The sequence below is a fragment of the Idiotropiscis lumnitzeri genome, chromosome 5, assembly GCF_059441095.1.
Source record: "Idiotropiscis lumnitzeri isolate Australia: NSW breed Sydney's pygmy pipehorse chromosome 5, RoL_Ilum_1.0, whole genome shotgun sequence".
NCBI classification, from domain to species: Eukaryota; Metazoa; Chordata; class Actinopteri; order Syngnathiformes; family Syngnathidae; genus Idiotropiscis; species Idiotropiscis lumnitzeri.
Window position 1 is genome coordinate 11,940,878 of NC_142395.1, and position 123,005 is coordinate 12,063,882.

The 123,005-nt window shown below is 41.2% G+C and overlaps 7 protein-coding genes and 1 long non-coding RNA gene across 18 annotated transcripts in view; 7 read left to right on the forward strand and 1 right to left on the reverse strand.

The window, feature by feature from the left end:
* The window catches only part of LOC148336953 (uncharacterized), a 5,344-nt gene extending 2,379 nt beyond the window's left edge, over positions 1 to 2,965 (forward strand). For 2 of the 3 annotated variants that reach the window (XR_015843155.1, XR_015843156.1), the window contains exons 2-3: positions 1 to 1,799; positions 2,001 to 2,965. The exon at positions 1 to 1,799 is cut by the window's left edge. Coding sequence is in view for 1 of the 3 variants with exons in the window: in XM_088295869.1 (XP_088151995.1) it covers positions 1 to 387 (387 nt within the window). In the remaining 2 variants the exon portion in view is untranslated. Of the gene's footprint in view, positions 1,854 to 2,000 lie in introns of those variants that run through there. The other variant, XM_088295869.1, reaches the window with a different exon arrangement.
* Positions 2,966 to 9,653: 6,688 nt separating this feature from the next.
* LOC148336954 (RNA polymerase II elongation factor ELL2-like) lies at positions 9,654 to 33,408 on the forward strand. 3 transcript variants are annotated; one of them, XM_088296744.1, is made up of 12 exons: positions 9,654 to 9,897; positions 10,051 to 10,098; positions 21,389 to 21,516; positions 23,663 to 23,826; positions 26,871 to 27,115; positions 27,944 to 28,068; positions 28,769 to 28,886; positions 28,960 to 29,404; positions 30,609 to 30,660; positions 31,474 to 31,645; positions 31,734 to 31,778; positions 32,377 to 33,408. In XM_088296744.1, exons 1-12 carry the CDS (start codon positions 9,751 to 9,753, stop codon positions 32,482 to 32,484), a joined length of 1,797 nt encoding a protein of 598 aa, XP_088152870.1. In that variant the 5' UTR covers positions 9,654 to 9,750; the 3' UTR covers positions 32,485 to 33,408. The 3 variants fall into 3 exon arrangements, with proteins under 3 accessions (XP_088152870.1, XP_088152871.1, XP_088152869.1); XM_088296745.1 differs by having other exon boundaries at positions 27,944 to 28,056; positions 32,374 to 33,408; XM_088296743.1 differs by having other exon boundaries at positions 9,655 to 9,897; positions 32,374 to 33,408.
* A 277-nt stretch (positions 33,409 to 33,685) lies between these two features.
* Positions 33,686 to 44,107, forward strand: wdr93 (WD repeat domain 93). Of its 2 annotated transcripts, XM_088296746.1 has the most exons (16): positions 33,686 to 34,610; positions 34,750 to 34,862; positions 37,004 to 37,205; positions 37,305 to 37,369; positions 37,453 to 37,531; positions 37,635 to 37,699; positions 38,256 to 38,325; positions 38,422 to 38,491; positions 38,561 to 38,625; positions 39,703 to 39,789; positions 39,877 to 40,008; positions 41,645 to 41,849; positions 42,657 to 42,717; positions 42,796 to 42,952; positions 43,253 to 43,439; positions 43,583 to 44,107. In XM_088296746.1, the coding sequence occupies exons 2-16, from the start codon at positions 34,758 to 34,760 to the stop codon at positions 43,656 to 43,658; spliced, it is 1,626 nt and encodes a 541-aa protein (XP_088152872.1). In that variant the 5' UTR covers positions 33,686 to 34,610; positions 34,750 to 34,757; the 3' UTR covers positions 43,659 to 44,107. The 2 variants fall into 2 exon arrangements, with proteins under 2 accessions (XP_088152872.1, XP_088152873.1); XM_088296747.1 differs by lacking the exon at positions 43,583 to 44,107 and having other exon boundaries at positions 43,234 to 43,397.
* A 398-nt stretch (positions 44,108 to 44,505) lies between these two features.
* On the reverse strand, positions 44,506 to 49,591 carry LOC148336956 (putative gonadotropin-releasing hormone II receptor). Of its 2 annotated transcripts, XM_088296195.1 has the most exons (4): positions 49,474 to 49,591; positions 47,454 to 47,977; positions 45,974 to 46,178; positions 44,507 to 45,637 (listed from the first exon to the last, which is right to left on the reverse strand). In XM_088296195.1, exons 2-4 carry the CDS (start codon positions 47,955 to 47,957, stop codon positions 45,099 to 45,101), a joined length of 1,248 nt encoding a protein of 415 aa, XP_088152321.1. In that variant the 5' UTR covers positions 47,958 to 47,977; positions 49,474 to 49,591; the 3' UTR covers positions 44,507 to 45,098. The 2 variants fall into 2 exon arrangements, with proteins under 2 accessions (XP_088152322.1, XP_088152321.1); XM_088296196.1 differs by lacking the exon at positions 49,474 to 49,591 and having other exon boundaries at positions 44,506 to 45,637.
* A 6,759-nt stretch (positions 49,592 to 56,350) lies between these two features.
* On the forward strand, positions 56,351 to 60,507 carry ddias (DNA damage-induced apoptosis suppressor). Of its 2 annotated transcripts, none has more exons than XM_088296190.1 (5): positions 56,351 to 56,767; positions 57,205 to 57,360; positions 57,525 to 57,633; positions 57,726 to 58,027; positions 59,090 to 60,507. In XM_088296190.1, exons 1-5 carry the CDS (start codon positions 56,646 to 56,648, stop codon positions 60,189 to 60,191), a joined length of 1,791 nt encoding a protein of 596 aa, XP_088152316.1. In that variant the 5' UTR covers positions 56,351 to 56,645; the 3' UTR covers positions 60,192 to 60,507. The 2 variants fall into 2 exon arrangements, with proteins under 2 accessions (XP_088152316.1, XP_088152315.1); XM_088296189.1 differs by having other exon boundaries at positions 57,199 to 57,360; positions 59,090 to 60,505.
* A 985-nt stretch (positions 60,508 to 61,492) lies between these two features.
* sppl2a (signal peptide peptidase like 2A) lies at positions 61,493 to 75,670 on the forward strand. 3 transcript variants are annotated; one of them, XM_088296191.1, is made up of 17 exons: positions 61,498 to 61,749; positions 63,415 to 63,525; positions 64,009 to 64,191; positions 65,712 to 65,801; positions 65,917 to 66,050; positions 66,246 to 66,397; positions 66,473 to 66,569; positions 66,655 to 66,756; positions 67,139 to 67,220; positions 67,494 to 67,568; positions 67,648 to 67,704; positions 71,848 to 71,901; positions 73,840 to 73,939; positions 74,050 to 74,130; positions 74,283 to 74,443; positions 74,644 to 74,677; positions 75,067 to 75,670. In XM_088296191.1, exons 1-17 carry the CDS (start codon positions 61,696 to 61,698, stop codon positions 75,105 to 75,107), a joined length of 1,608 nt encoding a protein of 535 aa, XP_088152317.1. In that variant the 5' UTR covers positions 61,498 to 61,695; the 3' UTR covers positions 75,108 to 75,670. The 3 variants fall into 3 exon arrangements, with proteins under 3 accessions (XP_088152319.1, XP_088152318.1, XP_088152317.1); XM_088296193.1 differs by lacking the exon at positions 71,848 to 71,901 and having other exon boundaries at positions 61,493 to 61,749; XM_088296192.1 differs by lacking the exon at positions 74,644 to 74,677 and having other exon boundaries at positions 61,495 to 61,749.
* A 10,187-nt stretch (positions 75,671 to 85,857) lies between these two features.
* Positions 85,858 to 120,693, forward strand: trpm7 (transient receptor potential cation channel, subfamily M, member 7). Of its 2 annotated transcripts, XM_088295833.1 has the most exons (41): positions 85,858 to 86,029; positions 87,639 to 87,718; positions 90,211 to 90,249; positions 91,299 to 91,506; positions 92,499 to 92,712; positions 93,556 to 93,680; positions 93,771 to 93,942; positions 94,122 to 94,296; positions 94,940 to 95,063; positions 95,556 to 95,628; positions 97,627 to 97,727; positions 98,054 to 98,188; positions 98,269 to 98,322; positions 98,405 to 98,545; positions 98,647 to 98,781; positions 101,160 to 101,437; positions 101,588 to 101,816; positions 102,175 to 102,330; positions 102,412 to 102,555; positions 105,005 to 105,133; positions 105,208 to 105,459; positions 105,671 to 105,845; positions 107,048 to 107,180; positions 108,529 to 108,707; positions 109,316 to 109,448; positions 109,629 to 110,415; positions 110,488 to 110,800; positions 111,234 to 111,307; positions 111,395 to 111,491; positions 111,605 to 111,681; positions 112,274 to 112,311; positions 112,461 to 112,489; positions 113,048 to 113,101; positions 113,278 to 113,322; positions 113,472 to 113,537; positions 114,037 to 114,320; positions 114,420 to 114,502; positions 117,589 to 117,794; positions 117,876 to 117,927; positions 119,063 to 119,169; positions 119,977 to 120,693. In XM_088295833.1, the coding sequence occupies exons 1-41, from the start codon at positions 85,976 to 85,978 to the stop codon at positions 120,051 to 120,053; spliced, it is 6,027 nt and encodes a 2,008-aa protein (XP_088151959.1). In that variant the 5' UTR covers positions 85,858 to 85,975; the 3' UTR covers positions 120,054 to 120,693. The 2 variants fall into 2 exon arrangements, with proteins under 2 accessions (XP_088151959.1, XP_088151958.1); XM_088295832.1 differs by lacking the exon at positions 110,488 to 110,800 and having other exon boundaries at positions 85,859 to 86,029; positions 102,175 to 102,555; positions 109,629 to 110,392.
* A 1,749-nt stretch (positions 120,694 to 122,442) lies between these two features.
* LOC148336960 (uncharacterized) overlaps positions 122,443 to 123,005 on the forward strand; it is a 2,296-nt gene continuing 1,733 nt past the window's right edge. Inside the window, exons 1-3 of the long non-coding RNA XR_015843140.1 lie at positions 122,443 to 122,609; positions 122,707 to 122,804; positions 122,993 to 123,005. The exon at positions 122,993 to 123,005 is cut by the window's right edge and continues 64 nt beyond it. This is a non-coding gene — a long non-coding RNA (uncharacterized LOC148336960). The remainder of the gene's footprint in view (positions 122,610 to 122,706; positions 122,805 to 122,992) is intronic.

Consider the following 123,005-nt stretch of genomic DNA (forward strand, 5'->3'; position numbering starts at 1 on the left):
ACAAATTTAACAATGCACATAAGAACCCACACTGGGGAAAAACCTTTTGCCTGCTTTGTTTGTGGCAAAAGATTTGCTAAAAACACAAATTTAACAATTCACACAAGAACACACACTGGGGAAAAACCTTTTGCCTGCTCATTTTGTGGTAAAAGATTCACTCAGAAGGGAGATTTGACAATGCATACAAGAACGCACACAGGAGAAAAACCTTTTGTCTGCTCAGTATGTGGTAAACGATTTACCGAGAAGAAAAATTTAACTACACACATACGAACACACACTGGTGAGAAACCATTCAACTGCATTGTGTGTGAAAAAAGATTTTATGTCAAGCGGGAGGTGAAGCGTCACAGGTGTGCTGGTGAGAAGAGCAGCAGTCAGTGAAGCTGTGGAAGAAACTGAACAATCACTGATCTTCTCCTGACGCGTTTATCAAACTGGAATCTCTGTTTCTAAACGACACGGCTTTAGAACAGTTCGGTTCACACGCTTTTTTTTCGGTTTGCAAATGGCCGTAGCACAGACGTGTGCAAGGATCACTCGTGCATTTTTTTGCACGGCTCTCTCTGTGTGTGTGTGTGTGAGTGTTTGTGCGCGCGTGCGTGCACTACAGTACTGGAACTATAGCTTTGTTTTATTCATGTAAGTACCTCCTCAGAATCCCGCCAAAGAAAGTGAACTACTGGCGGTAGAGTCATTAAAAGGCCTCCTTGTATTCTGGTCGGAATAAAAAAGGACCATGTGGCTAAACACAGGAATGATGTTCTTTGTCTGCATTTTGGTTTATCAAAATCTTCCATCTGTAGTCGTAGTTGTGGTCATAATAATACCAATATTAATTGTGCCGTATGAATGATTTGTATAGTGCTTTTTTACAGTTTCAGGCAAAAGCGTTAGGTTGACTTATTTTTTTGTGCTCTGAATTTTTCAAAGATTGTCCACCCATCCATCTCTGCACTGCATATCCTCACTACGGTGTGCTGGATGTTTTCCAAGTCCAACATTTCACCAAGGCACGACAACCGGGGGTGTCGTGAAGTTTACTTTCCAACATTACCGCCCACGAAGCAGCCCCAGCTCAAAGCACATGTCACTCCAGCTCAAAGCACATGTCACTCAGGGATGCGGAATGTAAAAAAAAAAGATCACCTCCAGGCTTGGTTGATGAGGTGTTTATCTGAAATCAACGCCAAATCGCGCTGCGACACTGACAGCTTCATGAATTGGCTGCAAGCGGTGGCGAATGCGAACGTACTCGAGTGCGTGAGTGACAACAGGGATCCGTGACACCAAGTCTCCGATAAGAAGCTAATTTTGTTGTGATACAATCTTTTTAGCGACCAAAAGCTAATTGCTGCCCTGAGCGGTGCTTTTAATTTACCAATGACCCATGTGGGGGCCGGGGGGGGGGCGGTGTAAGCATCCATAAAATTGTATTTTTCCACGACTGTTTTGCGTCATCGGTGTGAAAGTTGCTTGCTTGCAATTCACCACAATTTCCACGAGGTAGCGCAGCTCGTTCAGTCATGGAGTCACAGCACAAGCACAAGCTGCGACCCGCTACTCAAGTGACCAAATACAGACCCCCTTGTCAGAAGTAGTGCTCAACTCCTAGCAGCGCTGGCAATAAACGCTGACAACAGGCGCCATATACAATGCAATGTCTGTGTCATAAAGTTATATTTATGAGCCATTGAACATTATTTCAGGACTAAGTTGTGTTGTGTCTTGTCTGGGTGTACCTCGTTTTCTCATTAATTTTTCCATATTTAGTTCCCTGCTTTCTTTCACTCCAGGTCGGTTTGTTGTCTGTTGTTTCGAATTTTGGTATTTTTGTTTATCCTAGTAAATTTTTTGCACGTTAGTAAATTTGAACTGTGAAGCACGTTTTTCGGGAGTGGCAGGAGTCGCGGCAGCGCCTACGTCACTAGTCCATCCTTCCATTATCTGTACCGCTTCTCCTCACATGGGTCGCGGGGTGCTGGAGGGTATCCCAGCTATCTTCGGGCAGTAGGCGGGGGACACCCTGAACTGGTTGCCAGCCAATCGCAGGGCACACAGAGACAACCACCATCCGCGCACAGACTCACACCTGGGGGCAATTTAGAGTGTCAAATCCACCTGCCATGCATGTTTTTGGAATGTGGGAGGAAACCGGAGTACCCGGAGCAAACCCACGCAGGCACAGGGAGAACATGCAAAGTCCACACAGGAAGGCCGGAGCCGGAATTGAAGCCACTTGGCACCTTACCCGGACACGGGCGGTGCCAAGTGGCCCTTAAGTTCAACCGCACGGAAGCTCCGGAGGAGACAGGCCGACGTGCGTGACATGAGACCATCGCGCTAACCAGTCGGGCCACCGTGCCGCCACGGCTAAATTATGTGATGACCTAATTGAATGTGACGCATATACCCGGTGGAGTGCGGAATGAAGTGGGAACGAAAACTTTGCAAGTCTGGTCTGCTCAGTCGGGTTAATAAGAGTTAAAATCACTATTGCAAGATACTCGAATTACTCGAGGACCCGTTTCAGACAGAAAGTGTGACTTGAGTTTCTAGGGCAGGTTCTCCAGGAAGAAAAAGTGAATTGGGGCACGGGTTCAACCCTTTTTTTTAATGATATTTTTGTTTGATGGTGTGCTCAACAATGGCTGGGAAACACCCGTGGAAACGGTGCCATCTTTCTTGATTGAGGGATTATTTTGATGAAAGCATGTCACAGACCAAGACAGCTTTAAATGGTGAGGAAGAAAATACCTCAAATATCTCTTCAATCCCAAATCTGTGCATTTTTAGATTTATATTGAGTTTTACTTCCTCTCAAGTGTTTTTCTATGTCCATTAGGGACAATCTCATCACCTGTATTACGCAACACAGAGATTCGCATCACAGTGCCTTTGTTCTCCTACTTGTGAACAGAACATCCTGTATGTTGTTTTCATTGTGTGAAAGAGCATTAAAAGTGGGTTAATGTGTGAGCAGGAAATAGGTTGTGTTAGCGAGTCCTAAAGTTTTTTGTGTGTGTCTGATGCAGCACAGCATGTAATGTGATCATCTGTTCTACTTTCCCACCAACATAGCGGACTCATTTATTTTCCTGTTGATAGGTGTGCCGTTATTAGGTTGAATGTTACGCTTGGAAGAAGAGTGAGGAGATGATTGATTCAGACAAAAACAACTTTCCCCAAATTACAGGGCTATTATTGGTCCACCTTTATAGCTGCGGACTCACTGCCCAAAGGTGCTCATTCTCCTCGATTAAAAAGTTATTTTGGGACAAAAGAAGACACGCGAGCATATGCTCTCCTGTTGTGCAGATGTTGCATTGGCCGACCCTTTGTCTTGGGAGCAGATCAATCCTGCAGGAAGCTGGATTCAAATTCACATATGCAACTGTTCGGGCTTACCATTGAGCCATAAAAAAAAAAAAAAAAGAATAAGACAAGAGTCACATAAAAAAATGCACAAAACAGTGTAAATTCTATGACGTAGTGGATTAGGAAACTAAATTTTGCGACACTGGAAAAAAAATCTATTATAAAACCTCGTTCAACTTGAACATTAACTGTCCTTCAAGTGTAAAAATAAGTACTACATAATCACCTATATAAGTATCCCTCCCATGACTTGTTCTGCTTTTGGTATCCCTTTGTTCCAAGGGTTAGTGACCACTGCTAAAAGAAGCTTATAATTACGTCGTATTTTTATGCCAAACGTAGCCAATTGTACAGCTTCTCCTTCTCCAATGTACAGTTCATAAGTAAATAAACCATCAGACACTCCCAGCAGGGTGACACTGTAAGTAGTATCCCAGACATGGGAGTCTCCTCCATGGCAACCGGTCTCAGTGAGCTGCGTGGCAAGACACATGGGAAGCACTCACCCATCTGCAGATAAGGACAAGCCCAGGATCAGCACGCTCAATTACCACTCCGCTTGATTGGAGGAGTGAAAACTATCTACGGTGACTTTTCCCCCCCGAGAGGACACGATGCAGACAAATATTATGAAGGACAGAATTAGAAGCAGCTCGTCTGCTCGCAACTCCTAAAGCCATAGAAGCCAACGTGATGAGGATACAAACTCTAGTTAATGCTTAGTTGTGCTCTTGAAAAAAAATCTTCCTTCACAAAGAAAATACAATCCCAACACAGGTGCAATAGCCTGTAACAAATGACTTGATCAGATGAGTTGTGACTGTGCATATGTTAAATAGCATGTTAACGGTGCTGAACGTGGTGTTGTGCTTGTCTCAGTACCGCGTTTGAAAGGTACCGGGTTGGAATGTCATAATAAGTTTTCTGCAGGTACCCCATCTTCCATCCTACATTCCAAACACCGACCAAAACACAAAACAAATCAAAATTCTTGTCATGATTGCTGCAAATTACATTCTTCTTATGTGGTACCGCCCATTTTGTTTTGTTGCAATCGCAACTGGCTCGGAGGTGAAAAATGGCCATTTTAAAAACGGCTCAAAAACCGAACTAAAACATAACCGATTGTGACCAAAATGTATTTCTAAAATGATTATCCTTGCCTTTTGGAGCTCACTGGATTGTGTATGTAATATTGTGGCCACTGAGTGTATTTCAAAGCATTCAATGGAGCCACTCCAATGATGTCGTGCAGACTCCAAAGTCACCTGCCGTGAACAGGATGACGTCTATAAGGCCAAATGAGTCATCAGAGCCGCTGGAAGCCCACTCCATCGTGGATAAGAGGACTGCAGTCATGCGTCTGTATCCAGTGAGCGATAATAAATCCAGAGATAAGACGTAGTGTATTTCTTTTGTATGGTTCTCTTCCTTTATGTGGCTTTCACATGTGGTGACCTGGTTGTGGCAGACGGTGCAAATCGGGCTTCAAAAGGAAATACATCGTGCGGTGGCTTTATTGAAGCAGTGCGACTTCAGCAGTAAGGTTCAGTGTACTATCACTATTACTGTGGCAATTTTGGAATGGGAGGAAGCCGGAGGACTTGGAGCACAGAGAAAACAAGCAAACACCTCACATGAAGACTGGAGCAAGGATTCGAACCCTGACCTTTAGAACTGTGCGGCAGATGCGCTAACCGCTAGACCTCCATGTTGGCCCACACATGTACTGTAAAACAAAAATGAGTGGAGCAAGCAAGAGAATGCGATGTCATGTGAATTTTTTTTTTCGAACATGGGAGGATTTTTGGAGGAGTGAAAATCATGCACTCAATGCCACTGCACTTCCTGGTCCCTCGCTACGAATGCTTCGGTAGTCTAGTGTCTAACTTTTATTGGATCACTCTGTCACACGGGGGCCCTGTGGTTTAAAAAGGACATGGACTTCTGCTGCCAATTAGCAGAGTCTCTCTCTCTCTCTTCGCCACACTCCATTAATTGTTGTCTTCTGCGTGATGTAGCCCGACGGAACGTGCTGCAACCAAAATGATAACAAGAGGAGGGAAAATAATATTTTCTGGAGTTGTGCGGCAACAGAGGAGCTCTTGTTTGACCGTCTGCGTGCTTGTGCGTGGGTCACAGCAGTCTAGTTGCAGCTGTAACGTCCTCGCAGTAAAACACTGCACACCTGGAGCCCTTGTACACGGCTGTTTACACACGTGCGTTTGTGTGTGCCAGCAAGTCAAACAGACTAAAAGTTTGCTCAAAACATGTTGTTTTTTTTATGCTGAATATGACTGCTTCTTGCACAAGTGTAGTCTTCATAGTACAAGGACTCCAACACATTGTTTTAATCTCAGATATGGAATTATAAGAGCAACTAAAACTACACATCCCAAGAATTTTGCTGAACAGCGCCAGTTTGTCAAAAGTAATTCGAATTTGGCTGTGCAATTAATCGAAATTCAATTGCAATTACATTTATTATTTATTTATTACACTCAACGATTACAAAATTGGCATAATCGTAAACGATTGTTATAGACAGTTTATAGTTTTATATATAAAAAAATGGATTTGTTTTAATATTCTTTTCATTTATGTATATATTTTTTTGTTTTGTACGCCCCAAAAATAATCGTTTGAATAATTGTGATTTCAATTATTACTAAAATAATCGTGATTAATATTTTTTTCATAATTGAGCAGCCCTAATGTTAGTATAAGATTGCGAGCATGAAAGATGCTCCGTATTGTGTACAGCAGGCTTCGTACATGGTCCGTGTTTTTACTCATTTTGCAAGCTTGTGGGTTTAATATTAGCAATTACCATCTCGACATGCGTCAAGAGTCCATTGTAAGGTGGTCACTTTTCAAAATAAAATGTTTTTCAGCCTCGAATAACAACTAAAACTGAAGTTTTTTTTCCTTTCATCTATGTAGCCTGCTGCTGTCTGGTCCAAAATGCTCTGCAGATCGGTACCGGGCTACGGCCCGGTGGTTGGGGGACCACTGATTTGCATAATCAGGGTACATTTTCTCACCATTTCATGCGGAAATTAAAAAGAAGAAATCCAAAAGGGTTCACGTAAATTGTCTTCACATTGTATTACATGTCTGCGAATATTGTTATATTGTCTGTCTACATGTACTGCATCATTTGTGTTAAAATATCCAGACCTTAAATTCTAACTCCACTACATGTTGTGAAATGCGCTATATAAATAAAATTGTATTATAATTGGAGTGTATGTATGTTATACATTAGCACTTCAATGGTGTTTCACTGTTTCAAATATCCAGCATATAATTTAATTTGGTTTATGTTTTAATTTAAGAGTAAACTATAACTTTAAACATATTTTTAAGATTTGTTCACGATGCCAAGGTACATCTTGTTGTGAAGAGAGTTGAGCTGAGTTCAGTGCCACCATGTGGACGAATGCAGCCGAATTAACTAGAAAAACTCAGTCAAAAGTCAGTTCACTCGGCCTCGGTGTTTATTTGTTCATTTGTAAACTTTTTTCAGCATAGCTTCATCTGCTAGATCAGTTCCACTTACCCCAAGTGCAAAATGGCCACTCTCAAAACATCAAGCTGACTATCGTTGTGTTTTTCCCAAGAACAACAGATCACAGAGCGAGACATGCTGGCTTCACAGTGAATAATCTACTGTCAACATGCCTTGCAAGTAACACGCAACCTTGAAATTCTTGCACTTTGCACAGTCAAGCCTTGGCTGTGTAGCTGCAGCAACATTAAGCTTCAATCTTGATTGTTTTTTTCTTTTAACGCCATGTCCATCCGGTGCTCACTCATGAAAAAGCTTTTTAAATGAGTTAAAGGCGACATCACAGATGGGCACGTTACCTTATTTTGCAGGTCCGTCCTCCATCCGCAACCTGAAGACCCTTTCGTCCTTATTCATTAAAATAATCGCCCTCTGTCGCCATGCATTTTCGTCCTCATAAAGAGCTTCTGTCTTTACATTGAACCCCCCCCCCCCCAAAAAAAAAAAAAACAACAAAAAAAACCCATCTATGCATGACGAGAAGCTAACGGCAGAGGTTTCATAATACATAAACATTACTTAAAGCTCATGAGCTGGCTAATTTCCTATTCACATCCACTTACTGTAATTTCAGGTCTATAAAAAAACAGATTAAAAGGCACAATAGCTAAATTTAGCCGCAAAAATGGATTTGTACTTACTGGTACCTTCAACGCTTCGGATGAATCGCCGCGAGTCTTCGCATTTTCAAATGGGGCATTGGAAAGTGATGGAAGGTCAAGAGGCAGTTTGTTGTTGAAACTCTGAAATATTTCTTTGTACTTTTCAATTAACACCTCAACACTTTATCGCTTTTATTTCTCCGAGAATTTTTAGCATTCCTTCCCAAAATGTTATGCCTGCCAACAAATGTTGGTTTCTCAAACCGTCCTGCAACAGATGACCATGGAAAAACGGGCATGATTGCCAAAGAAAAAGCATAAAGGGAGAAGAGTGATATGGGTCATGGCTGTCCCACAAATTCTGCTTAGCAACACATGACCAGGCAAACGTGACGTCTCCATGGGAAAAAAAATTAAAGTTCTGCAAATGTTAGCCAATTACAACTAATTGTCACTTTGAAGACCTAACAGAAGTACACAACAAGACCAAATTTTTCCCAAACTGGATCTAGGTTTCATTTTTGGAAGGACTTTTAATATGCAAATATGTAGCTCGGGCGGAACGGTGGCTGACTGGTTAACACAATGGCCTCCCAACGCAGAGGTTTTGGGAGAGATTCCGGCTCCGGCCTTCCTGTATGGAATTTGCATGTTCTCCCCGTACCTGCGTTGGTTTCCTCCGGGTACTCCGTTTTCTTCCCACATTCTAAAAACATGCATGGTAGGTTGATTGGACATTCTAAATTGCCCCAAGGTATGAGTGTGAGCGCAGATGGCTGTTCATCTACGTCTGCCCTACGATTGCCTGGCAACCAGTTCAGGGTGTACCTCGCCTACTGCCCGAACGAAGATCGTTGGAATAGGCTCCAGCACCCCTTGTGAGGAAAAGCGGTACAGATAAAGGATGGATGGAAATGTGTAGCTCAAATTTTAAGCACATTGAAATCTCTCATTGACTTTCAATTTATTTATGTCTTAGTACATTGTTGATGTTATAGTGCAATCCCTGAAAGTCGGAACTGCTTTTCCATGAACAAAGCTTTGTTGAAGGCTCTTGCTCCTTTGACCCACAGTAACCTCCTCCTCTTCCTCCTCCTCCTTGTGTTACGTGCTTTCTTTCAAGCAGTAGCTTAAGAATTTAACTAAATAGGCTTACACTTGTCAGACTCACCTGCTTTTGCTGCCGCCGCTGTCACTTGTGTGATATCTCTTTGCTATTCAAAGACTCGATTTGCTGCCATTCAGCTAGCTCACCTATGCAAGGGCAATGAAACGCTGACATGCAACGTGTGGAGATAAAAAGATTGATGGATTTAGTTTATTCATCCACAAGGGAAATTCACAGTAGTCTCCAAATACAACAACACAAGGCAAAGGCATTAAAGGGGATGTCAACCCCTAAAAATTCTTAACAAGAATATGTTCTATGCAGCCCCGCTAGTCAAAACAAAGCATTCTGATTAATGTTGCATTTGTGGAATATGAGTTAAGCAGTAAAATCCACCCAATTTTGTACATCTCCATTTTGCCACTTGCTGTCGACTGAAAATGACAACACAGTTTCTCATGGCTCAGATCAGGACCAATCACGGCTCACCTGTTTTCTAAAGCTGAGCCATGCACGAACGGTGAAACGGGGTCAGGGACAGAAAATTTTTATGAATAAGGCCATAGGGTTGAGCCCGGAAGGGTACCGAGATTGAGGCCGTCAGGCGGGGGACTGACCGGCAAAAAAGGGTCAAGTGCCGAGCTCTGGCAATAGACTGGAGTCACATTTGATCTGAAACCAATCCTGGTCCTGGCGGGCCCCTATCCAGCATGTTTAGATGTCTCCCTTCAACAACACACCTGATTGAAATGATCAGGATCGTGATCAGGCTTCTAAGACCTGCCGATGAGCTGCTCATTAGATGGCTATTTTTACAGTATGGGTTCTTTCTCAACACTCAAACTACTTGACATGACTTACCTTAAACATTTGAAACTGACTCTTGGCAATGACTAAGAATGAAATGATTACTGGCCCTTGTGAGAAAAGCAAATAAAAGGAGCCAAGCGGCCGGGCGCGTGCAAAAATCAATGTCGTCATCATAGCCCCGCCCACTTTGTGACGTTGCCTGACGTCGCCGGTTTGAGCGGTGCAAGACAACAAGCAGCATTAATTTGGCGAGCGGACTCCGAAAGGGAGAGCCAGCGATGGCTTCGCTCGGGCAGGAGCGCCGTTACGGGCTGGCGTGCGGGAAAAACAACAGCAGCAGTAAACACGGACCCAACAGGACACTTTATCACGTCAAGCTCACCGACACCGCCATTCGAGCTCTGGAGGCTTACCAGAACCTCAAGGTAGCGATCGAACACGCACACGCACACACACACACACATGTCAAAAGTTGTTCTCTCCGCTTATCTTCTTGCTCCCAGATATGTTTGCGTCACAGTGAGAGTCAATCACCACACATCCGCACTCATTTAAATGACTTTTCTCTTTCACCTCAGGCTAATTTACCAAGTGAGCCGTCTATCTGTTTCGAAGGGAGTCAAGGGGTAAGGACATGTTTAATTTCTACTTGAATTTATTTCTCATTTCCACAGTAAGTGATATTTACGTCCTACTTCATTTGTGGCATGTAAAAAAAAAACCAATGCAATTTGATGTTAAACAGGCAGCTCCCCACTTCAGCTGCATAACTTTAAAGTTGAATCCATTAGTTTATTAGCCATTCATATACATGTGACAAACACTCATCTGTCTGTTTTCCAAAGCGCAGGTGTCAAACTCAAGGCCCGCCACATTATTTTGTGTGGCCTGCGAAAGAAAATACAGCATGTCAACATCCATGATTCTTGCTTAACTCTGAACGAAAATGTCAATTTCTCTTATAAGAACGTTGCCTTTGCACGCATTTTCTTGGTACGTTATGACAGTTTCTGGAACAATAGTTAAATTCTATTTCTTCTCCTCTTTGAAAACTATCCACCCATCAATTAGTCATTTGGTTATAACAGCTTTACAAGGGAAACTGTAACTACAATGTGGCCTGCGACTAAAATGAGTTTGACACCCATGTTCCGAAGTGGTTGTCCTCATTAGTATGGAAGACCCAGAGAGAGTTAAATGAGCCATGAAGTATGTATTTAGCCATCCATCCATTATCCGAACAGCATATCCTCCCCAGGGTCGTGGGCTCTGTATGGATTTCAATATTTATTTTTTCAGTACTTATATGCTTCATTATTTATTGAATTATTTCAACATTTTACCTATTGTCTGTAGTATTTATCCTAACTAGATTATTCAATTAAGCTGCTATGCACGTTTTGCAAAAGTGCAAAAAAGGGAGAATATGCAAACCCCACACAGGAAGGCCCCAGTCTGAATTTGAACCCACAGCAAGTCCATTTTATTTATTATGTTTCTTATTCTTATTGTTCGTATTCTTACTATTTCCCTTTGGTCAACTTGTAATTATTTATTTAAACATATTTCTTATTTCAATAGTTCTCATTTAGATACTCAATTATTTAACTATTTTTTTTTCATGTTAGTACTCTTATTCTCTGTGCTTCTTGAAGTAATTTTAGCCGGCCTCCATACAATAGGATGTGTCACAGCCAATTTGACGTCCATCCTTTCATTTTTTTTTATTTAAATTTTTTTAAGAACACTTGTCCTCACTGCAGTCTCGGGCGAGCTGAGCCCACCCCAGATGACCTTAAGGCTCAATCACAAATAAATTTAACATTCACATAAATTCAGGGAAGGAGAATAAAGACACAATTGTCGCTAACGCAACTCACGGGATACTAACGCAACAGTCAGCTGCTCACATGTCATAAATCTATATATATCAAAAAAAAAAAGCGGTCAAGTTGTAATCAATTTTCCACAATTTGACACTGACAGTGTAGTGTAAGTTTAATGTGATTGTTGTTTCCTTAATGTATATGCACACATCAACAAAACGTGTTATGAACGAATATAGATGCATGTAGATGAAGGGCTAGATTAGTTGTCTGGTGCCGTCCTTTTTCCAATTAGAAAAAAAAGGTATCAACTGCATTTATCTCACAACCAAACGTTCACATAAAGATCATTAACCCAAAAAGACAAGGCTATTATTTGTAAGAACTGGGAGGGCCGCGATTTCAGTCCTGCTGCGGACAAATGTAAAAATGGCAACTAGTTGTTGGAGCGATGCCCCTTCCCCCAATCCCGCGCCCACTATGTGTGTGAGCTGCTTTTCTGTGTGGTGCACAAAACAAATATGCATCAGAGTGTGAGCAGAATTTCCCCTTGTGGAATTTACATCAATTACAACAACAACAAAAAAGTAGCAGCATTGTTATGCTTTCACTCTGCCTCAGTTCTTGCCACGTCTTGAGAGTACTTTTTAATTAGTTTTAATCAGCACTTTAGCTTGTGTTGTGTTTCGTTTTGCCAATATACCAAAATGTGAATGATGGATGCTGCCCCACCCATTAGCAGAAAATAAATGCCCCCGGCTACTATTTGAAATATGATCTATGTCATTTTTCTCCTCCATTCTGCAACTGCAAAGTAGACTTTGGCACATGTGTGCTGTAATGATCCATAATGAGGGCTTGTGCTTAAAGCACACTGGAGGCTTGCAGGTCACTGGGTCAGGTCGGCACTGTGGCGGGACAGTGAGTACGCACACGCACATGCACACTTTCATATTCAGAGTCAACAGTGTAGTGAGGAGCATTCATGTGTCAAATGAAGAGCCCTCAGTGACGCACATTGATCCCGTTGCCTCGTGGGAAGTTAATGTTGTGCATGGCGTGTTTACGCTTGGTTAGAAACTTTTTTTGTGGAGGTGGTGGGGAGGTCTTTCGAACTAATCCGGAATCTGCAGCAAGCGCCATCAGATCATATCTGTGTGCGTGGGTGCGTGTAGGGGTGCGTGTGAATGTGTGTACATTCAGGAACACCGACAGCTTTGACCGCAGGGAATGTTTTACTTTTCAGTCGATGCAAATTGCACGGGCTGGTGGGAAATCGCTGCAGCTTGCAAGTTGCAAACCTTCGTGTCTGGACAAGATTAGTAACGAGTACTTCTCTCTGCCGATTGTAATACGGTGAAAAATAGTGGAGCAGGTGTCAGTAGCAGGTCATTGATTTTATTAATGCAGCGCACTTTGGGTTTTTATTAGTGCTGTCAAGTGATTCCAATTTTTAACTAATTAATCACAAAAAGTCCACGATTATTTGTGAATAATCGCATTTTTCAACTACTTTTTTTGTGAAGCTTGTAACAGATATTTACTTGAATAATAATAAGAACCCGTTTATATATGCGTGAGCGGACAGAGTTACTCCTGCATTCGAATAACCCGATTGTAACGATAACAAACGGGCGTCGTGATGCAAATGGACGCCATTTCCGCTTGTTACTTTCTGACGTCAATAAAACACATTAAATGGTCACTCACCACAGCAATAAAACTGTCGCTTTCCTCCTCGCTCCAAAAGTGTGCTTTTGAGCAACGTGTCCGAGTCTTGTGGGTTTTTTTTTTTTTAGTTTTGTTTACATCTGCTTGTGTATTTCAGGTGAATTACGCGCCAGATGAACAGACTTATACAAACATATCTAAGTGTTTATATACACAACATGTCATTTTTGCTGTAGCGACAGAAAATCATGTAGCCAAGCTTGGCTTGGTTAGCGAGTGGCAAAGTAAGATGGTTGCTGGTGTCTTCACTTCTCGCTACGCCTACAATTACTTCCTGTATTATGAAGGCCAACGTTCCTTGCAAAATAGAGCATGCACAGAACACAAACCAATGCCCCGTTCATTCGGATTTCGGAGGTAACCCAATCATGTTTATATGACCCAATATTCAGGTTAGAACAGGACCCATGATTTTTTTAAAACCTCAATAAGAGCACATCTGGTTTTTCCTTGTTCAAAGTTGGATATGCTGCACTTTGATTTGATTAATTTGATATATAATGGTTTGGTTGATTTTCGATAACTTGAAAGGTTGATCATTTGTCTAACTTTTTTTGAAGGACATAGCTCGGCTGTGTATTTGTTTTATGTGTTTCCCCATATATCCACGCAATAGGTCAGGTATGGCAGTAATGAACAGTATGTCTATAATGAGTCCCTTTTTTAGGAAATAATTGGTTTTATAAACGATTCCTATATCTTTAGGAATGTCACTTTTAACATTTTCTATTTGAGATCTCCAGCTTTAATTTTTCATCAATAACAACTCCAAGAAATGTTATTTCATTTACTCTCTCTAATTCAATTGATTTTGACTTTGTGTTTAATTTTACTAGTGCCTAAGATTATAGAAATTGTGTTATTTAAAGTCAAAGATAATTTATTTGTATCAAACCAGTCTTTGAACAATTCTAATTCATTTTCCACAGTAGCCAGAGGCTGCTCAAGATTTTCACCAAAACAATAAAATGTTGTGTCATCAGCAAATATATTTTTAAATACTTTAGAAAAATAGCAGATATCACTGGTATAAATAATTTGGGACCAAGTACAGACCCATGGGGAACCCCATGTGATATCTTCAACTGGTTCGATTTTACGTTGTTTAATTGCACATATTGATCTCGATCATCTAGGTATTTTTTATCCATTTATATGCCAAACCTTCTCTCATGTCTCCATTATTGTTTGATGATCTATGGTGTGAAAGCTTTTTTTAACTCTATGAAAATCCCAATTGTATATTTTACATCTATATTGGGAGCAATTTCTTCTACAAGTTCCATTACTGCCATGGAGGTGGATCTTTTGTCTATGAAACTGTATTGGTTGTCACTGAAAAGATTCCACTTTTCAAAGAAATTGTTGAGTGTGCGAAAAAAAAACGTTTTTCTAGAATTTTTGCAGCGCTGTCCCGGGCATTTGTTTCTTTCTCTTCCCATGTGTGGGTGACATATGCGTGTTGCAACACATGCCTCCAGCCCATAATTGGAAAATATAAAACCTTTGATACTCAGTTTGAGGCCCAAAATACTAATTTTGTCTCCCAAACTGGGATGCAAGACCGCTTATTTTGAGCCTTGTGGGCTAGTATTTCTTTATTTTTTTCTGTTGAAGTCGGTCCAGTATTTAATGTTGCCAACTCCTGCACTGGACTGACCTGGATGCACAACAACAGGAGACCTGTTTGATGTGGATGCTTGTGGTGCTGTTTATCGGAAGTTTCCATCCTCTGGTGTTATTGTGATGGCTCCTGGATGGCAGGAATTTTTACACACAGTCATTAACCAAATGAATGTTTAGAGGTAATTACAGGAGCCGTAATACTCTGGATGACAGTGTCAGCTTTCTCTGTCTCGTCTGACTTAAACATGCTCTTGTGTTGTTAGGTTACAGAGGAGCCTGTTAGCAGAGTAGATGACGAGACTCAGCTGTGTTTCTTTAACAATATGCCAGTTTTGTCAGACTAACGCAGTGCTTCTCAATTATTTTCTGTCACGCCCCCCCCAGCTTGAAGAAAACAATTTGCTCCCCCACCCCGTCACCCACTCTCCGCCACAACTATAAATAATAGCATTTTTGTTGCAAAACAAACCTACTCTGTAGTGTTCAACCTCGCTGCGCACAATGGGCAATGAGAGTGCCACTGCCAACTACTGGAGTGGATGTGCAATTACACTTTATTGTAGTACGGCGGAAAAAAAGCATGTTCCCCCAGGGTCACACGCGCCCCTCTCAGCATCGCATTGCCCCCCCCCCCCCCCCCCCACAGGAGGGCCCGCCCCACTATTTGAGAGGCACTGGATTAACGCAACCTGTTGTGGGGCATTTTACTGTAAAGCCCTCAAAGCGCCCTACAATGTTCCATTTTGCCTTTGCATGTTATGAAGTGTTTCCATCTTTTTTTTTTTTATATGTGCTCAATGCTTTATAGGCTTGATTTATTCATGTCCTGCACGCCCGACCAATTGTGCAGGGCTTTTAGCCTGGCAAAACTAGCTAAAATCCCCTGAGGGACCATCCGTGTGTGTGTGTGCGAGTGTGTGTGTGCGTGCGTGCGGGGTGTGTGTGTTTGTTTAGCTTGTGTGTATGTGCATATGAGTAAGACAGGATGAGGTAGCCCTCACCAATTGCTTTTTTTTTTTTATGAGTGCTTGTGGGTTTGCGCTAGCGGCTTTATGTGTATGTGTGTGCACGTCCTGGCCTCTCATTTGAATAACAAGGAGTGGGGAATGTGGCCTGTGTTTTGTCACCTACAATGAATTGACTTTCTCATACTAATGCATTACAGTCAATCCAGACGTGATGTACTCTGCCTTAGAGTTTTTTTTTTTTTTTTTTTTTGTAGGCCAGAGCAACACGGTTTATAAAATAAGTGCCTGCTGTGTATCTAATGGAGCAGAGGCTAACAGGAGGACAAGACATTTTTCGCACTGTTGTGCAAGTTAGATACATTTTAAGTTCATGACTCAATTTTTAACTAAACATCGCTGATGGTAACAGGAAGTTTTGAATAATCAAAGTAGCTGCAAGCAGAAGGGAAAACAACAACACACTTTATTGTGCCCCCTGGGGGGAACTTCAGTGTTACACTCAGTTTCTTTGTACAGTATTTGATCATGTCACATGCGTGACAAGAGAACTAGTACAAGAGCCCAAGCCCAACTGTGTGGAGGGGTGCCCGACTATTTCTAGTCGGAACTTCTCTGCCTTGCACACAAGCTCGGGCTCCTTCCCTGCCAGAGAAGTGGCATTCCATGTCCCAAGAGCTAGTTTCTGTCGCTGGGACCCGCGTCCGGGCAAAGGAAAACCAGGTCCAAATATATTCGTCGTCATTAGGGTTCTTGTGAGCTGTGCTTTGTCTGGGCCCTCACCTAGGACCTATTTGCCATGGGTGACCCAACCAGGGGCAAAAAGCCCCAGACAACTTAGCTCCTTGGATCAGTGCAAACCCCTCCACCACGGTAAAACCATGTCCTAAAGGGCAAATTAATAAATTAAGTGAGCTCCTAAGCAGCATGAAGCATGTGTTTAAAAAAAGGAGTTTTAAAAAAAAAATGTATCTGGGAAGTCCCCCACCCGATCCCGCAGATGACATTGTGGTTGAAAAGTGTGTATTCATTATAAAAAAAGACTACTGTAATCACTTTAAAAGTCTAGTTTAGAAGTCAACTCCAAAATGTTCTTTGCAATAGTATGTCCCATGTGGCCCCATTAGTCTAAACACGGTATTACGATTATTTTTATTGCCTTTGTGGAATATGAGTTAAGCCGCAAAATCCTTTTTTCATCTAACTCAGGGAGGACATTTTGCCACTTTCTGTCGATTGAAAATGACATCACAATTACGCACGGCTCAGGAAACAACTGATCATGGATGAGCAAATTATTTTTATTTCTGGTTGGGGGGAAAAATGTTGTCCAAATAAATGGCTTGTTTACAGCATCCCAAAATGATTCCACTATTGTTTTGTATTCTGGTTCCAGGTATACACTACATTTTTCAAACAAGTAGAGATTGTAAATCTTTACATCTTCAGCCAAACGTGAGTTTTTTTAGACTAGTGGCCACTGTGATGGTGGAAAAATGACTTCTGTGTCTGATCAAGCACTTCATCCTTGTTTACAAGAACCGAGTACCATCTAATTCCCTCACGTGAAAGTCCAGCGTTCAGGCTTATGAGGCATAAAGGGCCACTTGTTTCCCTGCCACACATACACACACACACACACGTTTCAAAGTATGGTATATAGAGCCGGCCTTGGTTGGGGGCCGCACAGGGAGGGGTCGCGCTGAGCCACAATTTGTTGAAGTTGACAGTCTGGCCTCGAGCACCTGCCAGAGACAAATTGTTCTTGGCATCAGCTTTGGGAAATTCTCAAGGTCGCACCCCGACTTTCTTTCTCCTCCAGTGTTGAAACACGTGGCTTTGTCGCTGTAAAATTGCGAATGGAAGGCGATGCTGATTACATTGTCTCCCACTGGAGGCAGTCAGCTTAATGACCCAGCATGTGAATGGCAGCGAATGACAAAACATGATGAAAAAAGTTGATCATAAAATGGAGTTAAAAATTATGGATGCAAAACTGGGTTAAATTAGTTCAAGGTACTTAATTGTGGTAACTGGTAATTGTCAATATAAAAAATAACTCAATGACGATGCTGTTTTGAAAGGCGTGTTTACTCGCATTCTTGTTACAATATTGCACACTCTTTCCGAGGCACAAAAACAATAATCACATTTTCCAGCATGAAACTTTGCAGACTGTTTTCATCCATTTTTCCAAATTGTAACTGTAATACAAGTGTAAAAAGAAGTCGACTGCTGTATGATTAAACTTAAAAACTCAAAGCAACGCAACAGAATTAGAGCTATTGTAATCGGAGGAGGATTGTTACTTTTTGTCTCCACTATTTAATGTTAACTCATATGCAAGTGTAAAAATAAATGTTATTCACTCTGTCAGTTTACGCTCATTTGGATTTGACCCATGTAAAGGGGTAGAAGGAGCATTGCTGTAGGTGAACATCAAGACTCAATGCACCTCAGTCTGTGATGGAGCTTGTATTCTTTTTTTTTGAATAGTTTTTGTGATGTCAGTCACAACAGCTAGGCTATATGAGTGTATACCACGTTTCTATATTGCGCTAATTTTTATTCCTGTTTGTCATTTATGCTGTAACATCACCAAGCTCAATGCCAAAAGCCAAAGAAACCGAATGATGCACTTTGTACAGACATTTGTTGAGGCCTCTTTTTTTCAAAAATGTTTGGTCACGTTCCAAATGTTGTAACTCCATGGCTCCACTGTTAAATTGCTGGCACGCTTTCACACTCACTCAAACATGCACACATGGTGTGCCACCTTTTTGTATAGTTCAGTATGAGCTGGCAAAATGCGTGGTGACACTACTAGCGGGCTTGTTGTTTGCAAGGGGGGGGGGTTCCGCTCTGCCCAAATGGCAAGTCGCGGTCCTGGGAACGACTCTCCTCTTTTGTTTGCGATGAGATGAGATGAGGAGTTTATGTGACGGCGGTGAGGATGAGGACGCAGCCAGGCTGTCTGGTGTGTGTGCGTCTCTGTGTTCTGCTTTTGGGCGTGTGTGTGTCACAGCTATCTCATCCTTGGCCTTGGTCCTGCTCGGCCTTCCGGCTGGCAGAAATGTTGATTACAGCTGAGGGAGAGGAGCTCGAGCTCAGCCTCCATGCAGTTGCTCACGCTGCACTAACACACGGGGGGTGTGTGTTGTGAATGCGGCCGAGGGTGGCTTATTGCCTCCTGCTGGTAACAGACAGCAGCCTTGGCGACAGGTTTCTCTCCACCAACACCACATGCCGCCCCCCTTTCTCCTCCTCCCATGGAACCAGGGAGGCGAGGCAGTGCCATGGCTCTGGAGCCCAGGAGGCCGGAACAAAAGACGGCCTGTTTTCAGAAGGCCATTACTCAGGCTGCAGAGGATATGGAAACAATAGGCTGCATGAGTTCTACACCCCGACACCACATTCAGCCAAAAGTTCGCAGGAAACTTAAGCCCTGTGCACCGACGGCAGTCTCTCACAGTTTTTGTTCCATCAACTTTATAGTTTGATAACATCAGGAAAAGGAGCCTTTTCCTGTCCGGTGGGCCGAGATATTTATGACGACTGAGAGTGAAACTGCTGCTCATTTAGCAGTCTTGGTTTTTCCTGACCACCAATGCTCTTTAAGAAATAAGAAGGAAATATGTCTTCACAGTTCCTCCCTTGGTAGATTGATGTCCATATATAAAGGAATACTAATTTTTCATTTTCTCTGCTTTATAAAGCCTTCTTTTGGGCTTTGCCACTCAATGACTTGTGAATGAATGTGAGTGCTTCTCTGTGATTGACAGGCGCACATTCCAGGGCGCAGTCCGCCTTTACATTACAATATTGCAATTACAGCTCTAAAATGTGTTATTTTTCCCTTGAACACAAACACTTTTACTATTAACCTGAATATTTGGTGCATTAATAAATGCTGACCATGTTCAAATAAGTAAATACATAAATCAATAAATATTGACAATTTAGATGCGTTTGCAAAGCTGGCACAAACAATTATTTTGCTAGTCAACTCATCATCAACAGTAGTCACAATTAGTTGCGTAATTGTGGCGGCATGTTGCACCAGCAAGCAGCTGCTCTTATATAACCAGCATAAGTTTACAGCTTGAATTCTTTAAGGTATGCAGAAATTGATAAGATGATACAGGATTCAACTTTGCAGCTTGTATCAGCATTTCTGAAATGTTTCTAAATGATGGTGCAGTTTAAGTTGAAGGCAACATTGTGGCCTTGAAAAATGTTGTAATTGTCATTTTTTAGTGCATTTAAAATAAAAGCAAAACTATACACTATGCAGAGTTGTACCAATACTACAAAACTATCTATGAATACAAAAATAAATACTTGAAAACAAATTTCACTCTTTTTGGACACCAAGCCTTTTTTTGGTATTCCCCAGTCCTCCCGAACGCGCAGCGTGTCACTGCAATGACTTTTTAGTCTTATGTAGTCATTCTAGACCACAGGGACCCATTAAATAGATCATTACCTACCAGTGACTCTTGAAGAAATTGGGAACTGAAAATGGAATCGAATCAGGGCTTGAGTGAATCGTTACATCTCAAGTAGGAAGTAAAAACGAGATAACCATTGTAGAAACAACATAACAAACAACGTTTGATAAAAGGTGATGCAAATTTGACTTTAAAGGTTAAAGTGCAATCAAAACGCATTTGAGACTGAGAGATTGTTTTTGACCTTTAAGTAATATTTAGTTTGTGCGTACTGCTGCAACACACTTGATTCGAATAATCAGATCATCAGCAGGGTCTGCAGAAGCTAGGTAACGATCCTGATCTTTTGAATTGCAGCAGGGAAGTACAGGACAGCTGCCCTCTAAGAATAGGATTGACAACCGCTGCTCTAAAGTGTTGAAAATGGTTTGCTCTCTTTAATAATGTAATGCTAAAGGGACGTTGATCCAGCTAAATATTGGCACTTATGTAATGGGTATGTCACAGGCAGGAACAGGATTGATGATCCCTGTATTAAACTGTTATGTCACAGGCTGAGATGAGCCTCCTGTGTACTCCTTAAGCAAGCTGATGTGCAACTTTGATAAGAATCCAGATGAAACCAATGTAGTAGCTGTACACTCTCTTTAAGGACGTGCAAAGGCCTGCAAGTGAAGACTTGTGCAGGTGACTGATAAGAGGGGAGCTTGAAGCTTTTATTGCGCTCTCAGAAACGCTGAGTTGCCTGACGTCTACATTATAACGCAGAGGGTGGACAAATTTTTTGATTGGTGGGCCACAATGGGTTCTAAAATTTGACAGAGGGTCCGGACCAGGAGCAGATGGATGGAGTGTTTTGGTAACTTCACCTCATTGGAGAGAAAAATACATTTCATTTTAAATGAAAATGAACAAAAGCATTACAACAAAATATGTCTTTGAGAAACTAGAGTATTTAGAAAATAAAACATCAACAGGGTTTATTCATTTAATTTTTTTTCAAGTTTGGCGGGCCGGATTAAAACTTTTTATGGGCCACATGTGGCTCCCGGACCATAGTTTGCCCACACCTGTTATAACGTCCTGTCAAATATTGTCCTGAACATCTGCACGTCAGTATCCAGTGAAAAAGGCAATGTCCAATTTAGTCATTTATAAAAAATGTCCCCGCAATGGGATTGTCTGTAATGTGGAAAAAAAAAAGTGAAACATGCTTTTCGCAGGACAAAGACGTATAGCTTAATATGAACAGACATTGTATGTTTGTGTAATTTTCCCCCTAGTCAACTACTTGCTCCTCTCCTTTTTCCTTCGTAGTACATTAAGCTGCCAGCTCCCACGGCGGAGTCGCCCAATGCGCTTCGCGTCTTCTCCTTCTATTTATCCAGCGACTGCAAAGACCAGCCACAGGCCAGCTTCGACTGCATCCATCAATATGTTTCAAGGTAGGAAGCTATTACACAAACGCACAGCCTCTGATTTGCTCTGAATTGAAAATGACATTTACGTTGGCCCAGTCCGTTCTTCGTTAGCGACAGCCAATCGTCGTCGAGAACAACATTTCCATGTTACACTGGGGCTGCCGCAAATGATTATTTTGGTGGTAGAACTACTCGCCAACAGTAGTTGCGAAGAAGGTAGTGAAATCAGAATACGGTAGTAAATTAGGAAAATACATTGTGCTAAAGAAAAGAAAAATAAACACTCGCATTGGTTCATTTTGTTTTCATTTAAGTTTTATTCCAAATGATTTGTTATTCTTCACTAATGTAGATAATTTGGTCTACACAATCAATGTAACAAGGAAAAAAATATAAGGTGGAACATATTTTTGTATTATTTTGTTTGTTACTACTATATTCCAACAATCATAATTATGTGTTTTATTGTTATGCAATGCTAATGAGGCCTTGTGGCAAATATGTCACAAATATGTTTTGTTACTTTGCGTACTGGAATTTCCCAGTTCGCAAGTGAGCGTGAGATCTTTCTGCCTCAATGTCAAACACGGCATACACTCACTGTTTTGGTTGTTAAAAAGCATGAGTTCACTCACTAATGCTTCCTTAATCAATAGTAGACGCTACAATATGTTAGCGTAGCAAAAAGGACATCGTGTCCGTGTACAACAAAGACACACCTGTGTGTGTGCTAACTATAGCCAGCTTGCAGACACAGAATTTAAATAAAAAAGGCATCAGCCACAACGTGCTTGCTTTCTCTATGATTACATATCGTTGTCGTTCTGCCATGTCAGGGATTTTTGCATCGTAAGTATTTGTGGGTGAAATGTACCGTAACTTTAGGACTCCGTTGCTAACACCAGGTAGCCATGACACCCCTCCTCATTACCCACAATGCTTCTGTGTAGATGACAATGGAAACTAAGTAATGGCTGAAAATCCAAACTTCATGCATTTAAGACACACAATCATTTTCCCTTCACAATTCTTCAATTCTTCATTTCAATCCTCCAGTTGCTTTTTCTAGTCTTGTGCTTATGCATGGAGGAAGTTAACAGGTAGCTTTATTTGTTTATGGGAGGGGCAAATTCCATTTCCATTCTCCTACACAATATTTTAACAATGATTTTTCATGACATTTGCTCACTTTGGCCTGACAAGTGAGTGGATATTTCCAAGAGAAAGGCTAGAAAGTGTGCAGTCATGCGTGCAAAATAAGCCGACTAATGATTTTGTGTGTGACGCATGACTTTAGTCCGAGAAGAGTTTTGCAAAGCAGCTGTGTGGAGCCAAGATTGACCGAGCCAAGCTGGAGGTTTTCCATCAGCTGTATGCTGCCATCAAGCTTTTTGTCTTTTTAGCATGTCGCACGCCGGGCTAGATCCAGTCTGTGACGTTACATCGGCCAAACTCGGCCTTCTTGGCCAGCTCCCGCTGCAAACTGCACTTCGTTGCCCTGAGTCTATGTTGGTATGCTGCTGTGCTCGCTGGACTTTGTTCACAGTGTTGACAGCTTCAAGCTCCTGTGGCTCAGCGGCTCTCTTTTGTTTTGTTCAGACATGTCCAAAGTCCGGCTCAGGGGCTAAATGCGGCCCGTGTTCAAATTTCTACTGGCCCGCAGATACCGATATATAATGACTAATGTATGGCTTGCAAGTACTGTTGAAATACATACACAAGAAAGCTATTCCATATTCCACCAGAAGGTGGCAGCAGGCCTGTGGTCGCGGTATGAGGTGCTTTCGGAAATGCTCTCCGAGCGCACCCTGCCTTTTCAAACTTTCAAAGTTGTGTCAGGTGTCAAAGTGAACCCCTGCTTGCATGACCTTTATGGGATCTTTCCAGCACATTTCTAAAATAGAAACTGTAGTGAAGACAAAGAAAGTTGACAGAGAGGATGAGTTGCATTCAGGACAAGTGAAAATTGGCAGATTTTCTTTCATTGAAATGCAAAACAAGTGCATCTGAGACTGTGGCTGTTATCAAAAACCACATATTTATATATATATGTATATATATATATTTTTTTAATGAAAGCAACTGAAATCTGAATGTTCGGCTCTTGCATATTTTCACCTCGCCAAATCTGGCAAAAGTATGGACAGCCCTGGTTTTGCTGGTTTTGCAGTGACGGCCGTGAGCAGCTGGAAGGTCAAGGGGTCATCCAGGACAAGATCACCGTATGCGCCACCGAGGACTCCTACCAGATGACGCGCGAGAGGATGTCTCAAGTAGAGAAGGACAGCTGGAGCCGTTCTGCCATCGAGATAAAACCCGGAGCCACACATCTCAGTAAGTATTCACCTCGATCGAGGGTCTCACAACCGGAAATTGTGAGTTTTATTGACTTCCAGTATATTCATCCATCCATCCATTATCCTCATAAGGGTCATGGGCGTGCTGGAGCCTATCTCAGCCGTCTTTAGGCAGTAGGCGGGGTACACCCTGAACTGGTTGCCATCCAATCGCAAGGCACACAAAGACAAACACCCATTCACACTCACTTGCACTCCTCGGGACAATTTAGTGTGTTCAACCAACCTACCATGCATATTACCCATACGGGGAAACCAAGAATGATCCAAAAACCCGGCGTCCGAACCGAAACTCTGTTTCGCTCCCGGACCCACACCTCTATGAATAGAGGTGTAGCCATATGAAACTTACTTTACCATGCATATTTTTGGAATGTGGGCAGAAACCGGCGTACTGGGACAAAATCCACACAGGCACCGGGAGACAGGGGCGATGCCAGGGATTTTGCGACCCATGAAAATAAATTTCTTATCCCCGCCTTTTCGGTGCCCCTGCCAGGAGAAGATGCAAATTCCACAGAGGAAAGCCTGAGCCTGGATTTGAACCCTCGGCTTCTACACTGTGAGCCAGATGTACTAACTTGTCATCCACTGTGCTGCCCATTTCCATTATATCTTATTGAAAAATGGTTTTGAAATGCGACTACCATCCTGGAATGGATTCCATTATATTGTATTTCCTTCGGCAGCAGGACGTCTTCATGGCTAGTGCGTCTGGCTCACAGTTCAAGGTTTAGATCTCGCTCAGGCCCTCCCGTGTGTAGTTTGCAAACTCCCCACGCTTGTGTGTGTTTTTTGCATGCACGCCGACCACATATCTTGTTAGGTTAATAAAAACTGAACAGTTTTTCAATGATGTGGCCGCAACCAGCCCAGGGTCTCCCGCCTCTTGCCGATAGTCAGCTGCGAGAGGCTGCAGATCAACCAAAATCCTAATGTGGACGTGCATGGAGAATTTATGAAAATGTAGTTTCCAACTTGGCCTTTTTTAATGGTTAACTATCATCCTGTTGCCTATTGGAATTCATTTGAAAATCCCAAAGTGCCCCCAAGAAGTTTGGGGGTTTAATCCTTTCCTCTATGCCGATTTGTATTTGACATATTTTGGATAGAATTTTATTAGTGCACAGTTAGTCATCATTTTAGCTGTTTTTCTTTTTCTCACTCATCAGTGATGACATGACTGTGGTCTGATATAGGTTTCCCAACTTTTTCTAGCAATTCCGTGCCGGTGAAATTTCATTTGAAAAGAAAAAAAAATGCCTCAGTGACTTTTGGACAGTGTCTGACTTTAAACTATTGTTGCAGATATAAAAAATCCAAATGTTATTGCAAGACTGTTCTTTCCTGTCTTTTTATTATTATTATTATTATTATTATTATTATATGGACCGATGAGTTCCACGTCTCATATAATTATAATAAAAAATAGGACCATAACTCCCGCTAATGTTATTTATATATGTAAAAAGATAATAATAATAACTAAGAAACGTGATTGCTCACTTCTTAAAAAAACTTAACTTATATTTTCAGGTGTCACGAATCATGAGCGTCATGCAGCATTTAGCTCAAACGTGCAGAGTTCTGAACTTTCTCCCCTTCAGCGCTTAATGCAGTTACGCAATTCTGTTTCCTGGCAGGACTGTTAGACCCCCGTGTCGGGTCTCGCTCCAAACTCTTGCTCAAACTCTGGATGCACTTGACCAAACTTAGCCCTTGTGGATTGTGTAACAACTGTTTTCAAGATGAAGATTCGCATGTTGAAGCCTTCAGTAGCTGTGCTCTGTATTGTCCTTTTAGCTTGAGGACGCGCTTTTAAACACTTGAGGACGCGCTTTTAAACACGCATTACGGAGCAGGTCGTTACCTCTGGACAGGCACATGGTCGACGTGCATATGTGGCCTTCTGTCATCCTTGCATCATCTTTTGCAAAGGTGATTTATGGCTGATGATCCAGAAAACATCACAGCGCATATTTTGTGGTTGAAATGAAGGCACATCCTGTGACCTTCAAAGTGCAGATTAATTTGAAATAGGATTAGCAAGGGGAGATCGCTCTCATCCATGCCCGAACATGCCCTACAAGCTGGGATCATTTCCACCCGCAAGACAAACGACTCGCGTGCACTTTGGAGACTAATTGGTAATATTTTAGGTGAAGTCGTCATGGAGACAGTGCGGCCAAATATCTTAATCAGGTCGTTTTGCAACTTTTGTCTGCTCCTCCGAGATGCACTGTTAAATGTGGACTAGATAGCATTGGTGCCACAATTGTTTTTCAATACGATGTCCTGGTCATGTCTGATTCATATTTGAGATCATTGAGATTATTAGCAGCTACTATGAGATTACAAAATGGACCCTGTATAATCCGTTTTGGATGATAGGTGAATTATACTTTATTTGAATCTCAATACAAATCACAAGAATACAATTTCTGAGTGAAACAATTGCCATAATAAAACTTTTATTAACTGGCTCTGCAATATTTTGAGGAACATTTCAACATTTTGAACCGTCACACAATTATAGAAAAGAACGAACCCCTGTTAAAAGACCATAAAAAGCTTGACTGAATTAAAGCTAATAACCTTTTCATCCATAATGGAAGCTTAGCTGGGGTAGGCCTCTAAAGGCCAGTTAACGGGATCTTTTTTTTTTTCCGCTGAAGTCCTATTCTAGTGAACAACCTCAACAGAGTTGTTACCATGTCATTGTGAGTTCCATTTCCATTTCGATTGTCATCATCGCACATTCCCCCTTTTGCCCTCACTATTGCCTTTTCTGTGGGCAAATCACGCATTACATAAAAACAAAATAAAAGTCAGAGTAAATATTCAGATGGAAAATGCCCAATTATATACAACACCATGAGTGTTCAAATGCTGATTTTTCTGTTCTGTTTAAAATGCCTGTGCATTAAAATTGCTGCTGTAGAGTTATTCATGAAGCTCATTCTCGCACATTATACTGTGTCCCTTGGTGACTAAGCAGGTTGTTCTGTATTGTGTGATCAGATAAAAGTGTCAAGATCCATAAGAGGCCGCCCCTTGCGTCTGCGTCAGACAGCGGCTTCTGCAAAACTCCTGCATCCAGCCGATGGAGCGGCAGCATGGCCTCGGTCCACCAGAAGCCTCTCAGGGAACGCGTCATTCATCTGCTGGCTCTCAAGTCCTACAGGAAGCCGGAGCTCCTGCTGTGGTCGGAGAGAGAACGGGTCGGTACCAAGGACAAGGCAGAGCTCGGAGCTATATTGGAAGAGGTATGAGGAAGTGCATGTAGTCATTGGACACTTCATTAGGCACACCCACACAGGTCCATGAGATCAGAAACTGGATTGTATCAAGATTGTCTACATTTTTCATGATTTTTAGAGCTGCACCAATCACAGCTTTCTGACTGATCATATTCGTCGCCTCACAGCAGAAGAGGACAATAGCTGACTTTTTCAGCTCTCCGCGGAGGGCGATCAGATCACTGGACAAGATCTGTTTAATTTTAAGGGATCGGCAGGTCACCGGTCCCACAAAATGAAGGAAATTGGCGCCGATCCCGGCCTTGTTATTGGTGAACAAATTTTAACAATACTATTGAGAAATTGACAAATTTATGTCATGTTAAGCCGCAATTTCAACCACGACACAAAGAGCAAAGATAGACAAATGCAAAAAAAAACACGAAGAATTGCGGCATACTTGGTGCAGCAAAAGAGAACTGATGGATTTGTGCATGTTTTGACACACACTTGTTTGCTTGTCATTGGGCCAATGCTGTACTTATCTCCTCAGACATGTTTGTTTTGGAGACGGGATGTCTGCAGCCTGTAAAAGATCATTTACGGGAAACCTCAGACACAGCGCGTCTCACCCCATTAGGGACATGTTTCAAGTCTGTTTGAGGAAGACATAAAGAAATGACTCCTTAGAATGAGTACAACAAAGAGTATCGCTTACAACTACAGTAGACCATTGTGGGATACAAAAATAGAATAATAAATGAGATGAAAATGGAGGCTGGTTGTGTTTCAGGGTGCAAAACCAGACGAGTGCAAATATCAGCAGCATAGCTTGAGCTGTAGTTTGTATTTCAGGTGGCCAAAGTGAACCCCAAAGATAGCAGCTACCTCCTGAAAGACGACTTCTACAAATACGTGCAGAGAGACTGGCCTGGCTACAGCGAGGAGGAGCGACTGCTCGTTAGCAGGTTGTTGTTGAGGTGTGTTTAATTGGCAGCCATGCAATCTCTCTTTGTGTCATACACAACAAGAGAGAAATTGTTTGTGTGGACAAAAGACTTGGGCATTTTACGGGATCCACAGTTTACGACAAAGTTCCATTCCTACAGCAGTGTCGGAATGTGTTGCAGTCTATCACTAATCTACTCGAACATCAATAAATTTGGATTTGCAATCAATACATTAATGAAAAACACTTGGAGCTGGGTATAAATCGAAAACGGTACCCATGAACAAGCTTTCACCAAGGATCCAGAACGATAGTAATTACAGTACACTTAACACAACCTGTTTTTGTCTTGCTGAAATTAAATGGCCTCTTCCTAACCTGCAGCACATACTGGGCTGGGCCATGATGACTAGGCGAGGGCACTCGGGTCGATTCTCCTAAGACACTAGTCAATGACGGTGTCCATGACGGCCAGCTGACACATCACCAAACGCAAAGAGACCCCCTCGCCCTCTGCTTCATTACTTTCGTTGGCCAGTCAAGTATCTTACCTCCCTAACCTATTAGACACACATGCTGTGAGCTAACATGCAAAGTAAATCATGACTCCTCCCCCACCATGTTGCGTTATAAGAATACCGTACGTACACTGTTGATGTCTTCTGGAATTGTTGCGGTAATAAGATTCTCCAGTGTTGCTCACTCATGTTTTTCTTTCTGGCTCTTCTCAGGAAGTTGCAGCCTTACGTGCACGGCCATTCGAGGAACACTCAAGCCAATGAATCAATCGTGAAACCATCTGAGGATAGAATGCTGCTGCATCGCAGCCTGACAAAGAACGGAGTAGTGGTGAGTACTTGAACATTGCTAGATGTCATCACTGCTAGATTGTCTGAGGAATGTGTCTCTGTTCATCTTCCAGAAACGCCCTGTGCCTACTGAGAGTCTACAAGCTCTGGCTGCAAAGCGACAAAGGCAAAGTGATCAAAGGACACAACAGCAGCCAGTTATCAACGGACTCTTAAACAATAAAGTAGCCGCTGTCACTGATCCTCTCAGTTTCAACACTAAACGTGATTTCCAAGGGACTAATAACACCACAGGGAGCTACGTTGCCGACCACCAGCACGGTTCTCCTCGAGCCCATGACGTGTCGAGCACCCCTGACGTTTCGGAGAGCGACCAGCACGGAAACAAAGCGATGAGCGGCGAGCCACCTCGGGCCGAGTCGGAATGGGCTCAGCAGCAGAGGAAGAAGAAATCTAAAAAGCACAAAGACAAGGAGCGGCAAAGGTTGAAAGACCACCGGGACAAAAGGTGGTCAGAGGACAGTCCGGATCTCAAGCACGAACAGGACAAACTTGGGAGTAAGGCTCTTTTTTTTAAGATGTTACTTTTCATAAATTTCAAACTCACTGGCCACGACATTAGGTACACCTGCATTATCGATTAATTAGATCCAAAACAAGAGCTTGAGACAAAATCCAGATAATAAGGCTCACTCTTTACTTCTGTAAAGGTATTTGTATAACCAATGTGCCGCTGTTCCTTATATGCAAACTACGCACACATAAGGCACCATCATCCGTGTGGGGGCCCAGTTAGCGTGAGGGGACGCGTCACATCACTGGTCGGCAGACGTCGTTGCGTCAGGGCTCCTACGTGCTCTTGACATGTCGTTCAAATGTCCAGTGCAGGGAGTAGTCAGGTGGGATAACTTCCGTCGAGTTGATTTTAGATTTTCAGGACACAAACAGTAACAACAACAACAACAACTACAACAAAAGTCCCAGGGACCCTTCCCAGTAATTGAGCAGGAAGTCGTCGATTTTGATTTCAAGTAGCTCATTTGGGCAAAACTTCGCCTCAGGGGAAACGCCTCCTCGAGAAGTCAACCAAATGGGCCCTAATCGCACGCCAGTATCCAAAGCAAGACGGGTGACGTTTTTTATGCTAATGTGGGTGCAACGTGGCCCCAAAATTTGAGGGTCCCTTTTGGGATTCACCGCGTGAAAGGGTGCGAGGGCCCGTTCAATTGCTACTTGCTGCTTTAATTGTATTGATTTATTTTGATGGTGTAGAAATGCACTGCATCATACTCTGATGTTTGTCTTGTTAACGCGGCTATAGTAAATTACAAACACAATGATAAAATAAAATAAAAGAAAAAAACAGGCAGTTTCAAATAATGCCATCCATAATCTGAGAGTCAATCAAAAGATAATTAAGACATGTTTTCACCTGTTGTTAGTTAAGGATTATGCAAGACATGCGCTCGCGTCATATCATGTTTGCAATCTCTTCTCATTATGAGAGCAACTCAAAATAAGCCACAAATGAAGAAAATTGCAACCATGCAGTTTTGTATTCTGAAGCGATTGCACGCACAAGTGTGAGTGCACGATGAGCAAATGGATCTTACAATATCGGCCATTTTGTTGGGTTCTTTAGCTCCCTAAAGTGACGCCTCCCCTGACGTCTCCCACCTCGGAGCTCGTCTGCAGCTCGGTGGCTTACGTTCCTGACTCATGTTGTTTTTGTGTCTTCATCCATTGTGTGTCTTTTTTTTAGATTGTGACATCACTAATGACCAGGATTTGGTGGAGAAACCAGATTATGTGAGGTAAGTGTGAACATGTTTTTTTTTTTTTAAATTTTACTGTAACCTTCCATATCAACGATGAATGTCACATTTTGACAAATACTCAACTTCAGATATAAACAACTGTGTGTGTGCTGCTGTTTTGATTAGCAACAGATGAACTGGGCTCAGTCGAGTGACTAGTGGCTGTTATGGACTGAATTAATTACAGTTACTGCCCGCTTTTTCCCCTGATTGTTAAAGAGAGACATCTATTTAAAGGGAGTCACTTTTTTCTCAAGTGAGACAGGTTTTTGCACGTCATTTATTGCTGGAAATATAGTGTGTTTGGAACCAGCAATGCAAAACAGCATTTTGTTCCACTTTTAGTATTTTTAAATTGCCATATTTATTACTGTATTGTTACACGTGAGTAGAGTTAACATTTCAGATGACTACATTTCAGAATTCCTTTTTGTTAAAATTTAGTTTGAATATTTTTGTCTGCATTTTCATATGAGGCACTATGTTACTAGTGTGTTGGGTGTAATGCATTTTACATGTCAATATAGATTGTGATCCCCTACATTATTGCAGTATTTTATTTTTATTAGCAAGACCTCTGTTCCAATTACTTGCGTTGTTGATTCCTGGAACTGGATTTGAAAGAAATATTTGTTTGATGCTGCCATCTTATGCCAGAAAATGGAATTGCAGCATCCGGAAATTGTTCAGGGAGGTTACAAATGAACTGCTTTGAGTGGGATTAATCCGAACAGCATGTCGTGGCATTCTATGATAGTTAACCGAATGGTGTGATTGTTGGCACTCACGAAATTGGGTGTCCATTTGCAGCATGTATGTCCGGATCACAAGCGTGGAGCAACGTCAACGGTACCAGGAGGATTTCAGCGCTGAGTACGACGAGTACAAAGATCTGCACACCCGAATCGCCACCATCACCCACATGTTTGTTCAACTCGCATCCAAGCTCAAGAGCATGTCGCCCGGCACCAAAGAGCACAAGGTGCATCCTCTTACAAATTCAGAGCAGCGCATGTTGAAGAGTTTCACGCTCTCATTCTAATATTTACATCGTGTTCTACTTTTAATAGGTAATGGAGGATCAAATTTTAGAAAAATACAACGAGTATCGAAAGGTAAGAAACCTTATCTATAGGATTTCATTGTTTATTATCATTATTATTAAAACAGTCCATATTTACGTGTGTAGTGCCTTATCTGTGTGTAAAGACACGTTTTTGGGGAGGCCTTCATTCCTGAAAATGCATGTCCATTTTTTTAATAATCAAAAATAGTTTGATATTTGTTTTCCCTCAGTAATATTGAATTCAAATATCCTGTTGTATTTGACATATATATTTTGTTAAATGGCCTTAGTTAAGCTTTGCACTTCAATCAGCATCATTTTCATGTTAAGCTGCCCCTTAGCCTTCTTGGAATTTAGTCATACTGGCATTACCTGTTTTTTTTTTTTGTTTTTTTTTTGTTTTAATTTGTTTGTTTTGTTTTTTTTCTACCAGTCTAGGGGGAAAGCTATCTATTTGGGGTGTGATGCTTTTTTTTTTTTTATTTCTACAATTCCAACATTCCTAGAAACGAACAATGTGCTGGTGAGATGGGGACTAACTTTTGCTCGCATACACCGCGCTTGTGGCCCCTCGTCTAATGTTTATCTATAATATGTTGATTTGGGTTGGTAATTGACGCAAAGTAACTTGATTCTGTCCATAGAAGTTTCCAGATTACCAGGAAGAGAAGAAGCGCTGTGGATACCTGCACCAGAAACTGTCGTTTATCAAGCAGCTCATCACGGACTACGACGTCTCTCAAACCTCCTCATAGCATCGGCTCTCCCTTCACGTCGGATTCCGTTCAACGGGGAGATTTTTTTCTCGAACAATATCAAGTCCATCAATGATGGAAAGGTTTACCAGAAGAGCCTGTTTGACTCATCACAACACATGAGAGTTGCCTCCTTTGAAATGTTCCAAGAAAGCCTTCTGGTCTGCTGCTTAGCTCGTGCCTCTTTTCTCTTGTTCTGCTGTAGCATTGACAATTTGATATTTTCTTTTTTGGACGATATACTAATGATTAATATTATATTTGTATAGTTACAAACCCTTCATCTGTATGAATTTGATTTCAGCTCATTTTCTTTAAGATGTGCCCCAAAATGCACTTGTTTAAATCAGGAGTGATGGAGTTCCCCCCCCCACCCCCCAACCCTCCAAGTCTCCCAACCTAAATTTCTGAAAACATCATGCATGATCAAACACTTGTTTATTTTACATGCATCTGTGGGTTTCAGGTCTTTTTATAACTACCCCTCAGATGCTTGATTTGTTTTTAGAAAGTCATGTAAGGCCACATTCAATCCTATCACTGGCCCTGAGGTCCCCGCCCCTAGACAAAAGTATTTATTGAGTGCACTGTTTCACTTCCGTACATAATTGACGACGTGATTAGACTTCCTCCCTCCATACAACAATGTGGGACAAAGTATTTTTCTCGGAACTGCTAATGTATTTATTTTAAGACGGCCTTCTTCCGTCCTTTATTGCGGGCTTGTGCAGATTATAGGTCACATGACGTTATGGAAGCTCTGGGAAAGGGAGATGAATAACCTTTTGGTCTTATGTAACTCAAAGTGACTGTAGTCCCTTTTGTACTGCCTATAGAAGCTCGCAATTTACATCTCCCTCACCCCACGTGATTGATATATACACCAATAAGGCAGCAATGGGGTTGATAAATTGTGCTTTCGGAGCCCTTGTGTGTGGATCATTCTGCTACCACCCTGTTGAGTTTAAAGCAATTGTATGACACGTATTTCACACGTCACAACAAACTGTCATACAGTACAAGTGCATCTCAATAAATTAGAATATCATGGACAATGTAGTTTATAGCAATAATTAAATTCCAAAAGAAAGTCTTGTATGGTATGAAAATGACAACCAATAATTAATTCTACAGGATTTATTGTCGATAGGAATTTGACATTAGAAATGGATTTGGGGGGTTTGTTTTAATGCCGGCTTGGGAATGCCACTAGTTGGGTATTAGGACACTCGCTGAGAATTGAACTTGCACACTCTGAACAAAAGACAGCACCTTTACTTGCAGTATGTTGCTGTTCTGTATCAATGGTGGTACAACGTCAATCCAGTCATGTTCTGTCTTCTGAGGCAGTAACCAAGCTGTACCAGGTGTGAGGTTGAGATCTCGCTCTCCCGCCCTTTTGTGTTGAAAGTAATTGTCTGACATTGTGGCATATTGCCACAAGTAGATACATTCTCACAGCAATGCAGCATACCACACAAATATTCAGTTTGACAGATAAAATAATGACATAATAATAAATAAACAAATAAATAAATTCATGAAGCACTTCAACGCGGGATCATGAAATAATTAATCAAATACAGAAAAAAAACATTTAAATACAGAAATAATTATATTTGCAAACATAGTTATTGGTAATTAAATTAATTAATGATACATTTATATATTTAATTCCATATTAAATTTGTCAATGAAACATTTAATAAATTAGACTTCTATTTAATTCTTTAAGGGCGCATTTATATATAAAATGAATGAATAAGACAATGAATTAATTAATGACAATTTTAATTAAACATTTCATGGTGTGTTTATTTAATTTTGGCAGTTTCATTCCTCCATACTTATGTGCATAAAGAATGAAAAAGTAGAAATGAAAACGGAACATTTTCCTCCCAAACAGCACTTTTGTATTTCCACTCAACCTCGCGACAACACCCCATAACTGCAGCACATCGTTTCCATGGAGACTGTTGTCATGACGACAGGCACGCGCCACACTAAATTGTTGTGTTGTGACGCTGTCATGTGTTTGGGAGTTCTTTAAGCGTCGTCTCAATTCGTAGGCGAACATTTTAAACACGGCACTTTTCTCGACCGTTTTAACGGGACACCACAAATTGGTAAGTTCGTTAAAACCAGCTCGCGTCGCAATATATGACGCTTTGTCACGGATGTTTAGCTAGCAGTTTGCATTTGCTAGTTCAACTTTGCAGGTGTCTTTTCAAGGCATATGTGCGTTGTATGGCTTTTCTTTATTAGGGTTGTCCATGTATAACAAAAAAGGCTCAACAGAGTCAGAAATGACGGCTGCTGGCAGTGCAAGGAAATTTATAAAGAAACCAGCCACGTTTCACCTGACCAGTGCCACACAGGTAAGCACTTTAAATTGCCTTAACTTCCTGCAAATAGCACACGTTCATACATTTTATGATGTCCTAGGTTGAAACAGGTACATACTGCATTTTGAGTAGTGATGGGCGAGTACTGATTGACACAGTTCTACTTGTAACGCAAACGCATATATATGACAAGCACTTATAATGATTAAAAATGTATTGCATCATACAATGCATTTTGGGAACTGAGTGCCTTTACCATCATCTCATTGTTTTAATAAAAATTAAATTGTATCAAAAGTACTAGTGGTATCCGTACTTGGTCTCGTAACTGGTATTGGTCTGAAAAAAAGTGGTATCCAAAAGCCCCAATTTTGAGGTTTTGAATAAGTCATCACGTACCGATACTCATTTTTCATTTGATCCACATATTCATGGCCCAAAAGTGTTGCCGCCTTAAAGAGGAGGTCACGTCCAAAATTTTCTTTGCATTACCACTAGTCTAAACACAGTATTCTATGTGGCTTATTTTGCTACTTGCCATCGACTGTAAGTGACATCAAAGTTACACAGATGGATAAAAACGGATGGATGGATCAAATTTGCATTACAGTGTTTCCTCGATGCTTCACATTTTACGGCTTAAGTGCTTCGCTGCTTTTTCCAAAATTTTGATAAAAAAACAGTACAAAAAAATGCCATATTGGCAGCCATATTGTGGAAAGACACGTTGTTTGGGAGGCTTTGTACATACCCACAGTCACTCATATTTGGCGCGTGATTGGTTTCCGGTGCGAGGTCGACCAACGAGTGCATTCATTCTGTGAGCTGATTAGCTGAGATGCCCCAACGTCTTCCCTTCGCCAGTCTCGTCCACGTTAATAAATGAACGGCACTTTTGAACCAACGTTCTGTTCAGAAACTCAATGCAAAGCCAAAGTTAAAAGAAGTAGTCGTCTTAAAAGAAGAGGAAAGACAAAAGAAGAGGCAACAAGAGCAGTAATGACAGCAAATTTGACTTTGCACATCAACAAGGGTTTAAAAGTGCATTCATCTACCAAGATTGTACCTTTGGTTAAAACGCACCGCGGGATTCTAGTTAAGATATGCCAATTTGCGGATAAAAATGAGAACTTTAACATAGTTATGTGCCAACACTCTATCATAAACATCCGCTGTAGGGATTGTAGAACACGTTCCCCTCACAGCCTAGTTTGGTATTCATTTAGCTTTTTCAAAGTTAAATTTCTACAATAAGATAAAACTTTATATATATAGCACATTTTACAACAGGTGTAACAAATTTGTTGAGTAACAAGTATTTAGAAGGAGGGAACAACGTCGGGGGCGGCACAACAGCATAGTAGAGGCGTAACTCCGCCCCCAAAAATTAAAATATCAATTTCAAATAATAATAATTTATAAAAGTCAACCTCTACTTTTTCGAGTTTCGATTTTTCCCTTTTCGCGTTGGGTTCTGGTCGGTGTTAATGTTAAAAATGAGGGATTTCTTTATTTTGCAATTTTCACATTTTATTCCATTCCATTTACCCATAGGTTGGCCAACCTTTTTAAAAATATTATATATTTACTCTACTGTAAATCTTATATTAATATTGCAAACAGTGCACAATGAACTAGTTTTCACAACAGTGTGAGAATTAGTAGTTGCCTACAAGAAGGCTTCACTACCACCATACAATACTGATTTTTAAAAAAAATACATTTAAATCATTTTATATTTTAGGTCCGGAGGTGTTTTTTAAAACATATTTACTGTACTTTTGCCTCCACTGCTACATTAATGCAGGTGAATGTAAGATTATGATGCATTCAGACTTACTGTAGGTAAATTTCCGATAAGTCACCACCATTATAATGGAAGTCGTTCTTAAACTGAGTTTGCCTTTATTATTACATGCAATGTTGCAATGTTTGGCAAATACCATGTCCAGGTGTTACATGTCATGGAGACCTCGACTCCACCACAAACAAGAGACATCATTTGGCAGTGTGGCATTTATTCGAGCAGAGGAAGCACTATGGCGAAGAAATGCAGCAGTTTTATTTTTTTCATATTTTGATTTGAAGCCTGTTGTCAGAGGGCCGTTTGTTCTAGTGTTGACAGTTATTTCTCAGTCCACCTAGTTTCACCTGTTGTCTGTGTCAATCCGCAGCTTCCAGAGAACACCAATTGCCTGGTGTGTTCGGATGACGGCGCATACCTCAGCCTGGGTCACTCCGGCGGCTTTTCCGTGTGGTCTGCGAGTAGTCTGAGCCGTGAGTCAGAGTGGCTGCAGGACAAGCTGGAGATGACTTCCATTCAAATGACGCGCAGCAGCGACACTGCCTATTTGCTGGCCACAATTGACGATATGGGTTGGTCCTATGCGATCGGTCTTTCTCTGTCATCAGGTGATCGTTATACGACACATTCAGCATTTGATGATTTGACATGAGAAAACGGTGTCTCCTCAGGTGTTGCTAGAGTCTTTGTGTATAACATAGAAGGCATTTATCCCTTCAGCGCTATTAACATGCTGGTGAGTTTTGTGAAAACGGCGCACTGGATATATTCTGACACAATGTATACAGTATTTGATCCACTTTGTTCTACTCATTTCAGGATGATGTTAACAAGAGGAGTGTTTGCTTGAACTTTGAACTATCGAAAGGAGGCGAACATGGCGCTATAATAATGAGGTGTAAGTTGGGTTATTATTTTCATTTGAGCATTTCCATTCATTTCTTTATCAAGTTATAATTCAGACTTCATATTTGAACACAAAATTCCATATCTCCTTTCAGGCAACAGTGAAATTTGGCTGGAAATCTATTACTTTCCCGTACAGGACTGGCTGAGAGAGTTAAAGGTAGTCTAGTGTGTTAGAGTGTTGTAAATACAGTACTACTTTGTTTACCAAACATAGTTTTAAAACTCTTTAGACATGTCATACAGTACAGGAAGTCCTCAGGTTACGACATATTTTTTTCAGATTTTTTTCCCGGGTGCAACCTGGATCGTTTTTAAATTTTTTATTTGATTTCATTTCATTTTATTTTATTTTTTTTTTATTTTATTGCAGTCTGAATGGCACCATTACCATTTTTTTTAAAATCCCACTTGGGCCACTTTCATATCTGGTTTTTGATTGTAAATGTATGGGATTTTTTTGGAATGACACCGCAGCCGGACAAAAAAAAATACCCCAATGCTTTATAATTATATGTGGCTCTTCACTATTCACGGCGGTCCAACATCCCTCGTGAATTGCAGAGGTCCACTGTGTATCGTATAACCTTAGACATGCTTAATATTTGAGAATGAATCGTCTGAAACTGTATAATGTTGAATTGTATGTTCAATTTGTCCATAATTTTGCAGCGAGAAAAAAAGGCTCAATTTGAATCCCGATTGTGTTTTTGCAGGATCCCAAAATTTCTGCAAACATGAAATGGTCTACTGCTGTTCGTGTGAATCGAGTCAATCCATGGACAGGTATTATTTTCTCAAATAACATTATACAGCGTGTTGGAAAACCAAATTGCAGTTGAGAATGGAAAAAAAAGCCCACATGCTTTTGTTGTGTTGCAGCAACCGCGACTGAGTTCCCCAACATCTTGTCTCACTTTTTAGTTTTGGATGAAACGAGCGAGCCACCTCGGTAAAACATGCGCAAACATGCCCACGAGGCGGGGACAGTCTGTCATTAATTGAGCTGACTTTTTTCCAGACAATGCACTGCGCACTTTCTTCTACGCTGTGGTCACTCCTCTGAAAATAATAAAGCAAAACCAGGTTTGTAAACACCAGTTTGTGTCACCGTTGCATCTTTTGCAAGACATCCCATTGGATCACGTCGATTTTCCATGGGTCGAGAATGAACTCATGAACTCATCAAGTTGCAAATCTGTCAAGTCTTTTCAGATCAGTCTACTTTTAGCACCAACTGCACTCTCTATCTTCTTCCACTGGATAGTACAATCTTGCTTTACTGCGCCACACTTTAAAGTCCGGTATGGTATTGTTCTGTTCAGTGCTGTACTATATGCATCAAGAAAAACAACAGCATACCACTACTGACTTAAACTAAATGGTACATTTACTATACTAAACTATACTACACATACATGTACAATACTATACAAACTTTAACTTCAACGTACTACATCAACTTTACCTATATGTCTCACATACGATATCAAACTACACTATACTAAACTTCAATTAGGCCTCACGTTTCATTACTACACTACCTTTAACAACAAGGCGGCAGATTTTCCATACCTATACTATACTGATACCATGCTAATACTGTACTATACTACACTTCAACTCAATTGTGAATATTCTGCCCACCTCTGTAACCATGGAAACAGGTGAACAATATATAACTCTTCAGAAGCCAGAATAGTGAATGTTTTATAATATACTATACTATAAACTATATATTGTAAATGTTTTGTACTACACTTCAACCTAACTAAATGTTTTGTACTGTACTATTCTATACTATACTTGAACTCAACTGTGAACATTTTCTACTATACTGTACTATACGTCAACTTGACTGTAAATGTTTTCTACTATACTGTACAATATTATATTATACAATACTGTACAACCTTTAACTTCAGCATTGCGGTACTTTGTATATTTACTATACCAAGCGAGAAAAAAATATATAGGCAGTAACTTTCTTGTAACAAACTAAACTATACCATACAATTCTATTTTTAACTTCACCAATATGGTATATTTACAAACCATACTACCGTATATTATACGACCATGAACTTTCTCAGCGAGTCCTCTATGGAAAAGTAATAGATTTCCAGGCAAATGTCATTGTTAGCATTCTCTCCTATCTCATAGGCTCCCCGCTCGCTGTCTGTTTTTGGTGGAACGGAAGTTACAATCTTCTCTACCTGACGCTTTCCAAAACAGCAAAGGCCAAGCAAGGTTTCGTTTCAGCTTGAGTTTCAACATCCATGCAAAAGCTGAAAGGCTGCGCCACTAACATGTTTGACCTGTCTTGTTGCGGGGCAGATCCCGAACCTCCACCGTCGGTGCTGTGGCCCAACGCAGCTGAAATCATCTGCTCCGCCGTCAGTCGGTGCACTCGTTTCGTCGCGCTTGGCCTCAGCAATGATTTGCTGTGTGTCTGGGACAGGCTGTCTGGTGAGTATGTAGAACATGAATAATCAAATGGACAGACATTTCTTTTTCAAAATTATTTCAGTAGCATTAGTGCTAGTTTGGTAATTTCACACACTATATACTGACATCTCCAACAATTTGCACTTTTAATCCTACCTGTATTAGACAACATACACATGCACTCAGTGGCGAGCCGTGAATTTCACATGACAGCCCTCAGTGAGGTCCTACTAAGACCGTTTTGAAGAAATAAATCCCCCTCATAATACAATCTTTCAAATGAAACCATTTTCAAGTAGGAATTAAAATTGATTTTATCTTTGCCACTGCTAGTACGCCATTTCCTGTTTTTGTGAAACCTCTTTTAGTCCTCTGAAAGACATTTTGTCTTTCCTACACAGGGGTCAACTGCCAGAAAAGATATAATTGAAGTTATTAGAAGAGTGAATGGAGGAGATGATTGAAAAGATTTGGATTTTTCTGACTCCTACCAAGTCTCCTTTTTTGCTTTGTGTCAAAAGCTCAGCAGGAATGCTATTTGCTTTGTCAAACCACTCGCTGTCTGCTTGTTCGCGTGCTAGCAAAGCACCACCCTCATCACACTGTGGCATCAAAACAAACAACATCTTAAATGACGGTGAGCGATCTGCATTCGATTGCTTAAATACAAAATTCTTGGCCACCAGTCTTACAGTATGTATACTAGAACTGGACGATATGGCCTTAAAATTAAATGTTTTTTTTTCTCAAAAATACAATTTCTGATCTTAATGATTTTTCCACTTCACTTGCAAAAATGTCATCACTCATTTTTTTTTAGATTTTTTTTCCTTTAGTGGATTTGTTTTATTGTCATTTATCGAGCATGGAGCACTCTAAATTGTCCCTTGGAATGATTGTGAGTGTGAATGTTTGTCTTTGTGAACCCTGCCATTGGCTGGCAACCAGTTCAGGATGTACCCGCCGACTGCCCAAAGACAGCTGGGATAGGCTCCAGCACCCCTCATGAGGTTTTGCGGTTTGGATGATGCATGGAATAAAAGAACATCTTTTTCACAACTCCTCAGTATCAAGTAATCATCTATATGAAGTGAGGTTTTTTTTTTCTTCCCCTCATTGTATTTGTAATACCCTCTTCACCTCGGGCTACCTGAGAAAAAAATAATCTTGGAAGCACATACCTCATCTCCGGTTGATAAATGTTGCTACGTGTAAATGGGCCTTTGGCGATGTCTCTGTAAATTTCTTCTCACAATAAAAAAAAAATGTCAAAACCTAATGATGCAACAGTTGGTTGCACATTTAATTCCCATGTGCACACCTTTTAATTGGGAGCAAGAAGCTTGAGCTACAAATTTCATTTGAGTGGCAAAGGTAAGGTTATGCGAGCCAGCTGCTGTGACATCTGAAAGAAGCCCCCCGCAGCTGTGATATGCAGCTGCACACTTTATTATGGCGTGACCCAATGAAAGATATATTTAGCATTTCCCTCAGAGGAACTCAGCCAAAACACTATAATGAGGCTGCATCAGTTTGCGGAAAGAAAAGCAAAGCGTTTGAATGACTGCCAAGCTGACTGACATTTGTCGGCTTATTAATATCTTCATCTTAGCTTGGAGGCTGTGTGATTGTCACTCGTTCTGTTTCTCTCCCTCAGGCTCTCCGTTGTCTATCTCCGGGGTATCAACAGACAGTGCCTTCCTCAGACTGCAATTTGTGGATTACTGGCCGGCGTGTGCCGATAACAGCCAGACTTTAATCGCAGGTGAAATCCACCTGGTGACGCTTTGCGAGAGCGGCGCCGTTCATGTCGTAAGCACGGGCCGAGGAGCCCCACCCAGCACTGTGCAGCTCTCTCCAAGGTCATCACAGCTTGTCACGATTTCTATATTGAATATATTTTATCCACTTTTATTGCAGAATATTTGTTCCACACGCGCCCCTCAATAAGTGAAAAGCTGCGTACAGAGACGACAGAAAAACATTTTTTTTAATTAGTTTTGACCCTCCCTCACAATGTCACAAAAACTTTTAGCCTTATTAAAACAGGGCACCTATTTTGGAAGACAGGCGCACGTACCCTCGGCGCAAAAACTGGCGCATCTTTATTTTTGTCTCGATGCAAAACTAGTTTACTGCCAATGTTAACGTCAATCAAGTGTCCCTTTAAGAAGTTGGGCCTGGCCAGTCGGGTGTGAGTTTCTGGGCGTGAGTTGTGGCCGCAGCCGCTCCGGCATTAATGCCCTCACTGTGTTTACATATTTTACTGTTCTTCCAGCTTTCCCACATGCAAGTGAAAAAAATCTCGGTCGCTACGAATGATTAATTGCGACATGTAGTAGCAGCCGGTGAAAATCTATGCGGAATATACAGCCGCCCAAACAAAACATTTGTAATTGCCTGTCGATTTCCAAAAATGGTGGAAAAGCAGTACTTTTTATCGAAATGAAACTTGTTAAGTCACTTCAGCATACTTCCTTGAAGCCAAATGCCAGAAAACTGCAGCAAAGCAGTACTGCTCGATTGTTGTAGATTGTTGGCTTTTGTTCAAGAAAAACTAATATGTGAGTTTTGGGCAAATTTCAGTGGAGGAAAAAATCTGACTGCCAAACCGTGAATATTGGCGGATTCCGATTCCAATGAATTCCCATCTCTTATTTCATGCACAGGCCAAAAGACAGCGGTGACCTGCCAACTGTCACCGCATCGGTGGCCTTCCTGCAAGGCCTGGTAGGGAAGCAGTTTATTGAAAGTGGAAACGTTGCCTCAAGTTGACTGTTATTCTTCGCTTGTGGCTTTCTGGGAAAGTCGCTGGTGGTGCGGCGAAATGGGAAAATGTTCCTGCAAGATGTGGTCAACAGAGTCACGGTGTGCGTCATGAGCCTTCCTGCTTATCATCAGCTGGCCACCCCCTGCAATCCCATCTATTCTCTCAATGACAATCAGCGCATTCTCTTCATACGAGGTACAAAAAAAAAAAAAGTTCCGGGGTGCGTTTATTCACTAGACTGCAGAGAGTGCTACGTACATATTGGAATATAAATTGAATGTGTAGAATGTCCCTTAGATTCCATTCACGTTCTTTTGTTGGCATTTTCACATGAAATGTGCCAAATACATGAGTTGAATTTAAGAATTAAATAATTTTTAATTGAACTACTGAACATTTTAATGATGAGATGCACGTATTTGGGGAAATATAACGCATGCTACAGCATCACATCACTGTTAAGTGTCACATTGAAGGTTTGTGCGGCCCCTCCAGCTGACCAGGAGCCCATTCCCGGCACTTCCTCGCTCGACGATCCCAATCACAGTCAACTGCTCATGCTGCGTTTCGACGAGCATGACGCCATCAAGCCGTATGTTGTTTCACATTCACAATCTCCATGGCAACAAAAAACAAGCGTAGTTACCGGAGAGGATGCCTGCAACTTGTATCTCCAGCAAAGGTTTGCCAAGTTTCATCTCACTTGCTCTTTTCGCCTTCACGTCTTTGCAATCACCTTTCAGTATTTTGTCAAGCTGCAAATTGTAAGTGATGTGTTTGGATGTCAACTTTAATATCTCACATTTCTTTTGTTTTCATTTGCAGAGCTCTGTCAATGGATGAGAGGCACAAAGCTATAACGCAAACTTGGAAGCGACTGCGTTGTGCCACCACCACATAAAAGCGTAAAGGCAGCAAATCATTTCTATTTTACTCAGAAGTAACATTTTCATGCGCTTTGAGTTACTCACTTTAATTGCTTCTGTGACCGAGCTCGCAACTCAATTTACCCATCTTGACTATCAAATCAATGTTCCCCATTGAAATGAATTGTAATACCTGATCTGTTCTATCCCATTAAAACTGTTAGAAAAAAGGAAGTTATCTCTGTATTACTATAACATGAAAGCCCCCCTGACCTTGACTTCCTCCTCATAAACTGCATAAGAGATGCCGCCATGCGTTTGGAAAATGCATTTCATTTGCAAATTTCCAATACGTTATTTGCGCAGTTGCAGCTGTAACAAAGTGCTTTACACAGATGATGTTGAACATACAGAATCTTGTGCACTCTACAGTTAATGGGTTATCATTTTTTTCATGCAGATGCGATCTTTGTCGTCTTCTTATTTTGGCTCATTTTGAATAAAGCTGCGGTCATTATAGCTGTCCGTGTACATTCTAATTGGGTAGTCGGGGGGAGGGGTCTGGGTGGGAGTGTGGGTGTGGGGGCTTTGTCATTTGGCTGTTGACTCAGCACTGATAAAAGACAGCGATCCCCTTGAGGAGCCGTTCCAGCTGAGGCTCTGAGTATGAGGCATGTTGACATCAGAACATCAGAGGATGTGTGCGGCATCGGGTTTAGTATTGCACAGCGCTTTCTCACTAGTGCGCTTGCTTTGAACCTGAGGGACAGCTCAGTTACAGTGAACACTTTTAATTAACAATACCATCAGTTACATTTTGCCGCACAAACGAACACATTTTTTTTAACTACAACTTTGGAGCTTATGAGTTTATTTATTTCTCCAATGTGGCTGGTTTGGCCAACTCAACACTTTTGAATAGATGAATGTTCATAACACACTCTAGGAATTTATTTATTTATTTATTCTAATGTTTTATTTTGTACATACACACAACTTGTACACAACTTTTATTGCTCAGTTTGTTTTCTAGATAAAGATTTTTTTTAAAAAGTATATATAAACATTTTCAAATTTTTTTTTTTTCAAATATATTTTGAATTTAAGAGTGTATAATTCAATTGTGCTGGTCTATATTTCTTGTTACATTACCTTTACTTTCTATCCCACAAACACATTTCTTTTTATGCTTTTCCAATTCCCAATGTTTTGTTTTGCTTTTTTTTTTTTTTATTTCAATTTCTCCAAAATCTCCAATGAGAAATTGATTTTCCACACAGAAACAATAAAATGCAAATGTATTGGGAAACCTTGCTATTACACAGGAAGTAAAAATGTCATTTTGTTTATTCATTTTAGTATACCCCAAAGGTTTCTTCCACACCAAACTTATCCAAGCATGCCTTGATAGACTTGTCTCTGTGTGTTACAATGGTCTAGAGAGCGGAAATGTAAATCTTTGTGCGGCAAATACATCATGTTGTGGAAGCCAATTGTCCCATTTGTATTCCCCTCATATGATGCTCTCCAGATCTCTGCGCAATGTTGCTTGTCATCAGAAAGCAGCTTCTTGGCATCCCGCTGTGATCCTCACCGCACATTGGGGACGTCTCCCGGCTACCGGGACTCACGTCCCGTTTTAGCAGAACAGCACTGGCGGCGCCGACAGAAGATCCGGTTATAACCGTGTTGGCGTCCGTGTCCGTGGCAGTTTGGGAGCTGCAGTGGAACCTGCGCAAGAGACCCTTGCGGAAGCGAATAGTGAAGAAGCCGTAGATGAGCGGGTCCAGGCAAGCGTTGACCAGGCCGAAGATGAACAGGAGGTGGGTGAGCGAGTGGGAAACTTTCCCTTCCAGGTCGTCAGGGAAGAACCAGTACCACACGCCCAGCAGGTAGTAGGGAGTCCAGCAGATGATGAAGGATAACACAATCACGGCGCTCATCTTGAGAGTCTTCATGCGAGCTCTGGGGATGTTGTTCTTGGAGCAGCGCAAATGTACCTCAGAGGAAGAAGCTTTCAGAAGAGGAGGAAGGTGATCTTAAATACATAGATTGTATGTGCATAAACATATTTAAACCTGTCTTTCTCGTATCTTTTCTTAAATTTATTCCAATTTTATTCTCATTATTTATATTTGCACTGGAGAGGGGAACTCTCAATCACGTACACTTGAGTATAATGACAATAAAGGGCATTCTGATTCTGATCTATTGTTTATGTGATTTCATTTGTGTTCTAATTTATATTACACCATATGGAATGTGCTTTAAAAATAAAGTTGTAAGGTTTTGTGAAAAGTATTGCGCCACATTGACTAGTGATACCCGATTGAAAATGTGTAAAACTCACCATTGTCCTTTTTCAGTCGCTTGGAAATCTCAAAGAAGATCCTGGTGTAACATGTGATCATGATGGCCAGGGGCAGCAAGAACAGGCAGAAGAAGGTGAACATGTTGTATGCTGTCTCATGCCAATGTTTCCCAAAACTTCCTCGTGTGGTGCACTGCGTGAAGTCCTCGGGATATTTGATGGTCACGTTGTGGAACAGGAACATCTGAGTAGGAACATTTACAGTTTTGAGTTCATGTTCGTCTTTGGCAGCCACTCTCCGCCTAGGAAATGAGTCGTCTGAAGCTCTGCGGCCTATGTTTTTAAGTGTTTTAGGCCACAAGTCGTCCTGTGACCTTAAACATAAAGACTTCCTTTTGTATTCTTCATTCTTAAAACATGACCCTGTGGCCCAGGTTTGGTGTAGCCGCTCGGTTAGTCAAGTGAATCTGTAAGGAATGACGTAGGCAATCCATGCTCACATAGTAGATAACAAACAGGAATTGAAAAAAAAAATCAATTCCCATTTAATCACGTGCCTAATGGATCCGTTTAAGCATACCCTCATATGAGTTGCAGCCTATCCCAGTTCAATGGTTGCCAGTCAATCAGAGGGCAAATATAGACAAACAACCGTCCACGCACGCCTGAGTGCAATTTCGGGTCTTGCATTCATTTAACATGCACTGGTCACAGTGGAAAGTTCCCAGGCTCAGACCTCCCTGTGTGGCGTTTTCATGTTCTCCCCGTGCATGTGTTCCACATTCCTAAAACATGCATATTCGATTCATTGAAGTGTAAATCTAAGTGTGAATAGTCATCTATGTTTATGCGCCTGTGATTGACAGTCCAGATGCACCCCACCTGATCCAAAGTCAGCTGGGATAAGTCGGAGGACGAGCATCTGCGACCCTGACGATGGCATCTATATTCTATGGCGCCTGTCTTGCAATTGGCTGGCAACAAATCTCGCCCAAAGCCAAGTGGTATCGGCTCCAGCTCACCCGTGAACATAGGGAGGACTAGCGATAAAGAAAATGGAGTATTCCAAATATAAAACTTCTTAATCTTGTCAGCGGTGATAGAAGTCATTTCAATTCTTGTTTGTCTTTTGGATTACTTAAGGCGTTTTCACCCAAAAAGCAGACTTTGGTCTCATGCAGCTCAATAAATTGTCTCAGTTTGATGTCCAATGCATGCCCACGCTTGCATGGGTTCTTTGAAGCCTTCAAATTGTTCATGGGTGAGATTGTGACTGGTTGTTTGCCTATTTATGCCCTGCAATGGACCGGTGGCCAATCCAGGGTAGAGACTGCCTCAGATCTAAAATCACCTGGAAGAGTCTCCAGCTCAGCTGCAACCCTAATGTGGACAAGCACTGTAGAAAACGGATGGAGTGATGGATGCATGCATCTGAGAGCCTAGCCTCTGTTTGACATTGATCCCAATCATGCGGGCCGTCTACTGAGTGCCCGTCGCATTGGATTTTAGGTGCGCTGACCTGAGGGATGGAGAGCAAAATACTCATGGTCCACGCCACTGCCAGCATGAACCTGTTCCTCTTCCGGGCCTCATTGATGGCCAGAGGGTGGAGAATGGCCGACTGGCGGTCTAGGCTGATCACCACGGTGACAAATGCGCCCGAGTACATGGCCAGGAGCTTGAGGAACATCAGGAGCCTGCAGGCAAAGTCGCCCGCCAACCACTGCACTGTGATGTTCCACGCCGCATCCACAGGCATCACCACAAACGTCACCAGGAGGTCGGCCAGCGTCAGGTTGACGATCAGCACGCGGACATGGGATTTGCGTTTGCCGTCGGCGTAGCCCGCACGCAGCACGGCAAGGTTGCAGAAGGCCGACAGGCCGCACAAGATGAAGGTGACGATGACGCGGACTTTGGCGGCGGTGCTGAAGGTGGGCAACTCCGGGCACGGCGACAATACGTTGCAGCTGGCGTTGGCGGGCTTGACCTCGGTGGAGACTTGATACATACTAGTATCCATTTTCCTGAGGAGGATGCCTTCTGCTCAACCAGAAGAATAAATGATGGGTGAGTCACAGCTTGTGTACATGCGACATGCAAATCCTTTTACAGGGGAAATACTAACATCTCAAGTCATGTGCATCAATGACTCCCGACCACTGTGCAGTGTTGCCACCATTTCGTGGACTTCAAAAGGAACTTCAGTGAAATTACTGATTACTTCATTTTAAGTTACTAAAATTGATTACAAGTGACTTTATTTCACAAGGCAAGTCAACTTCATTTGTATAGCACATTTCATGTACAAGACAGTGCTTTACGTAAAACATTAAAAGCATTGCAGAAAGCCAAATAAAATATTAAGACGTTGCAGAAATCACAATCAAATTGAGTAAAATAATTAGATCAAGATGATTACGGGCGGCACGGTGGACCACTGATTAGCATGCTGGCCTCACAATTCAGAGGTCGTGGGTTCAATTCCAGCTCTGGCCTTCCCGTGTGGAGTTTGCATGTTCTCCCCGTGCCTGTGTGGCTTTTCTCTCGGTTCTCCGGTTTCCTCCCACATTCCAAAAACATCCATGGCAGGTTGATTGGACACTCTAAATTTTCCCTCGGTGTGAGTGTGAGTGCAGTAGATTGTTTGTTTTTGTGTCCCCTGCGATTGGCTGGCAACCACTTCAGGGTGTACCCAGCCTTCTGCCCGAAGACAGCTGGGATAGGCTACAGCTTGCCCACGACTCTCGTGAGGAGAAGCGGATCAGATAATGGATGGATGGATGGTCTAAAACGCTCTAAATGGTCTTGGGAGTCAAATCCATTCATCCCAGATGTAATCTCTTGTGTGTTGCCAGAACCAGAGGCAAACAAAGTGAAGCAGCATTTAATCATGAACAATGAATGACCACTTCTTGGCATGTTATGAAGATATAATTTCACTTGATTATTGAATACGCATTAGTTGTGTAACTTGAGCCAAATGTACTTAGCAATTGGCACATTGCACCCTGGCTTCTTTTAATCATGAGTGAAATGATCTCAAACTTTGGACATTTTCTGTCTGTTTACACTCTTTCCTCCAGTGATCATCACTCGAGTCTTTTTTTTTCTTCTGCATAATCACACCTCGGCGTCATATACCGGGAGATTGTTTTCAAAATCCAAGCGAAATTATATTTAAAAACATGCCAAGAAGTGGTCCGTTATTGATCATGAAAAAATAAATAAACTGTAAAATTGATTTATTGATCAAATGAATGAAACTGACTACAAGGACTAAAATAAAAGTGAATTATTACACTGACACTAAAACATGTTTTGCTTATTATTACTGCTGTTAATAATGAATCTTTCATTCATAGTAAAAATGAAACTAATAAATTTGCACAAATCAACAAGCATCTTGTTTTATCCTACTAAAGTCACAAAAAAATAACTTGCAGTAAAGTAAATTGCATGCATAAATGAAACTATACTCTTGTTTAATCTTTTATCCAAATCATATTTCAAAGAAATCCATTAAAAATGGTACTTACTCGCTGTATGGAAATGAGCTTCTGTGCATGTTTGGTAAGAATTGCAATAAAACCCTCCGGGCGGGAGAAAGAAAGCGCTTTTGTTGATGTTGCAATAGACGCAGCCTTCTAATAAGACCTTCAGACCAGAATGAAGAGCTCCTCTTTGAATGCTGTACACTGGCACACACACACGCACACACACACCCACAAGCGCTGCACTCTCCACATGAAGCTTGTGTGCCAATGAGGGAAGAGCAAAGGTGTTGCCTCACCTCTAACCGTGCCCAAATATACACTATATAGTGTGCTGTATTGTAAATGAGAATTACATTGGAAAAATAACTCATTGATAATGACCAGTAAATGTGGGATTTACGTTTGCTTATTAGTTAACGGGCATTAATTCTACATGTTAGACATTATAAAGGACAAAACGTAGGGCTCAACTAGAAAGACTTTGTTTTTCTCTTGAAAAACTATACAGTGCCTTTTGCTTCCTCATACTGACGTTTGGTGCAGCCTGACATATTGCAGAAACCAGACTGTCGCTGTGTGGCGATGCATTGTTTGTATTCTGGGAAGCATCTGTTAGGGGGGGCCAAAACAAAAAAAACAGGGCACAAAAAATGGACCAATTTCGTTCTGGCAGATAGAGGGAATTTCAAGTGTTGCCAGTGTTGTTGAGTGTTTTTTGCCTCAAGCACTTCGAAGATCTTTGCTTTCTCAACCGTTTTACTTATAAAGGTTTCGCAATATGGTAGGTGTGATTACGATCCTTTTTGAAAAATGTGTGTTTGCGTGTATTGTGACAGCTTGTGTGTGACTGACAGCTGTGATGTATGTACGCCGAGTGCCCATGCAAGGAGCCGAGAAGAATGAGCGGGTGGGTGTTAAGCAGAGAGTTGAACAGCAAGCGTGTATATATACCTCAAATACCTTACCAATGACAACGCAAGAAAGCAACCCACTATATCAGAGGTATTCAATTAAAAGTCACAGAGGTCCACGACGGAAATTTCTTCCAATTAAAAGGTCCGAACCAAAGTCCAACTTCCCTTAATGTCTAGCCTCTGTTCACATTTTTATATAGTTTCAATATTTAGTCATTTTCAACAGAGCGCTCTTATATACTAAATATTTAGCAATGTTCCCATTGAACACCTTTGCCAGTCAAACAAATATAAGGCGTTTATTTCACATTCAAGAAAATGTGGCTCCAGGAATTTAAGGGTGCCACTTCCAGAAAAAAACTGTAAAATATCTCCTGCAGAAATATATCAAGTGCTAAGCATTGAGTTAACATCTTTTACCTTTTTTTTTTAATCAAAGCGTTATCATCCTAAAAAAAACGGAAAGCCTAATTATCCAAGTAAACCAGGTCAACATGTTCAGTACACAATCAATAAAAATGGCTGTCCTCATGAAAAACTAATTCAAAATGAGCTTTGACACCACTTTTTCTTTTGAATATTTTTTTAACTTCTCTTAATGAGAAAAATTAGTTTGTGACTGCCCTGCCAGTAACTTAAATCTGGGTTGGAACGGAGTCAAGGCCATTGGGATTTGGTAGATTATTTCACACATCTGGGCTTTGTGTTTTGCTTTAAATAATGTTTGTGCAACCGCATTTAAGCACTCCTTCACAACTTCCCCATCACTTGAACATTTTTTTATGTTTCCCAAAATCCATGATACTTTTACTGAATATTCGTTTGCATGCCGCTGGGATGTAAACGAAAATGTAAAAATCTGTTGTAATGCACTCGAAGTTTGATGTTTTTGCCTGCGCTCACATCAAACGTCAGCGGATAATTTTTCACAAAAGGACGGTGCTTTGTTTCGTAGTGGCGCTTCGCAATGTTGCGACGGTTTCGGAGCATATGATGCACACTGGTTTTGAATTGGCTGCAGCCAGAACGAAACTAAATTTCTCCGTCCATTCATTTAAAACAAGACGCATCGACCTCGCTAACTTTTTAGCACGGCATACTGTCAGCAGCACTCTCTTCCGGTCTGCTGCGCAATTGGCAGTGGATCGTAAACAAAAGATTTGATTGGCTCAAATCAGTGACGCCTTTTCCGTATTAACTAGAATTGCAGCGCCAACGTTTGCGAATGCGCCCTGAAAAAAAATCATCATAGATTGGCCATGGGTCCGGTCCGAACCATCCGGACCGCGGTCCGCCATTTGGTGATGCCTGCACTATATCATGTGGTCTCAGTACTAGCAGAATAAATGGACCTAATCTCACTGTGCATCGTTTACAGCACGACAGCGCATCACATTTAAAACGATAACGCAAAGCTAATAACCACAGCCTAGATATCTTACCATTCATCCAGTCTCGATGAGTCTAGCCTCCATTCCATGTCAGGCCATTTTTCTCCCGGACGCACGCTACTTTCTGTGATCAAATTGTCGTGAGCGAGCCGATTGTGGCGCAACACGGCCCCAAACAGGCTAGACTAGGTTTGCGCGAGTGCAAACAGAAAATGTTAGGCCCATTTTTACACTGAGCACACGGGCGCCATACCAAAAGTGCCCGTTATGTTTAGTATTATATCCAATGATACACTTCTTCGCCTTAGGCCATGGTGAGTGTATTTTTGCTTCCTTCTTGAGAATAGCATACTCAAACCTCGAGTTGTTTTTATCAGGAAAGGGCAGCTTTACCCACACCTCCAGTCTCATCACATTGATTGGACTCTAAAGTTGTCTTACTCCACTTAGGTAAGTGGTAATATGCCTGGGGTGTTGGCATACCTTTCCCCCCCCACACACATGTCACATATACGTGTTCTCTGTAAAAACATCAAAACATATCATTGTGTGGAATTAGTTCATGAAAACTGTGTTGTTGTGCTCTGTTGTGGAGACTTGAAGACCAGATTTTATGCAGAAAGGCAAATCATATTTACGTACATACACACTTGCGTACTTTTTCTTGCCGGACCGCTTATTCATGTAGCACATACTGACCTAAAGTATTGGGAAACCTGGTCACTACACAGAAAGGTAAATTGGATAAATTGCGGAGTTCTTCCCCTCATACAACTAAATTGCTAATTTATGTGATTACAGCAGCCATTCGCTCAAATAATCTACTTTTGTATTCTCTTGTATTGTTTCAGTCTCAGTGCAGCCACAAACAGAAAAAAAAACATCCCCAAAAAAAAAACACCACCATGGCAATCGTTCCGTAATCTTCTTGCACGTATGCTAGTTATCACCGGATGTGCCGAGCTAGATTAATTTCCCTGGTTGCATCCACAGAAGGAACACGCTGACCCAAAACATGTATTATCTTGACAGCACAGCTCCCCTTTATATAGAAGATGTGTCAAATTACCAGATGCGATACTGTTTGAGCTCTTTTGTTTGTCTTGTCATGATAAACAAGACGCTCGTAGCATCTACTGTGGTTTAGCAAAGGTCACAAAAGTTCTACGATTCCGGGGTTCGAATCTCAGCTATGGCCTTTCTTTGTGAGTTTGTGGAGTCTCCATGTTCCCCCTAAGTTTGTCTGGGGTAATCCGTTTTACTCCCACATTATGAATACAAATGCTTGTTACGTTCAACTTGTCCATGCCAGAATTTTAACAAGGCCAATTGCCATCAAATTCACAGTACATCCTCAAATGCTGTTTATATCGTATGTAGTCAAATACTGGAATATTAAATGTGTCACGCTCTCCCTCTCATGCATATTGTAGTTCTCGGTCTTGGCAGAAACTTTCAGCAATTCTCTTCAAACATGCATTTAGAAACAACTATGTTGGTACTTTAGGAGCACAGCCATCCTCTTAGGTCACATCTTCATCCTGCTTCTGCTGATTTACCCACTGACTCACACTCCACTCAGTCGTCATACACATTACATCGTGTTTGCCAACTAGGCTGGAATACTGTTGATTCCGTTTTTTCACTGAGCCCAAAAAAAGAAAAAAAAAACTCCTTCAGGCATTATCACTATCAACCTTTGAATAGTTCCCTTTGGGGCCAAATTCAGGCAGTGGCTCTTATTTTTACATGCTGCATTTAAACAATCTCATTAGAAAGTATCTTCTAGCGTGACTCCACTTTATAATCCACTTTTTTTTGTGGCAAACATGGATAACACCGCCAGAGGTGTTTATTTACGCAACTGCAGAGAGCTGCCAGTATCTATTAGGAATAAGGCATTTATTAGGGAGCGACCTTTCTTTGTAAAAATGTTTTTTTTTTTTGCAGTAATATTACATGTTTTCCAAAATGCCTTCAAAACTGAATAGCAAAATAATATCTAATGAAATTAAATATTATCTTTATCAATATACCACCACTTTGCAAATAATTGACAAGTAGGTTAATAAAGACACTCTTTGTAAAGCTGTAAGTAGTTTGGATCTTTTATTAGATTGTTGGCTTATTGTTACTTAAATCTTATCATTTGATTTATAGCAGTTATGTACTTACAGAGAAGGGGTGTCAAGCTCATTTTTAGTCATGCACAGTTGAGTCAATGTTTTGGATTTGTTCTGTGAAAACACACGGCCCACTTGTGATTTTGTATTATGACTTCCATGACTCACTGAAGTTGTATCTGCCTTCTTTCTGGTTCTCTTTAAAAGCCACCATCGGCTTTCGCGATGCGATGTGAGCTCTGCAAGTATGCTTCCAGTAACTAGCGACGGCATCTGGTGTCATAGTTTATTAACGTTACAGTGACCTCGTGGAACCACGTAACATGTACTTGAGAGCGGAAAGAAGGTCATCTTTTATATTTGAGACGTGTATTACGCACGTCTTTGTGATGAGAGGTGTCCCTCGTGTTAATCTCCACTTCAGTCTGCTGACACTGACAGCGATGCTTCTGCACCAGCCAGTCGCGTCGGGCTCTTGCTATTGGCCAATTTGCACTTGCGTTGAACAACTTTCTCTTAGTTTTCCTCACAACCGTGCCTACAAGTTTGAGGTTTGAATCAAGTTTGCAAATGCGCAGTAAGAAATGGAATGGCAATGGAGGGGCGATTGTCGAAACGTTCATGATAAATGGAGCATTTTGGTGTATTTTTAACTGCGTGAATTAAAACTAAAACAATGATTCATTGCAATGAAAGAAAACTTTATTCATCTGTTTTTATGTGACGTGACAATTGCCTGTGTTTGTCTAAGGATTAGTTCGTTCCTGAGCATTTTTTTGCCTCTTGTTTTCGAGTAAGTCACATGAAGTAGCCGTGTCATCAACCATCCGATAGCACGATCTGGCGGACAGGCCATTAGCTAATTGGTATTAAGGTGGGGGTTGGGGTGGGGCGTGCATGTGTGACATCACATCACTTTGCCTTTGGCTTCACGTTGCATTAGCGCCACTACTCGGGCGGAACTAAAGGATTAAGAGCAGAATGTGAATCACAGAGGGAGAGTCAGAGATGGGGAGTGTTGGCAAGAGCGGAGCCTGAAAAAATAAGCTCTTCAAATGTAACGGCGACATCTTTTGGAAAAGATCATCATTATGCGCAACAGTATTTCTTTTTCACTGCGTTGTCTGTACAGTTACCATCTGAACCAAACAAGATAATAATCTAGCCGTTAATATCCAAACAGGGCTCACGTTCAGTCCGATAGCCATAAAAGACTGAAAGTCCCGAAATTAAATAAAAAAATATACCATGAAATGTCCAGTTAAACTTGTCATTAATTCATCGTTTCATTCATTCATTAAATTTGGAATTAAATAAATCAGATAAATAAATAAATAAATGCACCATTAAATAATGAAATCAAAGTGTCATTAATTAAATGTTTCATTTAGTAATTAAATATGGAATTGAATAAATCAATGTGACATTAATTTAATTACCAATGATTATGTAAAAAACATATATATCTAATTATTTTTAATTTAATTTATTTTAGCTGTCGAACTCGCCCAACAAAGTTAGTGGTCAGGGCTAAACGCTGACAAACTCAAATCTTGTCTCAGCCATTGCTTTGGCCTGAAGTGTTTGCAAACTCCGATGATAGAGGACTTTCATGTGCTATCTTGATTGACCATGAAATAATTAATTAGGTAAAGAAATAATAAGATTATATATATATATATATGCATTGAATTTTTTTTCACACATCCACCCAGTTGGTCACTGATTCTATCATGTCATGTCATTATCCACACCGCTTATCCTGTGCAGGGTCGTGGGAGGGGCCTGGAGCCTATGCCAGCTGACTCCGGGCGAAAGGCACACTACACCCTTAACTGGTCGCCAGCCAGTCACAGGGCAGACATAGACACCGTCACTGAGTGGGAACTGAACCCACGCTGCCCTCACACAACTCAGGCGACTGTACCACTACACCATCAGTGACTGATTCTATCATTTTTTCAGTTAGTTATTTACTAATCTAAAGTGTGGAAATAGCTTGTTGTCTTTGACAATGCAGTTAATGGTTCAAAAACAATGCAATTTTCCTAATATGTGATGAAAAAAAAAAATATATATATATATATTCCAGAACTTTACATAAGAAGAAAATTCTTCATGGGCTATTTTTTGCCCACCCCTGCTTGCATAATATTAATTTGAGAAGAAATTGTCAGTAATTGCAGAAATGATCAGGTCAACTCACATTGTAGTTTGTTAGCATTTAGAGGAGAAATCGCGCGAATGGGAAGTCAGTGATGGTGTAGTGGTACACTCGCTCGAGTTGTGTGAGGGCAGCGTGGCTTCAGTTCCCACTCAGTGACGGTGTCTATGTCTGCCCAGTGACTGGCTGGCGACCAGTTCAGGGTGTAGTGTGCCTTTCGCCCGTAGTCAGCTGCGATAGGCCCCAGCACCCTCCCGTGACCCTGTACAGGATAAGCGGTGTGGATAATGACACGACGTGACATCTCGCGAACGGTAGACTGGTGCGTCACGGTAGAATCCGTTAGGGGGCGAAAGACGAGCACGCACCTCAGGCATCAGCATGTGTGTCTACCGCGAAGAAGAAAGCGTTCGCTTGAAATTTGAAAAAAAAAGTTGTTGCTTTTTTTTTTTTACCAGATTGATTTAAAACGATTCGCCCCATTTGTTATTCCGGCTTTATAAACAGTACGTGGCAATGGGAAACTTGCAGGAAATCGAAATGTTTAGGGAGTTCGTCCAACGACGTTGGGATAGCAACTAGCCGAGGGTCTCTCTCCTCTGCAGTACCGCTGGCGGACAAAATGTCTCTTCGACGAGCTCTTGTTGACTGCACCGTGTTGTCTCTACAAGATGCCTGTGTTTTTTATCCATGCTGTAAAAACTGCTTCTGCAAAATGGACGTGGAGCCACACTGCACGACGAGGTAAAAGTGTCAAAAAAAAAAAACTAATCATGTTTGCTCTTGAGAGAAGTCAGTCCTCCTGACTTTAAAACGACCTTCTGAACTGTGTGAAATGATGCAGAGTTTGGTGATGACAGGCTCATTTTACTTAGTTAACCGGAACACATTAATGGCGTTCAAACAAAACATTAAGATCTTAAATATTAAACATTCAATCACAGGTAACTTGAAAATAATTGTAGTATGAATTATGTTCTGTAAAGACACAAATGGTATTTGTCAATGCTGTAACTTTACCTCAAGAGTTACAATTTCAATTTACAAGTTGCTTTTATACAGTGCAACTATCGCCCCCATCCACCCCCCACACACAGCTGATGCATTCGTTGACTATACATTTCCTCCATTTTGTATCCATATTCACGTTTCCCCTTTTTGTGCTTCTACATAAGATACAGTTGTTCCAGATGTGCCTCCAGCTGTGAGAGGTATAATTTGGACTACAGATATCGTCTTTCGCTGTTGGTGACCAGGGATACAAGTATATTTGGAATCACGGTGTTTGGCAGCTGCCTGAACCCATTCTTCGGCATCCCTGCAACTCAATTTCAAAGGTAAGAAACCAGACTTCAGCCTGCGGCAGAAGAGGGCTCAATAAATTCTGTGAACATAGTCAACATATGAAATCTGTACAGGTAATGTTTGAAGCATGACTTTAACATTCTCACCTACCATACAAGTGTATTGGCCAGTCTGGCATTCATTTGTGATCTGACAGGGTATCTGAGAACTCGGATGGACCACTTGAAGCATCAACCAGATCCAAATTGCTGGCAAGGGCTATCGAGGACTGTTTTGTTGGCAGACATCTTGTCTTTGGAATAAAGGTGCCTTGGAAGCCTCGTATTAGAACAATAGCCGTCACATAATTGCAGTATGTTTCTGTCCCCGCTCATCTTCTCTTCTCTTTGCTCTGTAGGTGACAGATTCAAAAGGTTGCCCATGGTCAGACGATCACAATCCGAGTTCTTCTGATAGCATGCACATGGCCCAATTTACTGCCACTCAGCTGATTTTCCCCAAAGCTACAGGTCTGACAGGCCACTCTGTCCTTAGTCGCTATCGACTCCTCCTGCAGAAAGAACATCAGAGGGCATCTGTTGATCCTGACAAGTCCTGCGGGAACCTGACAACACCGCTACTACGGATTCCTCAAGATTGTGCTGCCAGCAGCTTCAATAACGTCACTCTGTCCCGTCTTTTTTCCCACTCCCTGCAAAGGTAATGCCTCATCCATCCGACCATTTTCTATAGCGGTTGTTCTCATTCGACTCAACAGGTGAGCTGGAAAACTTCCAGGATGACTTTGGGTTAAAGACAGGGGGTAAACCCTGGACTGGTCTTCAGTCATTTGCAAGGTAGATGTTGAGCAAATCTTAACTCTATCAATTTTGAGTCATCATTTAACCTAACATACGGGCTTTGGCAATCTTGGTGGGAGCTGGGAATTACCCATGGGGAGAACAAATGAACTCCACATCTGGGGAGGTAGGGAAGGCCAGGATTCAAACCCAGAACCTCTCGACTGCGATGTGAATGTGCTATTGCACCAACCACAATGACCTATTCTTTCAAGATAAATAAAGTCTGACTTTATTTTCAGAATTCTCATTTTAAAGTCTGAATTCTGAATTTTTAATGTGGGAACAGAAGGTCCGTAGTCATGCGTTAACATTGAAGTGAGAATTCTGATTCAGAATTAGTCAAAATTTAATTATTTATTTTCCCACTCTAAAGTCAAAATTCTGCCAATTTTTATTTTCTTCACTGGCCCTAATCCTCTTCTGTATCAATTGGATTAGGGTTAACCAGTTGCAAAAAAAAAAAACAAAGTTACATTTATAATGTTTGTATGTTTTTTTTTTTATATTTGTATTACCAGTATGTTTGTCAAATAGTCCATTATTTCATTACACAAATTAATTTAAAGAAATATAAATTGATACATATATTTTAATTAACCAATATTAGAACAATTCAGTATTAAAGCAAGAATTATGATCGTATTCTTGATCATGTCAATTATCCGTGGGCTGCATTAAAGTACGTAGGCTTTGCCCACTGTCGGTATCACTGCTCTCTGGCCAGAACATTAGGTACACTTGCACAATCTCATGAGACTTCATCATTTGCTCTAATGGAGTTGATACCTCTCTAAACTTATAGTCCAACAACAACATTCCCTCTCCGCTCCGTGACGATGATTTGCATCCGGTGAAACCAGGACGAGTGCCTCATGCAAATGTCAACGTCAATTCCAGTCACGCTCGTTCTCCCTTGCAGGTCGCAGCACCACGATAGGAGCCTAACTCCCACGCCGCCATGGCAACAGTCTCTGGGACTTGTATCTTCATCTGCCGAGCAGGAGGAAGAAGAGGAAGATTGCAGCACACACGATGACAACCAATCAACTGGCAAACAGCAACGACGGCACACTTTTTTTGACACTCCGCCATTTTCTCTGTGCCCGCCAGCCGGAACTGTCATCAAGTCCTCCATCTTGAACCATTTGACCCCTTCCATGCCTTCCCGTATAACTTGTCCCCTGGTCTCGGAGTGTCATGACTCCAGACGACCGGACGATTCACTCACATCGTGTTCGTTGGCGTGGGACGAGCTGCCTTTTTCTGAGAGTCTGACCGCATTTTTGAATGAGGAAGATAAATATTTCTGCACAAGAGACAACAACTTGACTAACGAATCCATTTCTGCTTGTAGCAAAAACACAAAGGCGCCAGAAAGCAAGTCTCGGACTTTAGCAGACGTTTCTAAGACGTGTGTGCTGAATGAAGACAGTGAAGAAGTCTACAATTGTTCTCTGGACTTGTTTGGTTTAAGCTCAGTGGATCCACATGAGGAAGACGTCAAAAGTCTAAGACGTCAAAAGTGTTTTAAAAGGGCCACTGATGTTCATAAAACACCGTCCCGAGACATGAAAACTCACTGGGATTACACTCATTGCCTTGACTTCATCCCATCTTCTCAGTCTACTCCCATTGTTCGAACGTGTCTTTCGTCCTCTGCCTCACATCCTTTGTCATCCACTAGACATAGAAACTTTTCAAAAAGACGAACCACGAAGCGCTGTCTTACTATGCGGGGAGGGATTCTGAACGGGAAGCCGCCGAGTGAATGTGAGACACCTCTGAGCCGATCGGACGACAACTTTGTCATTGCTCCTCCCACTCCTGCTGAACTAAAGATGGAAGTTGGTTGCTGTCAGGAAGAAACGCCGTCATATCCAGTGCAAACAAAGCGACATGATGCAGCAATATGTGGAAAAACACAGTTGGATCACACAATCAATGAAATGGCAGCTAATGGTTCCCTGTTTCAGGACCAAGCATATAATTGTTCCGGAGATCTGTTCTCTGACTCATTCTGAAAACTTATATCCACTCCTCCATTTAAACAAATGGTGGATCTGATTTTAGCAATGGACAGGATAGTACTGTGGAGCGTCACTTCTGGAACAATTGCCCACTTGTGATTTGTTGTTTTTAACATGGGAAATGACATGAATGAGACGAAAAAGTCAGAGCTATGATCATCAAACAAACCTTTTATGACTGTTCATCCGATGTTTTAACTAACATTAATAATAAATGAACCATTCTTAATATCAAGACATCAAAAATCCATCCAGCTTCCAAATCACTTGACCTCGTCAGGGTCAAGTGATCTTGTGCCATTCCCAGCTGACTTTGTGCAAGAGGTGGCGTTCACCCGGTTTGACACGAGGCAAATGTAGACATGCATTTGCCCACACGCATACATTTAATGAACCTAACGTGCATGTTTAGGGGAGGTGTGAAAACTCGCTCAACATAGAGAGGAGATTCAAACTCCCAACCTCAGAAGTGTGAGGCAAGCGCGCAAACGACAAGGCCACTATGGTTCTTGCTATAAAAACTAAACATTTTCTTTACCAAAATAACAGGCATAATGGCACAATGCACACTTGTTACAGATGTCATTTTCACGTTCTTACTTGTCGAAATTTCAAAAGTACAGTACAGCTAGTATACTCCTGTTAATCGAATCGGTCCGCCTTAACACTTCTATCAACTATTTGGTGAGGCTGGAGTCTTAGAACTATGAATGTAAATAGAGGGTGAACAGTTATTGATGCAAATGAATCATTTCCTGTGTGTAAGGATGTTAGCCATTTGAGGGCGTCAGCGGTGATGTGGATAAAAGATTTGAGACAGTGAAGCAGAATGGAATGATTAATTGTATTGAAAGCGGCAGAATGGTCTAGGAAAACGTGAATGGAGAATAGAACTAACATTGTGTGACATTTAATGTGTCGAATGTTGCCCACTTGGCATCCATTGCAGCCTGATCATCCTAGAAGGGGGATCCCCCATTTGTGGTCCCTTCTCAATGTTTCTCACATTTCCCCAGATGGTGTTTTGAGTTTTTCCTTGCACACCTGGGGGTTAAGATCAGGGGGTGTTGACTGTCCGTAATGTGAAGCCCTGAGAGACTGTGATTTAGGGCTATACATATAAAATTGACTTGACCTTGGATGGGGTATGAAGATGTATCAAACAGCTGGTGTGCAGAAAAAAAGTAATGGTTCATATGGAAACACTGGTGGAAAGTGAATAACGGAACAGTCAACTTTATGACGTATCGCATTAGAAATTCGTAGGAAAACTAAATCATCACGATGCTTCTGGCAGACGCTACTTTTGGGCTGGTTGTCATGACAGGCAAATCATTGGCTAGGCGAGTCACGTGACACACGACCGAAAGCGGAAGTGTCCAGATTTCTCGCGACGGCTATGCGCAGCTAGGCGACATTTATTCGAGGATACGACGCTCACAAATGTCTCCAAAAGTCTCTTGGCTCTCCGTGTTGTGAGGAATCCACAGTCGGCGAGATGACTAAAGCTGCCATAATTGTTATCTTGTCGGTTACCGTTCTGACGTCGCAGGTACGTGTGGGAGAGCCAACAAAGAATAACATGCACCCGCCTTCCATTTTCGATTGTGTCATCTCAAAATAGGGCATGGATACAAGGCGTTTCTAGTGAAAACGCGTTAAACTGATGCCCATTGCGATACAATACACGATATTAATGTTAAGTACATACTGTACACTAATTAAGACGGTGGGTTTCATGTTATGCTTTGTCAAGTAGGGTACGAAATGTGTTCACAAACAAGTAAAGTTCTGTTATTGTGGTTTGCTTTTGCTTAACCTTAACTGCGCATGCGTGGGTCGAAACTGATTGGGAAACAAAAGTAAAATGGTATTTGTTGGGGAACGGGGTAAACGATTTGTTTTATTTATAAACGCATGTCGACAGTTAAACTTTAGTCTGTTTCATGGTTCATTGGCCTGGGGACTTCTCAGGAAATGGAAAGTCTGCATTCTATCGAAAGCGAGGCTGTCAAACTTGTTTTCGTCATAGTTCAACATCGTAGTTGTTGTTACCCAATGGTGGCGGAGCATAAAGGTGAAACCGCAAAAGGGTTCTTCCCTAGGCTTGTAATTATGCCGCTACAAATGCGCCCCAAATGGCGTGCAAAAGGGCTTGCCCACTTAACGATCTCGCAGCCCCTGCTACAGAAAGAAATTACGGGGGCCACAATTCCTCAACCTAAATATGATGTGCTTCTTCCTGAACTGTGGCGTCGTGAAAAATGGTTCTGTCGCTTAAAAGTGGTAGTTCAATCTAAAAGGTCTGTGTGCATTTATTCAATTCAAAAGTTAGCACTTTGTACAGCTCCAGCTACTGTGAAATGCACTACATAAATAAAGTTTTATTGTATTGTATTCTGCTCCGTGTGCTCCCATGCTGCTGTCACGAACCCTCTCGGTTTCATGTTTGTCTGATCATTACATGGTTTTCTTAAACAATAAAGTGAGGCAACTCCAAAAAACAGCAAAGTTAGAAGTGGCCACTGCTTTTCTATGTCATTGTACGTTGGTTTTAAGTTTTTGGTTTGGTTCAAGAGAGCAAAAAGCAAAACAGCATCTTGAGAAAATGGGCAGATTTAAGGACGTGAAATCAATAGCATTATCATCATCAATATCATCTATGAATATTTATTATTTATGAAATGTATTAAGTGCAATGTCATTTGTTCGCTAATATGTTCTTTGTGGAAATCCTATTATTGGTGCTATCATGACCTAATTGCACCCGCATTTAGTGATGATCTTTTTATGATGGACTAATGGTACTAGTTTTGAAAGAAAAAAGAAACAGAAGTCAAGCAAAAAATTGTACAAGCTTTCGCAGGCTGTCTAAAATATTGTGAAGAGCCTGATCAGGCTAATGATCAAAAGCAAAACCTTTTACACCAGGTACCATTTGTACAACCTTAAACATTAAAATACAATAGTGTAGTAGGTCCAAACAAGTGTTGGTCCAAAACAAGGAATAGGTTTTATTCTGAAAACTTTTGTTACTGTTGGTTGCTCTGTCCATTCGCTCTTGGTGTTTCCCAGTGTTGGCCACCATTTTGGAAGACGTGGCCGCAACAATACATCACAAGTTGCCATTTGGATGAAATGCACTTTAACTGTTCTTCAACTACGATGTATATTAATTTTAGTGTGAGTTGGAGACTCATTTTTCCTCCTCCCACAGATAAAGTGCCAAGAGGCCATCCTGCACATTTCAAACGGAAGCACCGAACAGGAATTCTGTATCCTCTACAACCGCTCATGGACCCCCCTGCCGAAAAGCCTTGATGTTGCTGTAAGGTTCTCACTTTCAAATATTACCCTCATGCAAATAATAATAAATAACAGCTTTATTTGGAACATACTTCATATTTAAACCTAATTTCAGCAATGCATGTGAGAAGGAAAGGAAAAAAACAACAACATTTTGGCCTGTGACTAGTCCTAAGTGTACCATACTCCTCTCCCTAAGTCAGTGAGGACAGGCTCCATCTTGACCCCAAAGGACAAGCAGGATAGAATATGGATGGATATCATTCCTTAAATGCGCTTATTTGTTATACTTTATTTTGCTCCATTAGTGAAGCAAAATATACACACCTTGCCAGGATGACACAGTGTGGTTAAAAAAAATTACAAGAGCAATATTAAACATTGTTGAATGAATACCTCTCTGGGAATGCCAAGCTAATAAGTTTCTTTTGCACTTCTTTATTGGGATCTCACAAGGTTGTGCGGGTGCAATGATGATGCCATGTTTTTGTCTTCTGTCGTCCAGGTGCCGTACTCACTGGTGAACTTGACGGCCACGATGCTGTGCGATTCGTCGGGTGTCAATCCAGAGATGGTGAAGGGGAAAGCGTTGGTAGTGATGAGGGGGGCTTGTTCTTTCAGTCAAAAGGCTGTGGTTGCACAGACCCTCGGTGCGACAACGTTGCTCATCGCAACCAACACAACTCTGGTAGGACATAATTATCGTTTTAGAGACCATGTGTCATTTCATTTGAACATAACACTGGAATATGGCTGAACGATTTCAGGAGAGAATTGTATTGATGTTTCTGGTAGATAGTGCAATTTCATTTGAGATTTTCTTTAAAATGTGCTGTGACATTTACAAACATGACAGAAAATGCCATTATACCATTAAAAACAATAAAAGTTATTACTGTAATAGTACAGGTATTTTGAGACCTATTATTGTGTTGGTCTCAAAACTCAGTACTTTGTGGTGCAAAATGGTGCAGATATTGACATAGTCAATATTTAATATACGTTTGACATCGAACCTCTTCATCATGATGACGTCAGCCGTTTACATGTTCCGGTCTGAGAGCGTCTGCTAAATTGCTAATGTAGCCATCATCCTACTTTATGTCTAGATACGTATTGATTGAAATACAACATTTCTGTTCATAGCTGATGACTCTCCACCCTAACACGGTTCTAGCCAGAATTCTGTTAACAGTCTATTGTACACCTCAGCACTTATTTTGGGTCTTTACCGACTCTGTGTTTCACTTTAGGAACTGGCATGCATAGCGCCTTCTCGTTCGCCTCATCGGTTAAAACGCTAGGGGTCGTTTATTTGTCACCACGGAGGAGATGATCTGCATCACGCAGCTCGTTGCTGCTGCTGTACATGTACTTGCATATAGTACAAATAAAGTCCGTGATGCAAAGTCCATTCAAGAAGTGGTAATATAAATTACTACCACGGACCACGGGAGACAGCGTGATGCTTTTTTTCCCCCCTTCTTTCTTTATTAATCTGTACAGTGCCGGTTAGTGTGACATGCTTCGTGAGCATATGAGCCCTTTAAAAAAAAACAAAAAAACGCAGCTTTGACGATCTCAAAATCACTTTGTCTGAGATCGTGATTTTGGTCCCAAAGCGCTAATTCGTTCAGCCCTACTGTGGAACACAATTCATCCATTCCATTCCATCGCTCTTGTCCTCATTACAGTCACAGGTCAGCAGGAGTCTATCCTAGCTGACTTTGGATGAGAGGCGGGGTACTCCCTGAACTGGTCAACAAGTCATCCCATATGGCACATATCGACAAACAAGCATTGTCACTCAAATTTATTTATCTGTGGACAATTGAGAGCTTTCAGAGAACATAACGTGTAGGTTTCTTGAATGGTGGGAGGGGAGGATAGGTTTAAAAAATACACAGAACGTTGAAGTCAAGAGTTGCTGATAGTACTTGTTGGGGGTGTGAACTCCAGGTTTTGTTGGGCTCCACCCTCCCCAAAAATCTTGATGAACAAAATCGTGTTACTTTTGGTACATTCCACCTTGGAATATTCTCTGTGTGTGTCAGCATACAAATCAAACGATGCAGAAGTCAGTCTTGGAGACGGAAGTGGTAAATCATAGAGGTCAGCATGTAAATGTTTAGTCGCATGCCATAAAACAGGTAGTTGAAACTGGACTAAGCAGCTGTATTCAGTGTCTTCTGATTGACCTTTTTTTAGATCCCTCCATCAGCCAATGGTTCAGATTACTCAAAGGTCCAAATTCCTCTTGCCCTCATGAGGTACATGGACTTCTTGGAAGCACAACTGGTCTGTACCACTTTTCCTAAGAACCCTTTCAGCCTTCAAAAAAAATGTTTTTTTCAGTTCCCTCTGAGCCACAAAAAAGTTGAAGCTGCTAAATAATCAGTCACATTTCTATCAGGTTTTTGGCGATGGGATGCAGGCAAGGCTTTACGCACCGCGCTCCTCTAAGATCGACGCCAGCATCGGCGTCATGCTGTTTATCTCCATCGTTACTGTCGCCTTAGGAGGCTACTGGAGCGGAACCTGTGAGAGGTCAGAGTTAAGCTCAAAGAGAAACCTATTTTTTTTCCCCTCTTTCTGTCACTCTGTGTTACGCAGTGCCAAATTTTTCCATTAAAGTTCTGTTTCCACCGTATGTGTATATGTAACCTGAATTTCAGTTAACAGTATGTTGAAACGTTACGTTTAAGTGCAACGCAAGACAAAATAATGATGTGTTTGTGGCAGAGACCGTATGAATTCGGATACAGGAGAAGGAATTGGAGACAGCAAACAGGACAGCGGAGACCTTTCCCTCTACTCTCCTCTCAAAGTGGTGATCTTCGTGGGCCTCATGTGCGGCATGCTCGTCCTCATGTATTACTTTTACAATATTCTCGGTAGGTGGAATGTGAAAGGAACAATTCCAATCATAAAGAGTTCTCCTATTTTGACACACGTTTCTTTTCCCTCAGTTTATGTCATCATCGCCATATTCTGCATTGCGTCTGCCACCGCACTATTCAATTGCATTGATGCGGTGCTAGAGAAATTGGGCTGCGCCTATGGCAGGTATTTTCATCGTTATATCTTACTTTCCTGCTCAGATGTACAAGCGAAATGTTTTTTTTTGTTTATTCCTCGTTTCCTTTTTCAGCTTCACCATTCACAACACCAACTTTTCATTGAGATCCCTCATTTTGGCCTGCATCTGCATAAGCATCTCTGTGACCTGGGGTGTCTACAGGAATGAAGAAAGGTACGAGCATCTGTCCAAGCAAGCGGCTACTCAGTGTTGCCAATTTAAAGACTTTGTTGTCGCACTTTGCCACTTTGCCGACCCCTTGAGGGACTTGTACCAAATCAAGCAACCTTGTATGTGGTGTTGTTGGAGACATCTTAAAACTCTTCGAGACTCCATAGCAAGAGATGCTCACCCCTCTGCTTCCTTTTCCCCATAAAGTGGGCACCCATACTGATTGGATTGCATTTTCACTCGTGGAGGCAGCATTTCATCACCTTGCTGCCAAAGTACACTTCACCTTTCAACTTTTCAATTAGTGGAGTAGTGTGACAGATTGGCAGATACAAATATTAAAGTATACAAAATTCTTTTTTTTTTTTTTTTTTTTTTTTGGTAGGTGGATCTGGATCTTGCAGGATCTCCTGGGCTTTGTTTTCTGCCTCAACTTCATACGGACCATATCGCTGTCCAGTTTCAAGGTAGACTGTTTCCCCGCTCTTCTCTTCTTGGCACCACCATGACGGCAATGCAAAAAGTTTTATATTAAACATTCTGAGCCTAAAAACAACCAATTATGTATTTATTTATTTAGTTGTTTATAATCCGCGAATAGTTGAATCCTGATACTGTGCATTATATCTGCCAAGGATGTTGCGGTGTCATCATCTTCTGTTGGTCATTAGCAGGACCCAGATTTCGTGATTGCATGCATTTCTTCTCAAAGGTTTATTTGTGTTTGCTTTCACTGACAGATCTGCGTGATTCTCCTGACCCTTCTGCTCGTTTATGACGTCTTCTTTGTTTTTATCACGCCTTTCTTCACCAAGGTATCTTATCTCTATGTCCATTGTGCATATTTGCTAGAGAAACATATTCATGAGATGTCTGCTTGGCATCCTCCCACAGGATGGCGTTAGCATTATGGTGCAGGTGGCGTTGGGCCCAGGTGCATCAGGAGAGGCGGTAAGGCATCCATGCAATTTTTTTCTTTACTTTTTTTAAGGCAAATTGTAGCCAAGCATGTCTCCCCTCTTTTCCTTTCTTTAGCCGCATTGATTTTTGAACATTGGTTGCTGCTACCTCACATGATTTATTAATACAGTAAAACATTTATTGTTGAATGTTCCATGCCACTGCTCGACCTCCAATTTTAAAACGCATTTCCCGTAGATGTACCTAACTAGATTATACTGGTAAAAATAAAAGTAGGTATTATCTGTTTGTCTTTTCAGTTCCCCTGTCTTAAGATAAGATAAGATAAGATAAGATGTCCTTTATTAGTCCCACAATGGGGAAATTTGAGGTGTTACAGCAGCAAAGATATAGATCACACAGAGTCGGCGGCGTAATGTAGCCGTTAATGTATAACATTAGCAGCAGACATTCATAAAAAGCATGCAAATATACACAGTATAAACGTATCTAAGTGTAAGGAGACGCTCCTAATGCCTGTCCATTATACAGAGGGGGAAACGCTGTAATGATAAAAACTACTGAATGATTGAAAATACTGCAATGATAAAAATATTGCAATGATAAAAGTACTGTAATGGTAAGAGTACTGAAATGATAGAAAAGTACTGCATGATAGAAAATACTGCAATGATAAAAGTACTGTAATGGTAAAAAGTACTGCAATGATAAAATATACTGCAATGGTAAAAGTACTGTAATAGTAAAAGTACTGCAACGATAGAAAAATACTGCAATGATGAAAGTACTGCAATGGTAAAAGTCCTGCAATGGTAAAAATACTGTAATAGTAAAAGTACCGCAATGATAGGAAATACTGCAATGATAAAAGTACTGTAATAGTGAACGTCCTGCAATGGTAGAAATACTGCAGTGATAGAAGTACTGTTATAAGAATACTGTAATGGTAAACAAAATACATCATTGGTCAATATTTAAGTACACCATTGGCTGAAAGTACAGTAGTAGTATATATTGCATCCTAGGACTGCACAATTGCACTAATGCCCTCCCGTTTGTAGGCCTGACCCAATGTTCTTGTTAAAAAGTCTGACAGCAGTTGGCAGGAAGGAGCGGCGAAATCTCTCTTTGGTACAGCGAGGGTGTAACAGTCTATCACTGAAGGAGCTGTGGAGTGTTCTCAGAATGTCATTGAGTGGGTGGGCTGGGTTGTACAGCATTGATGACAGTTTTGCCGTCATCCTCCTGCCCCCCACTGAGTCCACAGAGTCCAGGGAGCAGCCCAGGACAGAGCTGGACCTCCTCACTAGTTTGTCCAGTCTCCTTTTGTCCTGGCCCGAGATGCCTCCTGCCCAGGAGACCACTCCATAGAAGATGACTGATGAAACCACCGAGTCATAGAAGTTCCTGAGGAGTGTTCCCCGAACGCCAAAGGACCTCAGCCTCCTGAGTAGGAAGAGTCTGCTCTGACCCTTCCTATAGAGAGCGTCTGTGTTGTCGCTCCAGTCCAGTTTATTGTTCAGATGAACACCCAGGTACTTGTAAGTTGAGACCCTCTCAACGTCTGTTCCCTGGATATTCACTGGTGCAGGTGGAGAGTGCCGACGCTTGCGGAAATCCACCACCAGCTCTTTGGATTTCACAGCGTTGATTTGGAGGCGGTTCTGCTGACACCAGTCCACGAACCCCTGCGTAACCCCTCTGTACTCCCGATCGTCACCGTCAGTGATGAGGCCGACAATCGCAGAGTCATCAGAGAACTTCTGCAGGTGACAGGTTGTGGAATTGTATTTGTAGTCCGAGGTGTAGAGGGTGAACAGGAAGGGAGCCAGAACAGTTCCCTGCGGCGCTCCCGTGCTGCAGAGGAGCACGTCAGACACACAGTCCTGTGTCCTCACGTACTGTTGCCGGTTTGTGAGGTAGTCGTGGATCCATGTGATGAGGTGGTGGGCCACTCCCGCCTGCTCCAGCTTGTCTCCCAATAAGGCGGGCTGGATGGTGTTGAAAGCACTTGAGAAATCAAAGAACATGATCCTCACCGTGCCCCCCGCCTTCTCCAGGTGGGAGAGTGAAGTGTGGAGCAGGTAGATGATGGCATCATCCACACTGATGCCAGGCTGGTATGCGAACTGGAGTGGGTCCATTGAGGAGCTGACCAGGGGGCGCAGATGGACGAGGACCAGTCTCTTCTGGGTCTTACCTGGTTGTCCGTGGCCTGAGATGGTCTTCAGGCCCCTCCAGACATCTCTGGCATTGTTCCGCTGCAGTTGTTCCTCCATCCGCATCCTGTAGGACTTTTTCCCCTCTCTGATCCTCCTTCTCAGCTGACGCTGCACTCTCTTCAGCTCGTCCTTGTCGCCTGACACAAAAGCCCTCTTTTTCTCCTTCAGGAGAGCTTTAATGTCCGGTGTGATCCAGGGTTTGTTGTTGGAGAAACATCTTACAGTCCTGGTGGGAATGGTGTTCTCCATGCAGAAGTTAATATAGTCTGTAATTGTGTCTGTTAGACCATTAATGTCCTCACCGTGAGCTTCGCTGAATACCTCCCACACAGTTGTGTTGAAACAGTCCTTTAAGGCCTCCTCGGCTTCTCCGGACCATCGCTGAACTGTGCGTGTCACAGCTGGCTGCCTGCGGACCAGAGGTTTGTACACAGGCAGGAGAGCAACCAAGTTGTGGTCAGCTTTGCCCAGCGGGGGGAGGGGCAATGATGTGTACGCCTCCTTGGTGTTGGCATAGAAAAGGTCCAATATTTTATTGTCTCTGGTGTGGCAGGTTACATATTGTGTGAATGAAGGCAGAGAGGAGGAAGGAGAAGCATGATTGAAGTCACCAGAGATAAGGAGCAGGGCATTTGGATGCTGTGTTTGTAGCCTGCTCACAGCTGCAGTCAGTACGTCACAGGCTGTCTCACTGTTAGCAGAGGGTGGCACGTACGCCGCCACCGCGATCACATGACTGAACTCTCGCGGTAAATAGAACGGGCGCATGCTAACAGCTATCAGCTCAATGTCCCGACTGCAAAGTTGATCCTTAACAGTTATGTGCCCAGGGTTAATTTATTCTTAACTTTTTGCTGCTCCATATCGCAATACCATGCCAAAAATATGTAATGGATGCGGAGGGGAAGTTTAAAAAGAGGGTGGGGCCATGGCGTTCACATGCACAGGGCATGGTCTGGCTCTGCGAGTCTGGCTCCTGTTTAGTAGTTGAATTGTGATTACTGTACAGAACATTTTCTGTTTTATCCAAATTATTTTATTACAAGTATTCCTTAGTTTAATATAATACATACACATTTTTTCCCACCAGTATTTTGTATCTGGTCTGAAATTAGCACAATAGTGTTAATTGCGGATATCATATGTGGGTTACTCCTTTCCTAACCCGAATATACTGCATGCATTGCACGGGGCACTCTGCGCATGCTAAACCGCAAGGAATCATGGTCCTTGTAGTACAGGAAGTGCCTGTATGCGCGGTCTCCAGCTCGCAACCCACCGGAAATACACAAGTACTGATAAATACTCTAGTAGTAATAAAGCAAACGTGGCGAAAGCTAGTAATTACGACACCACACTTTTGGCGCATTGAGGAAGAAAGAAAGGAATTGGAAAAACAATTAGAGATGACTTATAATTGTGTCATGAAGTTGTCCGTGCGTTGCCCTTTCAGTCGGGTCTGTCCATTCAAGCCATGTAAGCGGGTCATCCAGAAATCTGAATTTTGACCTTAACCCGAATTGTTACTGCATGTAAACGTAGCCAGTGAGGTTACTTTCATGGAAAGGATGCTAACTGTAAACATGATAGTATACTGGTCAGAGCACCGAGAGGAAGAGACAGAACTCCAATGTGCGATTCAGTTGCGTTTACTCAGACAGATATTTCTCATGGAAATACACATAACATTAATAATTATAGTTTTTGATGTGTATTTAGTCTGCAAAGGAAAACACTGTTGCCCTTGCAAAGACTGTGAAGCTGAGGTGTAGCCATCATGTGTGGGCACCTCTTGGGGATTGGACAAAAACTTGACTGAGGAAGAGCGATATTCAATAGTTGTTGTTGCTAACATCTTAAACTCACAAACGTCTACCTAATCTTTCTTAACATCTGCACTGCCGTTTCTTGACTTAACTGTGCGCTGGGGTTTGGTGGGGCTCTGTCACAGGCACAAGGTAGCGTTTTGGAGGTGCCGGCCGAGCCCCAGACTCCCACTGAGACAGTAAGACTGGCCTTTTCTCAATCTCTTCACTATACATATCCACACCTTGTGTAGTTAATTGTTGATACTTATTTTTCCCCCCTCAAATAGTGACCCTGCTCTAATTCCACGCCTCAGTTAAAGACCCTCAACACAAATGGCGCCCTTTTCGATAATAACAAACAGTGGTTCTATGTTTCAAACACTACTAATCATTTATTTCATAATACTGATAAATTATCCCTATATCCTGATGTAACAATTTCATTAAGTAATACAATCTAGAATCATCAGATTTATTACACAGGATGTCCCAATTATTATTGTTATTATTATTATTTTTTTTTTAGTCTTATGCCAATGCTGGGACAACATCCAGATTAGTTGTTCATCCCTCCGCGTCAGACTGCCAACGAATGGCTCTCACTCACAGATATGTTTTGAGCAGCCAATCCAGAGCGCTAACAAAGATTCAAAAATTGGTTCCTCTCACAGCTTGCAAGTTAAAAAAAACAAAAAACTTTTTGCGCTTCATTGAATAGCAATCTCTGCGTCGTGTAATCGCTCTAACACAGCCCTTGATCTCCGCTGAAGACGCCCACGACGTTAATTTTGCTTTTGTCCTATGTCACATCTTTACTGTGATATTAATGTTACAGTACTAACATGAGATTAGTCCTGCGGATAGATTGGTCTGTAATTTAGGATGACTGTCAAAGCTGTGGTTTATTACCATGGTGACAAGTACAGTATACGCTAACTTGTTACATCCGCATTGAAACATAAGCACAGGTCAACAAATGTTTGACAAAACGTCTGAAACGCTGATGCAAGTAAACTTATCTTGATTCTGAATCTTCTTTTTTTTTTTCCTCTACCACGTGAGGTTTTCATAGAAAAAATATTTCAATCTGTTATCTTTATGCAATGCATGTTGTAAATAACTCAGATATTTAAGATTAGATTTAGAAACATGTGGATTTTTTAATTTTTTTAATGAAAGCTCATGGCTATAAATTACACCACTACAATCTGTTTTGCACGAGCATTTATCGATCACACTCAAAACCAAATAAATGAAAATACCTAAAGAAACAGAGTTAGGGAAAAACACAGTGTCAAAAATACATGAAGGGACTCACGGTCATCTCTAATTATAAATAGCTGTTGACCAGTATAGTAGATAATTGGACGAGAGCACAGCAATTGCAGACCGGACGTTGTCTTGTGTTCGTCCTTTCCACTTGCCACCTCGCCAATCCTGTCATGAGAAACGGGGGGAAAAGTACCCAGATGCTGAGTGAGAACGTCTCTGTGCACTTGAAACACTACCGTGACGACTGCCAACAGGGGCGGCGTGGCTCAGTGGTAGTGTGGTCGATCCCCGGCCATTGTAACCATGTCGAAGTATCCTTAGCAAGATACTGAAACCCAGTTGCTCCTGATGGGATGTCAACAGTAGGTAGATGCGACAACAGTGTGAAGCACTTTGAGGGTACTAATAGATGGAAAGCTGCTATACAAGTGAAAGACTATTTCTCATTTACAATGGTGCTCGCACCTCCTGACTGCCTTGCTCATCAATGCACGAGCTGCTAATTGATCACGCTTTGGCTGGCTCAGTCCAGGGCCATAGCTAGTCACTTGGGGACAAACACAGTAAGAACCCCCCCATCGCCTCCTGTACTTAAGTTCAATTTCGACAAAAGATGAGTTCTGTAATTTAGGCCACTTTGTCCAGTTGTTTGAAATCTGTATATTAGAATACAAAAACTGCTCCTCAGACAAAAAAAAGTTATTTTTAGCCTTGTTAATTGTGTGTATACAATATGTAGCATTGCTCCATCACCATTTAAAAAGGGTTAAAGGGCCATTTTGATGTGTATATTAACTTACTCCATTCATCAAATAATAAAAAAAAAAATACATTGAGCTATATTGCATCTTTTCTATTTCTAGCTTCCTGTCGTGATGCGTGTCCCGCGGTTCTCAGCCTGGGCTCAGAACTTGTGTGGAATGCAGTTTTCCATTCTGGGTTATGGAGATATCATTGTGCCAGGTATGTGTGCCCACTTCCATCTCTGTTCGCGATGAGACGAGCAGGCTATTTTACTTAATGAATTCAAGACGGAAAAATGTAGCTTTTTGTGGCTTGTTTTGGTTTGTCAGGTCTTTTGGTGGCTTATTGCAGCAGGTTTGATGTTTGGATCGCCAGCACCAAGAAGATCTACTATGTCAGCTGCTGTGCAGGTACCGCAGAATGACCTACCTGCATGTTTCGAGCCTTTGTGACATTCGCTCTCTATATCGTTGCGTAACACGATTCAGTAGCTCAGCTCACTGGAGGGTGTCGACCTATTCTTCCTCCTTGTTTTTATCTCGCTGTCTCCTTTTATTTGTAGCCTATCTGCTGGGAATGATAACAACGTTCGCCGTGATGCTGCTGTCGGGGATGGGCCAGCCGGCTCTGCTCTACCTTGTGCCCTTCACCCTGATAACTTCTGCAACGGTGGCGGCTTGCAGGGGACAAATCAGGCAGTTCTGGACTGGGACATCCTATGAGGTGAGCAGAGAAATTTTGTATCTTCATTCTTCAATCTTGATGATAATAATGAATGTTTTCGCTCTCTCGACCACACGCAATATGACATCAACTGTCAAATGCCTGATTTGGATTTGAAAAATCCTCTGGTGTGTGGGAGAAGCTGCAATTATGAGAAGCTGATCGGAGATCACATTGTGACCTGACTTTGTCTTCATTAGGTGTTGGAATCCTCACAGGAACCTTTGTTGCCAGGTGTGCTCTCCTTATCCCTCCCAAGAGCGCTTCTTTCGTATCATGCCAGATTCTTTTAACCCCCTTTCATTTGCTTTTAACATTTTAACTTGTGTTTTTTTCCCAGTTTAGTGATTAAGAAAATCAGAGTGATGGATGCTTCTAATATTAATTCACCACTAGGTGTCCCTTTGCGTCCATCTAATTTCTATTAAAATAAAAATTCCCTCATCCCTTCACCCTATTTGCTGTTTAACATTCATGTTGTCATTGCATGCTGGCGCATGCCGCTAACCCGGGACGGCTTGTTGTAGCATGGATTGATGGATGTGCTGTCTGTCACTCTCGCTCTCTCTTGTTGTTTCATGAAAACAACAAAATGGATTGTAACATTTGTATTCTCTTTTCAGAGGCAAGAAGTGACCAGCCCATAGAAGCAGAACCGTGCTGACGTCCGAGCCAACTGTTGGATTCATTTGTATATTTTACACTGAAATTGACAAAGCAAGGGACTATGAGGGATCAATAGATTCTGAGATCAATATGGATTAATTTTGACTGCTTTGCAGAGCAGTGTGTGTGTAGGTTCTTTTGTAGTGTTGGAAAGGCTTTTTCAGTGCCTCTCTTATGGTTTCAGGAGAAAAAAAAACAATCTGTCACGTCTTTGCCTACACGTCCTGCCTTAGTGATGACTGAACACATGATCGAAAGCACTTTACTATAATTAGCGTGACTCATGTTTCATGACGTGTGGGCTCGGGGGAGCGGAGTAAAACACTAGCCACAAGATGATTTTGATAACTTTGGATTTCTGCGTTTGGCCTGGTTCACATGGCAGGATAATTTGACTGATTTATTTAATTTTTTTCTCCTCCACTCTCTTCATCTGGAGTCTGTAGGTTTGCAAATCTGACGGCAATTTTAAAATCTTGCAGTGTGAACCAGGCTATAACTGTTTTTATGATGTGACTTGTTTGTTGCCTTATATTAAATTAACAAGTATGTTGTAATGTGTTTTGGTGTCAATGTCTTCTACACATTCGAACAACTCTCCCTTGTGTTTATATTTAAGATAAATGTTTCCCCATAGGAAAATGGATGCTGTCATGAAACCTGAATTCACTGTACAAACAGCTTTTCAATTAACATTTTAACTTTCCTAAAAGAAGAAATAAGTTGCTTTATAACCCGTTGAAAGAAAACAGGCAGTGTAGAGGTACAACATATAATCAGTGAATGGACTACTAATCAATTACCAAACAAATCACTGTGAAACCTTGTTTAAAATGATGCAAATCCTTGAAATTTCAGCCCCTCTTCTGTATTTTTTTCAGAATTGCACAGTCCTCTAAGAAAGATTTACCAATTCAGAATTAAAAAATATTGAATCAAAATAAACATTTGCAAACATCTATCGTCAGCTTGGAAAACATGTTTCGGACATGTTACAGACCAAACAAGCAGAAATATCTTGATTTGTGCATTCTCTGTCCTGTCATTTTTTTTTATATGGAGATGGAAATTAAAACTTGTTTTAATACGATTCATTGTTCAATCGATTATTGCATTAATTGTTTGAGCCATAAAGCAACAACAAAATTCTGGAAAGCAAGAAAAAAAGTACCGTATTTTTACAGCCATATGATGCGCTGCCTCAAAGGGCGCAACACCAGCTGAGGGTGCTATTTCCGTCTTTAATGCATATACTAGGCGCGCCGCATTACAAGGCGCTAGCTCAGGATACATCAAGAAAGAGGATTTCCCCGATGTCAGCCTCCATTCACGAGCTCCACCAACCCGGGTATCAAATTGGTACCATTTAATGTTATACAAGGACATTGAGTTCAATTGCATTGATATAAGGGTGAATTAGATATTGTAATTTGGCTGAATAATTATTTCTAATAATATTAAATGTGTATTCTTGCTAATTGAATATTCATGGTGTTATTGTGCCAAAGTGATTGTCATTATTGCATGTTAATTTCCCTCAATTATTATAGTGATAAGCGAAGAGTAAAATTATTTGATTGTTAATTTGGTAAATAGGTTATCCCCTCCGGTAAATATACAGTCCTCCCTCTATAGGCTCCGGCACATACATTATATATATATATATATATATATATATATATACACACACATATACATTATATATATATATACACATTATATACATATACATTATATATATATAGATATATATATACATATACACATATATTTCTCAATAAAACATTTCCATGTTTTCTCGCCGACCCTTAACCACAATCTCACAATCTGGTTCCCAAAGCAACGGAACGTTGACGTGACGTGATGATCTTCGCGAAAGTAGATGAACTGTATTGTCTTTATGATTATTATTTAGTAATTCAGAACATACAAACAGGGAGGCGAATAAATATATTACAAACATATATTATAAACGTGAGGTCATCAGAAGGGGCGCAAGCCCCCGAAGGATCCCAAACACATCTAGCAAGCCGATCACGTCTAATACTGACAACGGGCGGATTTGCGGCTGAAATCATATTCTACAATAGAAATATGAATCAGAATACTGAGTTGAGACTCGTGAGGTCGCATAGAAAATACTGTAAAGAAAATGTTTGACTTGACTAAAATAGTATAAAAGATAATGAGTTTGTTTCCCTCGTAAGTACTCTACCGTTGTCACGTATTTTCGCCCACAAAACGCCACTTGGCTTGTGGATGGCAAGTATGATGTGAAGTAAAACAAAGGCACATGTGCTAGGAGACTCCTCCCCGGCCATGTGACAAGTGAGAGCTGGGCAGGCTGACTCAGCCGCTCCGCCACGCCAGTCTGGAGTCGCACAATTATGAAAAAGCAACCTTCCGTTGGAGCTGCAGCCGAAGCGGATCTCTCCAGCGTCCACCGGGCTTTCTCTCCGAAGCAAATAACACAGAGCACCGCCGATAGATGGCTACAAGCCACGACGCAGCTTCCCTTGAGTCTCAACGGTGACGAGAATGGTACGTGGCCGCTCCCTCCTCTCCTCGTAGCCCGTCTTTGAGGCGCTTTTGTCGGCTTGTCAAATTGGCGCTGGTGGGTCGTCGTGACTGAGCGCGGAGCGCGAGTGCCAGGTCCACTCGTGCATGCGTTTGCCTCTTCGACTCAAAAGGATATCGCTTGTGATTTTCGACACTCCCGCGAACACCCGGTGGCCCTTTAACGCCATTAAAAGGCGCCAGCATGTGAAGCCTCACGCTTCCCCCCCCCAACACGGGGCGCACAGCAGGCTAAGTGGCTAACTCATAGTGCTATATGCTAACTAGCTTAGAGTAGCAACTCTGGCGTTAGCGGCGGTGTCAATCACAAAAGACAACCCGGAATTTCGACCGCAAATATTGACGTTCGTAACGACATAGTTGTGGTCGAAAGACGAGTTGCCATGGCCGCTGAGTGGTCGTCGTCACTGGGACCGGACCGTACTGAAGCTCAACTGACTCGTTAGGACAGTTTGTTCTGTCACGGAGGGGAAGATGTGCTGAGACCGCCGCTGGAGCCATGCACTCCCGCCTTGGGCTCTTCCCCCCTGGGCAGTTTCCAGGTGTTGAGTTGATGTTACTCTAATTTTTTTCTTTCTCAACTTTTACATATATTTGACGGAAATTAGGCCTTTAGAGAGATTTGACAATCACTTTTGATTGACGCTGTCAGTTTGTGTGCCAGCGCTCTTGTAATCTGTTGATAGAAATTTTGTGCATTTGTTATCACAAATGCAAGTTTTTTTTGTATGGTATGCGAACGTCTCCTTAGCTATTTGCTGAAAAAGCTAGCTTTTTCTGCACTCTTTCTCAACCACGTAAGATTCCACAAGATGGCACCAATCAAGTCCTTGCTAGGAAATTACAGTGGTACAGTACTTTGACTTTAAAGCACACCCGTCACCACGGGCGGGCTATAAGGGGCCATACCCACCCACCAAGATGCCACAAATAATAGTTTAAAATTTGAGTTACAATGTCAATGCAATCAAAAGCACTCGCCCATTGTTGCACAAATATTACTCTCAGATGAAGCACCTCCTATGTGCGGATACATCGTTCTCTGGCGTTTTCACTGTCCACTCGCTCGTCACTTCAACAATAATGTATCGGCACAATTGACGCATAATACCGCAATACATGTATGAAGTGTGTATGGTCATGTGTCCTGAGATTTATGAGTTCATCAATGCACAAGAAGCGAATGCTTGACCATGTTTGACTGAGCAACCAAAGAGGGGAGTCCCGAGGACCCCCGTGTACGTCACTCTCATTTTTACAAGTGTTAATGAGTTTTGAAATTTAGGCTACTTTGTCCTGCTTTTTAAATCTGTTACAATGATCTGACAGTTTAAGTTAGTCTTCTATTTAGCACCAAAGATTTGGAATTTCAATGTTGACGTCATATTAAAAGTATGCAACTTAGAAAATTAGCTTCTTAAAATCCGTCTTGCGAATTATCTAACAAGTGAAGCGTCTCAACGCTTTTACTGTAACTAGTAGGGAAGGGGCGATATCCAAACGTCATAATACGATATCGCAATATGAACCTCACGGTACGATTATCATTACAATATTGTTGGGTGGTTGCTGATTTAAAAAAAAAAACAACTCACGATATTGTAAAAAGAAGAAAAAAAAAGCTTGTGGTATTTGGAAAAAAAACCACAATATTGTGTTTTATTACAAATAAATAGGCTTGACCAGTCATTTAATTATCATGTGTTGCTAGTGGCTGAGGTGCCAAAGTATCACTTCAATGTAATTTTTCTTTCTTTGTAAATAAATCATTTTCCGACCAATTCAGTGAAATTGGCTCATTTGCAATGAAATAGCCCCTGAGAAAACTGGGTGGGAACATTTGCCGCTCTCAGGGCGTATTTTTGAACGCACCCATAGATAACTGATGACTAACTGTTATGTTTCTAAACTTGTGACATAGGCAATTATTAACATTTTTAGGGTGCTTCAATTACTCAGTTTTTCTCTATTCATGCCAATTCTCGGCTTGTATGTCCTGCACAAATTGTATTTACTGCATATTAAATTGACACTTGCAAGTTTATACAGTTGTAAAACAATAGTCATTAGCGCTCTAAGGTTTGAGCGTAATACAGGAGGTCCTTGGTTTAAAGCGGAGCATCGTTCTTTGCGAGCCGATGTAACCTTCATTTTACATTTGTTGCTAAAATAAGAGGCCAGTGTCATTTTTTTTACATGAATTCTTTTTAGCCATTGTCATCATCTCAGGCTGATGGCCACCACTTTTAAAATTGCCTTTATCGGCAGTTGAACAAACCATGCAAAATGCTTATTATTAATGAATAATTTCTCTATTTGGTTCCCTTTTTTTGTTTTCTGATGAAATAAAAATGAATTTAGCCATTATTTTAGGAACGTGACAAGTTGAAATGTTGTAGTAAAGTCCTAATTACAATCAATATTTGGATGAAAACACTTGTTGGTCATAATTAGAAAACAACCACATGAAAAATCGTTAAAGGTCGTTACTCAACAGGCTTTCTAGTGCCATGTAATGACATATTCTCACACCGCTCTGCAAACTAGTCCATTGCGCGCCATTTGTGACCTCGGAATGTAATATGTCGTAAAGGGAGCAGCCCCCATGTAATGGTGCTAAAGTAGATAATGAGCTGAATTGTTCAATGAGTAATCATTAATCAAATGCTGGTTCCAATCTGTAAACCTTTAAGTGTACCGGCAATGTTTCGAGCAACCCATTTTGTCAGATCACCCGGACATGGATTGGAAACTAGACTCATCGAGACTGGATGAATGGTACGATATATAGGCTGTGGTTATTAGCTTTGCGTTATTGTTTTTAATGTGATGCTCTACCATGCTATAAATGACGCACGGTGAGATTAGGTCCCTTTATTCTGCTGGTACTGAGTCCACTCGTTATAGTGGGTTGGTCTCCTACATTGTCATCTGAAGGTGTGTATATATACACTCACTTGTTGTTAAACTCTCGACTTAACAATCGCCCGCTCATTCTCCTCGGCTCCTTGTATACGCACTCTGCATCCATACATCACAGTTGTCAGTCACACACAAGCTGTCACAATACACGCAACACTCCGCACATTGTTCAAAATGGATTGTAATCACACCGACCTATTTGCGAACAATTTATGAAAATTAAAACGGTTGCGAAAACGAAGATCTTCAAAGTTCTAGTGGCAAAGAACACTCGTCGACACTGGCTTGAAATTCCCTCTATTTGCCAGAACGAAATTGATCCTTATATTTATTTTCCGGGGACTTCTGAGCATTGCACCAAATGATTGGTTTGCTTTCAAAGTTGAGTAAACCAGTTGCTTATTTGACGATAATTGCCTCCAATTATATATTTTTTTCTCTTTCGCAAGCTGGGAGCAAAGGGGAGCAGTTAGGCAGGGAGAAGGAGGGAGGAGCTAAAACCAAAGAGACACGTTACTGATACTTATGGCTTTTGATTGATCTGCAGTTTTAAAAACAAGACCACACAAAAAAAAAAAAAAAAAAAAACACACGGACAACAAGAGTAGCCGGGGGTCTGTTCTAAAAATAGCTCACCAGTGACGCTGTGACTAGATGACAAGATTTAAAGCAGAAGATTAACATGTATTTTTTTTCATTTATGTATTTAATCTTAACAGTACACATTTGTTTATGTGTTAGTCTATATTTTGTTTAAAAAAATAAACTGATCTTAAAAAAAAAATAAATTTTAGGGCGGTGATTTTAATACAGTGATGATTTTATATTTCTTCTATCATCCTGTCAGAATTAAAAAATTGCAATGCTCGAATGTTAACTTAATGGACGATTAAATACATCTGTAAGGCTTGTTTTGAATGACTTAAGTTATTTAGCCACTTGTCCTTTACAGTCAAATCTTGAAAGTTGAACACAATTTGCATGTCGCTGGACCGGTTGACTTCTGAATTGTTTTACTTTCAAAGCTTGATGATTTGAAGGGGATATGTTTAAATTGGCCAGTGGTGGCTTTGCTCAAGTGCCATTCATTTGCAGTCTGGACGCAGAGGGGTGAATATTTCACACTTGAGTGGGAGATGTCCAACAACAGCATAAAATTGTGAAAAGAAATACAGAGTCTACTTCCAAGCTACAGTAGGTTGTCGCATCCAGTTTTCATGTCACATGCTCGTCGAGCATTACTATGGATGTGATCAGCTCAGTCTTTCCGTAGTGGCCTCTGAGCTGTGAGTAATGAATCTTGCATCACTCAGTTGTGCTCTTGGGTAAACTCTTGCCGTGTGTGCACGAGCGTGCGTGCGTGCGTGTGTGTGTGACCGCGGCGTGTTTCTGAGAGCAGTGTTATCTCACGCACTAATCCATTTCAACCCCGCACACACTTGCTAATTTGAAGATGACTGATAAAGTTCTTTCCACTGGCCTTGAACAGACTTTTGAGCGTACTCGGTCACAGCCTCACAGTGGCTCATTTCTCAATTAATCCAGTGCAATGAAGTGAAGTTCCTGTTTCCTCGCATACTCTGCCAACTGCATTTTCATATTGGCTAGTTTGGACAGTAAGTGTAAGGATGCTGCACGTGTTTGGTCATATACGTGCCTAACTAAATGTTTCCCACTGCCCTTTAACCAGCACTGCTTCCCTTTGGCCCACATAACCATGAGCTCCAGATATAGAGTAAGGCATCACATGCTGTGCTTCACCGGGATGCGCACTTGCTTAACGTATTAGCAGCGAGGCACGGCGTGCTGAGCCGTGGCCACAGGGAACAAGTGTTTGAGCTGTCACGCTTTGGTCTCATGACTCGCTCAGTGGAACCCTTCCAAAGGCGCCGATTTAGTTCCCCCATCCATGTTGTTTTCTTTTTTTTAAATGTATTTCACTCATGTCAATCGCAGCAATACACGTGGTCATCACATGTGCCTCGCAGTTCTGAGGTTTTACGTTTGAATCTCGGCTATGGTCTTTCTATGCCGAAAAAGAAAAAAAGAAGAGAAGTCAATAGAAAAGTCAAATTCACTGAGGTGTGTCGGAAGCTCCGGATCCTGCGCGTGCTTGTGGTTAATTTGTCCTGTTGGTATTATTTCTGAGCTCCAAAAAAGATGGGGACAACGTAATGGTCTTGCGATCGAGTACCATCTTTATGAAGATGGTTATTTTCAGTTTTGATTGACACTGTCAGTGTGGTATTTATACAACAGATTTCCATTATAAAATCTTGTTGCTTGTGTTTTGAGGTGGCTTTGTGTGTTACTGCATCACGCTTTTTGTGTGTTTTTTTTTTTTTTTTTTTTTAAACATAAATGAGAGGATCGACATGTTAGGAACGGCAACTCCAAGATGAAGCAGTGCACTACAGTTGTACATTGTACATTGCTTTGTCAAAAATACCGCAAGGGCCATGACTTGGCCCTCATCCATTCCACCACATATACTTTAAGAGAAATGTTGATTGTGGCCTTTGTCACTAGGGATGGGCAAGTAGAAGGGATGGAACGATTCACTCAAGCCCCAATTTGATTTTCAGTTCCCGATTTGATTTGATTTTTATTTTATTATTTTTTTTAAATAGATGCTGGTTAATGTAGACAATACTGAAATCATTTGTATGCATAATATAATCTACTCATTTAAAATGCGGTCCGTACTCGCCATCGAGTGACCGTGATGGCATCATAGCACATATTGCTGTTCAACGTCAACCATGGGTATACAAAAAATGTGTGTTGGTTTTTAATGAACGCGAGTTCCGTGACTAATGCCGCCATAATCCACAATAGACGCTACAATATGTTGGCGTACAACCACAAGGCATAGCGTCCGGTGTTCCATCAGATGCACACGGTAGATTGTGTGTGCAAACTCCAGCTAGCTTCCAGACACTACTGTGCCTGTCAGAAATAAAATCGGGCATCAACCGCAACGTGCTTTCTTTGTAGATGCTCGTTCATCACCGGTGTGCTGCTACTGAAGGAAGGTTTAATTTTTATTAAGTCTTTTGGTGAAATGCGCCCCTCTTTTGGACTGAGTTGTTAACGCTAACACGGTTTAGCCATGAAACTCATACCCGCAATGCTTCTGTTTTATATCACGGATGATTATATAGAGCACTGAAAGTGCCAAAATTAAATAAATAAATTAATGCACGATTAAATCGTTGAGTGTCATTAATTAAATGTTTCATCTATTAATTAAATAGAAATACATAAATGTGTCATTAGTTAATTAAAACCAATCATTTATATGGAAAAAAATACTTCTGGCCAAAGTAATGGCTTAGACAAGATTTGAGTTCGTCAGCGTTTAGCCCCGCCCACTAACTTTGATGGACGAGTTTGACAGGTAATATATATATATATATATATATATATAATCATTGGTAATTTATTTAATTAATGACACATTGATTATTTTAATGACAATTATAATTAAACATTTCATGGCATATTTATTCAATTTTGCTACTTTCAGTCCGCCATAGGATTACCACGAATGCGCATGCAGTTTGTTTACCACAGAGACATGAGAGAGCGACTGTTGGGAATCCATTGTTTTATTTTTTACAGAGATGCATATCTTAAATCGATATTATATCGATTTTCGATGAATCTTTACATCCAAACAAATACCGATACCAGTTATACTTTTTGCTCACATTTATCATACCAGCAGGCTCTAATATCAAGGTGCCCAGATGCCCTCCCCCCTTGACAAAATTACCAAGAAATTAAATTAAATGCATTGTTAACCGATGCTAATCTCTGCCTCAGAAAAAGTCAACAAAGCTGTTATTATGTTTCTGCTATGAAGCCACGACTGATGAATCAAAATGAATTGGCGATGGCTTGATAGGACGCAGATTGCAATGTGAATCCACCTGTTTGGGCTGTTTGACAATTTTGGGGCACAAAGTGAGGATGTAGATGGCAGGATTTACAATCCAAACAAGAAATGCAGCTACTCTGCATAACAATGAATGGAATCTCCCTCAAGCCGTACTTGTGTTGTGGCAGTAAATGTTGAGGGAAAAAAAACAAATGCATCTCGTGCTTCATGTCTGCCTTCATTGTCATGCTAAAGGACCGACCCGATTGCCTGTTTCGATCTTTCCAATGGGTGGGGGTGGTTGGATCGTCTTTGGTCACGCAAAGAGGCCCGGAGGAACGATGACTTCACCGGCTTTGTTGCGGGCACGAAGACGGCACTTGAGCACCAGAAACATTTGCTTCCTGAATTTAAAGTTACTGAGACAATTGTGGGGATGCTGGGTGATATTTCACACAGCAACAAAAAAGGATCCTAAAACTCTTCTTGCTTTGAGGCCGGTAAAATAAACGTCGATGGGAAGAGTGAGTGAGGAAGTTGAAGTGTATATCTGTGTTTTTGGCAGGGTGTCCAGAGAGCTGCAGCCTTTTTGTTGGCTGACATTCTCAGGTGCCATGGTTACAGGTTAGCCCAGCGCAATCCGGTTTTACCGCTGTGCTGGACGAGGTGGATTTCAGGTCGAAGTGAATTACCTGCAGCTATGATAAGGAATGGGCGTATTTATTTATTGAATAATTGATTGACCCCACAAATTTGCTTGACGGTGTGGAATAGTTCATTAATGACATCTTGAAGCAACTGAGGCAAAACGGATTGCTCTACTTTGGTCTCCACGAGTTTGCGGTCTGGGGAAGGCCCACACCACGAGTCAACACCATGATGGCACGACTCAGTACGGATCCATACATTCCTGGGGTTCAGAAAAGTCCAAAAGATTCTACAATTTAAATAGGAACATTGTATCCATTTATGATTACATTTACTGAATTAAATACAATTTAGTTCACTGAGTTCAAATATATAATAATATAACATTACCTTTCGTTATTCAAGGACGTGCCCACCCCTGTTGCCCAATGTCAGTAATGATGTGTGCGTGTGTGTTTGTCTGTGTCACAGCAGGTGGTGTATCCAGTAGTTAGATGGTTGTTTATCATGGAGGCCTCTGCCCATCCGCTCATCCTGTCCCGCACCTCCTTGGTCTGGGGCCTCTCTCACCCTAGTCTAACATCTACTTGTTCTCAGACACATTCATCAGCCTCCCGAGAGAGGCTTCTTACACATTAACTGTCCGCGGCGTTATTGTTGGGCAGCCACCTCTCACCGAGCACTCCGCTTTGAACTCTTGTCCAGATCTCTGCTCTAAACGCAGGACATTACGCTAAGGCTCTCACTGAGGCCGATTTGATTTTGGCGATTGGTCGTTGAAGGCACATTGGGGCAATTGTGGTTTTGCTCCAGGAGATGCGTGAAGAAGCACTGGGATGTTTTTCTACAAAGCGCTTAAATACCGAGATGAAGATGAAGAAGACAGTCAGGTATGCTAGCACGCGATCTGGGGATCGTTTCTTTTTTTTAGAAGCTACAGAGCTTACTGAACCGCTTCCGAATGCGCATTTGGAGTCAAAGGGGGGCCAGATGAAACTTGGTTTGACAGTACACTTTGTGACCCTGCTGCATACCCAGCAAATGTCATCTAAATCGAATTAGAGGTTGTCAAAGATCCACAATACAAATCTTCTCAACGTTCATGGGATTTTCCGTGATCATTTTAAACTGCTGCCAAACCAAACCCACATTTTGGATTGGATGTTGGTAAGCTTGGTCCTATCAAATATTTTTAGAATTGATTATTATATCATGTATTCCAGCAATCAATCTGAGTCATTTTTATTTTGCATTAAAGTGCATTACAAAACGTTTTTTTCCCCCAGATGACTGTTTATGAACGCATTATTTTTGTTTATTTGGTATTGTTTAGTGATTAAAAAAAAGTAAACAAGCAATATCGCGAAAGGAATTGATATACTCAGCAAACCTTTTGAAACTGATTCCGTTACTGGCTCAGCCATTGATTTCTCAAGTAAATTACAGACAGAAATTACAAGAGAAGAATGACCATCGGGAGGCTGAACGCAGACGATTTGGACAAGTTTTAGTTAAACCATGGCTGTAAACAATTATTCGGTTTGTTGTCAATTAATAGAAGAATGGTTTGTTTATTGGATACAAGTTGGTTTAATTTTGGCAAATAACAAACGATACGAGATGAGCGTTTAGTGTCTGAACACATGGAATTAAAATTTGGCAGGATTCATTTATGACAGCCAAATGCACAATCTTGATTTGGTGTGGATAAAACCTGATTTTGCTTTACCGATCCTGACCCAGTGTACCTTCTTTTTTTAACTCAGAATGTGTAACATTTGCCAGATTGCAGCGATTTAACATGTGAAAAGGAATTGTTCCCATTTAGAGTCCAACAAAAGGTGCAATCTCAATCAGATCCAGATGAAACTTGTTTTGATGTATACACGGTAAATTTTATTCCATTAAGGCGTCCAAACATGTAAAACAAGGATTTAAAAAAAATCACTTGTAGCCAAATGTATTATCAGTATCAAATCTATATTATTTGAATTTAAACTTTTTTAATTAATTCATTCAGTATATGATTTGCTGAAAAAGATTAAACTTCGGTAAATCAAAACAAAAAGTCATCCTTATGTAGACTGACCCTAAAATTTTGTCTTGCACAAATAACAAACCCAAAGCAGCCTCTTTGTTTCCTCTTTTGACTTTGTAGGTTGTTTTCAGACTTTTAAGAAATAGCTGAAGTGCTTTAATGGATTCCTTGCATATTCTCGGAGGGATCAGGCGTATTAATCCTATTGAGGTCCTCCCCGGCTGAAAAATAAAATAATTGAACATTTCTGAAACCTTAATCCTTGTTTTGGGAATTAGAAAAAGAAAAAAAATGGATTGTGATTGTCTTTTTAAAATTGTAATCACTGGCTGACATTTTGAGGTTCTATGCAGTATAGCTTCTCAGCTGTTGCTATTTATTCATATTTTTTTAATTGTTTAAATTTGGCCGATTTTATTGCCTTATTTACTCACAATATTCATCTTCTCTTCTCTTGTCAGTCCCAGAAACCCTGGATAGAAAGCACTTTCACCAAGAGGGAATGTGTGTACATACTTCCAGTGTCAAAGGACCCCCACAGGTATGTGTTTGCTCTCCCATTGTGAGTCTGGTGGTGGTTGCCGTGGAAACGTTGCAATTCTATTGCGTGTGTTTGACGAGGCCCAAACCTCAACCACATTGCATAAATGAGCTTGCGACGCGTCCAACCTTGCCTTTAAGATGCAGACTGTAATTATAGCTTGACAATGTTCGTTCAACTCGAGTGACCGCTGAATTCAATTTATTTTCATTTGCCAGCCATGTTTGATCTCTTCCAAGGATCCTAAATTAAATGGATTTTTTTATACAAATACAATCCAGAACAGAACCCATTCACTTTTAGCATAGAACCAGATTAAGAGTCAGTGTCAGGTTTAAAAAGGTCCTGACGCCTTCTTAGACTGAATGAAATGCAGAGAACCAGAGGAATAACCAGGGAAGGCTTTGTCTTTTCACCATCGCGGATGGGAGGAGAAGTCAGGAGGTGAAGTAGGCGTCTTGCCAGTTCAATCTCCCGCACTCTCTCTGACTTCCCCGACCAACCACTTGATCTTTTATTCAGAGGAAAACGAAACTTATGGAAAGTGAAACTTAAACAAGCGTGTGGGTGTGCCAGTTGTGCGCATGTGTGCTGAAGCAATAATGTGAGTAGCTGTGAGTGTGTGTGTGTAATTATCATTGATACAAATAGTGTATAAAAACATGATTAAAAATACACAAACTATTTACATATTCTCACAGTCAGGCATTGGTTAACTTTGCCACTGCAATTCCAAACATGAATTAATATCTCACTTACTAATGATTTCAACTTTTTGACATGATTCGGGAATACACAGGAAGTGGGACTCTTATGAGGTGTACAGTTTAGTGTTGATCTAAATAAACTTTTTGTGGCATGAGGGAAAAATCTAATGACAACCATGCTAATTATTTAGTTGTTTTTTGTTGTTGTATTTGTGTTTCTCAAAAAGGGACAAGGATACTGTTGGTGCATGGTGCATAATACTGTTATTATATATACTGTAAAAGTTGTTGGTTATTCCTTCAGTTGGTGGACTGTGCTGTTTAATGGCCTTGTGTAATAAATCATCTCCACTTTTAGTTACTCTTTGTAACAAATGTGCATTCCTCTACCTTCCGGTACAGTTATTCTTTTTCTTTGTGTTTTCTTTTCAATCAATAATTTGCCTTTTCTGCGCTCATGGTTAGGTTACTGAACTTTGAATCATGGCCCACATATTAGGCTGCCCTTATTATGGAACAAAATGAAAATTGTTGTCTGTCACTGTTCAAGCAGTCATTGGAGCTTCTAACGTGTCTGTCACATAATACATGTCCCCCGTCATCTCACAGTGGAAGTGCTATGTAGGGCTGCAGCGATCGATTATTTGAGTAATCAAATATTCTACTGAAAAGTCCACTGAAAAATCTAGTAATTGGATGACATATATTTTGTAATTTTAAAAGAAGTATAACAAAAATGGAACATTTTACTTAACGAATGACCATTTGGTCTCCTTTATCCGATTACAGAATAGTTTTAATTTCTTAAATTAATATTGCACATAGCCGCGAATTGTATTTCATACAAATATTTCCAATTGTGGTTTCTAACACAAATACAAATAAATAAAACTTAGTCCATTGGAAATTGTGCGTTTTTTTTTGTTTTTTTTTTTTTGCTCTGCTTCTTGCCGTCAGGCTCCATCGGCAAACCTGATGCTTCACTTTCAAGACTCGTCACTATCGTAAGAAGCTAGCGGCAAATTAGACATAAGGAAGAGAAGTCTAACCCTTCACAGCGCTAACGCTACATTAAAGAGCGACATTCAAGTTAATCTCATAGGTTTTGACCTTGTCTCGGGTCCTCCTCTCCATTCCGCTCACATTGAAGTTATGCTGTTGAAGTTACAATGATTGCACGTCACTGTGTTCAACTTGCTGCTCAGTGTGAAATGCTCCCACGCTTACTCTATCTTCTTTACCCAATCACATTTTTTGGCCTTTGTCGTTTCTGTTTTTTGATCCTTCAGTCCAATCTGTCTGCTTCCTCCTCCTCCTTCCCTTGTAAAGATCTTTTCTATCCTATCACGATAGACACGTCTACACATTTCTCGCTCGATCTGTGTTTTTTTATTATTAGGAGCCCTCAACACATGTGTTTATTTTATTTTGTAATATACAGTATTATTCATTTACCAAACCAAATAAGATAAACATAATCCTCTACAACAGGCAATCAAAGAGCAAACTAGCAAGTAAAAGGTTTCTTTAATCAATTTCATCAAAATACATATTCCGATTTTGTAATTCTCACAGGCCACATTTAAAACGATCATGTTGCCTCAACCCTTGGCTGCCCCCAATGTATATAATCAGCTTCCGAAACTCCTTTTAAAGGTCCCAACAGCCCAGTTAAAAGTCCCGTTGGCCCTCATGGTGATGTTCTTTCATGGTTGCGCTCGCCGTGGACTCTGTTTGAATTCAGGCTTGTGAATGCTTCATGTCATGTGCTTAAATTCCATCTAGATGCCTTCCAGGATGCCAGATTTGCCAGCAGCTAGTCCGGTGAGTACTGCCTCTGTCTTTTGTTTCCTACATTATTTGGTCAGGCAGGATTATCCTGAAGAGAATCTCTGCTACCCAGAAGCAGCCTGAAGGCAGAGAGTGTAATTCAACCCAGCAGAAACCGCCTCAGGAAACAATTAACTTCCAGGCTTTGTGATAGCACATTCTTGGCCAAGCTAATCACCTGAGTCAAGAACCTGATGTTGCCCATAAATTTTCATGATCATGACCTCAGTTGTAAAGATCATTAAATGATAAATACAGTAGTCACTTTTTTTTTCATTTTTCAAACATTCTTAGATGGTGTTAAAATGTCATGTTCAAGCTATATTTAATTGAATATCTAATGTTTAAACTGATAAACTTGATTGTTTTTAGCAAATAATCAATGACTTTGAATTTTATGGCTGCAACACATTCCAAACAAACACTAAATAAACGTTTGCGAACTGAGGTCAGGATACTAATTGTTGGTGCTTTGCTGGTGGAATTATTTCCTATGCTTGCTTGATGGACAGCTTCAACAGTCCGCGGTCTCCGTTGTGATATTTTACGCTGCTTAATACTTGAGACGGGTCTGGACTGTAGGCGGGCGCACTCTTTTACGACAAAGCCGCTCTTTGTGTAACACATGCACAATGTGGTTTGGCATTGTCTTGAGCGTCCATGAAAAAGACGCTGCTGGAATGGCATCATACGTTTATTTTTAACCCTTTCATAAGCCTGAAATCAATGACGATAACATAACCATTAGTCAAATGTATTCCAATGTTGTAAAAGTCAGTTAATGCCTGAAGCCTAGAACTGATCTGGAAGCTTAAAAGTACTTCCATTTCAAATGCCTGTCTGCTTAAAACTTCCACACAATCTCCAACAACACTACTTTTCTTTTATTTCTTCTCTCTCTGGTAGCTTTGTAACATACAATAAAGTTTAATCAATTTTCCACAGTTGCAAGAGCCTAGGAAAAGATTCTAAACTGGTCGTGAAATAACTTTAAAACGATCTATAGTTGGTTGGTTTGTTACCACGCGTGTGTGTGTGCGCAGGTGCTGCTGCGGGCGTCTGGTGCGGCAGCATGTTGGCTTCACAGCCAGCTTGGCCAACAAGTACTCGGACGTGAAGACGGCTGAGAGCGCCGGCGGGCCCGCGCCGGAGCTGGAGGAGTGGTCGGTGGAAAAACACACAGAGGCCAGCCCCACTGACGCCTATGGTGTCGTTAACTTCCAGGGAGGCTCGCACTCTTATAAAGCCAAGGTAGGAAGGAGTTCTGTATGCCTCGATGCAGGAGGCCATTTTGGGTGTTCTTCAAGTACTATGTATGTGGTGGGCCGGGAAATATTAACACAAATACACAGAAGTCAGCTTTGTCGTCAAAACCCCACATCTCAACTGCTGAGTCCATTTGGAAATGATGATATTCAAATAATATTTTTTAGTTAATATAAACAGCGTGAACAAGTTTGTTTTATATCTGTTGTTGGTATACAAAATTGTATGGTTTTTTTCATATTTTTTTTAACGTATTTCTTCAAAAATATAATTTTTGTGGGAGAAGATTTCAATGTTATTAGTTTTTGACTTGAGCTTCTCATTTTATTTCATATCTGATATTTTCTTCAAGCAAATGCAGTAATAGTAATAATGACTATAAATGTGTTTAAAAGTTTTTTTAATACAAAAATAAATGTGATAATACTTTGATCTATTTTCGAATAGATGTCTTTTCATTTGTTTTATTACAAATGTTATCTATTCATATAAAAAAAATTAATTCATAAAGAAAATACATAAAATATTCAAATAATTTCTCGTTTTGTTTAAGCGTCACTGTGAAGCTGCAGGATATTTGGCTTTTATCGTGTCATCAGCGAAAATAATAACGTTCATATCATTGACTAAAATGATAATACAGGTAATAAAAAGATGGGAATAAATGTCGGTTCTACCTTTAGTCTCACAAAGGAGCTATTTTTGCAGTGCCATTTTTCCCTTACTTTTTCCTTTTTTTATTCTACATTTACTCTTTTATAAAGATAATTTGTTCAGCTGTTTAACAGAAAAAGTCACACCATAACCTGTGCAAACGTATGTTTTGCAAACGCTACCTTCTTATGTCCTGACAAATAATTTAGTTTCAAGTAATAGAAAATAATAATCCCTAGGAAATGTCTTGGTTGACATTTGAAATGTGATCTTAATTTGTCTTGCTTGTGTGTTGTGTGTGTGCTTTTTAAATGTCCGTCCAGTATGTGCGTTTGTCCCACGACTCTCGTCCAGAGAGCATCCTGCGGCTGATGCTGAAGGAGTGGCACATGGAGCTGCCCAAGATTCTCATCTCGGTCCATGGAGGCGTGCAGAACTTTGAGTTGCACCCGCGCATCAAGCAGGTGGTGGGCAAGGGCCTCATCAAGGCAGCCGTCACCACGGGTGCCTGGATCCTCACCGGAGGAGTCAACACAGGTTTGGAGACACAGTACATAACCTTCCGATTTACGTTGTCTTGACAAAATGTACTGTACTTGGTACTTAGTCTCCCTTAAGAATTGATGTTTTGGCATTGCTTTCATGACCACATATAAACCTGTCCATTTTTAAAGAATACATCGGTAATATACACAAAACTGCAAAAACAATAGCTTGTTCAGAGTGAGTGTGTGAGATCTCCCATGATAAGGCATCTCTGAAACCTAAATTGAAAGGCGCCCCAAGTGAAATGCTAACACCTGTATCTGTCATATCACCTTATTTCCTCAAATAGTCGGGGCCCATCTCATCAGTTTCAGACAAAGGGTGTCCAATCAACCTTGCCATGCATGTTTTTTTGCAATGTGGGAGGAAACCGGAGAAAACCCACTAAACGTTCATAACTAAGGGAATAATAATAAAATCTCGCCCCCCCCCCCCCACCACCCCCCCCAGTTCATTGAAGACCACTCTTGAGAGTTGAAACGTTAACAAATAAAGCTCAAAAACTTTAACGTCATGTTCATGTAGCATTGTGAGCTCTAAATGTGTCACTGCAAATGTGTCTTGGCAGTGTGAAACTGGTGCAGGCTGTTCACCGTGTTCACGTGATGCCTCCAAGGGTCAATTAGACCAGTTGTTACTTTTCCAATGCCTTTCTGTGGCCAGCTTTTAGCGCCCAGAGAGTTGCTCTGTTATCCAAAGATTGACGCTTACTCAAACTATGTGTTTTAATTTGTGTGCTAATTTCCCGCTAATTTACATTACTCCTTATGGAAAGCGCTTTGTTACAGCTCCAGCTGTTGTCAAATGATTGTTATTTGTATCGCTTTCTCCAAGGTGTAGCAAAGCATGTCGGTGACGCTCTCAAAGAGCACTGCTCCAGATCGTCAAAGAAGATTTGCACTATTGGTATTGCATCCTGGGGAGTCATCGAAAACAGGACCGACCTCATCGGGAGAGATGTAAGATGGACCAGCATGTTGCGCTGTATCAAAAAAAAATGCTAGACAAAAAAAAAAAAACATTTGCCTTATTTTGGGATTTCTCCACAGATCATCGCGCCATACCAGACGCTGCTCAACCCTCTCAGCAAACTCAATGTTCTCAACAACCTCCACTCACATTTCCTCCTTGTTGATGATGGCACAGTGGGCAAGTACGGTGCGGAGGTCCAACTACGGCGGGACCTGGAGAAGCACATCAACCTCCAAAGAATACATGCGCGTAAGTGCCATACAATAGAGGTTTACAGAATAACTATATGACGGGGATTTCCACAGTGGATACGTAGACAGAAGGTAGAAAGAAAATCTGTAGCAGGGCCGTGGTCGATAAACTGTGGTATAGCGGGGAACGTTGCCTTATGTTGAGCCACTCCTTTCCCTTCGTCGTCATCCTCGCAGGTATTGGTCAGGGAGTTCCTGTGGTGGCGCTCATCTTTGAGGGTGGTCCCAACGTGATCCTGACCGTGCTTGATTATCTTCAAGAGAGCCCTCCCGTCCCGGTGGTGGTCTGCGAGGGAACGGGCCGAGCCGCTGACATCCTGGCCTACGTCCACAAGCAAACTGAGGAAGGCGGGTAAGGCGTTTGTGCATAGCTTCTGAGCCACAGATGTTAACATGTTGAAATCTGTGATCCATTTTTGCATAATTTCCAACCACAAAACAGTCTATTAAATACAAACTAGGTGCATAATCCGCTCATTGAGTAGAACACAAGTCTGACCACAAATGTGCAGTGTAACCTCATCTTGACAGGAATTTAATTGATTTTTTTTTTTTTTGCCCCTTTCATGAATCTGCTTGGCTGGTAGACTCGATAATAATGAAGAAATCGACAGACAGATACTTGATTAATCGAATGAACGAAAATGTGTTGGTTAAGAAAAGAAGCAATAGCATCTGTTCATTAATATGGTGTTAAGTTGCTAAATGGTCAAAGGCCTAGATTGTTTCATTCATAAGATTTCTTGTTTTTGGATCATAAAAATAAACCTGTGAGCTCTGACAAAAAGCCGTTTTCATGTATTTATTTAGACTGTATTAACATGAATTTAAAGTTACTTGTCAGCAAACTAAACGCTGACAACACCGTATAATCATCACCTGTCAGTAGAAGCTCGTAACAGTCCAAAGCAGTTGATGTTCACGTTTTATAGTGCTGCTAAGAAATCAATATATTTGACTGAATCGTTTTTTGTTCATTTTTTTTCTTTCCCCAGCGGTCTGCCAGACGGCGTGGAGGCAGACATCATTGCCACTATCAAGAAAACCTTCAACTTCAGCCACAGTGATGCCATCCATCTTTTTCAGACTCTGATGGAGTGTATGAAGAAGAAAGAATTGGTAAAGTGATATAATAGGGAAGATTTTTTTTTATTCTATTCTATTTTATTAGAGGGATGTCCAAAGATGAGCCTATCAATAACTCTACCTTTTCAAAAATATCAAAACATTTTTACTGTCGGGTATTAATAAAGACTTAGTTTATCTTTAAATGCAATAAGCGTTCTAAGATCAATTATAATTTTAACTTGGTAGCCTAATTAACATGCCACCAAGTATTAAAGCTTTTATAGGTCAAACTTCAGTGCTAAAGGGAAAAAATGTGACTTTTTTTTTTTTTTTTTTTTTAAATCGTGTCAAAAATACATTTAGGGACGCGCTCAGTCATCTTGGATTAAAGAGAAAAAATAAGAAAGGTAAAAAAAGTCTGTTGATCAGAATAATGTCCGCCTTAACTGTAACATCGCAGTCCACATACAGTTTAACAATTAAACAAGTACGAGTAAAGATGACATTTTCCTTGTTGCTGACAATTGCTTTTCTCCAAAACAGATTACTGTGTTTCACATCAGCTCTGAGGAGAGCCAGGACATCGACGTTGCCATTCTTAAAGCCTTACTCCAAGGTAGGACTTCTTCCCTGCGCTTTCTTTACTTTTCTAATAATTCAAAGTCATTTCTGCCAGAGTGCAAGCCATGTTGATTCAGTGTTCATCTGAGGCAAAGGTTATACGATTTCAGGGCTGGGCTGTGTTTTTGTTCTGTTCTTGATATGCTTTCAAAGCACTATGGCCCTGTTTACCTTTGAGGAGATCGTGTTGCCTGCATTCACAAGCTCTCCACCACTACTCTCTCTTGAGAACTTTGCTTAAAAGAGTTAATTCAGAAACAGTGTGAATAAATGACTCAAAATCAATTTGACTTGATGTTCTGGAAGCAGCTTATTCCTAACTAGCCAGAGAGTGATTCCTTGCCCTGACTTGATATTTGTTCAAGAATGCTTGTGGTGACTGCAGGTGAGCGATCATGTTGACTGAAAAGTCCACGCAAACAAATATTTGTCATCCCAAGGTGTGTTGTGGCTAGTGAAACAGTAACTCATCCTTCAAAGGACCTTGAGCTTCTCGCGCTTGTGGGCCATGTTGCTCTTTAATAGGGCAAGGAAGTCAAAATGGACACAACATACATAACGCAGTAGAACTGTGTAATTATTCCCCTCTGTCATTTTTCAAAAGTAATGATTATAATGAGAAACTTAGAAAGTCTTGCATTTGATTTTCCAAAATGACGGCCTGCGTTGTAATAAAATGACACGTTTATCATTTGTAGGTTTTGAAAAATATCTTTGGCCTTAAGACAGTACTGCTCATCTAAACGTTTAAAAATGTCTACAATTTAAAATGTTTAGAATTGTATCGATGTGATGTGACCTTTAAAAAGATCTTAAAATAATCTGGAATTTGACATCCTCAAACCTGCAGCTATCATACATAAATAAGCATCATAAAACAATTTCATAATTACATACATATATCGTTATTGTAAATGTAACAATCGATTAAAAAAATCAAAATATTACTTATGCCGTTTTATGGACTATGATGACATTCCGGCTTGACATTTTGCAGAGAATGTTTATTTGTAATTCAATGAGTGCCCAAGTAAGGGTTTATATCTCGTTTCCAACTTTTGGTATTTGTGACGTGCTCTGTAGTGTTTAGCTGACATGATGTGCAGTGGGAAGTTTGGGGGTTGTAAAATCATCACTGTCGCTGAAACTAGAAATGTTGTGCAAGTGGGAATAATGCTGCCAGCAAATCATTTGGCGTAAGTTACGCACACAATCCGTTTAAAGTCCAGGAAATATGGCAAAACATTTGGGACACAACAAAGAAATCTAAGTTGCCTTTAATTCTCCCGTGTGAATCTGAAGTCTTGATCTTATCAAGATAGTTTGCACAACTGTTTGCTAAGCATCCAACTTTGTGGGAATAGTTTGAGGAAGACCCTTTTCTCTTGCCTGCGCACTAAGCAGGGCATGCTTGGATGAGTTAGATGTGAAAGAACACCATGCAATGTGATTTGGATGTTGCTTGTGAGTTAACAAGCCCTCTCACACCTCTACTCACGTCCTGTAGCTGTGAAGGCAAGGCGTCCCAATACTTTTAACCAAAGCGGAATGGTAGGCTGGACTGATTTTATTGACTCTAATCCTCTTAGCCAGCCCACAGGACATACCGTATCCAGCTAATAAGGATTACCTTCCCTGGAAATGTATCTCTCACAACAGAATGTGTCAGGAAGACAATTCAGGATTACGTCTCTCAAACACTGAAATGTTTTCAAACTGTAATTTTCGAGTGCATAGGTTGCAGAAATACTCATACTAAATTGCTCTTGTATAGGGGGGGAGAAATTCTGTATTGAGCATGTGAGCATTTTAGAAGTCTTTTAGGTCATTTCATCAGTGGTGTGAGCACTAAATCTGTTGGGTGTGTGTGGGAGCATTTCAGTAGTGCCTGAGAGCTGTGTAGTGCATGTGAGAGTAAGTGTTTCAGAATGTGAAGGAGACGGCTGAATTATCTGAAGAGTGTGTTAATGCAAATTGAACCTGTGTGTTTCAGGCACAAATGCTTCTGCCTTCGATCAGCTGGTCCTGACCCTGGCCTGGGACCGCGTTGACATTGCCAAGAATCATGTGTTTGTGTACGGACAGCAGCTTTTGGTACGTGTGTGTGTGTGTTTGTTTAGCTCCGCTTTAGCCCCAAACCTTTGGACTGGCCTGAAATGACTGCAGAATCTCAAATGACCACAATGGGGGGCCGTGAGCAACTTGTAACGTGAACTCGTATTACAGTGGTCATCATGACCTGACCTCAGTGGTGCTGCTTATTTTTTTTAAATTTTGGAATTCCAGACTCTCTTCTAGATCACATTTATGTTGCTATTTTGGTGGGGAACTTCAGTCAAATGGATCTTTGTCTTCTCATTATTATTATTTATTGTTTTATACAAAGCCATGCTCTCTGTTTGTCATTTTTGCGTGTGCAGGTGAGCTCCTTGGAGCAAGCCATGCTGGATGCACTCGTGATGGATCGAGTGGACTTTGTCAAGCTGCTGATTGAAAATGGTGTCAGCATGCACCGCTTCCTGACAATCAATAGGCTCGAGGAGCTTTACAACACTGTATGCTTATGAAACAGGCACACGTAAAGAACCAGAAAGTTTGCAAATCATAGTGTAACACCTTTTTTTTTTCATTTTAGAAGCAACCTCCCAACAATCCAACTCTCCTCCACCTGGTTAGAGATGTCAAGCAGGTCAGTGCAAATCATTTTCAAGTACCAAGTGCGAGTCAATTAAATCTGAAGATCATTCTTTTGCCGCTGTGTCTTTTCACAGAGCCACTTGCCTCCAAACTACAAGATCACCTTAATTGATGTGGGCCTGGTTATTGAGTACCTGATGGGCGGGACTTACAGGTGCAACTATACCAGGAAACGCTTTAGAATAATTTACAACAATCTCCATGGCAGCAGTAGGGTGAGTGGCAGGCAATCCTTCACTGGTGTATGGCAGTTATCTTTTACTCCTTTCCCATAATGAATGCAAATAGAAAGTCATTCTTCCCTGTGGGTGCTCAGAGGTCTGGGCGCCACCTGATTGGCCCGGGCTCTCATTTGAGGAAAAGTCATGAGTCATTCAGCATGCAGGCTGATAAGAAGGAGAAGACCAGGCATAACCATTTCATCAAGACTGCACAGCCTTACAAACCCAAGGTAAATAAACCTTCCGCTGCCCTTCTCATTAGAAGCCACTATCGTCAGTTCATTGAGGCTGTTAATGATGATACAGTGCAATCTACGTTTTATGGTCAAGCACAATCCAGTCCAAAACTCTGGTTGACCTAATTTTAGAAATATAGCCGAGCCTCATACTAACTTTTTTGAATCAGTGTGTGGTAGAAATAAGTGAAAACACATTATTATTCAGAAATAAAACGCAAAACCTGTACCATGATAAATTTCTGGACTATAAGGCGCACTTGTATATATACCACAACTATTTTCGGGGCGACGATATACTAGCAGCACCAAACTATAAGCTGCAGTTTTCCATGCTGAAAAAAATTGTTGTTTACTACAGAACGATTTTATACTGTGAATGCACATAAAGGTACATAAACGCATTGTTAAAACAGTGCCCCTTACTCAGCAACAACTTCGCTAATTAAAACAGAACAGACCCAAGAGAAAAGAATCAAGATTTATGAAGCATATTTTATGAACTGTAGAGCGTCCCTACCGTTGAAAAAATCCACAGAAAAGCCACACCATTGTATTGAGCCGCATGGTTCAAAATCTTGGAAAAAAGTATCGGCTTATTGTCCGGAAAGTACAGTATTTATTTCACTTTAATGTGAAAGTGACCCTATGGTGGTCAGAATGAAAACTACAGTATTCTCCGGATTGTAAAGTGTAATTTTTTCATAGGTTTTCTGGTCCTGTAACTTATACTTGAAAAAAAATCACAGACAGCCACTAGAGAGCACTCTAGACTTAAGCACTGACGTCTCCTCCTTACTAAGACAACTGAGAACGATTGAACACAAATGCCCCTCAAGAGAATCATATTCTACAGACCACAAAGCTGCAAGTAATGATGCAGCTGAAACTCGCAATTGAGCATCAGAGAGAAAGTTTGGTGTGAATGAGAAACTTGTTAGGGACTGGCAAAAAACGGAGGCTACTCTCACTGTGACGAAGAAAACAAACAAAAAAAACCCTGAAAGCTTGGATGGGGTAGCGATAGGAAGGAGTTTGCCAGTTGGTGCTTGAGCAACGTGGTGCGGCAGAGGCTTACGGTTCGTCTCCACGCTCAGGCCAAGGCGATGAATAAAACGGTCACGGACAGTGGTGTCCCAAAAATGTGAAAACTCAGCACCTTTTCTGTTCGTCTTTTGTTTTCATGTAGCTTAATAACCTTACTGTGTTAGCGTCCGGTTATTTATTATTTTTTTTAATAACTTGCCTTCCTAGATGAAATGTCTGTTTTTGAGCCCGTACTTTAGAAAATAAATTACGCGCTAAAAATTCTACTAATACTCCAGTCCTCTATTTACGAACAAGTTCCGTTGCTATGCTGGCGGTGTAACCCAAATTTCCGTGCAATTCTGAATGAACCCTTTAATTAGGGCTGTGCAATTAATTGAAATTCAATTACGATTACTACACTCCACGATTACAAAATTGGCTTAATCGTAAAAAACAATCCTTACAGTATTACAGTATATATAGTTTATATATATATATAGTTTATATATATATATCTATATATATATATATATATATATATATATATATATAACTGCGCACATACACACACACATCTTTTTTCGGACAACAATGTTGACATGATTATGGTGACATTGACCATTCGTTGTCCTAAATGGATGCTGCAATTCAATAAATTAGTGTTGCTTTGATGAAAATGGAAATTATTTTTTGGGCTACCATATCAGTCCAGCCCTACCATAAAATGCGCAAACACGGCCCAACAGCAGTGAACTGCTGCACACTGTGAGGGGTTCTGCGGCTAGTTTTACAGAAAGTCTGCATTGCGATTGCAGTTAAAGGGCACTTCAATGTTGCTGATGTAACACGAGCTTTCACCCTCAAGAAAAAAACAAACAAGTTTGAGTGAGCTCTAGCTGACCGGCGCATCTGTGAAAGCAGCCAATCAAATTGCAGCCAGACGTGGCCCGCTGAAACGTCCCATCAAAATACAGAGACAAGCCCATGACAGAAATTTTTAGCTGTTTTTGAATCTTGACTTTTTAAAACCAGGGTAGTAAGCCTTCTAACCACTCATCGGTCCATGCCTAATTCAATGGCAGCTGTCCATCTTATTTGAATAATATCTTCAGAAAAGACAAAGAAAACAAAATGCACACAGAATTAATCTTTTTTTAGTTGAGTTTTTCACGAGGTTTGCTGACTTTCTTGTGCATGGCATCTCAAAGTTTTGTTTGACTGTAGAGGCACGTTTCCCTATCTAAATTTTGGTTGAATTCCAGACTTTTGAGATTCTAATGTCTTTTATCATTAAAATATTTCCAAATCTGCCACTTATGCTCCTCTAAATGTCCTCCTCTCAGTTGGAGTCCACCAAAGAGCAAAACAAGAAGCGCAACAAGGAGGAGATCGTGGACATCGACGACCCGGAGACGCGGCGCTTTCCTTACCCCTTCAACGAGTTACTGGTGTGGGCCGTGCTCATGAAGCGGCAGAAAATGGCGCTGTTCTTCTGGCAGCATGGTGAGGAGAACATGGCCAAGGCCCTGGTGGCCTGCAAGCTCTGCCGCTCGATGGGCTATGAGGCCAAGAAGAGTGATGTGGTGGATGACACGTCGGAGGAGCTGAAGGAGTACTCAAAGTAGGTTTTGTGTAACTTTTGGTGTGTGTGTGTGTATGTCTGTCCATAAATATATAGAGACGAAAAGAGAGAGAAAAAGAGCAAATAAACTCTACATTAATGACGGTAAACTTAGATTCCAGCCTGACAACGAATGCGTGTGTTTTCTAGTGAGTTTGGCACGTTGGCGGTGGACCTGCTTGAGCAGTCCTTCAGGCAGGACGAGACCATGGCCATGAAGCTTCTCACCTACGAGCTGAAGAACTGGAGCAACTCCACCTGCCTGAAGCTGGCCGTCTCCTCGCATCTGCGACCCTTCGTGGCGCACACCTGCACCCAACTGCTGCTGTCCGACATGTGGATGGGGCGGCTAAACATGCGCAAGAACTCCTGGTACAAGGTTCATGCTCCATCTTAGATTTTTACTTCTGGTTTGTTTTTCAATGAGAACTTGTCATACCCAGAAAGCAGGTGAGCCGTGATTGGTCATTACCGGAGCCCTGAGCAACTGTGATATCGTTAAGTCGACAGCAACTGGAAAAACGGCCGCCCCCTGAGTTGGATTCAAACTAGTCCATTTTGCTGTTTGAATCATATTCTAGAAATGCAGTTTTATTCAGGATGTCGTGTTAAGACTGGTGGGGTTGCATATTGTTAAGGAAACCTTTGACTTGTCTGGTTGCCAGTTTCTATAGAGTAGCTACTAGCTACCCAAGGGGGCAGAATATGAGAACCCACCCGCCTCTGTTTGTCACCAGGTGATCCTGAGTATCTTAGTGCCCCCTGCTATCCTGCTGTTGGAGTACAAGTCCAAGGCCGAGATGGCACACATCCCACAGAGCCAGGACGACCACCAGATTACCATGGAGGACAGCGAAAACAACTTTCAAAACATTGCGGATGACATCCAAATGGTCAGAAACACTCGATTCATGTTTCTAGTCTTTCCTTTGGATGTGTTTGCTTCCCCCTTATTCATTTTAATTTCTTTGCAGGATGTATTCAAGGAGGCCAGATCCAGCGACCCTGTGGATAATAAGACTGAAATGGAGACACACGTTCGCTCTAGAAAGCTGCCACTAACCAGGAAAATCTACGCTTTCTACCACGCTCCCATTGTCAAGTTCTGGTCCAACACGGTATGCTTGCATGTATTCAACATTTGTCAGATCCTCTTAAGATGAGAACAACTTGGATCCTCTCATGATTTCCAGTCTGAGTCGGAGTCACAACAAGGCTTATCATTTTCAAATAGTATTAAAACAAATCGCTAGAGGGGGAAAAAGAGCTTTCTTGAGCTGTTTTTTTTACGTAAAATCAGTCTTTGAATGTTATTGCTCCGATAAAGCTTCAACAGTCAAGCATTATGGCGGTACTTCAATACAATGCAGGGGTAATAGTCAAACGATAAAGATGAAAGGGAAAGGGCCAAGGTGCGCAGTCTTATCGGACATCAAGATACACACCACTTGCGCTTTGGATATTCACCGCTTAATGACTCCCATCGAGGATAAATATTCCTCTTCATGGAAAGCTCAGTCAGCACATTTCTACTTTAATATTTTTTATTTTATCGTTTGCAATATATCAATGGAATTGATTGACAGTACAAAAGATGACCGACCAAATCATGTGGTACCAAAACATATTAACACAGAAACATGTGCCGTTATACCCTTACTGCTTAAGCTGATGAGAAGCAAATATCTTCTAATTTTGTGAGCCTTTCTCCTTGGAAAAATACAATTAAAAAATTCTGAAATGCAATACATGATTTTATTGGCCGGTGACAAAAGGAAACAGTCACAGAGTTTTGTTGCCCAATTTTCTAGCCATGATATTTTTCCAAGAAAGTCCAAATGTTCAGCTGTTGAGTCATCATCATCACATTCACACTCATGCTTGAGATTATCTCATATCCTCTTTCTAATTAGGCAAGCCCAAGGCAGGTTCTCAGACGTGTGGGAATTGTCGCTTGGTTCTGTTTACGAGGACAATAATGAGTAGATAGGATCAATGACGGTGCTCATTAGCATATCTCAGATGGCTTCTTGCATGCTGACCTCCATGCACCAATGGCGATAATCAACCCAAACTTAGCCGTCAGATGATAACTAAACTACTTAAGTGTTTTGGTTCATGTGTTACTTAAATGTCCACGTCGGTCCGTGTTGTATCTGGTCTATCAGCTAAAACCTCACAGTCTGTATGCTAATTATACTATATTCCCACAGTCCAGTTATTTGACCCTGAATTCTATACACAAAAGAAAAGCTTGTTTGTTTGTTTGTTTGTTTAACAGGGCTCACCCCACTGAAGGAAAGGGTAATTGAATCAGTGTACCATTAATTATATATATATATATATATATACATATATATACATATATATATATATATATATATATATATATATATATATATATATATATATATATATATATATATATATATATATATATATATATAGATAGATAGTTATTTACATATAATGACTACTAATTGTTTTCAACTCAAACCTTAAACAATCTATATGCTATTTTGCTACTTTCTCACAGTCCAATTATTTTTGACTGACTGCTATGCCCAAAATAAAAGATGAGATTTAGTTTTGTACTTTTTTAACAGGACTCCCACTGCTGTAGGAAACTGTAAATTAATTATCTTGCTTCGGTAGAGCCTAACGCCCCGGCCAATTATCAGGACCGATATTTGGCATTTTGCCGATTATCGGCATAGACCTTTTTTTTCTATTTTAAATGTAAATTAAAAACTAGTTTATTTTGGTTCGCTGCTGCGCACTACTCGCTCTTGCGCGCTCTCGCTCCCTCGCTCTCCCTCTTGTTGTACTGGTGGCCCCTGCCTGCACAGGCTGATTTGCCCACCCACAGCACCATCTGATTGGTTCCTCGAGCAGCCAATCGTCAGTAAGCTGCCTGTTTTCTTTTTTCACATCGAGTCACACGGGAGAGGTCCTGCGAGAGACTTTGCCCAAATTTTAATAAATGTCAGGGGGCTGCTACTCACTACCACTTGTTCAATTATGAGTCCTTTTATGTCATATAAACATAAGGTACCTTGCATTGCGGCTAATTCTTATCGCGCCCCATTGTAACATTGCAGATGCAATTTGCTAATTGAAATAGTGATAAAAGTAAGAAGTGAGTGAGTGCCAGTGTATGCGTGTCTGTGTGCGCAAGCCACATGTCATGAAAAGCTAAACTCAACTTTATTTATAGAGCGCTTTAAACCAACCACCCCTTCATGCTGTACATCAGGGGTCTTCAATCCTGTTCCTTGAGGGCCGGTGTCCTGCCCGTTTTCCAGTTTTCCACCTCTTCCTGGTGCAACACACCTGAGCGATCGTTATCTAGCTTCTGCAGACCTTGCTGATTATCTGATCATTTGAATCAGCTGTGTTGCAGCAGGGAGAGATGGAAAACCTGCCAGGACACGGGCCCTCGAGGAACAGGATTGAGGACCCCTGTTGTACATGGTGCAAAAATTGACAGCAGAGAGCCTCCTGCCTTCCTTCCTTCCGGCCTTATTTCAAACCCTTTTGACATCTAGTTTTTTTGTGTGTCCTCAGCTCTTTTATTTGGGTTTCTTGATGCTCTATTCATATGTGGTCCTGGTAAAAATGCTCGAATGGCCTTCTCCTCAAGAGTGGGTCGTCATTTGCTACATCTTCACCTCAGCCATTGAGAAGATTCGAGAGGTACGTCACTCAACAGAATCTATATTAGCTGATTTTATGAATGGCCTCAACCAAAATGTTTGCCTCGTTTACAGATGTTTATGTCAGAAGCTGGCAAGATAAGTCAAAAGATAAAAGTGTGGTTTGCCGACTACTTCAACGTCTCAGACTTCCTGGCCATTGTGTCCTTTTTCATTGGCTTTGGCTTGAGGCTGGGCGGAGGGAAAGCCTTCGTCCCCGGCAGGACAGTTTACTGTCTCAATATCATCTTCTGGTACGTCCGACTCCTCGATATCCTGGCCGTCAACCAGCAAGCTGGTCCCTACGTCATGATGATTGCAAAAATGGTGAGTTCCCAACACAACTGAGACTTTGTACCACGATTCAAGATGCTATTCATCCTTCCAACTGCGAGTAATTGAAATAGAAATAATTATAAGTTGTTTAATAACTGTACAGGCAAGGTAATATTATACATTCTAAGCATCATAACAAAAAAAATATGAATTTTCTGCTATAATGCTCCAACTTGAGTCCTTTCAATGTCGTCCTTCACAGGTGGCCAACATGTTTTACATTGTAGTGATAATGGCCATCGTCCTGCTGAGCTACGGCGTTCCCCGCAAGGCCATTTTGTATCCGCACGAAGAGCCAAGCTGGACGCTGGCCAAAGATGTGGTGTTCCAGCCGTATTGGATGATGTACGGGGAAGTGTATGCATATGAAATCGATGGTAAGGACGGTGAGGATGGAAAGGGAGATTATGAGGGTAAGCACAGTTTTACTCCAAGTTTCTCACGCAGCGTGGCTGATGTGTCAGTTGAGGGCACAACAAATCAGAAGCATACAGGGACCAAACTTTTTTTTTGTCCCCATTATTATTAGGGTTGGGAGACTGAAGTGTCGATAAGTCCCCGATTGGTTCTGTTAACCGTCTGAAAGAAATTATTCAAATTAATTTTTCATTTATTTATAAGCTATATGAACACTATTTTGCACCATCACCAATCTGTTTTCTTATTTGAAATGATACATGGGCACTACAAGTCTTTCCTATGCCTGTGTAGTGCTGTTATATCATGGACGAAAAAAACTTTAATCCTCTCTTGAAGAAACATCATTACTCCTCACTCCAAATTATTTGCAGCCATTTGCTGCGTTTTGAAAAATGCAGCTTTTTTGACAGACAGGCTGTAGGAATCTTGGATCAAAATAGATTTCTTTAATATACTTGCTGCGATGTGACTTATTGTTACTAATGCGAAATATTGCTCCAGGGCACGTACCAATAACCAACCAGAAACTTGATTGGCATTACAGTAAATTTTAATAAAACAAAATAAAATAATTATTTTCTCATTCCTTAACGCTTACAGCAATAAGCAAACCATTAAAAGCAGAACATTTGGCTGTTTTACAACACTTTGAGAGTATTTGTTTAACTTTACATTAGAGAGATCAATTGGCAGAATTTTGGGGAGGGTTTTTTGTATGTCCATCTTTGACTTATGTTCTAATGTGTTTTAAAAAAAAAAAAAAAAGAGAAGAAGAAAAAAAACGGCTGATGTTTGCCTATTTTATGTTGGCTGATTAAATTTTATCAGCCTTTTGGGGCAATTCCTTATTCTTATCATATTTATTCATTTTACATTAATGTTGCAAAACAAGTTCGGGAATATATTAAAAACAAAAAATTACTGTAATGTTAATTGTAACATTTATTGTAGTATTTTTCTTAACAAAAAAATTACTAATAAGAATATCATTAAAGTATCATTAAGAGAATTGGTATCAATAAAATGATTATTCTCATCCCTAACAATTATAGGCAGTCGCATCCAGTTTGTACAACAAAGGTTGTTAGCAGTAGTTGTTTTCAACATAAATGTTTTTTGGGTCTGTATACGTGTCCTCATGGTCACTTTTTCTTCACAGTGTGCGCCAACAACAGTGACTCGTCAGTCAAGAGCCTGTGCAGAGAAGGAGTGTGGCTGACGCCTCTCCTACAAGCAGTCTACCTCTTTGTACAGTACATCCTCATGGTCAACCTCCTCATCGCCTTCTTCAAGTAGGTGCACACATTTGTTCTCACTTTCAAAATCCTATTACACACAGACAGCATAGGACAGTCGTCCCCAACCTTTTTTTTTCACCGCGCACTGTTTTATACAGGTCCATTACTTTTGAGGACCGGCAAACGGTGTTGAAGGCGCGAGGTGGCTCTTGTTGCTAATGCTAAAAGCTAGCTGCTAGCCATTAAATTAGCGACTGAAAATGGCGTCGATGTTGGTGGCAACTATGTATTGTCAATAAAAACTGCATAAAAGCAAGCCGAAAGGTCGGAAATGGAAGTCAATGTAGCCGTTACGCCACCACGAGGGCCAACTTAAAAGTCTACTAAGGCTCTTGCATCGACCTGTTACATCTTGGCTAGATGACTGTAATGCACTTTACTTTGGAGTCAGCCAGTCCTCCCTCAAGCGTCTCCAGTTGCTCCAAAATGCTGCTGCTCACCTTTTAAGTAGAGCTCAGAAGCCGGCTCACATAACCCCAATCTTGGCCTCTCTTGACTGGCTCCCAGTGCACTTTAGTCTTTAAATGGCCTCGCCCCAACGTACCACTGCGAGCTCCTCCATGCCTACGCACCTGTCCGCTGCCCCAGGTTTGCGGACCAAATGCTGCTGGAGGTGCAGAGGACTAGGCGCAGCCTCAGGAGGGATTGTGCCTTTTCTGTTGCCGGACCTTCCCTATGGAATGACCGCCCACTGAATGTTAGGCAAGCCCCCAAAAGAAACAGAAGAAAAAAATCCTTTCTCATTAATTTGAGGACTTGTTTCCCCACAAGTTGCCAAAATGTTCCCATACATGCGACTTACGTGATCCATGTTGGTTTTCAACTTCTTCTGATGTTATTATAGTGATTGCGGACTAATTATATCGCCTTAATGTGATCGTGCACAGTTTTATTTTTCCCAGCCATTCCACGGATCGTACCTGGTGTTTTAATCCTTGCGGATCACGGGTCAAGGAGGATCAATTGCAACACTAGTCACGTGTTCATCATGGATGGAACAGGGAGAAACCTGTTACTTTTCAAAATAAGACATTTCTTAACCTCAAATAATAAATAAACCAGAAGTAGCTGTATCTCCTAACATTTGTCCTTATTTTATAGTGCTTGTTCTCATTAGGGTGAACTGGGGCATCTCCCGCACCCTGAAACACAACAACTTTACACACTTTTCTGGAAAATTCAATTAATCAATAAACCAGTGCAATGCACAACAGTAACAACAAAAATGAGACGAGCCACAAAAAGAAACTCGACTGGGCCAATTTTACCTAAAAGTCATTATGTTGTGACCTAAACCAGTTTGTGGCCGTAACTGTAACAGCGTCGCCGTTCTTCTTTACAGCAACGTGTATCTCCAGGTGAAGTCCATCTCCAATCTGGTGTGGAAGTACCAGCGCTACCACTTCATCATGGCCTACCATGAGAAACCGGTCCTCCCTCCACCCTTCATCCTCCTGTGCCATATCTACTCGCTCTTGTGCATGTGCAGAAAGAGAAAGAAGGAGCACACCTATGGGCCAAGTATGTCTGTGCTGATCGAAAAGCCTCTTTTGTACTTTTCCCCCCCTAGATTATAAACGGTTTTGACACCGAGTGGTGTGCGATGACGTAAACGTGCTGATTTCCAGCGTTCGGAGGCTGCAGCAGAGGTCGACGATGGCTGTGTGTATGGGCCTTGCGGCACAAGGCTGTGAAGTTTTGCACCTGTGGTGTTGGAATTTTATACATTTTACCAGTGCCAACTTTGTCTAATCTGATTGCGAGATGCCGTATCCCTGCTTTAAAGCGTACTTTAGCGGAGAGACTCCTATTAGCTGTTTTTTTTTTTTTTGTAAAAAGCACACAAATCTCTGCGCCATTGTTGTGGCTCTGGAATGGCAATTTTGCAATTTTAAGAGACAATAGTAGTCTTTTTTTCCCTTTCACTTTGCTACTTTAGTTTCCAACCTCTACCATTTTCCTGCTATTTCCTTCAATGAATCTCTTGCATACAGTTGCGCTAAACGAGGCGGTCATAATATTCCACTTTAATATATATAGAATATTTGTTGCACACTACCAAATCTATTTTTTTTAATACTATATTTCCGGAGTCCCAAAAACAATAATTTCATTCCTCTTCCCTTTAGAATTGTTTCTCACAGAGGAAGATCAAAAGAAGCTTCATGACTTTGAGGAGCAGTGTGTGGAGACGTACTTTCATGAAAAGGAGGACCAATTTCACACAGGAAGTGAGGAGCGCATACGGCTCACCTCTGAAAGGTACAACCTCTTAATCACAGAAGAAAAGCAGTAGATAATGATAAATAACAATAGTGTATTCCTGCCAAAGCTGGTGCTCTTATGTACAACATTAGACTATTTAATCTCAAACTGACATGTTTTGGGATGTCATTTCAGGAAATATGGTATAAACAGAAGTTTATTTGTGGTACTTTTCAGGGTTGAGACCATGTGCATGCAACTGAAGGAGGTGGGCAACAAGGTCAACTTCATCAAGCGCTCCTTGCACACGCTGGACTCCCAGATCGGTCACTTGCAGGACCTGTCTGCCCTCACCGTGGACACCCTGAAGACGTTGACAGCTCAGAGAGCGTCGGAGGCCAGCAAGGTCCACAATCAGATCACCCGGGAGCTCAGCCTATCCAAGAACGTGGTGCCCAGCATCGTCCCTGTTGCAACAGACACCGGCTCTCAGTCCAAATCCTCCGTCATGGGGAAGCGGAGCGTCGGGCCCTACCTCGGCTCTGCGAATATCGCAGACTCTCTTTTTGGGATCGGTGCTGGGGGCTTTGGGACTGATGGTAGTCGTAGAGTCGGACCAAGCCCCTTAACAGGACTGGGGCTGGATCCCAATCTGAGTCCAGAGAGGAGGGGCTTGTTCGAGCTCAGTCTTCCCGCCGCAGAGGCTGGCTCCTCCGGCACCGGTGCCTCCAGTGCCTTTGTCCAAAGTGCTGTGGCCATTTCCCCTCCGGAGCTGCATTTCCGAGGCCATTCCCTCACCCGCAGTAAACTGACCCGTCCACACGAGCCAGAATATTCCGACTCGCCATCCAGCCTGCCCAACGTGCCCTCTCGCGTGGCGCACTTCCACATCAGCAGCACCCCCTCCCAGCCGAGCGGCTCCAGCCACCCGGAGCTCGCTCTGGCTGGGCTTTACCAGCAGACGCCAGACAGCGCCGCTGTCGAGTTTGGGGCGTTTGTCGGTAAGTATGATAGAAAATCTGATGTCGCTCCAATGAGGAGCGAGGACGATGAAAACTGTGTGTGTGTGTATCCTACTGTGGTCGTTGTATCTAAGACTTCGGCCGCTGCTCGGCCTGCCTGCTCTCCCGCTTGCTACGCGCAGCCTGGCAATGCACAGGGGTTAGGAGGGGTGGGCGGGGCATTGGGGTACATCAATGAGGCTTTCTGCGATGATGAGGGCCGCTCAGCCTCTCCAAGTAGTTTCCAAATAAACACCCAGAGCCAAGAACATTGCGGATGGCCGTGTTGCGCCGCCGCCCACACCCACAGACAGAGGAACAGAGATTGCCTTGTTTCTCCCCCGCCTGGCTCCTGCTGTGAGGGTCAAAATTGTGACAAGAGGATTCATGTGGAAGTGCAAACAAGAGGTTTGAGTTGCGGGTCGCATCTCCTGGGTTTTGGAAACTGTCCACTTGCAGATTGGGTGCCATGCAGCTTTTTCCTCCCTTTCGCTCTTCTTTCTGTCTGTTCTCGTTGGTTCTGGTGGGCTCCGTATGTCTTCAGACATGTTGTTGCTGCTTGCATGAATGATTGATTGCCAATCCGAAGATGCTTTTTACAGGTGGAGGCGGGTTCATGGTTCTCGTGGAGCTCGTGTGTTTTGATGAAATGTGGTGATGGCTTTGATTTTGCCCATTTTGTTCTGTGTCTGGATAAATCAAGATGTTTGGAAATGTGTTGATGCAAACCCTGATACTTGATGCATGAAGAAGAACTTTCAATTGAAGAATGTATAGTTTGATTGAACAAAATCAGGCAAGATTTGACTGTACTCGGCTCACAATGTTGTCTTGATTTCAGGACACAAAGAGAGTTTTGACCACCAGCGCTCAACACCCAAAGAGACCTGCAGCCCACAGCGCAGCAGGCAGCTGGTCCGTCTATTTGTCTGTCCGTCTGGCGATGGAGAAAATGTCTTTCGAAGAATGTCCTCTTACCCTTGTCTGGTCATGTGTTCCCAGGTTCAGTCCGAAGGTCAGGGTCACATTAGAGCTGTTAACTCCTATGCTGGTTTCACAGAGTTTGACAGAAGTCCTGCCCTTCTCCATCCTGATTCAAGTAGGTTACCACAAATGAATCACAAACGTCACAGAAAGTTTGAACCTTTTTTCTTCTTTTTTTTTTAACGCTCAGTGTGAAGTCATGATGGATGGTTGTGTGTCTGTCTGTAGCTCTGAGAAAGAAAGATCGGAGCAGAGTGTCAGCTGAAGATATTCTCATCCATGAAGATCCACGGGCTTCAGTGCCGGTAGGAAATGCACACACATGCCTTGCTAACCAAAACAGCTGCATGTGAACAATCTCGCAGATCAATTTAGAAAGTAAGCTTGTCCATAAATATAAAACAATCAAATTAAATGCAGTACGCACCTTCCTGTTGTCATATATTCTTATGATGCTGTGCAAAAAAATTCACTGCGGGCCATTCGTAATCTCGAAAAGCAAAAGTCAGGTCATAAACCAAACAATATGTATCGAAAAAATATCGATATTGCTATAATGGCCTATGCAATATGCATATCACAAAGACATGCAATACTTTTTTATGCTCTTATCTGAATTTGACCAGTCAGATGCAAACTTAAATGCGCATCGCTATAGTTGCATATTATCTAGAGCAATTATACTTAATTACGTAAGAATGCACTGAGCTTGCTTATTTTCTGGCATGGAAAATAAATACTTCTGACATTATATAATATAAAATGTAATTTATTTAGGTCCATGTTAAATATCGCAATAATATCGATATCACTTTAGTCAACATCCATACCGCATATTGCATGTTTTTCCAGTATCGTGCAGCCTTGCTCTGTACTAACGCATATTCATTCTTCCAGGAAAGAGTCCAAGTCAAATCAGCCCAAGCAAGCAGCCTGTATGTACCCTCATGTTTATACAGTGTGTGCGTGTGTGTGAGTTTGAGTGTGTGTGAACACGCAATCAGGGAAACTATGTAGACTGCATTTCTTTGCATGCAATTTTCATTTCATTTCTTTCCTCACCTTTCTGGTGTCTTCCTTCCAGACAACCCCCCCGGGAGGACACCTTACCTGGTAAGTCTCACTCATGTGCATATGTGCAATCAAGGTCTGTCTGGTTCTGCTGGTTCTGTTGCATTCCAAATGTCCTGTTGTCTCCTTTAATGCACAAATGCATTCCAGACACATTTAACAGTATCACTTATTTTACATGTCTTTAGTTTTTACTGCATGTCCCAATCACATTTCTTGGCACCCGAGTCACTTGATTTTGAGTTTCTGCTGAGATCAAGTCCCAATCCAATACCTCTGAATGCAATACAATGAAGAAAATTTTATTTTATTATTTTTGGAATCAAGTTATCCCAGAACGATAACTTTATATATGGCTGCAAATAAGCAGTGGTTTAAATTAAGTAAAGAACTAAAATATGCTCTTCTTGACTTTTTATTATTAAATTAAGACGAGTCATGTGATCGGCCTAGATTTCTGATCACGTGGAAATGATCCGGGAAACCCTACTTTTGGTTGTTTTAAAATGTACAGTATGGAAATAAATGGATATGATAATATGGACATATTTTTATTCAATATTTTTTTATTTTGCAATTTTACCTTATTTTTTATTGTAGCTTCAGTCTCTCTGTGCACACCTCGCCACTCCCACCTTGGACCCAGAAAGGATTGTGAGCAACTTTTTGTCCTATAAATATTTCCTATTCCTTTACATTATGTCTTGTGGAAACTGTTTAATGGGGTAGTACTTTGAAAAATGTGAATATAATAGTACATACTAGAAGTAAAAATGCATGTTGTTTTTTTTTTTTGTTTTGTTTTGTTTTGTTTTTCCTGCTCCCTACAGCCATCGGGTCACCTTTCAAGCCTATGGAAAGCTACCAGTACTCAGGTAGGCTTCTGAATGAAATGCTGCTATTAATACCGGCGGCCCCCTTAAAACTGTGCTGTTTTTGTTTTTTTTATGCTTGTTTTTACTTATTAAACCAACAGAATTGTCTTTAAAATCGAAATGTTCATGTTAGACTTTTCTTTCTTCAGCTGTTGAGCGTAATAACCTGATGCGACTGTCACAGAGTATCCCCTTCACACCGGTGCCCCCTAGAGGTGAGTGTGCGCGCAAATGAATCAAACTTAGATTTTTCCTCCTATACAAATAGCAACAGGTGCAACATCATGTTTTGTGTGTGTGTGATTGCAGTGAACAACCGATAAGGTCATTATTTCTTTTCAGTCCACACATTCATCTGTGTCAACTGTCAGACTTTCCACTTGAACCGAAATTACAGTGGCAGGGCGTGTCAAAGAATTAAGTGGCGCCATAACGGCTAACCGTTGTAATACATTTCATGTTTGCACTTTTTCTTTTTTTTTTCAATGCTCCAGGTACTCGGGCACAGAGTCATAATATTTACACACAAACAATGTTAACTGCTGTTAATATAAAAATTTTGAAAGACTAAAGTGCACGTATCTGAGTATTATACACAAGCAAAGAGAACAAAAAACGTTTTTTTTTAACACTGATTTTGCATGGGCCTATTATTTTTGGTTGCGTCGAATGTTCAGGACATTCCGGTTTTCAATACGTGTCTTAACACAACAGGCGAGCCAGTGACGGTGTACCGCCTGGAGGAGAGCTCGCCCAACACCATCAACAACAGCATGTCTTCCTGGGCCCAGCGTGGCCTCTGCGCCAAGATCGAGTTTCTCAGCAAAGAGGAGATGGGCGGCGGCCTTCGACGGGCCCTCAAAGTCCTCTGCACCTGGTCCGAATATGACATCCTCAAGCCTGGACACCTGTACATAGTCAAGTCCTTCCTGCCTGAGGTGGTCGAGACCTGGCAGAGCTTCTATAAGGAAGACACTGTGTTGCACCTTTGTCTCAGGGTACCAAAACACAAACCCACACAAAGGCAGTGCATTTTATACAGTTAAATGCATACTTGTTGTTCCAGACTTGATTTGTCGTCGCCTACGTGTTTCCAGGAAATTCAGCAGCAGCGAGCAGCACAGAAGCTGACGGTGGCCTTCAACCAGATCCGACCCAAGCCTATTCCTTATTCGCCACGGTAAACACAGCATCATGGCCGTTGAACGAACGAGAAGTTTCCCAGCATGGTACTGGCATTGTGGGCTGGGTGGTGTGTGATGTGGTATTACAAAATTTAATGCCACTACCAAAATAATGGATTTATATCTGAACAGATAATGTCAAAACGTGTAGGTTAACACGATTATGAATAAATGAACATTTTTAAAGGTCTACTCTCCCCAAAATACTCCCCACTACCAGACTCACTCAAACTCTCACTAATATTTCAAAACTGCGCTCTTAAAGTGGGTGTTGCCTGGGGGACCATCGGGCTTGAGTGGGGGGTGAAGGTTGGGCATGGTCTGGTTTAACTACGACCTCAATAATTTCTATTCTACAACAAGCGATGCTAAATAAATTAAACAAATGCTTTGTTTATAAATCGCTAACTTGAAAATCGATGTTTGCAAACGCTACTGCTATGACAACTCCAGCTCGCTACGAAGGCGTGTGCAAGACTTAGTCGCTTGTATGCACCAGGGTTCCGGAAGTGAAACTGCCAGTCCAATTAGCGGACAGAAAGCCAAATTCACTTGCAGTGCGATGTTTAACCTGAAGTTGGCTCCACAAAAATGTTTTTTACATCAAATTCAAGATTTCAACAAACTAAAATGTCAAGATAATGACCAGGACATTTAGACAGCATTAGTAGACACTGTTTTATCAGCAAAAAAAAAGTTGATTTGCGGGTGAGTATCCCTTTACGTGTTCATTTATTTAAAATTGTATAAAAATAAATAAAAGTTGCACAGGTGTGGCCAGGTGACCTTGACAGAATATTTGCAAGTTGGAAGCACAAATGTCAGGTCAAAAATTCCAACATGTCGTTGAATCACCACTTTTGCCATTTTTAATCCTGACTTGCTGATGTCTTTCCACTGAACACCTTCTTGTCACACAGAATGTGAAACGCATTCCACACAACTCGTCTGTGGATTAGCTGGAATTACAGTTTTTGTTTTGCAAAAAAAAAATAAAAATTGCTCGAGGGGTCGGAAAAGTCACTAATTTAGCAACACTGACTGGTTTTGTCAACTGTTGGCAGCTATGTTGTTCGCCTCATTGGCTGCAATGGCCATTAAAAAGGACAAACTCCTGGTGTGGCCACCACCCTCCCCTGACCTCAACCCTGTTCGGAAAACGCTTTACTCCTTTACAAGCCAGTGTACTTTAGAGGAGATACTGTATGTGCGATGTCAAGTTGTCCTGATGAATCAGCAACAATTTTTTTTCACCAAACTAGATTAACAGGCTCCTGTCTTTGTATTTATTATAGATAACTTGCTGGCTATGTTTCCATCTATCTAATTTGCATTTAGAAAATATTCATCTTACTTGAAACTAGAAAAATTAACTTGCATCTCTGAAAACGAAAATCAAAATACTGAAACAAAAGTCAATAGTAATAATTTGAACAATATGCCATTTAATTTTGTTGTTTTTATTTTTTATTCTGAGCATGAAAATGATATACGCCTTGTATACTTGTGCTAATAATTTGACCAATGTGCTAAGTCACCATGAAAGAATGCTTGACATCACTTCTCCAACTTGCCTTTCACGTCCGTGTATGGGCTTATATTTTGCGTGAATGACTCCGCCGTTGTGTGTTTGTCCGCAGTTGCCATGCAACAATCAGATTGCACGAGAATGCTGATTTTGCGCTCGACATCAGCATTCACCGATTTCAATTCGGAATTCATTCAAATTGATTGACGACATTATTATATAATAATGACGTCAAGTTTGGTCTTGTGCGCATTTTGTGATGATTTGAACCTTTTGAAAATAGGATAAAAATGTCTCACAGATTCAAACGGCGGCAAATTGGCTGAGATGCGTCAAACCAACGAATGCCTTTTGATGAGAAAATATGATTGAATATGGGCGTGGCTTATGCTATGCAAATTTTAGATCGTCTGGCACGCTGTGTAATTCTCACTGACTTCTGCCTGAGTCATCAACAGTGGTGTGATGGTGATTTTGCATGTGCAGCAAATTTTGATGCTTTTTTTGTGGTTATATAACAAAAGATGTCCCCCTGATGTGTGAGCTTTGCCACCTTGCATCCCTCATTAATGGTAACAGGTACTTCTGAGCTGCTCCACCTCGGGCGTTGACAAGCAAGTTGCCACGGCCTCTGCATTTGATTATGCCACATTGTCACTGAGCTGCTCCAACTTGTTCAATTGTGTTGATTCCTCTTTTGTCAACAGCTGACACTCCCACCACCCCCCACCTCTCCGCCTTCTCAATGTCAGTTAGGTGTGTCACATGCCTCTGGGGAAGTATCGTGACTGCCCAGAGTTTGAATCCTAAACGTGATGAAGGAATATATTACATTTATTTGCATTTATACAAACACTTTTCCTCATCAGTCACAATGGAAATAGTTTGCTTTCCACAGTTGTCATGCAAATGTGAAAAAGAAGTTAACCACTGTTAAAATTAAAACTTTCTTTCCGGCGGTGGTATATGTATATATTTTTGCATATTTACATGAGGTTGTATACAGATACTTGGTGGAGAAATTTCCTACTTCTATGCAAATGGACCTCATTGATAGACAATGTGGTATTCACGAACACCACGACTAATAGCCACGGACAGTTTAAACGAAGCAACTGACGTCAAGCGAAAGCTGGTGTCGAATTGGCGCTCATCTTTGCAAGCATCCTCATGGCAGGCAGAGCTGCCCCTCTGCCATGGGGGGGCAGATTTTACACTCGGTGGCACATTGCAACCTGCGGCATCTGCTGATCAATGTGAGGGAACGCTCCGACGTATACAAGACATGTGGTCCTAAATTATGTAGCAAAATATTTACCAATGATGCTTTCATGCATTGCCATCATGCAAGGCCTGACCCATGACCTGAACCATGAAACTTAAAAGCACGAGATCGATGTGCTAACCACTTTTTGACCCCCATCCTCTTTGATAATTCATAATACCTGGATAAAGTCCTGCATAACCAAAAGTCCAAGATATTTGTGCTCTTTAACTAAAAAAAAACCCCCAAAGGCGTGATTTTAGATGTGCGTTAATTTTGTGTGCGAGCAGGTTCCTGGAGGTCTTCTTGCTCTACTGTCACTCGGCGGGCCAGTGGTTCGCCATTGAGGAATGCATCACGGGCGAGTTCCGCAAGTTCAACAACAACAACGGCGACGAGATTGCGCCCACCAACCTCCTCGAGGAGACCATGCTGGCCTTCAGCCACTGGACCTACGAGTACACGCGTGGCGAGCTGCTGGTGCTCGACTTGCAGGGTAACCGCAACTCAACACTTTTTTTTTTGTTTTCCCTTCCTGTGGTGGAGGTCTCTCATTTCAGTTTCTTTTTTTCCTCAGGGGTTGGAGAGATTCTGACTGATCCGTCTGTAATAAAGAGTGGCGAGAAAGGGTACGCTCATATCGGTCACATGACCCACACCACTTCAACATGTACTAATGAAGTTGACACTTGTGTTAGTTTGACCTAAACATCCATAAACGTTTTCTATATGTGATACATGACTTTTTTTTTTTTTATGGAGAACATATCATATATGCGTTTTTATTGATGCCAGTTTTTCATATTTCTTTATTCGTCTCATATGTTATTTTTGCCTTGTCTTGTCTTTCTATGTTGTGTGTCTTGTCATATACAGCATTTCACATTTCTTCTTATTTGTGTTATATTTATAGATGTGACATACTCAATATTTCTTATTTGGCATATTTATTGCATAAACTGTACACATTTTTGGATTATTTTTGTTCAGGTATATTTTACATATACTATAGATATGACATATCTTTGCATGGCAGTCTAATGTCCTTTTCACACTGCATTTGGTTTCCCTGTCGTTGAGTGATGCAGGTTGCCGGATGGCGCAACGGCAACACTGGCCTAACACCAGCTTGTCCATAATTGGTTGCTAAGCTACCAAACCGCTTATTTGCGATGGTTACGAATGTGAAGTAGTTAGGATGAAAAAGTCTTTGCTTAGGAGGAGGAGAAGTGATACAAGTCAAGCATATGTGGCAATGCTATATTTTCTTTTAAGATGACATTTGTATTTTTAGCTATGCTCAAATTATACGTTTTTCTGCCACACCAAAGTTGGTAAAACACAGTGGAGATCTCTGTCCATGTCCATCGTTGTCATCTTTACCATATCGTTTGTGTTGTCTGTCGGAAACCAAATTGTCTTGTTAGGTCCTCTGTTTTCTTTATGGGACGTTTCCTGGGAAACTGCCAAAATGTTTTGCTGTTGTTACTCTGACATCACTCCACCGCTACTTTTTCGATTGAATGTTCTGTCTGTCATCACAACGTGCCGCCATCTGAACATTTTTCAGTTGGCACGATTGCCGTCGCAAACACCACCGTGCGTTTCATTATTGCGCCACAGCAGCACAGACACAAAAAATCGCAGCACACTAAAGTGCCGTTATCTGTGTCACATCATGTGCCTAACCTAACCTAAGTTGGACTTTCATTTTTGTTTTGCATCACATTTTTATCTTTATTTTTATTTATTTTTTAATTGTAGGTCTTACGACATGATCTTTGGACCAGCCAACCTGGGTGACGACGCCATTAGAAACTTCCGGGCAAAACATCGCTGCAACTCCTGCTGCAGGAAGCTTAAACTTCCCGGTGAGCTATTCAACACTCTCTTGGACACATTTTAGAAAGTCTTCAGCGTTCACATCTCTGATCCATCCATTAGCCGACGCGCTTCTCCTCACGATGGTCGGGTGGGATGCTGGATCTTATCCCAGCTGTCTTTGGGCAGTAGGCGGGGTACACCCTGAACTGGTTGCCAGCCAATCGCAGGACATCCGTGCTCACACTCATACCTTGGGACAATTTAGAGTGTTGAATCAACCTATCATGCTTGTTTTTGGAATGTGGGAGGAAACCGGAGTACCCGGAGAAAACCCATGCAGGCACGGGGAGAACAAACTCCGCCTTTCATCTTAATACAATACAATACAATACATTATAATGTTTAGAATATAAATAAACAACCACAAAACAAACATTCGTTGACTTTCAAAAGCTTTGGTTCACAAAGCAAGGCCCAAAGTGTATTGTTGTAATCCAGCCATTGTTATATTGTGCACTATATCAAAATGAAATAAAGAAAGCATAGAAAAAATAAATAAATTAAAAAATATATATAAATATAAATGTAAAAATCTATATATTTTATAGATCAAAATTAAGTACAAACTAACTATACTTAACAAATGGTCTGTAGTGGATTATAGAAGACTAAACCTCTGCAAAATGAAGCACTGTTTGCACATTTAATTCAGTGATACAGTCCTGTACCACTAGAGGGCGCGTGCGTACCACGCAGAGAATCCATGCTCTATTGGGCCGTTTTCGGTATGGCCAGACAGCCCTGCATGGCATGTTCATGAACATGTTAAGCTAAATGGTGGTGTTGTGGTTTAGATCTGAAGAGGAACGAGTACACGCCTGACCAGGTATCTACCCGGGGGGCGGAGCCAAGGAGCCGCACCAATCAATGAGGCTGATGACGCTGTGATCAATCAACTGGAAGAATCTCACTTGTGTTTCCATGGAAACGGCCATACGCTGTGTCAAAAAATGAAATCATGTTTGCATGTGTGTACATGAGCATACATGTTACACAAATTATTTATTGTTTCTTGATGTTGCCTTCTTTTATCATATATGTATATTTCAAAAAATGAGAAATCAAAGTGCATTGTATATCTGTTACAGCATCATTGTTGTTATTCTATATGTGCAAACATCTGTATCTCTGCTTTTTATCTCTAACCTTATGAAAACATGTTTAAAAAAAAAAAAAAGTCAAACGAAAAAAAAGAAAAAGGGCCGATTGCAATGCAACTATTCCAGGACATCCTACGTGTCATTTTATTCTTAAAAAAAAGTGTGTCCGCCCTCGTTAGTTTTTGTTGTTCCTAAGGTACGATTGCAATATCTTTGTCATCTCCCTGTCAATACGCGCAGATGGATTAAATCTAGTGTATCTTATAGATACTGTTTTCTGCATGAGCACGAGCTTTGTCATCTTTTATTCAGGGCACACTTTAAGGGTATTACTGTATACATTTTGTACTGAGCGTCATTTCTAACTAATAAAATCACAAAAGGTTTACTGTGTCGCATGCTTTCAAAGGAGATTGTGTACTGTGCTCTCATTTTATATTTAATTTGTGTTTTTGCGTGTTGTCTCTTCTCGGCGTGCCATCATTTATGCCCAAGACAGTTTCATGGCTTTTTTATTTTTTTATCATCCTATTGAACCACATATCGAGAACGTCTGCTTTTCATTGCTTCATTTGGATAACACTAGTATGTGTGTGATTGAGACGTCTCGGTCTGTAGATGAAAATACTTTGTTGCTTGTATGAGCAACTACTCACACTTTGCTGCAAAACTGCAGTGAACTGTGATGAAAGCGCTTTCCACTTTGTTTCACTTTCAAAATGAGCCACCTCGTTGAGGTCACACCACAGTTTTTGTTTGTTTCACTTGCGTTTCATTGAACATTATCCAAAGTTTCAACGAGTTAAGCGCAGTCCTCAAATATTTCTTTGTGCAGTATTTGTATTTTATTTTTTATTAAAAATCAACTTTAAAAAAAAAATTAAAATTATATATTTTTTATGTTTTAATACTCATGCTTTATGTCTTTAGTTTTGGGGCACGTGACTCACAAATGTTTGATTTGATATTTTTACTGCTTTTTATTCGTTTTGTTTAGGTTTTGTTAAAAATGTAGCTGCTTGTCAATCTCGCAAGCTAGCTTGATGCTACCACAGTGCAAAACACATCTGTTAGCTCGAATTGCCGCTGCATGGTACGTTATAACATCTTAAGTGATGGATATTTGAACACACGCAGTGTCACAACACATGTAGACTAACTTTAATATAACAATAGTGTTGTTAAAAAAAAAAAAAAGACTGACATTACTAAATCATTTAAAATTGCAAAATTATATAGTGTTGTGTTCCTTCTTGAAAACATTGCAAAATTTTGTCATTTAATTAGCATTCATTTCAATCAGAAAAGATTTTTTAAAATGCGTGATTTTGAGTTTCTAGCATGGTCATAATAATCCATCCATCCATTATCTGTACCGCTTCTCCTCACGAGGGTCGCGGGGGTGGGTGCTGGAGCCTATCCCAGCTCTCTTCGGGCAGTAGGCGGGGTACACTCTGAATTGGTTGCCAGACAATCGCAGGGCACACATAGATAAACAAACATCTGCGCTCACACTCATACGTAGAGACAATCCAATCAAACTGCCATGCATGTTTTTGGAATGTGGGAGGAAACCAGAGTACCCGGAGAAAACACATGCAGGGACGGGTAGAACATGCAAACTCCACACAGGAAGGCCGGAGCCGGGATCAAACCCACGACCTTCGTATTGTGAGGCCATCGTGCTAACCAGTCAGGCCACTGTGCTGCCTGGTCACAACCAAATAAACCTTATTCTCAAGGCACCACTCTACTTGTTACTATGGTTTTTGAAAAAAAAAAAAAAAATTGTCATTTTTGTTTCGTACTTTTCATTGAAAATGAAGTTCCTTTTGGGGGAAATGTCAATCAAATGCTTCATCTATTATGTTTTGTTCTTTTATTTTCAATTTTCTTTTCCCTTCCCCTTTCATTTTTTACTAAACATTGCTGATGTTTAGTTTGACGCTTAGTCAATCAATTGCTAGACAGTTGATTACTACGTTTGTTTTCATTTTTAATTCTAAGTGAGAAAATAGTTTGTTGAGGAAGCACACCAGAGTGTTAGTGTGGTCAAGTTTCAAACTGGAGTTGGGAGGGGGGAGAAAAGAGAAGGAGGAAATAGCAAGTTGACTGACGTCAAACTTTGAAGCACCATTTTGGCAGACTGAACGTGCCGCAGTTCCCTCCCACTGGGTGTGTCCCCTTTTATCATCATAAAAACAGTCAGACGGGCGTGACTTTGCGTTTTCATTAGCTTTCTGCAACAACTTGCCACGCTCGTCCAGCTCGTCGACCAGCCAAACAAATAAAACAAACAACATGCTGAAAGTTGAGGTTGAGTACTGGTGAGTTGTCATCCTTTTAAGGTCAGCCAGTGTTTTGTTGTGAGCTGATGAGAAAGGTTCACGTGTTCTTGTTTTTGTCGTTGTTGTGGCGTTGCAGCGGCCAGTGAGGGTACCGCGGGAAGTTTGTCAAACTGGCCGCTGAGCTTGAGAAGGCGTTTACGGACATCCAAGTCATCGGATGTACTGGCAGGCAAAGTACTTCCGCATTTTCTAAAAATTCTCTCCTTAATTTAAATCAGTGATTTTATATATATATATATATATATATATATATATATATATATATATTTATATATATATATATATTTATATATATATATATATATATATATATATATATATACACATTTGGATGCTAATAATAATAATCACTTCCCCCTCAGCGAGTTTTGAGGT

Excerpts from the sequence above, each read along its gene's own strand:
- ddias (XM_088296189.1), top strand. The coding sequence starts at position 56,646 with ATGTCTCTTCGACGAGCTCTTGTTGACTGCACCGTGTTGTCTCTACAA. Across the intron at positions 56,768-57,198 it reads GAGCCACACTGCACGACGAG|ATACAGTTGTTCCAGATGTG; the intron begins GTAAAAGTGTCA and ends CTTCTACATAAG. Across the intron at positions 57,361-57,524 it reads CCTGCAACTCAATTTCAAAG|GGTATCTGAGAACTCGGATG; the intron begins GTAAGAAACCAG and ends GTGATCTGACAG.
- wdr93 (XM_088296746.1), top strand. The coding sequence starts at position 34,758 with ATGTATAACAAAAAAGGCTCAACAGAGTCAGAAATGACGGCTGCTGGC. Across the intron at positions 38,626-39,702 it reads AAATAATAAAGCAAAACCAG|GCTCCCCGCTCGCTGTCTGT; the intron begins GTTTGTAAACAC and ends CCTATCTCATAG. Across the intron at positions 43,440-43,582 it reads AACTTGTATCTCCAGCAAAG|AGCTCTGTCAATGGATGAGA; the intron begins GTTTGCCAAGTT and ends TTTCATTTGCAG.
- sppl2a (XM_088296191.1), top strand. The coding sequence starts at position 61,696 with ATGACTAAAGCTGCCATAATTGTTATCTTGTCGGTTACCGTTCTGACG. Across the intron at positions 64,192-65,711 it reads TCGCAACCAACACAACTCTG|ATCCCTCCATCAGCCAATGG; the intron begins GTAGGACATAAT and ends ACCTTTTTTTAG. Across the intron at positions 66,051-66,245 it reads TGGAGCGGAACCTGTGAGAG|AGACCGTATGAATTCGGATA; the intron begins GTCAGAGTTAAG and ends TGTTTGTGGCAG.
- LOC148336954 (XM_088296743.1), top strand. The coding sequence starts at position 9,751 with ATGGCTTCGCTCGGGCAGGAGCGCCGTTACGGGCTGGCGTGCGGGAAA. Across the intron at positions 29,405-30,608 it reads CGAACAGGACAAACTTGGGA|ATTGTGACATCACTAATGAC; the intron begins GTAAGGCTCTTT and ends TCTTTTTTTTAG. Across the intron at positions 30,661-31,473 it reads GAGAAACCAGATTATGTGAG|CATGTATGTCCGGATCACAA; the intron begins GTAAGTGTGAAC and ends GTCCATTTGCAG.
- trpm7 (XM_088295833.1), top strand. The coding sequence starts at position 85,976 with ATGTTTTTCTACAAAGCGCTTAAATACCGAGATGAAGATGAAGAAGAC. Across the intron at positions 105,134-105,207 it reads CCATTGAGAAGATTCGAGAG|ATGTTTATGTCAGAAGCTGG; the intron begins GTACGTCACTCA and ends CCTCGTTTACAG. Across the intron at positions 119,170-119,976 it reads CAGGAAGCTTAAACTTCCCG|ATCTGAAGAGGAACGAGTAC; the intron begins GTGAGCTATTCA and ends GTTGTGGTTTAG.
- LOC148336956 (XM_088296196.1), bottom strand. The coding sequence starts at position 47,957 with ATGGATACTAGTATGTATCAAGTCTCCACCGAGGTCAAGCCCGCCAAC. Across the intron at positions 46,179-47,453 it reads TTTTGCTCTCCATCCCTCAG|ATGTTCCTGTTCCACAACGT; the intron begins GTCAGCGCACCT and ends GTTCCTACTCAG. Across the intron at positions 45,638-45,973 it reads GCGACTGAAAAAGGACAATG|CTTCTTCCTCTGAGGTACAT; the intron begins GTGAGTTTTACA and ends CTCTTCTGAAAG.